General features: G+C 41.3%; 2 protein-coding genes and 1 pseudogene across 4 annotated transcripts; 1 reads left to right on the top strand and 2 right to left on the bottom strand.

Moving 5' to 3' along the window:
• Nucleotides 1–26,403: 26,403 nt before the first annotated feature.
• Nucleotides 26,404–27,440, top strand: LOC147603048 (accumulation of dyads protein 2 pseudogene; annotated as a pseudogene).
• A 42,614-nt stretch (nucleotides 27,441–70,054) lies between these two features.
• Nucleotides 70,055–74,019, bottom strand: LOC147603047 (uncharacterized). Its single transcript, XM_086797239.1, has 5 exons — nucleotides 73,030–74,019; nucleotides 71,293–71,766; nucleotides 70,804–71,181; nucleotides 70,657–70,724; nucleotides 70,055–70,554 (listed from the first exon to the last, which is right to left on the bottom strand). Exons 1-5 carry the CDS (start codon nucleotides 73,918–73,920, stop codon nucleotides 70,350–70,352), a joined length of 2,016 nt encoding a protein of 671 aa, XP_086653365.1. The 5' UTR covers nucleotides 73,921–74,019; the 3' UTR covers nucleotides 70,055–70,349.
• A 15,767-nt stretch (nucleotides 74,020–89,786) lies between these two features.
• On the bottom strand, nucleotides 89,787–119,218 carry LOC147603046 (sulfite reductase [ferredoxin], chloroplastic-like). 3 transcript variants are annotated; one of them, XM_086797452.1, is made up of 9 exons: nucleotides 118,811–119,218; nucleotides 118,157–118,465; nucleotides 114,533–115,318; nucleotides 93,328–93,624; nucleotides 92,974–93,171; nucleotides 92,762–92,896; nucleotides 92,209–92,325; nucleotides 91,509–91,667; nucleotides 89,787–90,225 (listed from the first exon to the last, which is right to left on the bottom strand). In XM_086797452.1, the coding sequence occupies exons 2-9, from the start codon at nucleotides 118,367–118,369 to the stop codon at nucleotides 90,004–90,006; spliced, it is 2,127 nt and encodes a 708-aa protein (XP_086653578.1). In that variant the 5' UTR covers nucleotides 118,370–118,465; nucleotides 118,811–119,218; the 3' UTR covers nucleotides 89,787–90,003. The 3 variants fall into 3 exon arrangements, with proteins under 3 accessions (XP_086653578.1, XP_086653580.1, XP_086653579.1); XM_086797454.1 differs by having other exon boundaries at nucleotides 118,157–118,394; nucleotides 118,811–118,936; XM_086797453.1 differs by lacking the exon at nucleotides 118,811–119,218 and having other exon boundaries at nucleotides 118,157–118,806.
• Nucleotides 119,219–144,179: the final 24,961 nt, after the last annotated feature.

Here is a 144,179-nt window from a genome sequence, read left to right as displayed (position 1 = left end):
ACTTACACACCTAATATGAAATTGTATGTTTCACAGATTTAGCTGTCTTTAAAACAATCTTTTAATGAAACCATAGTATCACTAATCATAATCCTCCAAAATATTCGGTTGAATTCTAATTTCCAATCATTCCTTCATCGGTGTACCTATGGCATCATTGGCAACTAGAACGCTCACCACCTGTCCACTCAGGGGACTTTTCAATAACTCCTAGCTCATAGTACCCCGGAAATATATTCACTTATAAAAATCCAGATGGACTCTCCGTTGTTGAAGATTAGCAAGATCAACCAACAGATCCATATAAAAGAACCATGGACTCATCCGTTGAGGACCAACAAGGATAATCAACCAGATCCATGCCCAAGTTCAGAAAACAACTCTTATTCCTTGTTCCATTTTCTTCCTCGACGCACGTGTGGGTATCTTCGGCGACCCAGAGCCCGAGCACTGTATGGTCAGCACCCTCTAGGCTCCTTCGCAAGGTCACCTAGCGCTTCACTCCTCCTATGAACTCTGTCGTTTGGATACATATGCTCGAAGCATATCCTCCAAAATTTGATTCACTCTTTCAGTAAGTTAGAAATATACTCACCACCATTATCACTTAAAAGAATTTTGACTCTTCGACCAGTGTGTTTCTCCACAAATATTTAGTACCTCTTAAATGTGTCCAATGCCTCTGATTTATGTCGTAGCAAAAAGACTCGGTATGAGTGAGATCCAAAAGATTATTTTAATGAATATTTGTAGACATTGGAAATGGCTTACGACGATGATGTTTGCGTAGAGCATAATATTCACATATCCCCATACGCGGGTGAGATTTGAGGTCCATACCTCACACAAGATCATGACGAGATGAATATCAAGAATCACATCTATCCCGATTCGCGTCACATCACATCACATCACATCTCATCCATTCACATCTATCCTGATTCACATAACATCACATCTCATCCACTCACATCTATCTTGATTCACATCACATCACATCTCATCCATTCACATCTATCCCGATTCATATCACATCTCATTCATTCACATCTATCCCTATTCACATCACATCACATCCATTCACATCACATCTCATCCCTTCACATCTATTTACATCACATCATATGTCATCCATTCACATTGCATCGCATCCATTAACATCCATCTCACTCATTACATCCACATCACATCACATACATCATCCCATCCAGATTACATCACTTCCACATCTCATTCTCATCCATTTACATCACATCACATCCTTTCACATATCATCACATCTCAATCTCATCTCATCACATTCACATCCACATCCATTTACATCACATCACATCCCATCCACATATCTTTACATCCACTCCACATCCATTTACATCACATCACATCCCATCCACATCTCATCACATCACATCCCATCCACATCTCTTCACTCCTCCACATCCATTTACATCACATCACATCCCATCCACATCTCTTCACATCCACATCCATTTACATCACATTCACATCTTATCACATCCACATCCATTTACATCACATTCACATCTTATCACATCTACTCACATCTTATCACATCTTATCACATCTTATTCACATCCACTCACATCTTATTCACATCGTAATCACATTTAGTAGCTTTTTCTACCTCGATACCAGATGACGGGACTTTTCCTAAATTTCTGCCAATTGCTTGGCCTAGTTAAAGGTACTTTTTCTCGACGGATATTTTCATATTCTTTCTCAAATTTCTCAAGTGAAATATATTCAATATTCTTCTTTTGAGTAAAAGATTCCTGGGATTTACAAAAATCAATTCTACCCATATTTCCCAATAATGCTCAAAATTCCACTTTTGATAAATACTCATAAAGTGAGAAGTTTGTGATGGAGAATCTTCCAGATAAAAACATTAATCCTCAAACATGGGGTCACTTTCCAAAGCTCCATAGTGCATCTATTCCATATACCAAGAGAGTCCTAAGACTTTCATCGAGCAACCAATTGGAGGTTCCAATCAGTGAAGTAGACTGGGACATCTGTAGCTTTCATGTTCAATAGGGGCTTTCTTGAGGTGGTACTCCAGTTAGAGAGCCAATTACTGATCGAGGGGGGGAGTACATGTCTAAAGAGTTTGATGCATTTCTGGCTAGTCGTGGGATAAAACACCAATGTACAGTGCCATATACCCCTCAGCAAAATGGTGTTACTGAGAGAAAAAATAGGTCACTTATAGAGATGGCACGATGTATGGTCAAGAGCCAAGCTTTGCCACGTGCGTTTTGGCTTGAGGCTATCATGTGTGCTGCATATGTACTCAACAAGTGTCTAAGGCCTTGCAGTCTATTACCCATACGAAGCTTTGCATGGTAGGAAGCCTTCTATTGGTCACTTGCGTGTCTTTGGTTGCTTGGCCTATGCTTTAGTGCCTATGCAACAACGCAGAAAATTGGATGATAAGGTTGTCAAATGCATTTTTGTTGGTTACAGTGCTGAGAGCAAGGGTTAGAGATTGTATCATCCGCAGTCAAAGCGTATCTTGATTCGAGATGTTGTTTTTGTGGAAGATGCTGTGCAACCTTTGTTATCATTACCAAAGAGACAGGTGTGAGCTCACGGGATGTATTTGATACGTTGTTGCCTCTATTTACAGGTGGGAATTCAAATGTAAGTCCTAATGAGGCAAATACTCAGCCTATGTAGATTTCAAACGACATCATAGATCAGCCTATTTCTGATGCAGATTTACAGGATGTAATTCATGAGGATAGGGCTGAAAATGAGCAGCCTTGAGGTATGCCTAAATGGCTGGTGCAAACCTTGCGTGATAGTAAAATTGATGCACCTATATCTAGTCGTACTCGTTCAGGTTTTCAGCATGCCTCTTATGCATCAGATTGTTATGCTTTGGCTGTGTCTAGTATGTGTGAAGAGGAAGAACCTCTTTCATTTGATGAGACACAAAAATCAAAAAATTGGTTGGCTGCAATGCAAAGTGAATATGATGCTATAATGAAGAATGGTACATGGTCTTTGTGTGATTTGCCTATTGGTAAAACGGCCATTGGATGTAAGTGGGTTTTTAAGTTGAAACGAAATCCAGATGGCAGTGTTGATCGCTATAAAGCTAGACTTGTTGCAAAGGGTTATGCTCAAGAAAAGGGCATTGATTTTGATGAAACCTTTGCTCCCACTTGTCGTATGACTACCATTCGTAGCATTTGTGCATTGGCAGTTATTAATGGTTAGAATGTACATCAGTTGGACATAAAGACTGTGTTCTTGAATGGAGATTTGCATGAGGAGGTGTATGTATCGCAGCCTCGTGGTTTTATTCAAAGAGGGTAGGAAAACAAAGTGTGCAGGTTGAAAAAGGCTTTATATGGTTTAAAGCAAGCTCCACGAGCTTGGTATGAAAAGATACATGCATATTTGACTGCACATGGTTTTCAAAATAGTCCAACAGAAAGCACTTTGTATGCTAAACGTGTGGATGATGTACATCTAATCATTGCTCTCTATGTCGATGAGATGCTGCTCACAGGACCAAATGAGAGTCATATTGCTGATTTTAAGGCTGATTTGAATGCCTTCTTTTGAGATGTCAGATTTGGGGCATTTGCATCATTATTTGGGGATACAATTTAAGCAGTGTGATGGAGGTATTGCTTTGTGTCAGACAAAGTATATTGAGACATTGTTGCGGAGATTTGGCCTTGAAGACTGCAAGCCTATTACTACTCCAATGGAGACAGGTTTGAAGTTGAGTCTTCATGATGCTGGAGATCACTTTGATGTCACACTCTATCAGACAGCTGTTGGTTGCCTCATTTATGTATGCATTACGAGGTCGGACATTCAGTTTGCAGTCTCACAGGTGAGGAGGTTTATGCGTAGCCCAGGGTCTTAGCATTGGAAGGCAGTTAAACGCATCTTTCGCTACTTGAGTGGCACCATACATCTTGGGTTGTTTTATCCCAAGGGGATCGTTGCCGCCAGATTTACATGCTTTTTCGGACTCAGATTGGGCTGGTTGCTATGACACAAGAGTGTCCATAAGTGGTTTTTGTTTCATGCTCAGTAGCTCATGCATATCTTGGTTGAGCAAGAAGCAACCTACTGTGGCCACTTCTAGTTGTGAAGCTGAGTACAGGGCAGCTTTCACAGCTACGGTTGAGTGTGTGTGGCTCAGACGGCTTATGGTGGCTGACTTGGGTGTTGGACAAGTCTGTCACCTCTATCTACACTGACAGTCAGAGTGCATTGGCAGTTGTGAAGAAACCCAGTTTTTCATGCTCACACAAAGCACATTGAGGTGCATTATCACTATGTTAGGGAGAGACTCTCAGCAGGAGAGATCAGCTTGGTCTATGTGCCAACACAGGACAACCTTGCCGATCTTTTCACAAAGGCGCTTCCTCGTGAGAAGTTCGAAGCTTTCCGCAAAGCTTTGGGCTTGCTCCCCTTTGTGGACTGATCTACTTCGGGCATGGCACTTCCCTATACATGAGTGCTAGCTCTCGCTCACACCATCACTCCCAGGGGGGATTTGTTACCATATATATAGGCAGTGATGTGTGTGAACACACTTAGGACTGTCGGGGCACTTTTTCCCTCTTTAGGAGGTTTTTTCCCCCGGCTTGTATATACGCCCATCATTCTAGGGCTAACTTATCTTTTGTACATTAACACAATCTAATACATTGTGTGTTGTGTGCATTCTTGCTTCTTCTTCTCCAAGCTTTGTGTGCTTTCCTGCAACCCTAATTCCAACATGCATCATTACTAGCATCCGTCTCTCTACCATAAAGGGTTGATTCGTATCGACAACTTGGAGAATGGGAGCTGTAGATATAGCTACCTTAAGTTTTTCAAAACTTCTTTGCTAGGAATCCCCCCAAAAGAAGGTCTTTCCCTTTCCTTTAAGCTGATCCATCATCGGAATAGCTATCTTAGGATAATATCGGACATACTTTCTATAGAATCCAAATAAACCAAGAAAAATTGGTAGTTCTTCTAAGTTTGTGGGATGTGGCCATTTCAATATGGCTTCAACTTTTGCTGGATCCATACGAATGCCAATTTCGAGATCATGAGGCCTAAGTATTGAATTTCTTTTACAAAGAATTCACATTTACTTTCTTTGGTATAAAGTGAATGCTTCCTGAGTAACTCAAATACTTGCCGCCATAAGTGTTCGAGATGCTCTTTCTTGGTACAATTGTAGATCAAGATATCATCTAGGAAAACCATGATAATTTTCCTAAATAGGGTTTCAAGACACTATCCACCATGAGTGTCATGAATGTGGTCGGAGCATTAGTCAAACCAAAGGAAATGACAAAAACTCATGGTGACCAAACTTAGTTTGAAAAGTAGTCTTTTGGACATTTTCTTCTCAAATTCTCAATTGATGATATCCGGATCGTAAATTGATTTTTGTAAAGTACTTTTCCCTTTGGAGTTGATCAAACAACTCATCTATTTGTGGCAAAGGGTACTTATTCTTAGTCATGATTTGATTCAAACCATGGTAGTCTACACATAACTGCATAGACCCATCTTTTTTCTTCACCAATAGAATTGGTGAAGCCCAAGGCGAAGCTCTTCGTCGAATGAATCCACTTTTAAGGTATTCCTTTAACTGTCTTTCTACTTCTTGTGCTTCCTTAAAACTAAGCCTATAAGGAGGCTTACGTACTGGCTTTGAGCCAAGTATTACTTCAATTGGATGCTCAACATCTGTACCATACCCATCTTCACTAATAAAGAAATATCCATGTAATAGATAAATTTATGAGTTTTTATGGTATAAAAATCAATGATTTTATTAAATGAGTCATTTCTACTTAGAATCTTTAAAATTTAAGCCCGAATACGGAATCTGCGTGCGATTTTACCCTAACATAGGATTTTACAGCATCCAAAATGGACATCGGATCAAGCTTATATGCAAAATTCAATCATTTTTAGTTAAAAAGCGACAACCTTTAAAACTTAATAAATGCACGACTAGGTGTCCGATTGACGAACAGTCTGCACCCCAACGACCAGAACATCCGGAACAAAAAACAATTTCGCCCCCCGGGGGAGTCCAGCATGCAAATCGAGACCGGTGTCCCAAATTTGAGAACCTCGCTCCAAAATTTGGACCGTACACACTTACCAGGGTGCCTGTATGATGGCCGCACAAGAACCAAAGGACAGCCGCCCACTATGTGGTCCAGACGTACCGCTACGTGGACACCCATGCTGCCCCTGATCGATAAGGTACATGCATATTACTCCTTTCCCTGTTAATCGACACCGTACCTTTCCCCCTGAGCCATGCAGGCCACTGATCCACAGCCTTTGCTGGTACACCGTCCTTTCATCCTTGCTTTGTGCAACGCCCATACCCGTACCCCACAGTTATATAAACCCTCGGGGTGCTCCATGGACAACACGCATTTTTGCATAGCTTATGCTCTGTTGTGCCGCTGTTCGTCGTCCCTGTGTAGTGTGCTTGCTGTAGTACAGCCGCCCCTTGCACCCACCCCTCTCCACACCCCCTCATTTTCCACTTTTTAGATAAGGCAATTTTCCTCCATTGCCCCTCTTGCTAGGAGGCAGTGTCCTTAACTCTTCTTCTCTTCTCCCCCTCCTCCCATGTGAAAAGACTTACAGCAGCCCTTCTCCCCTTCACCAAAACGTTTTTGTGTTAAGGACATCTCACAATTCCCCCCCTCCCCATTTGCGTGGACTTTAGTAAGAGGTTTTAGCTTTAAGAGAGGGTTCATGCGCTGTGGTCTTTTACTCATACGATGAGAAAACGATCTCAGAATTGAGATCTGACTAGAGCGTTTCGACCGCGACAGAGTGAGCCCTACAAGACAACGTCCAAGATGGCCCCTTCCCAAAAATGTCAGAATATTACCTCAAGAGGAGCGCGCAACAACGAGATTAGAGAAGATGCTCCCAATGCGGCTCCAACCCTCCCTTTACAAGCTCCTCAAGGAAATGGTGGCCAGGTTAGCTTGGTTATCTTTTAAAGAAGAGTTTTTTTAAAATATTAGTGTTAATAAATGTGTATCTTTTCCTTTTAAAATAATGACATAAAATTGTATGAAGCTACGAATTGAGTGATGTTGTATTCAATGAATTGTATTGAAATTGTTATCTTTAAAGAGTGCAAGTTTTTCCTGACTTCGACGCGCTAACTCTGTTTCATGCTTATGTAGCCGGACGGTGTCGTTTAACAAAGCCCGGGAATGACCCAAGGTATCCCTCATACCATTGGAAGAATAAGGTTCGTCGATTGAGGTGAGAGATTATGATGCTGTCTAGTTCTGAGGGCCCTGGTGTGCAGACATCCCTCTGAGGGGGGCGGGAGGATCGAGCGATTATGATGCTGTCTAGTTCTGAGGGCCCTAGTGTGCAGACATCCCTCTGAGGGAGGCGGGAGGATCGAGCGATGGAGCGTGAGAGGGCGACAGGCCGGCTTGAGTCCTCGCCAAGCGGCGAATGATGAGGTGTATGGTCTCGTAGGGTTTTGCCCAACATGTAGAGGCTGGAAGACCGAATTCTAGATCATCGGCAGTATAAAAGAAAAAGAATAAGAGAGCCGGTTTGGCTTGTATGGAATCGATTCATGTATAAACTTTTTTTTATATCTTGTCTTTGGCATTATTGTATTGTGAAAAAAGACTATTTTAACAAACCTTGTGAAAAGGGCCTTAATTAAGAAACATGTTTATTTATGTCAAACAGTGTGGTAGGATTAATTAGAAAACAAATTGACGCGTGAGTAGGGTGGAAAGTGGGAGGATGGAATGCCCCGAGGGCACCATCCTACGGACGGGTGGACTCGATTAGTCAGGTAGCTTTCCAACAGATTAAGTGAAAGCCCTATGCTAGATAAATAGGTTCTTGGGCAACTCTATTCTAGAAGACTAGGCCAGCGGCTGTGCCTTGCATGGATGAGGAAAAAAGCGTTGCCTCTAGAAATCAAGTCTAGTAGTTGCCCAATTTATGATCAATTACCCTATGGGTGATTTGATTTTTAGAAGATCACGCTCCCCCTACGAGATAGGACTAGGTTTTACCTATGAATCATATCCTTGAATCTCTACATGGTCAATGTGTCGAGAAATAGGAAATTTTCTCCAAGTTAAGACTTAGTGGACTATCTTAAGTGTTTCTCCTATTTTAGAAGGGGGGAACCTTACAACATCACGGACATGAGGTAATCCTTCGTGTAATTCATTTAGAAAAACATCTTTAAATTGTTATAACAATCACTTTAAGGATTGAACATTAACTTTTTTATTGTTAACATGCTTTGATTAAAAAGAAGTTATGTAAACACTATGCTCACTCACACCACTTATGTTTTCACATGCGAAAAGAAGCATGTAGCACAAAATTATGTTTTCTAATTCATTAGGTTGTACAAGGGGATTGAGTTCCATAGAGCATATAAGACATGAGGAGGGTACATCATGTTCACCTTGCAAGCGCACTTTCTTACCATCTACTTCAAACTCAAAATAATTATGCAAATAACTTCTAGACAAGATGGACCAATGTTATATGACCACTCTCGACCTAGAATAACATCTGCTCGAGTGATATGCATAACTTGAAAATCCAAATGCATCTCATGACCTTGAATGACTAATGGAACATCACGAGTTACTGTATCCGAGACATCTTTATCATAGCCGTTAATCAAAGAAACCACATACTTATAATCACTTGGACTTTGCGGCAACTATTTCTTAACTAAAGTATAGTTCAAGAAATTGTGCATGGCACTATCATCAATCATAACTCACATACCCTCTGACCTTTAACGTGACTATGCATTCGAACCTACTCATGTGGTCCAAATGTTGGCACCCACATCGATGATGTGACACAACACACATGAGTAGAATCAGCATGATAAACTTACGAGAAGTCTCTAGAGGGAGCACTTGAATAGTGTGCACTTGCTTTTCTTTCCTTTGATCACGCTGATTTTTCTCATTTTCTTTACTTTGATCACGTTGATTTTTCTCATTTTCTTTTAGCTTGTGACACTCGAGTTTGATGACCCTTTTCCATGCAGTGAAAACATAAATTTTCTTTTTTAGATCTTTCAAAATCTTTATGCTTCAGAAATTTGTATGGTCCTTTAGACTTCTCAAATTGGTCATTCTTTTGGTTGGTCCCTTTCTTTTATTTTGACCTTGATGTTTGGAACCCTCGAACACACTAGATGTCCATTGTGCATCCTGCACACGCTTTTTCTTTCCGATTATGTCGTCAAAAATCTGAGCAAACTTAATTGCTTCTTCTAAAGTCTTCAATTGATTTCTAAGGCATACCTTGATAAGCATCTGCTTTATTCCACTAATTAGTTTTCAAAGTACAAGCATTTGTCTTATTCCAGTAATTAGTTTTCAAAGTACAAGGAGCCATCATTATGAGTAGTTATGTCACAATTATCCTTGAAATCGTTAGAAAGAGGGAAATTCTTTTTTTACACTTACATAAAGGACTTGAAATTTCAAATGGTTGAATACTAGGTTATGACCAAACCTTAAAAAGGTTTGATAGACATATGCCTTGTGAATGGAGGATTATGCTTCAAATATGAAAGCTATAGTTACATGGGATTTGGCCCTTCATACCAAGAAAAATCAGGGCTAAGACACTTTAGCATGCCTTTGTAAAAGCTAGTTATAAGCAATGTTCTAAGGAATATTTAGTATTATTATGCCTTTGTAAAAGTTGGTCCTAAGCAATGTGTAAAATTTGCATTGAAAACAATGAAAAATAGTTTGCTATACGTAAAATATTGCTTTTGTAAACCGAATAAACATAGTTGGGATAACTTGGAAAGTATTAAGAGTATCCCCTTTTCTCTCCCCTTATATCCTCATTTTTCCCCTTTTTCTTCAATGCAAAAATAACAACTAAAGTTTATAAAGTGTGTTGACAAATGATGTCATTTTGATATGGTTGAAATGAAATTCATAAAAGGTTTGTAAAGGGGCTAGAGCCATGTCACTGATATCTAAACTATGCAAGTTGGATAATGAAAAATTAGTAGAAGGACCAAAGAAAGAGACCAACATGGAACCTTGAAAAAATTTGAGGTTGAAATGTAGAGCTTGCAAAGTCATTAGGAAATCATGAAAAACAAACCCTCATATATTTGAACATTTTGAATTAAGAGGTCCAATGAAACATTGAGTCTTTAAAAATGAAAAACTAGGAGAGAAAAGGAGAGTGTATGTGTTTTGATAGGTAGATGTGTGTGTGTGTGTGTGTGTGGTAGAGAGAGAGAGAGAGAGAGAGAGAGAAGTTGGGTGGTGAAGTGATGCTCTCATTAGGGGTCAAGGCTCGAGGTCTAGGTTAGATCCCTACATGTGCTGCTATCTGGTGCCTATTGTTGCAAGAGTGTGGGGGTAGGACTTGTACATGTAGCGTGCCACATGGGTGAGGGTGTAAATATAAACCCACACTTTAACCATTGAGCATGTGATCATTAAATCTTATGATGTGTGTGTACCCATGCATGGAGGTTTCAAGGCATTATATGGCTAGATTTCTCCCTTTCCTTTCCTATGAAGTCACCCTTGAGAAGTTTCCCTACACCATCTATAAGTAGAGTGCTACCTTTTTTTATTTCATTCTTGGAGTTTTGCTACCCTTACTTGATGCTAGGATTGAACCCACTTTTGAGTGTCTTTCAAATAGATAGTAGTGGTTATAGTATTTGTTCATAGGTTTCCAAAGTATGTCTATACAATTATATCTCCTATCCACATGAAAAACAACTAGTCAATATGAAGCTCGATTGTTAAAGAAAACCTCAAGCTCATTTATCTATACAACTAGCCAATATGAAGCTCGACTATTAAAGATAATCTCAAGCTGCTTTGTCTATACAACTAGCCAATATGAAACTCGATTATTAAAGATAATCTTAAGCTACTTTGTCTATACAAATAGCCAATATGAAACGCTATTGTTAAAGATAATCTCAAGTTTCTTTGTTATATATAGCTAGCCAATATGAAGCTCGATTGTTGAAGATAATCTTAAGTTGCTTTGTCTATATAACTAGCCAATATGAAGCTCGATTGTTAAAGATAATCTCAAGTTGCTTTGTTATCATAGCTTCTCCATAGACCCAACACCTAAACCTTTGGTTGATTCTAAATACGGTAATGATTGTAGCTTTTCAAAGATGTTTTTTTAGATAATAGATCTTCTTATTATATGCCATATAAGTTTGCATTAAATTTTGTTCCACCTATTAAAAATAGTATTATGTATGTATTAAGGTTGAGTGGTGCTCATTATAACTTGCTTCTGGCTCGAGATTTATAGCCTCCAAGCTCCACCATTTGGTTGTGCTAGCTCCAAGCTTTAATGCCTTGTTCCTTGGTCTCACTATCAAAGACATACTCCACTTCCCTACAAGGACTCACCTTTCTCACTTTGACTTATTCTCACACAATGAGAAAGAGGCACATGCACAAGAATCACACTCTACTCTCAACTCTCTCTCTCTCTCTCTCTCTCTCTCTCTCTCTCTCTCTCTCTCTCTCTCTCAATAAGATAGAATAAGTATACATGCACATGTTTAGGGGATGAACTTAGGAGGATTATTATTTTGTCATATGATATGTAACCTTAGGGAAATCAAATGTGACTTTGGGATCTTAGGAGAAGTTGGAATGTCTTTTGACATTGGATAGAAATTGACAGTTATGTTTGTGCGCAAGAAGTATGTAGACGGATGTAAGCAGAATTGTGTTTTTGGGCAATGTAGAAGTCAGCAAGTTTTTGTGCGCAAGAAGTATGTAGACGGATGTAAGCAGAATTGTGTTTTTGGGCAATGTAGAAGTCAGCAAGTTTGTCAATTTATTGGTTTTATGTTTTTGAAGCTTTGACATAGTAATGTTTATCAGTCTCATTAATGGAAGGTGTTTCTCTCTTTGTAGTACTTTGTACAATGTTGTTCATCTTTGTTTGTCTTAGAGAGAATGTGGAAGTTAGAGTTTGTTTGTCAGATCAGAAGTCAGGTTATTTGTCATCCTGTTCAATCTGCTAGGAAGTTACACTAGTTTACACTGGCGATCACGGTGCTTGTGATGGGTTATCATGGTCGAATTCATTTTCTTCTGTGAGATTGATGAGTGTGCCAAAGAGGTTACAAAGCAGTTGTTTGGGATGACGTTTGGAATTCTTTCAGAAGCTGTATGATTCTGACGGCTGTTCAATTTTGACTTGGAGGATTTGGGAAGACCATCTCATCTTTATTTTACAAGATCAGTAGCAAGGCGACAAAGTACACAGAGCATGAGGAGGATGACCAGAATCGGGTATTGCAGGAAGGAGGTGAAGAAATTGGGATGCAAAGTGATAGTTCTGAGGAAGAATCGGAGCCGGATACAAAAGAATTCGACGAAACGGAGGAGTATGGTGGTGAACCATCAGAAAGAGATGTATTAGAGGAAAATAGGCAGATAATTTTGCAATTCATAGGCACAATAGTATTACAGCAGGCATTATTGGCCAGGAGGAGATTGCAGTTTGATCCTTTAATAGTAGGGAGAAGAGTAGTGTTGGAAGCACCTCAACCACCATTACCGGGGTCAGCATCATCATCATCATCAGCATTGACATAGGCAGGGCAGTTATCCCAAAATACGCTTCAAAACATGGCAGCGGGCTGGAGCGGATTTATGCATCAAGTTCGGGACCTTTTCGGGAAAGTCTAAAGAAGACCCTGATTGCCACGTAGCTCAATTTGAGACAAGATGGCAGGCCAGAGGATTTGACAGAGTATATGATGCGCAAGCTAAGATGCGTCAATTTGAGGCAACATTAGAGGGCAAAGCCATGCAGTGGTTCAACAATTTTAATGCAGGACATTTTGCGGATTACAATGCATTGAGGAATGGATTTTTGAATCAATTTCGGAAGGAGAAGACTCCGAATGAAGTGCTTTCCAAGCTTAGGGACATTAAGCAAAAGAGGATGTTTGTGGAAGATTATGCACATAAGTTTAATCAATAATCTGAATAGGCTCACAATGCGGAGAGACCTACGGATGAAATGCTGGCGGGATATTTCATGAATGGGTTGCACAAGGAGCTACGAAATGCAGTAGCAGGTGTGGATATTGCAACCGGTCTGGATGCATTGGTGGACACTGCCACAAGGGCAAAAAAGAGATTTGGATTATCAAATCCAAGTTTAGCACGGAAGAGCTCCAGGGATAAGAAGAAGAAAAAGTCGAACGAGAAGAAGAAGAAGAAGTGAAAAGACGATAGCAGTTGATGAGGATTCAGAGGAGGAGATAGATTCAGACAGTTTGGATTCGGAAGAGGATTCAGAATCAGATAGTGAGGATGATTCAGACACTTATTCAGGTTCAAATGAAGATGGGAACAAAAAGAAGAAACACAAAAAGAAATCTAGTAAGAAGTCTAAGAATAAGGTGAAGTATAGTTTGGTTGAAAAGATGGTAGAAAAGAAATTGAAGGAACTGGGAAGGAGTCAAGCAGTAAGACAACTGCTTAAGGAGTCAAGCAGTAAGACAACTGCTTAAGGAGTCAAGCAGTAAGACAACTCACTGTGACATCTGTGGCCATAAGAAAAAAGATTGTTGGTATAATCCAAGTTTTAGGGGAGTAATCACTGAAAGGATACAACAAAAGATTCAGCAGAACATGGCGCAAGCCAATGGAGTTTTTTCGAAAGCTTCAAGATAACAGAGATCATTTAACAACCAAGGATGGCAAAGGCAGCAGCAGCCATATTCAAACTGGAGACTACCATTCAACTCTGTAAGACCACCATTCAGAGGAAATTTCAATCAAGGAAGTCAACCAAGATTTGGCGGATGGCAAAATTTCAGACCATCATGGGGAGGACATTGGGGTCAGCAAAACAGAGTTGGCCACAACAACAGAATTGGCAACAACCACCTAATTGGAATCAGCAGGGCTAGAATCCGTAGGGTTGGAATCAGCAAGGGTGGAATCAACAGGGACCTAGTGAGCAATTACCTCAGTTACCTGCACCACCTGCGCAACAAGGAGAAAAGGATAAAGCACCACAAAGTAATTTGATAGAAGTAGAGATTCCTCAGGATCATGGGACAAATCAGGTATCGACAGATTGTTCTCCTAAATGTGATTGTTCTCAATGTCGAGTAGGGGATCCGGAAGTGATGGTTGTTACACGTGCTAAAGCAAAATTAAAACCACCTTTGGATTGGGAAGAGCAGAAGGATGTTCATTGATGAGGCAGCAGAAGAGACTCTGAAAGCACAAAAAGAAGATCCGATTCCAAAGGGAAAGGCAAAGTTACTGAAGAAGGTGGAGAGTAATGGGGAAAAGTCAGAAGCATTGTTTCAAGAATTGCTAAATACCCCAATGCATTTCACATTGGATCAATTGCTGTCGTTGGTTCCAATATTCAGAGACCAATTTTATTCGGCCGCGCGGGGAAGTCGAAAGTTCTAGAAATTTTGAATGAATTGGAGCAAAGTGTGGGGAGTTATCAGATCAGTCCTGATGATGTGCATTTTACTATTCCAACTATTCAACTAGAGTTTGATGATCGAATGTTTCTAATGTTTTGCTAGATGGCGGTTCTGGAGTGAATATTTTGTCAGAAACTGAATTTTTGAAGTTGAAAAATGCAAAGCTGGAACCAGCACCATTTCAAGTGAGGATGGCGGATCAGCGAAGGGTTCAACTAATTGGAATGCTTAGACACCAATCTCTCAAAGTGATGATCTGATCTAGATCTGGGATCAGAGGAAATCCGAAAGTAGTCAAAGTCAGTGTCCCTTTTTGGATGAGGAATTCAAGGAGGATTTGAAGGAATTGTTACAGGAATTCATTGATGTGTTTGCTTGGGATTATTCTGATTTGAAGGGTATGGATCCTGAAGTGTATGAGATCAGATCAATTTGAAAGAGGATGTAGTTCCAGTGATTCAGCAGAGGTATCGGATGAATCCAAATTATGCCAAAAAGTCAAGGAGGAGTTGGATAAGCTTCTGCAAGTTGGTTTCATAAGGCCAGTGGATCAGGCGGAGTGGTTGTCACCAATTGTAGTAGTGCCTAAGAAGTCAGGAAAAATCCGTGTGTATGTGGAGTATAGAAAATTGAATGCAGCAACCATTGCAGATCCATTCCCATTGCCATTTATTGATTCAATTCTGGATGATGTAGATGGACATGAGATGTATAGCTTTCTTGATGGGTTTTCAGGGTATAATCAATTCCAGATGGCTGAAGAGGATATAGCAAAGACTGCATTTATTATTGAATGGGGCGCATTTTCTTATACAATTATGAGTTTTGGTCTCAAGAATGGACCACCTTCATTTTCAAAAGCAGCTTTCAAAACTTTTGAGCCATATGTGACAAAGTTTATGCGAATCTTTATGGATGACTTTTCAATGTTCAGAAAGAAAGTTAAGCATTTAGAGTATCTCAGGAAGTGTTTTGAAAGATGCAGAATGTTTAGAATGGCCCTAAATCCACACGTGTGCTATTGTAGTTCAAAGAGGGAAATTGTTGGGGCTTATCATCTCGAAAGAAGGTATGTCGATTGATGCTAATAAGATCAGTGCAATTCAGAAAGCAGCAACACCTGACAACTTGAAGGTAGTTTCAAGGTTTATGGGTCAGATTAAATGGCATAATCGATATTTGAGGTATTTGGCGGATGTTAGTGCTCCATTGAGTCATTTGACAAAGAAAGATGTGGAGTTTGTATGGGGTGAGGCTTAGGAAAAAGCATTCCAGATCATGAAGAAGATGTTGGTAGTATCTCCTATTCTCCAACCACCATATTGGGAGTTACCTTTTCATGTATTTGTAGAGATGCATCAGATATGGCTGTTGGAGCAGTTTTGATGCAGGAGAAGATCCGGGGATGGTTTCGAGCAGTCTATTATGCCAGTGCTCAGGATGTTGAAGCCAGCAGAGAAGAACTACACCGTTACAAAACGAGAAGCTTTAGGGATGATTTTTGCATTGGAAAAGTTTAGGCATTATCTGTTGGGGAACAAAGTAGTCTTTCATGTTGACCATCAGGTGCTGATATTCTTGGTGAAGAAGCCAAAGCTGGAAGGAAGACTTGCCAGGTGGATGCTTTTGTTTTGCAGGAATTCGATTATACAGTGTTGCATACTCCCGAAAATAAGCATGCGGTGATGGATTATCTCAGTAGACTGGATAATTCACAAGAGACACCAAGAGTGTCAGATTAGTTGCCAGATGCGAAATTGTTTCGAGTGGAAGGTCAGTCCTTTAACAATTGGTATGACCAAATGTTGCAGTTTTTGATAGATGGAGTGTTACCTTCTAATATGACAACGGATCAGAAGAAGAAATTTGCCTTGAGGAGTAGGCCATTTCTGATTATTACTGGATCATTATATAGAAGAGAAGCAGATTAGATTATTCGCAGATGTGTTCCAGATGAAGAACAGACGGCGGTATTGTAAGAGGCACATTGCGGAATGGCTGGAGGACATTTTTTAGGAGAAATTACAAGGCAGAAGATTATGCAAGCAGGTCTATGGTGGCCATTGTTGTTATTAAGAGATGCACACAAGTTTGCCAGAGAATGTGTTCAATGTCAGAAAATTGGTCAACCAACTCAGATGGATCGGATGCAGGATCACCCAGTATTACCACTTGAACCGTTTCAGAAATGGGGTCTAGATTTTGTTAGACCAATAAAGCCAAAGGCCAGGAGGCCAAGAGCAAGATATATTTTGGTTGCAAGATTATGCTACACAGTGGGTAGAAGCAGTACCTTTGAGGGACAATAAAGCAAGAAGTGTGGCCAAGTTCCTCTATAAGAACATCATGACTAGATTTGGATGCCCAATTGAATTGGTGTCAGATCAGGGTGTTCATTTTTTGGATTCAGTCATTGAGGAGTTGACATCCAAGCACATGATCCTCCACGAGAAATCTACCCCATATCATCCACAAGCAAATGGACCATAGGCTGAAAGCATGAATAAGGTGTTGGTGAGGATTTTGAAAAAGATTGTTTCAGATAACGGATCAGACTAGGATGATAAGTTAGATTCAGCATTGTGGTCATTCATAACAGCATACAAAGTGGCAACAGGTATGACACCTTTCAAGTTGGTCTATGGAATTGAAGTAGTTGTTTCGATGGAATATGTGATACCTAGTTTGAGGCTAGCTGTTCAGCATAGATTGAGCCCAGAAGATTCAGATTTGCATCGCCAAAGAGAGTTGCTGAAATTAGAGGAGGATATGATTTACAGTGCATATGCAGCAGAAATTGGTCAGCACAGAAGACATGCATGGATGGCAAGGCAGGTGAAGTTCAAGATCTTTCAGAAAGGCGACTGGGTCATGCTGTATAATTCAAAGTTGGGGCCGCACCCAAGCAAACTGAAGCTTAGGTATTTTGGGCCATATCAGATAGTGGAAGAATTGGGCCAAGGAACATTCTGATTGAGGGATGTGTTTGGAACTCCAATTCAGAAGCCAGTTAATGGGCTCAAATTGAAGTTCTTTGGGAGAGTTCCTGAGATTCCTGAATGGATGATAAACAAAGCTGAGGACATTTCAGTTAAGTATGTGGGTGTTGATTTTGAGGAGAAAGATAAATCAGTTTTGGAGTTTGAAGAATGTCGTTCAGACGCAGATTGTGGATTATTGGGAGTTGAAAGCGGAATCGGAATACCGTGTTGTCAGTCAGCATGTCATGTGCAGGGTTTTTGCAAGAGGAATTGTCAAACAGGAAGTCAAGGCAGCGAAATTGCAAATATTTGAAAGGACAGCACTCATGGACGAGGCCGTCCCATTGCCACGTGTGAGAGATTTTCGGTGGTGTGCATTTTTTGAGAAATTTCAGTCTACATGCGGTGTGCTGAATGAGGCAAAAGGAAATGATATAAGTGCATGGGCGTGGTGTGACCATTCATCTCAAATTAGCTCATGCAGGGCGATGATGTTTTCAAAAAGTCTGAGGAGGAAGCAGCTTGTGCTCACACAAGAGCACACAAGTGAGTCAATGACTCAAACAAGTTCGATGAAGACCACCATGGAGGAGCTATTTGCGATCGAGAAGAGAAAGTGTCCAAATCATTGAGGAGAGCGAGGAAGCAGATTCGGGAGGAGAAGATAACCCGGAGGAGATTGATGTCAAAGAGGGATTCGATGTGTAGGACAAAAAAACCGAGGTATGGCTCAAGCAAATTGGCTTGTATGAGTTTGAATGCTTACCATGGGCTGCATGGGAAAGAACGAGTTCGCAAAGAAGCAGCTGTGTCATCTGAGGGAGAACGCAGGATACATCACATATGACAAGGAGGTGACGCCAAAGCTTGTGGGTGGAAGTTTTTCGGGTACCGTTCATCCAAACACAGAAGTTGAAGAAAATCTCTGATGCTCTGATGCAGGCCAAGTTTGGACCCCCAGAGGGCATAAGGTCATACTATATGGTGAGGAATGTACAGACAAGTTGAGGAGTACCCATCTATTTTGGTACTTAGACAAGGTATACATTCTAGCTAAGACAGCCTATATGTCAAAGGAGGCATTTGCACCCCTCTACAATGCAGAGAGAGGGATGAAGGTGGATGGGCCACTCTCATCCATGACAGGATGCAGTTAGGGGAAGCGCGATAAACGCACGTTACCTTTAGAGGGAAAGTTAGCACTCTACTTGGCAGCAATCTTCGACGAATATGCATTGCAGGTGCCCACTGTTTCACTGATGTCCGCATCAGGGTTTAGTAGAAGCGCGGAGCAGATGACGGTGGGGGAAGGGAAAAAGAGGAAGCTAGAGCGGGAGCCATTGGCATCAGACAAGGGGAAGTCTATTGTGTAGATTAATTTGAAGGGCTCGAAATTAAGTCCTCCACAAAAGCAAAAAGAAGGGGGTAAGTTCAGTTTCTTTCCCCAATTGCCAAGTGTTTCAAAGCCGGATGCAAAGACAAGGACAATTACAGTATTTCCTAAGAGGTTTGGGGAAGTGTCGGGGGAGCAAACCCCAGTGACGACATCGCAAAAGTTAACACCATTTGTCATAAGTGCAAGTTTGAGTTTGCCAGGGATTTTTTCAGTGCAAGATGCAATTCAAAGCCTATCTGATTTGAATCGGTTCATCAAGAACCAGGAGGCTATGCTCTTAACACTGGAAGCTCAAAAATTGGATACTAATAAGCAAGTTGATGTGTTATAGAGAGAAGTGTAAAAGCTGCAAGAAAAGTTGAAAGAAGCGATGGAGGAGAAGAAAATCTTGCAGGAGGAAGTGGAGCGTGTAGGAGCTGCGATGCAGGTCAAATATATAGAGCTTTTAAGTGCTGCGTAAGATTTCGGAGTGTGGGTGGATGGCCTAAAAGTAGCCACAGAGTCTCAATTTTAGGAAATGGAGGAGAGGATCACTCAGTTGATCATAGACAATAACTTTTTGCCGAATCGATTGACGCCCTTGGTGGAGATGGAAAAGGCAGCCTTAGATGGGTAGACAGTTTACTGGAGTCCTGGTTGCGGAAGCGGATGCAGATCTGTTGAAGAAAGAGGTGTTTGATTACACTCAGGAGTTATGGAGGCAAGCGACTACCATTTTTCAGGAGCATCTGTCAGTGCCAATAGACAAGTTCAAGTCTTGGTTCGAAGCAGCAGGTGAGAAACTGCCAAACATGCATCATGTACTGTCGTTGGTGGAGATGGAAAAGGCAGCCTTAGATGGGTAGACAGTTACTGGAGTCCTGGTTGCGGAAGCGGATGCAGATCTGTTGAAGAAAGAGGTGTTTGATTACACTCAGGAGTTATGGAGGCAAGCGACATTTTTCAGGAGCATCTGTCAGTGCCAATAGACAAGTTCAAGTCTTGGTTCGAAGCAGCAGGTGAGAAACTGCCAAACATGCATCATGTACAGATGAGTCATACTGGCAATACACGCTAAACGCCCATTCTGTATCCTGCACAACATTTGCAGAATCTGCATTTGTAGAAGCATCCGCTATTGTGGCTGCATTTGACTCTTTCTTCTTTGCCTCTTTAGCCTTTAGCTTAGGGTAATTCTTAATGACATGATCATTTGCCTTATAATAGTTGCACCTGATCTTTTTCTTGCCTTTATCAAGAGCCTTCTCAAACTTATTGTTGCTACCTGTGGAAGGAGAAGAAGTTGCAGACCTACTAATAGGAGAAGAAACAGTGGAAGGGACTGCCTTACCACTTCTTCTTTGCTGTGCTGGGCAGCAATAAATGCTTGATCAACTGCACGCTGCCTGGCCCTGTTTTGCCTGGACTACGCTTCTTGCAAGAGCTTGTTGACTAAAGTATCATACTTGACAATATCAGGTCTGTCCTCAATAACAAGTCTCCACGTGAAAGCAAAAGTCTGATATGACTCAGGTAAAGCATCAAGAATAGTCTGCACAAGAGAATGATCAAGAATAATCTCACATGCAAAAATCAATGTTCCTTGAGATCTTTAATCTCAGCAAGAAAAACATTCATGTCATCATCTTCCTGCATAATCTTCGATTCTAGCTCTTTATGCAGGTAAGAGATTTTTGCCTCGTTTACGACCTGCATACAAACCAGCTAGAATATCCCAAGCCTGTTTTGCTGTTTTAGCTGAACGAATATGTGGGGTGATGTTACGTTTGACAGAAAGTGTAATCAAGGCATGAGCCTACCCATCTTTACCATCCCAACAACGAGCTTGTTCAGCAGTGGATAAAACAGCAGCAACAGTAGAGCTACTAGAACCTGCAACATCCTCAACAGATCCTACATCCACAGAACCTGGACGTACATCCATACCCTGCACAATGTTCCACACTCCTTTTGCAACCAAATCATGCTGCATCATGTATGCCCAAAGTGGGTAGTTGCTGTCTCCATCCAATTTGTCATCAGCAGCAAAACAGACAACATGCAAAATACATCGTTGCTGTCTCCATCCAATTTGTCATCAGCGGCAAGACAACATGCGAAATACATCATTGCTGTCTCCATCCAATTTGTCATCAGCAGACAACATGTGAAATACATCTTTGCTGTTATCAGCCATGGCCACTGACTGAAACTGATGTAAAAGCTACCTGTAATGAAGCAAAGACTGAACAAAGAATAAACTAGAATACGTATGCCTATTTTGCAGAAAACTGCACTGTCGAAATTTCTGCAGAAAATGACGAAAACACCTGTGCAGAACTTGTAATGCAAAAACGGAGCCCGAAACGACCTCAGATGCGATTTCTGAGAATGCAAAACCCTACGGGCCTATTTGCAGAGTATAGGGACCTGTAAGCGCTCGTGAAAGCTCACCTCAATCGGAGAACGTGAGTCGAAGGGTGCCGGTGACGTAGCCCTGGGAGCCGATGCCTGCTCTGATACCAATTGTTGGAATTAGGGTTGCAGGAAAGCATACAAAGCTTGGAGAAGAAGAAGCAAGAATGAACACACAATGTATTAGATTGTGTCAATGTACAAAAGATAAGTTAGCCCTAGAATGATGGGCGTATATACAAGCCGGGAGAAAAAACATCCTAAAGAGGGAAAAAGTGCCCCGGCGGTCCTAAGTGTGTTCACACACATCAATGCCTATATATATGGCAACAAATGCAGTAGGAGCATTCCTTTTACAAGGGATAAAACCTATTGCATTCGAAAGTAAAAAGTTAGACCGAGCTCAACAAAATTATTCAGCTTATGAAAGAGAGTTATATGCTATAATTCATGTCTTAAAGAAGTGGAGGCATTATTTATATGGTGCCAAATTTGAGATAGTCTTTGATCATGAGAGTATCAAATGGCTATCTTGTCAAAAAGAGTTGAAAGGGCACAAAGCTTGATGGGCAGAGTTGCTCCAAGAGTTTGACTTTCAAGTGAGATATAGAAAAGGACATTACAATGTGGTAGCCGATTCATTGAGTCGCATGTCCATGGTTAACGAGTTGAGTTTTACTCAAATTAAGAGTGATTTTTGTAATCACTTAAGGGGAAGTGCATTGATGATCCACATTATGCCCATGTGTGGAGTGTCATAGAGAAGAGGGATCCCTTCACTAGTACAAATAAAGATAGCCCCATTCACAAGATAGATACTTCCACTAGCGTAAGTCTCGAGAGATATCTCAAGGAGACATGTCACTTACAAGTGATGAAATAAATCGTTGGAAGAATTTTTCCATCGATAATGGTTATCTACTTTACAAAGGGAGAGTATGTATACCTTCGAACTCAGACATTAGGCGCCAAGTTTTCTATGAATGTCCTGATAGTCTGAGTGATGGTCATCTTGGAATACCGAAGACATACGCACTAGTTAAGAGACAATTATTGGTCTGGCTTAAGTAAGGACATACAAGACTATGTCTTAAAATGCCAAAAGTGCCAGGTCAATAAAGACAAATGCCTAAAGGTAGGTGGTTTACTAAGTCCACTAGAGATCCCAAATGGCAAGTGGGAGAGTATCTCAATGGACTTTATAGTTGGATTACCTAAAATGAACGGAGGCCATGTTTCAGTTTGGGTGGTCATGGATAGGTTGACTAAAATGTGTTGGTTTATTCCAACAAAAACGACAATGACTACGCCTCAATGAGCAAGGCTATTCATTGAAAAATATCTATCAATTATATGGCTTACCTGCTGCCAATATAGTTAGCGATAGAGATACGAAGTTTAACAGTCATTTTTGGCATATTGTGTTCAAGAGATTGACACCATGCTAAGTATGAGTACAATTGATCATCCTCAAAGTGATGGTCAAACCGAGAGAGTCAACCAAGTCTTGGAAGACATGCTACGAGCATATGTAAGCAAAAAGCAAACCAATTGGGAAGAATATTTGCCCATATTAGAATTTTCTTATAATAGTGTCAAACATTCAACCACGGGATTTAGTCCCCTTATGTTGATGTATGGTTTTCAACCGTGAGCTCCGGTGATTGTTGGACTCGAGAAAGAAAAGATACAAAAGGTTAAAGATTTTCTTCAAGATCTCTTGGAGATGAAGAAAATCGTAAAAGATAATGTTAAGAGGGCACAAGACCATGCTAAACATTATGCCAACAAAGATTGTAGACAAATCATCTTTGAGGAAGGTGACAAAGTGTTTTTAAATGTTCGGGCCGCACATTCCAAATCTTTGAAAATGGGGAGAAATCCAAAGCTATTCCCAAGCTATTGTGGTCCATTTACAATACTTAAAAAAGTAGGTAACGTTGCTTACAAGTTAGCTTTACCAGAACGCTCTAAAGTTCATCAAGTTTTTCATGTCAGTAGACTGAAAAAGAAGTTAGGTGATGATGATAATCTCGTCAGTCAAGAGATCCTAGTAGAACTTATCGAACCCCCATCCTTACCACATGAACCAAAAAAAGTCTTGGATTTCCAAGAGAAAATAACTTGACACTTTGTACGACAGGAGTGCTTAGTCAAGTGGAAGGATAGACCAAAAGAAGATTCTACCTAGAAAAAGGTAAGCACACTCAGAAAGAGGTTCCTGAATTTCGTTTTCGAGGACGAAAACTCCACTTAAGGGGGAAGTAATGTCATTACAATGGGATTTAGTGGGAATCTAGAGAGCTCAACCATCCGGGCAAGGCATGGGTAGGGTTTAGGGGAGCCAAAAAGACCAGGTGTGGACCCAAGAGTGGCCGGACACTAGTGAGAGTGTCCAGGCACATGTGAAGAGCAACAAGCTAATAAAAGGGTTGGGTCCAATCTTAGAGGGTATGCTTTTGGCTGTAGTTGGGGGGAGTAGATAAGCTCTCATCAACCCTTGTGGTGGTGATGAAATCGTGCAGTCTTGGCTGCCTCTACACCATGTTGGTCTCTTTCTTTAGTCCTTCTAATTTTTCATTATCCAACTTGCATAGTTTAGATAGGTCTTCAATTCCAAATTATTATTGATTTTTTTGACATGGTTCTAGAACCTTTACAATTTTTTTAAGAATTTCATTTCAACCATATGACCTCATTTGTCAACACACTTTAAAAGCTTTAGTTGCTATTTTTGCATTCAACCATTTCTTAACTTTTTTCAAACTCCTGATGCTCGATTTTAGTGACATCTATAACATGTGTAGAGCCTTGTTGACTTCCCACAACTACTTTGATGTTTTATTTTTTGTGTTGAATGGTATAGAGAATCTTGCTCAAAAGTTGATGCATGGAGTTTCCTTACTTGACCTATATATATCTTGTTTCATACCTTTTTCTAAATATAATATTTTTTCCGCATAAGCTATGTATCTCTAATTTGACAGTTTTATCCTCTTTTGTTCCTTTTTCTAAAAATTCTTAGTGGCTACTAATGGGTTGAATTTATGTTTTCACTTCCACACACACACACACACACTCCTAGAGAGAGAGAGAGAGAGAGAGATCATGAAGAAAAAGACGGAAAAAAATGGACACTTTCCAAGTTATCCCAACTATGTTTATCCAGTTTACAAAAGCAATCTTTTATGTATAGCAAACTATTTTTCATTGTTTTCAATACAAATTTTACATATTGCTTAGAACCAACTTTTACAAAGGCATGATAATACTACATATTACTTAAAACATTGCTTAGAACTAGCTTTTACAAAGGCACGCTAAAATACCTTAGGCCTTATTTTTCTTAGTAGGAAGGGCCAAATCCCATGTAACTATAGCTTTCATATTTGAAGCATGATCCTAGACCATTCAAAGGGCATATGGTCTATCAAGCCCTTAGAAGGTTTGGTTATAACCTAGTATTCAACCATTTGAAATTTCAAGTTCTTTATGTAAATGTCAAAAAAAATTCCCCTCTTTCTAACAATTTCAAGGATAATCATGACATAACGACTCATAATGATGGCTCCTTGTACTTTGAAAACTATAAGACAAATGCTTGTACTTTGAAAACTAATTAGTGGAATAAGACAAAGGGCATGCCTTAGCCATAATACCCTTCTTCCAAAGGGACCCACCCCCTCACAAAAGGGATAAGGAAAAGCTTGAATTCATGACCTCTTGCACTCAGCACATGAGCCACCAGTATATACAACCGTATTGTTTACTTTAGCTGCATATTACTTTAAAATATATATATACATATATAAGTTGTACTTTTCTTCTTGCCTTTGATAGTACAAGCTTTATTTATTGGTGTGCCACTTTTAATGTTGCATTGTTTTTATTATAGCCATAGTAATATTAAAAAAAACTCTTTTCATTATTAAGCTTATTTTTATTACTTATTTTAGTAATACTTGTTGACATTAAGTAGGCAACATGCATACACATTCACGTGATCGATTGCACATATGCATTTTCCTCAAGCACTAGTTCATTTTGATGGATTTTGTTGCATCTTCTTTTTATTACTGCTTGAATTACTACTAGAAATATCTCAATATAAATCTTCTAAACTTGTAAACATATATATAATAAGCACATGAGTTTATGTTTTTTTTTAACAATGTTTTGATATGTTTTACATTGACACTTTTTAAACATCAATATTATAAATTTTAATGAGTGGCATCACTTGGAGTTTTTCGTCTTCTTTTTGTTTTTACGCAATCTAATAGTTCTTACCTTTGTAATAACACATTGATACCAAGCAATGCTAATAGTTCATAAGTGCACACATTGTGAAATCTAAACCCTTTTGTTCGGTTGAATTTTGCCATCATGCCCTTTGTACATAATGAATAACTTATTTCTCCAAAATTTATGTAAGTGGATACACATGCAAGCTTACTATGATACAAGCATCCAGAACTTCACCATACCATCTAGAATTTAACAGCTTTGCTAAAATATCTCATGCAATTGGATACAAATGTAAGACAACGACAAAATATAGAACTTCAACCGTGGGGATGGAAATCCACTTTGTGTAGTCCTCGACTTGTTTATGAGTAATTGTGAGTTTTAAGGAAGGAGGCAATGACAAGTTCATAAGATTTAAAGAAAGATTTGATAGCTCTTTTACGTCATTATCTTAACAATTTTGTTGTCAATTACCATATTATCATTGGCTAAGGAGATTGATAGATGAGGATCAATGTCAAAAAGATTCGCCCACCGTTTAACATATGCTAGCCAACCATCATGTTATGGAACCTCGCCACCTCTCACTTTAGATGTTTGATATTTGTTTATGTTTTATTTGAGTTTGTGTATGTGCATAAGCTTGGCGTGGGAAAGGCAACTAAATACTAAGTGGTGGGGGTATTTGGGGTGATGAACATTTATGAAGTATAGACTTATTGTAAACGTCTGGCCGTGGGCGGGTTGTAGAACACGTTTATTCCGCCCACAGAAAAGAGGTCTCTTGCCGCCCGGCCATGTGGATACAAAAACCAGTCGATTTGCCTCACTTCCTGGACACTGACTACCATGGCTCCTCGCAAGCGCAGCAGCAGCGCTGCCATTCGTAAGCGCTGCCGCATGGCCAATCCCGCCCCTCTGGGTCTCTTCGGCTTCGCACTCACCACTTTCGTGCTCTCCTGCTACAACGCCGGCGTCCTGGGAATCGGCGCCTCCGACCCTATCAACGTGGCGGTGACAGTGGCGGTTTTCTACGGCGGCGCCGCTCAGGCGCTCGCCGGCATGTGGGAGTTCGCCTACGGGGACACTTTCGCCGCCACTGCTTTCGCATCCTACGGTGCCTTCTGGCTCTCCTACGGTGCCCTCTCCATCCCCTGGTTCGGCGTGACCGAGGGTTACAGCAGCCTGACCGACGCCGCCCATGTCTTATCTCGCGCCAAGGCCACCTATCTTCTGGGCTGGACCATCTTCACCTTCATCATGCTGGTGGGAAGCGCCCGCACCTCCACCGCCCTATGCCTTCTCTTCTGCCTAGTGGCGCTCACACTGACCCTCCTAACTACGGCGGAGTTCGGCCAGTTCCACCGCGTGCACCGAGCAGGCGGCTTCGTGGGCATTCTCACCTCCGCCGTTGCCTGGTACAATGCACTCGCCGAGCTTCTCGACAGCCAGCACAAGCCCCTCTTTGCATTACCGCTGGGCAAGGTATCGCCAGAAGCCGAGGATGAAGACGGAGAGTACTTGCCGGACAGTCATACGACAGGCGTTCCATAGGCGCGCTCAGTGCAATCTCATCCTCCTGAAATAGCTATGGTGTGATACAGAGTGCTTTTGCAGCCGAATTATGATCTCCTCTTCTTCTTCTTAATGTGTTTTCTTCTGTAGCTATTCCAATAAGGACACAGCAGAAGAAGTTCATGATCTTTGCGCCCACATTGACTGTGTGGAGAAAGAGAAGGCACGCACTAGCGTCCCATTTAAGGAACTCTTCAAAATTGAAAAATCCAATAATATCTTTAATATAATTCTTCGTTAAACGCATCAGGGAGAGATTCTTCATCCTTTTTTTTTCTCTTTTCCCTTGACATTTGAAAAGTGCACATGTGACATTGAACATTGATCCCCAGTGACTCCCAAATTTCAATTTCCAAATTTACAAATCCCACTTGTCTCTTAAATTCCTTATTAAAAGTGCATAATAATGATACAATCCATTTGTTGATCGAAGTCTTGAGCGATTGGGGGTTCAGCTGAAATTTTGTAACATATATAGTTGTAACTTTCTCTAGGTTGGTACTTGTAGGTCCCTTTTGGGCTGGATTTCATGGTGTTAGAAATAAACTATTTTTCTAACCACTTCATGCTCGATTTTATTGAAAAAAAATCATAGGTTAACCAAGTTTTAAAACTAAAATAATTTGAATCTTTAAATTCAAGGCTAGGCAAAATTACAACCGGTTTTTCGAGGCATGAAATTACACTAAACGACCGTAGTTTTTGGACACTAGCCCTAAATCTCTCTCTCTCTCTCTCTCTCTCTCTCTCTCTCTCTCTCTCGCCGCTAAACTCTAGTCTCTCATCCTCTCTCATGTAATGCGAGATGGGGATAATGCTTTAAAAATCCACTCCATAGCTTTGAGTTCTTTGTCTTTCTCTTCTAATCGTTTCTCTAGGGCCTTGCGAGTGTTCTCGACATTGGAAAGCTTTGTTTGTAGATCCAACAATTGTGTTTGTGCTTCTTCATTACCTGGATTTGCAGTTGCATCTAGTGGTAGGACCTTTCTTCAATCGCCTCTTGTCTTTGGGATTCTAGAGCTGCTAGAGAACTCTTAGAGAAGTACTTGAACCTGTTGGGTGAGGGCACGGTTGGCTTTTGTGATATCCTTTTGCCTTTGCTCTGCCACCTTAGTGACCTAATCCATTTTTGCCTCCTTAATGACTCGATCCATTTCTGCCACATCAGTTGCATATTGAGCCTTATTGTTATGCTTGCATGGCATTTAAGTAGGCGGTTTGCAGAAGGTTGCATATGAAAATTGAATGTTAAGGTTGGAGATGTATGCCTCCATCTCATAATCTTCTAGTTCTCCTTGCTTCAGGTATTCCTCCACTTTGTTGTACTTCAGCAGGAGAAGATACTTTTCCAATTCGTGGACTACCACCCGCTTCGTTGTGGCGTCTATATCTTGTAGTTGTAGGTAGAGTGACTTGAAGCTTTCTTCTTTGCTCTGTGTTACTTCCTACTTCTGGCGTTTGGCTACAGTATCCACCTCTTCCCCAAAACTGACTTGAATGCTCTTGCGTGCGTGTTTCTTGGAAGATGAGGGTTCAACAAAGGCTCGCGATCATATCTTCCGATTCAAATGGGTCTGCTGAATCTCGAGGAGGGGCTTGGCGGTGTGGTAGAGGTTGGTGATGTTGTTGTCTATGTGCTTCACTCATCACCGCTTTGCTACAAGCTCGTGGAGTGGCATGCTAGGCCTAGTGGCTTCTGTGTGCACTTCTAGAGTGGCAAGTTCTTAAGGGATTGGAGAAGATGGTGGTGGAGGGCCGGGGAATTCTTCTGCAGTACTCTCGTGTCCTTCAGCATAAGTGGAAGTGGGTGAGGAAACAGAAAGGGCTCGTCCTAAGAGTCTTCTTTACTCTCTTCTTTGGTAACTCTTCAAGAGAGCTTAAGCCAAGTTGCATCCACAACTTCTTTGTACCTACTATGATTAGTGTGGTTGAGGATTATGCCCTAGCACTGGTCCATGAGTGATCGAGATAGCTTGCTTTTTGGTGGACCTGCTTGGCCTTTCCCTTGGACCACTTCTTGGAGGTTCTATCATCTCCTCCTAAAGAAATGGGTGACCATGGGTCCTCGTAGAGTTGATATCTTTGCCTGACATGATGCTAAAATAGAGAATATTAATCAATCCACTAACTGGTAGGAGCGTCATGGTCCCTTGTTAGAGGTTAAATGTTAGAATTGCGTGTTAGCATATAACTATGTGAGGGGGGAGAAATGAAGTGTAAATCTCAATCTCACAGTCATGATTTAGCAAATTGTAGAATCACAACATAACAACTTCCATGACTTTATTCATTTGTAGCAGTAGAAATCTGGAGAAGGATCAATGGGTGGTGAAGGTTTAGGGGTGTGCATGAAGAATAAAATTTTGTGATTCTGTGAACTGGTGGTGAAAAAATTTTGTAGTCATAGTGGATGACGTGATTGTGCAAAGACAATGTGGTAACAATCACAGTCGATTAGCAACCGAGACTAGTGACATGGTAGTCACATCGTGATTGGTGACATAGCACCATGATTTTTAAAGCGTGATTAGTGATGTAGCACCGTGATTTTTGAAGCATGATTGGTGATGCGGCACTGTGATTAGTGACATAGCAATCACACCCCTTGATTCTACTAACTGTAGAATCATGGTTGCACATGGATGTGTTTGATCGTGAATAAATGCCATTGGCAACTCAAATGTCCTTGCAGAGGGGTTAATTGTTGGTTGTGTTATGTTTGATGTGATGTGATTATGCAATCATCATGGGGGTGGGGAGATGTGACATGATTATGCAATCATCATGGGGTTGGGGACTGTGAGATTATGCAGACTGCACAATCATGGTTGGGGTGACCTATGTTTTATAAGGTTTTGAAAGAAGTGGGGAGCTTTAAGAGAGGTGTCAATGGAGTGGGGGGGCCTCCAAAGAAGGAAAAATGTGAAAGATGAAGAAAACATAACATTTCATGTGATAAACCTACCCGCTTCCTGTGTGTTTAGCATCTTATCAATTTGATAGATATAAAACAAGAGTAATAAAAAGGAAATGAAGGCTAGGTAAAAGATGTACACTTGGCGAGAGCTAGGTACGTGCAGACAACAGTAGATGCAGGCATAATCGCACGAACACAAAGAAGAACATGGAAAACCAAAAAATATGCAAAATAATGCAAATAATAGCATTAGGGGACATTTGGACATATTTTGGGCCTTTTACTAATGAAAGTAATTAGCAACGAACCAATAGGAATAGAGGATTATGCACATTTGGTCTCCTTTGAATATAGGGAGGGAGACTAGGCTGTAGGGAGGGGGACCAGGCTTTCAGTACTAATAATTACACTTATCCCTTTAAAAAAATAGGGGGTTTAGGGTAGGTATGGTCCCACTATTTACGTGGCTCAAAAAATCCTTAAAATTTTGAAATTTTCGAGATCCCCCCAAAACTCACTTTTACCCCCAAAAACCCATTCAAATTTTATTGTAATCAAAAATTTCATTTTTAAGTCTGCTTTCCCTGTTGAATGTCCAAATTAAACTCTTCCTCCCTTTCTCTTCCATCTCTATTTCATTTGCCCAACCGTAATAATGAAACCATCAAAGCCAGAACCCCTAAACTTTCTCTTCCATCTTAATCTCCCTCCCTTCTTGGAGCTCCATCTCTTTCATCTTCAAGGCTCGCGTAAAACCCTAGTCTGCACATCATCTTTGATCTCTTTCCTTTTTACTCTACCTTTCTAGTCTAGCTTCCAAGAAGATATGGCCGCACCAAGAAGACCAAAAGATGCTCTAAACGGCTTCGGGCTCTGTAGCCGCAGCCTTGGCCTCCTCGTTTGACTCAGCCTTTGGCTCTGTCTCCTTTGTTGTTGGCACCTTGCCTGCCTTATCCTTGCCCTTGCCTACAACAAATGGAAGCTTCCTCTTTGCCTTGCTCTTGCTTCCCTTCTCAGGGACGCCTTGTTTAAAGCTGAAATGCTTAATAGGGGAATGAATCGGCATCTTTTTTCTTGTCTTTGAACACCTGTCAAAATTAGTGTACTTGGAAAGGAGGAACTTCCAGACATTTGTGACTACGTGCCAGCCACAAGAGTGTGAATCCTTTTGCATAGGAACGGGTTGGTTGAGAAATTTCTACTCTATATCCTTTTTCAATTCAGGACATAGAGTTTCAATCAATGCAACAGCCCTCTTACATGCCCTACAGTCAACGATATAAAGTAAGAATGACTTACAATCAACAATTAGAAAGCAAGAAGGAAATGATATAAAGTATAATGACTTACAATTTAGACTGTCCATGCATTCCGAGAAGGCTATTCATAAAAATTGTTAGGCATTTCACCACATTAATTAAACAAGCAGACCAGTGCCCTCTGAAATTGAGAAAGTAAACAAAAAATATAAGAAACCTAACACAGGCAACTAATAACTGAAATTCCATCAATAGCTTGAAAAGAAAATACATACTTCTCTATACATATGGCAGCACAACAAAGCAGGTACCCGGACTAACTCTGTGGAAATAAGGAGCAAGGTCCCCTTCAGACCTCGACGGGCTAATTAGGATAGTTGATACCAAAGGATCACAAATACATACTTGCTTTGCCTGGTCTGGCAAAAGCTCTTTCAACAGTGCCCTACAGATTGAATTAAAAACATTAGGAAAGGGAAAAAGAAATCAAAATAAGGAAGCATTCAAAAAAAAGGCGAAGAGTACACATCTTAAACAAGTAAGCACACAATACTGTCATTGATCTCTCTATTCTTTTCAACGAGCATATAAACATCCGTTGGAAAGATATGGAGGTACTCCTCCTGCTCGACGGTGTATGAGACATTGCATATGATCTGACCAGGAACCACCTTAAGTCTGTCATTATTCTCTCCCTCCAACTTCAGAATGTTTTCTACCAATTCATCCCTAACCACATTCTCTTTTGTTATGCTTATCCACACCTCCAAGAGGGAACTCTAAACATTCACCTAATGGAACACAACCGTTGTGGGGTCCTTACCAATGCTTTGAGCTCGTGTCTCTTGAAGCCTCCAAGCTCGCATATATGCTCCAAACTCCAAGCTCCACCTCCACACTGTCACCGTGGAGTTGCTCACACCGTCACATAGGCCAATCACACTCTCTCTCACTCTCTCATATACGAGAATAAACACACAAGCATGAAAGAGGCACAATGCTAGAATGCTCTCACTCCTCACTCTCTCACAAGTATAAGGGAAGAGCTCTCAATAGCACAAAGGGGATTGTGTCTTTTCATTATGAGAAAATACCTTATATACAATTGGTCCTTATTCACACTTGGGCACCCAAAAACTTACTAACTAGGCCTTGGGTGGCCAATGTCTCATAATGTACAACCTTTATAGTGCCTTTACATGACACTTATTAATGTCCTCAATTGAGGATCATGGTGTTAATCCAAATGGGATTAACATTCTCCCTTTCCTGAAGTAGGTTCTGTCCTCAGAACCTGTTTTTATCGAGGTCTGAAGACTTGGTCACCAAATTCGTGGTGAAAGAAATTGCGGCAAGTCTGAAGTTTTCTGAGTGTGCGCTGGAATGCCGAATGGGACTTCTAGAACTCGGTGTCGATCATGTCTTCAAATGTTATGTGCATATAACATGGAAGACATCTTAGACGATGGTAATATAGCATTATACCTCTGTTTGATGGCCCTTGGTTCATGTCAAACTGTAGATGCTGAGCCTCATAGCCATCATAAGGTTCTCTAGGTTGTTCTATCAAAACCACTAATAACTTCATGAACCTGACACTGGCTATAATTGCAAGATCTGGTATTTTTTGCCAAGCTCTGATCCAATTGAACAGTTGTTGTCTTTGTGCTTGAATACTGGCAAATGTTGCTGGGTTAAATATTGGAAAACTGTAGCAGATATGAGAATCCTTTTCTTTTGCAGTTGGAAACTCCAGCGGTGTCCACCTCCTCTTGATAGGCATGTAGAGTGGATCCACTCGTAATGTTGGCGGTGCACTCATGTAAATGCTACAACAAGTCTGAGAGATGGGGGTTTTCCAGCCTTGTGTGTTTTGCGACATTGGCCCATAATGTTCCCTCTCCAGCCAATGGCAGTAATTCCTCTAATTCTGGAAGAGTGGCCCGAAGAGGGTATGGCACATAATGTTGCCGTGTGGGGGTGACTGTAGAATATGTCTCTGGAAGAATCTTGCTGGTAGGATCGAACGGGGTAATCTGCATCAGCGCCTTGAAAATAAGCTCTGGCTTTAACAGTGGATTGCCTTGTTGTATGAACTCTTCATATTCTGCAGTTGTCACGGAATCCAAAACATTATTGTCAGTGTAAGGTGTAACATTATCAACTGGAGGCAGATTACGTACCTCTTGAGGTTGCCTTGGTGGAGATGGAACAGGTGCCAATATCTCCTCGGGGGTGAGAGTGTTAGTGGGAAATTCTAAGTTTGGCGAGGAGAAGGAATAGTAGATACATCTAACTTGTGATGAAGAAGTAGTAGGAGGCGTGCTTGGATAGGGATCAAGAAGCCTACTAGCGATATTAGTATACACAGGGTAGGTGTTTTTGAAAAAAGAAGATGGACCCTCATCCTCACCGGGACCCGAACTAGGGGGTGGGGCTAGGTTTATGAGCTTGGAAAGAGGTTTGAATTTCAAGGATTTCTTCGTTATCCACATCTGGGTAATTTATGTGAGTTGCATCAAAATTATTTCTTATGTTGGTAAGCATAGCCTCTAAATGCTTATGGATATTAGTATATAGCTTAAGGATGCCCACTGGGTGATATAAGGTAGACTCATAAAGGTTTAAATGTTAGTGAGTATTATATACTTCTAACCACCCGTGAGACTGATTACCCATTGATAAGTATTAGCCACAACCTAGTTGGCTAGTGTTGCTGGTATGTCATCTGGAACAAACAGGTCGAGCTTGTCGACCCTGTTGTCCAGAATTTTTGAATTTTGTAAGACACGACACCAGCTACTACGGAGGTTGAGGACTATTGGATGCAAAGGATAAACGAAGATATCTTGTGGGTTAGTCAATATCAGATCCCCCCTCAAAATGCCCATAATGATGGTTGGGTCAGCATCTCGCTCACAGTATTTTCTTTAAAAAGGGTTAATTCTCCTAAACCTATATCTTCAACTAAGTTAATGTCATATTGTAAGATTCCTCCCTCTGGCTTTTGAGATGTGTAGGTGTAAGAACCTCCCCCTTTGATCTTATAATTATTCCCCTCTCTGAAATAAAAGAAAGATCCTGTTTTGGTCTAGAGAGAGAAAATGTCTAGAGGGAGATAATTCAAAATTGAGATATTTTTGGATATGAAAATCCTCCTAGTGTCTAAAATGGTTTCCCCTAAAACAGATATTCAAAAAGAAATTTCCAATATACAATTAGAATAAATTGAAATCAGGTAAAAAGAACGTTAGCCTAAGGGTCCAGATTTTCTGAAATTTTTGAATTAAGGTTCCTATGGACCAATTAGATTAATCCAAATGTAGGGAGGAGATAAATGGAAGAATAAAAGAAAATCCCCCAAAAATGAGTAAATGCTCACATAAGATGAAGAGTTGACTAAGGACAAGGTTATTAGTTAAAAAAGAAGAGAAATTTAGAAGAAATGATGCATTTTTGACACCTCAGTGTAGGGAATTTCCCTCATGAAGGAGGCGCCTATTTCACATGTGTGGTTGAGTTTTAAACTCTCAAATAATGAGATATTTTTATCTCTCCTCTTTCCTGCTTAACCTAGATCCAAAAAGTAAGCTAAACTGACCTAAAAATGGTCAAAAATTAACCAAACTGATCTAGAAAATTCTAGAATCGGTTTGCTTGGTTAGAGGCTCACTTTTTCCTATAAATGAAGCCTCCCCTTTGTAAATGTTTTATGCAATGTTACTCTACTCCTCCCCAGAGCCAAAAATAGTGAATTCATTGATAATTCATTTGTTTTTTACTATTTCCTCTTCAAAAGAATTGGTGGCCTTTCTTGTTGCAAACAAGAGTAGATCCCTCAAACCATCAAGCCAAAGGAAAGCTTACAAAACTCCTAGTAAGTTAGAAATTCTACTTTTTCTTATTCTATTTTATGGTTTTCTGATTTTTGCTTTCTTTAAAATGAAAATGGATATTATGCCTTGCTGGAAAGGCTTTTCCCCTTCTCTTCATTATTGAATTCAGCCTTTCTTTATCCTAGACATGTAATCAAATTGATGGAATTAAACTTTTCATATTGTTTACTCTTAATAAAGTGAAAATTGATTAGATTAGAATGATTTAAATCATCTTGGATAATTTCTAGTAAATTTTAGAGTGAAAATTTTAAAAAATGGTTATGGCAAAATTTTCTTAAATTTAGTGAAGTAAGTTTTATCTTTTTATTATTCAAAAAGAGTAATCCCCACAGCTTGTGTATTCTAAAAGTGTTATTTTTATTCTATGCATAGAGAAATGCATATTAGATATTTTCATTAAAATTAATTTCTATGCATAGAAAGATGCATATTGGAAATATTTTGATTATAAAAGTGTTACTTTCATCAAAATTAATTTTTATGCATAAATAGATGCATAAAAGAATTTTTTATTATAAAAGTGTTACTTTCATCAAAATTGATTTTTATGCATAAATAGATGCATAAAAGAATTTTTTTATTATAAAAGTGTTACTTTCATTAAAATTAAATTTATGCATAAATAGATGCATAAAAGATTTTTTTCATTGTAAAAGCGTTACTTTCATCAAATTTTGATTTTATGCATAGAAAGATGCATAAAGAAATTTATTTTTATTTCAAAAGAGTTACTCTCATCAATTTTGATTTTATGCATAGAAAGATGCAAAAAGAAATTTATTTTTATTTCAAAAGAGTTACTCTCATCAATTTTGATTTTATGCATAGAAAGATGCAAAAAGAAATTTATTTTTATTTCAAAAGAGTCATTCTCATTAAAATTGAATTTATGCATAAAAAGATGCATAAAAGATTTATTTTTATTTCGAAAGTGTTATTCTCCTTAAAATTGAATTTATGCATAAATAGATGCATAAACGGATTTTTATAAAAGTGTTATTTTCCACTGAAGTTGTTCTTATGCATAAATAGATACGTAAAGAATCTTTATATCAAAAATAAGAATTCTCTTACATTCTATAAATAGATGTGATAAGATGTGATATGAATCAGATAGATGAGAATGAATAGAGAATGGATGCGATGAGAATAGAAGTGATGAGAATGAGAGGTAAATAGATGTGATGAGAATCAGATAAATGTGAATGAATCGATGAGATGTGATGTCATGTGAATCAGGATGTAAATGAATGATATAGGATGTGAATGAATGTATTAGCATGTGAATGGGGATATGAATGAATGATATAGGATGTGAATCGGGATGTGAATGAATGATAAGGGATATGAATGGATGTGATGTGATGTGAATCAGATAAATGTGAATGAATAGATGAGATGTGATGTCATGTGAATCAAGATGTAAATGAATGATATAGGATGTGAATGAATGTGTTAGCATGTGAATCGGGATGTGAATGAATGATATAGGATGTGAATGAATGTGATAGCATGTGAATCGAGATATGAATGAATGATAAGGGATGTGAATGGATAGATGTTAATGTATGTGAAGTGATGAGATGTATGGGTAGATGCAAGTGGATGAGATCTGATGAGGATAAATGAGGAAATAAGTGATGAGATAGAAAAAGATGTGATTAGATGAGAATGGAAATACTTATGAAATGAATGTGGATTGATGTGGGTTGATGTGTGGATAATGTGGATTGATGTGGATGGATGTATGGATGATGTGGATTGATGTGTGGGTAATGTGGATTGACATGAATGGATGTATGGATGATGTGGGTTGATGTGTGGATAATGTGGATTGACGTGAATGGATGTATGGATGATGTGGATTGATGTGTGGATAATGTGGATTGATGTGGATGGATGTATGGATGATGTGGATTGATGTGGATGATGTGGATGGATGTATGGATGATGTGGATGATGTGGATGGATGTATGGATGATGTGGGTTGATGTGTGGATAATGTGGATTGACGTGAATGGATGTATGGATGATGTTGATGGATGTGTGGATAATGTGGATTGATGTGGATGGATGTATGGATGATGTGGATGGATGTATGGATGATGTGGATTGACGTGTGGATTGATGTGGATGGATGTATGGAAGATGTGGATAGATGTGTGGATAATGTGGATTGATGTGGATGGATGTATGGATGATGTGGATTGATGTGGATGATGTGGATGGATGTATGGATGATGTGGATTGATGTGTGGATGATGCGATTGGATGTGATTTGATGTGGGAATGATGTGATGTGATAGGGATCGATGAAGACAAAAAAATTATGGGAAGATGAGAAAAGATGGGAACTAATGTGAAAGGATGTGGAGTGATGAGAAAAGATGAAAATATTGTTGGAACTGTATTTGTATGTGAAATCTATTTTTAAATGACTGTTTTATGTCAACAATGATGGGGAAGCATTTTGACCGTCTTGTGAATGAGGTCGTGGAGACCTATCTGTTAAAGTTGCAATTGCTGACCGAGAGTCAACGGAGGACGTCTCGCGTAGCAAGGTCGGCCGAGATCTTGACCAGCCTCAGTTTGATTTAAATGGTGAGCTTCCGGTATAGTGGATGAGGGACCAAGGAAGCGGCCTATGAGTGAAGCGCTAGGTGACCTACGAAGGATCCTAGAGGGTATTGACCATACGGTGCTCGAGCTCTCGGTCACGGAAGTTACCCACACGTACGTCAGGGAAGATATTGGAACAAGGAGTAAGAGTTGTTTTCTGAATTTGGGAATGGATCTGGTTGATTGACCTTGCTGATCCTCAACGGATAAGTCCATGGCTCTTTTATATGGATCTGTTGGTTGATCTTGCTGATCTTCAACGGAGACTCCATTTTTGTTAAAGTGAATACTTGCCGGTTACTATGAGCTAGGAACTATCAAAAAGGCCCCTGAGTAGACACGGGGTGAGTGTTCTGGTTGCCAATGATGCCATAGGCACATCGATGAAGGAATGTTTGGAAATAAGGATTCAACTGGATAATTAGAGGATTATGATCAGTGACACTATGGTTTCATTAAATGATTGTTTTAAAGACTGTTGAATCTGTGAAAAAGACAATTTCATATTGGGTGTGTAAGTGGTGTGACTAGTTTTAAGTTTGCATGAATATCCGGCTAGGGGACCTGGGAACTCTTTTCCCTGGTACCCAACAACCTATTCTTAATTGGATCCCATCACTACAGTGGTTGGGCAGTTGGCTAACCCATGGGAGTGGATGGGGTTAGGCTGGACTGATGGATCCCTAAATTGAGACTCAATTCTGCTCTGGTTCGATAGATGAAGTAAATCCCGGACAAAAATTATTCTATGGAAAAGAATCAACGGCTGTGCCTCTCAATGAGGAAAAAGCGTTGGTCTCTATGAGTACAATCTTTTCCCTGATCTGACTATGGGACTTACAGGTTCGGTCAGATCAGTTCAATTAGTTAAGGCTTTTGACTACGTTAGAGAAAAGTTATCTTGGAGGAATCGTCATGCTTTCTGGGCAAGGGAAGTTTTTTCGGGTTCAGTTTTGGAAGAACCGATGGATTAGTCTCTTGTCCGGATATCCATGGGCGAGGCCCCGAGTGTGGGACCCTACCCCGCGCAAGAAGTGCTACTTCCGCTGCTAGCACTCCTGAATTCGTTGCACGGTGGGGATAGGGACCTCACACATATTGAAGTAATGAGAGTGTTAGTGTAGACAAAAACAAGATAAGAGTTTGAGAAGGGGCTCGAGGAGTTACTGGCAATTGTCCCAATTCTCCAAGGTGCGCTCAAGGAGGGTACGTAAGTCATCTGTGGGCTCTGGCCTTTGACTCCTTTCCTGTGTGGCCAGTTGGCGGGCCAGTTCTTGCATGCAGATATCAGCGTTGCTGAGCTCTGTAGAAATGGTTGTTTCTCGGATCATCCCAGTGCTTTGAATCTTCTTGTTGCCACTTCTTGTGCTCTTCTGGCGGTAGCTTTTCTTTGATTGTCTTCAGTAATTTGGGTTACATGTGCTGCCAGTCTTTGTGCATCCTGTAATTGGTTTTCTAGTTGTGATATTGTCTCTTGGCTTCTTTGCACCGCTGTTTGGTTGGTGATGATTATTTCATTGAGATCCTTGAGTTTTTTTGCATGCACTTTGTTAACCTGCTCTCGTTCCTATGCAGTCCTTGTTCTTTCTTGTTCTTCTTTGAGGTTGGTTGTGAGGAGCTCCATTTGTTGTCAAAGCATATCCTCATTACACTTTGCGCTCTCCTAGTACTCTTGCATTTCCTTGGCATGCTCTCTGTGTGGGCTATCTCCTTTTGTATATGCTCCTTTGCTTGCTCCAGCCTTGCATTCAAGTCAGCATTCTCATTTATTTTTTGTACAATGGTTTGACTCAAAACTAAGTTATTGCTCTCCAATGCGCTGCATCTTGTTTCCTGTTCTTCTGTAGCCTGTAAACTCTTTATGATTACTTCTTTATGAGTTTCTTCTGCTGCCGCCAAAGTATCTTTCACACTTTGTATTCGTGCATTGGCCTCTTCTAGCTGCTTCCATAGGCTGGCGTTCTTGTCATGCAGCATGTGTGTTATCAACAAATGGCAACACCATACCTTCTATTCTTGTTCCCAATTGGTACTAGTGGCAACACCATACCTTCTATTCTTGTTCCCAATTGGTACTAGTGGCAGCACTTATTCCTCTGTAAGGGGATCATGGAGGAGTGTGTCAAGGCCTTCCAATGTATCATGGAGGAACTGTTGAGAATCCACATCCTTGAAAGAGCCAAGATGCGACAGTGGCTCATCTTTATCCAATCTTCTTTGTTTGCTTGGCAGCATGGACGTCTCTGGGGAGTGTGGCCTCTTACTAGATTCTACTGGCTTCTCCAATTCTTGTTGTGCAACTGATGCCCCCTCGTGTGCTAGTCCTTCCAAGGTATGATCTTTCTGTGTTTGTTCTTCAGCTCCCTCTGTGGGTATCTCCGCTAGTTGTGAATCCTTGACTGTTTTTTTAAGAGGTGTTCTTGGAAGAGCATCTCCTGGGTTAATGGTCCAAAGTATTTTTTTAGTTTACTCCCATTGACATAGCCCTTCATTTGGATGCCGTCAATTGTCTCTATTCGGATAGACCCTTGAGGTGTGATTTTTGATACACGGAATGGTCCTAGACCGCGGTATTTCAATTTCTTTTTCCTGGCACTTCCCACACCATACATGAGGACAAGGTCCCTTGTTTTTAACTCTTTTTGCTTGAGGTTTCTATCAAACCAATGTTTTCTATGCAACTTTTCAACCATGAGTCTGTGTGATGCTATCAACCGGGTTTCATCCAGTTTTTCCAAGTCAATTACCCTTTCAGCTAATGCATTTTCAGTTAGACGTTCTTGTATAGCAATTCTTAAGCTGGGGACTAAGTACTCCATGGGCATAACTGCTTCAACACCATAAGCTAGATGGAAAGGAGTATATCCTATTACCACCTTATAGGATGTGCGATAGGCCCAAAGAGTTGTTGTAAGCTTATGCTCCCCAATCTGTTCGACTTGCTTCCACAGTTTTCATCAGGATGGTATATAAAATCTTATTGGTACTTTTTGCCTAACCATTTTCTTGAGGGTAGTATGGTGACGATTTATGATGGATTACCAAGAATCCTGCAAGAAATTGATCAATCACCTCATTAATGAAATGTGAGCCGCGGTCACTCACCAATTCCAATGGGCATCCGAATCGTGATATGATTTGCTCATTGTTTTTGTGCATTCGCTTTCTTTGAAGTTTTGGCCTCTGCCCACTTAGTGAAATAATCACTGGCTATGATTATGTAGCAGGCTTGTGATGGATGAGCCGCTAGACTTATAGGCCCCACAAAATGTATTCCCCATTTCTCAAATGGTTGCCTAACAATGATGGGGGTTAGTGGCATCTTGTCTCTTTTTTGCGGGATTGCGGGATTGCAAAACATTGGCATTCCTCGCATCTTTTGGCAAACCCATTGGCATCCCCGAATAATGTGGGCCACCAGAGTCCAACTTGGAGCACCTTTCGGGCTGTAATTTCTCCGACAAAATGCCGCCCGCTATCTCGAAATGAGACTCTTCCAGTATGGTCACGAATTCATCCTCCCTTACGCATCATGTGAGCATATTGTCGTTGCCTAGTCTATACAACTTTCCGACAATCAATTGATATGGTGCTGCAAGCTTGATAAGCCTCCGCATCTTATCCTTATTTAAGGGTACGTCCTAAGGGAAGCCATAAGCCAAATACTCTGAGATCTCTTCGCTCCACTCTGGTACCATATCCAATTTGAATATACAAGCATCAGGGAGGTCATCGTCGTCGACACCAGTTGTTGCCGGTTCTCCATTTGGAACTCTAGATAGGTGGTCGGCCAACACATGTGTTCCCTTCCTTACCATGACAGTAAAGTCAAATTCCAACAACAATAGTAGCCAACGCATGATTCTTCCTGTGTGGTGCAAGGTTTATTCACTAGATATAGCAAAGCTTGATGGTCCACAAAAAATATGAATTTGTTAGCCAAAAGATAATGTTGATATTTCTTGACTGCGTATACCATGGCCAATCCTTCTCTTTCAGTAGTGTAGTTCACCTCTGCATCATTCAATTGACGACTAGCAAAGCAAACTGATAGTCCCATTTGAATTCACCAGGTTGGGCTAGCACGCAACCAATTGCAAAATTTGACGCATTGATGTGTACGTGGAATATAAGATCCCAATTGGGGTCGCAAAATGGGTGCGCTTGCCAAGGCTTGCTTCAGACGATCATAAGCCTCTTGACACTCCTTAGTCCACTCAAAGACAATGAGCAGTTTATACAAGGGTCTGGCTATCTCCACGTAAAATATGATGAAGGGTCGATAATAACCCACATGACCCATAAAACTTTGCACACCTTTGTAGTTGGTGGGCGGTGATAGTTCCAAGATCAACTTGACCTTGCTATTATCAATGGATATGCCATTTTTTGAGACTATGTGTCCTAGTATCACACCATGCTTGACCCAGAATTGGCACTTCAAAAGGTTTAGTGATATCCGATATAATCGGCAACATTCAAACACCTTCCTCAAACAGTTCAAATGATCTTCCCATCGAGAATGTGCACATAGATCATCAATAAACACTTCCAACCACTTTTGCAACAAGTAGCCCTTAAAAGATGTGCACATCAATCTTTGAAAGGTTGCCGGGGCATTTGTAAGACCAAACGGCATGACCTTGTAAGCAAATGTTCCCCACATGGTATTGAAGGCAGTCTTATGTTGGTCCTCTGGTGCTATGGACACCTGATTATACCCTGAAAACCCATCCAAGAAGTTGTATGCTTTCCTTCCAGCCACTCTTTCTCTAAGACATGTTTGGTATACGGTAATGGGTAATGGTCCTTTTGAGTGGCTGCATTTACTTTCTTAAGATCGACACATACTCTCAATTTTCCATTCTTTTTAGGCACTATCACAATGGGTGATAACCAATCCGTATGTTCGATCTCATAGATAAAGTCAGTAGCAGCAATGAGCTTATCAGTTTCCTCCTTTACAATTGCTCCATACTTTAGAGTCATCTAGTATGGTTTCTGCCCGGCAGGCCGTGATCCTTCCATAATTGGAATCGTATGTTGTACCACCTCAAGCGGTACCCCCTTCATTTCCTTATAGTTCCAAGCGAAACAATCCTTGTATTCCTTGAGAAGAGCAATAAGCTCTACTTCCTTTGTAGAGGTCAAATCTTTGGCAATATATACGGGCCTTGCTTCTTCCCTTGATCCCACAATATCAACCTCCTTGACTTCTGTCGGGCCATCATATGATGTCGATAGCCCTTCCTCTTTTACCCTAGTGGCTATTAACCGGACCACTCTTCGATCATTAATTGTATAGTTGGGTAGAAGCATGTTAACGTGCACAAAAAATGCTGTCCCGGACAATGCTAGTTAGTAGTGCTTGTTAGCATACATTCGAGAGCCAAGAATATGTCCATTTTGAAATAAACTTTCCATAATTAATGTTAAATTTACTCGGCGCCAAATTCAAATGTAGCATCTTTTCAGTTACTAAAGTCATGGTGTAGTGGATGAGCGCTCTCTCTCTCTCTCTCTCTCTCTCTCTCTCTCTCTCTCTCTCTCTCTCTCTCTCTCTCTCTCTCTCTCTCTCTCTCTCTCTCTCTCTGATGCTGCTCAAACAGTCTCACCCTCTCCCTTTGCCTCGCATTCTCTCCGTGTAGCCCACTTCCTTCCCATCTCATAGAGTTATGGTGAACCATACCTTGCAATCTGATCTGGTAGGTTTACTTGCACGTTCAAGGGTAGCAGATGAAGGTAGCAGAAGGGATCCTTTACAGACATTGAATCCGAACTTGGAGGACCCAACTTGTACTGCCATTAGGATTATGAGAGACAAAGAAAGAGAAAACAACGAGAGAAGAAAAAACTTAAGCAGGTTTAGGTTCGAGAGCTTGCCTTTGAGGAGAAAAAGAAGAAGAAAATATCGTCTGAGATTGTGGCACTGTTCAAGAGGAGGACTGAAGGAATTAGTACAGAAGACAAGCAAGAAATTTGGAATCTAGTATCTCATCATCCTGTCATGCAAGCAGTGTGTCCAGAGGAGTCTACTATTCAAAGTGCAATCATGTGCAATGTTCGTAACACCTTGGCGCCGCTTTTAAAGCAGCCAAGCTATTCGTAACACCTTGGCGCCGCTTTTAAAGCAGCCAAGCTGTTCGTAACACCTTGGCGCCGCTTTTAAAGCAGCCAAGCTATAATGAGGAGTTGTATTTGAAGAGTACAGCATTGTCCATGATGTTGAATTCAAAGGAGAACATGCAAATGTCAAAAGTCTCGAGACTCCTTAAAGTTCCACGTCGATCCTTGTACAAGGCTAAATTGCAGGTGACATCGAATGTTGACGGTGGAATGTTTTCATTGGCTGCATGTCACGTGTATCCCCTAACAAAAAAGATGTTTGTCGAAAGAGGATGGGGAGAAAAAATTACATAAAGCACCTTGTACACCTCCTTGATGAACCTCAGGTAATTGATCTAACCAAAGCACCATTATTTGAGTACACTAAAAAGCATGTGAAACTTTACAGTTAGCATACTGGTTGTTATTTACACTGTGGTTGTTTATGGTTTATTCTAGCTAGAACATGCTATACTGTATATGCTAGTTCAAATCTTCAATATGTTGATTACCTTACAGAGTGTGTTATTTATCATATTAGTAATACTAATTAGTATACAAGCCATACCTGGAGGCACACTGTAAATGCTAGTTAGCAGACTGTGTATGCTAGTTAGCATACTCTATGTGCTAATTAGCACACTCTACATGCTAGAACATGCTATACTGTATATGCTAGTTCAAGGTAATGCTAATTAGTATTAAAGCCATACCTGGAGGCACACTGTAAATGCTAGTTAGCAGACTGTGTATGCTAGTTAGCATACTCTATGTGCTAATTAGCACACTCTACATGCTATTTAGTATACAAGCCATACCTGGAGGCACACTGTAAATGCTAGTTAGCAGACTATGTATGCTAGTTAGCATACTCTATGTGCTAATTAGCACACTCTACATGCTAGTTAGCATGTAGATGCTAACTATTTACATGCTAGTTAGCAAACTATGTATGCTAGTTAGCATACTCTATGTGCTAATTAGCACACTCTACATGCTAGTTAGCATGTAAATGCTAACTATTTACATGCTAACTAGTTAGCATACTCTATGTGCTGATTAGCACACTCTACATGCTAGTTAGCATGTAAATGCTAGTAAGCATGCTGTGAGTGCTAGTTCGCATATGGTAGGTGCTGATTAGCATACTGTAAGTGCTAGTTAGCATACTCTAAGTGCTAGTTAGCATATTCTAAGTGCTAGTTAGCATACTCAAGGTGCTAGTTAGCATAATGTAGGTGCATCTTAGCATATTGTAAGTGCTAGTTAGCATATGATTAGTGATAGTTAGCACTCTGTATGTGATTATTAGCATACTGTGAGTGCTAATTAGCATACTTTAAGTGCTAGTTGGCATACTATAAGTGCTACTTAGCATACTGAATGTGCTAGTTAGCATAATGAATGTGTTTGTTAGCATACTGTTTGTGCTAGTTTAGCACTGTTTGTGCTAGTTAGCACACTGAATGTACTAATTAGCTAACTAAATGTGCTACTTAGCATACTGAATGTACCAATTAGCCTATTGAATGTGTTAGTTAGCATACTGTCAGTGCTAGTTAGCATTCTGCAAGTGCTAGTTAGCATACTGTGAGTGCTAGTTAACATACTGCACATGCATGGAAGCATACTGTAAGTGCTAGTTAGCATATTGTAAGTGCTGGTTACATACAGTATGCTTCTGTGCATGGCCTGTATACTAATTAGCATAACTAGCATAATAACCGCCTTCTAACTCTCATAATTGCAGGTTGAGCTCTTCTACAGATTCAAAGAAAAGCATCTAGATTGCAAAATAGGTATGAGAATGTTTGAGATGATGAAGCCATTTTTTGTACGGCGGCTGAAAGATAGATACACATGCTGCCTGCGAATATCATGTACAGATGACCTTTTTAAAGGACACACTTAACCATATGCGGTCTCAGTCATTGGGCTACATGGAGCCCAATGCAGATGTACATGCAGCGTTTGCGTCAGAGGTGATGAAACTAGCAGGGGTTGCATGGCTTTATGTCAAAGTCTCGCACCTTGCATGCTTTTCGCGGTCACAACCAGCAGGATACAACTGCCATTGCCACAAGACCATTGGCATGCTTTTGTGATGCATGCATGAACCATAGTTGGAATCACTGCACTAACAAATCTCATGTGCAGCCTTGGGATTATCACATGCTGATGCCATTGTCTGATGAAGTTGAGGATGAAGAAGACACTCCGACTGATGAAGTTGAGGATGAAGAAGACACTCCGACTGATGATGCCCTTGAAGGACAGATCATTGGATATGAAAAATTCATGTATGAAGGCCACCATGATGGATTAAATAGTGCTTTGTGTGTTGGTGACACTTATGCAGTGAATCCGGATGCTACAACCAATGATGAGAATGTAGACTTTTACTTGGTAAAGTGCATTGCAGTAAAAGAAAAGGCAAAACAGGGTTACATTGATGAGTGGAACAATGTAATTGACAAAGGCTCTTTTGTCGTGCAAGGATTGTATTACAAGCAAGTGGATGCATACACCTTCAAACTAGACTACAATCAACCTGTTGTTCACATACTTTCAAATCTTGTACGTTGTATCAAGATACCCATGAAACACATGCAAAAGAGAAGGCAAATGTACACAATCACCCCCGAAGATTATGAAGCAATCTATAATAGCATGTCATTCGGTTTTTTACATGAGCGTCATGGTCTTTTATTCTATTTTGTATCTTGTGTATGCTTACTACTACCACAGTATATGCTAATTGTGTACTAACAAGCTTCTACAAAGTGTGTGCTAGCTAGCAAAAGCGTATGCTAACTAGCATACAGTGTATCCTAACTAGCATATAAAGTATGCTAACAAGTATATAGTATAGACTAACTAGCATATACTGTATGCTAACTCGCACAGTATATGTTAACTGTGTACTAACTACCTAATTTATATTGTGTGCTTACTAGCATATAGCATATGCTAACTAGCATACAGTATATGCCAACTAGCATATAGTGTATGCTAACTAGCATAGTATATGCTAACTGTATGCACACTAGCTACTATATAGCGTGTGCTTACTAGCATACAGTATATGCTAACTAGCATATAGTGTATGCTAACTACCGCAGTATATGATAATTGTTTACTAACAAGCTTCTACATAGTGTGTGCTAACTAGCATAAAGCGTTACAGTATATGCTAGTTAGCATATACTATATGCTAACTAGCAAACAGTATATGCAGCATATACAGTATATGCTGACTAACAAGCTTCTACAAAGTGTGTGCTAGCTAGCATAAAGCATATGCTAACTAGTATACAGTGTATGCTAACTAGTATATAGTATAGGCTAACTAGCATATACTGTATGATGCTAACTCGCATAGTACATGTTAACTGTATACTACCTACCTAATTTATATTGTGTGCTTACTAGCATATAGCGTATGCTAACTAGCATACAGTATATGCCAACTAGCATACAGTATATGCCAACTAGCATATAGTGTATGCTAACTAGCATATAGGGTATGCTAACTAGCACAGTATATGCTAACTGTATACTCACTAGCTACTATATAGCGTGTGCTTACTAGCATATAGGGTATGCTAACTAGCACAGTATATGCTAACTGTATACTCACTAGCTACTATATAGCGTGTGCTTACTAGCATACAGTATATGCTAACTAGCATATATTGTATGCTAACTACCATAGTATATGATAATTGTTTACTAACAAGCTTCTACATAGTGTGTGCTAACTAGCATAAAGCGTATGCTAACTAGCATACAGTATATGCTAGTTAGCATATATTGTATGCTAACTAGCAAATAGTATATGCTAACTAGCATATACAGTATATGCTAATTAGCATATAGTGTATGCTAACAAGCACAGTATATGCTAATTGTATACTAACTAGCTACTATATAGTGTGCTAACTAGCATACAAGATTATGCTAACTAGCATACATAGTGTATGCTAACTACCACAGTATATACTAACTGTATACTTGCTACTTTATAGTGTGTGCTACCTAACAAAAAACCCAATACATAATTCTGTAACACATAAAAATGGAATAGTAGGAGGCAACTGTTGAAAAGATTCTCATCATTAACTTCCAGCATCAAATAACATTACATAGGGTTTAATTTTACAATGAGTCACACCCGCCAAAAATCTTTAGGCCTCCTTAGAGGGCGTTTGTAGTGACCGGGCTTTTTTGCTCCCTCTTTTTTCTCTGCTTTCTCCTTTTCCTCTGCTTTTTCCTCTCTCTGCTTCTAGGTCACCTCTCTGCTGCTCCTTTTCTTTTCTTTCCCTCTCCAGCCTAGCTTTCTCCTCTCTCTCTGCTTCTAGGTCATCTTCCTTTTGTTTGCGACGAAGTTCTGCTTGTCTCTCAAGCTCTAGCAACTGTTTGATGACTGCATCAGAGAAGTTATCAGAGCCTGTATCAAAGAAATTGTCAACCACATACGTTGCCCGATCATCCAACTGCAGCCAAAGAAAAACCAAGTCTTTCAAAGTTTCTATAAAAAATTGTTGTCTCTCCTCAGCACTCTGGTCCTCTAGCTTCGGAGTAACGAGCCAAGCTTGTGCTGGGTTCTGAAACACTTTGTAGAGGCTATCATCAATCAGAAGCGTGTTTTGGGCATTGTACGTCGGATTGTATTTCCAAAACAAGGCTAAATCTTTCATAAACACAGGTTTATTCAAGATCTGCCAGGGTTGCGGACTGCAGTGCTCTTGTGCAAAAAAACTGGCAATCCTTAGCACTTGCAATTTAAAAACAGCCCTGCAAATATTCATGACTTTACGATGCATGCTTGTGCTCCAAATATACACACTGAAGAACTGAAGACACCAGTCCAAAAACATGTGGCTGTCCTTGCGACAAAACACCTGCTTATCCTCTACATTGTATTTTAACATTTCATCTGCATACGCAGGGGGCTTTTTGCCGAAGCGAGTCTCTACCACACAGTCGCTTAGGCACCCATATTGGGTCTGGAAGAGGATACCATTCAGCATATATAACCTCCCCTGATGGGTGAATATAATTTAGGCGCTCAAAAATTCTACGGGCATGCTGTGAATATCGTTCGAGCCACTTTTCAATCTCCTATTTTTGTCTCCTTATCTTCCTGGCTTTACGGACTCGCCATTTTCGTAATTTATGCCATTGCATGGCAACATTTACATCAGGCAAGGCAATTAATGCCAGTTTCTCTTCCTCTGCAAAGAAACAGTGATACGAAGTGAAGAAGTTCATAGATTGGCAAAAAATTATAATGGACTGCTGCTCAACATTATATTACACAAAAACATTTTCACCGAGAAAATTAAAAAAAATTACATGACAGCCACAAGAGGCATTAGGTTTTCAAAATGGCATAGCCATAAGAGTGAAGGGCATATGTATGGGAACACTAAGTAAAGGCTAAGCAACTGAACAGTGACAGTTGCCTGCTTACAGTACAGAATCTGGGCAAAAAAGGAAAGGTCTTAACACAGTTTTTTGCAAGCTCTTGAGCGGGTGGCTTTCTTTTTCAGCTTTGTCCTCCATCTTCTTTGGGGAACCATAGCCGTTGCTTGCAGTTTCTTCAGGTACCTCTTCTGGGCCCACTTTTCTCTTTGCCTTAGCCTTTCGCAAAAAACCCTCGAGAGGGCTGTTATCACCAACTTCCTGCAGGTCCTCTATGCTGTTAGTCTTCAATGTTTCCCCTGATGCACTAGCACTAGCCAATGTCTGCTGAGAAGTTTTTACTGTGTCAGTTGCAGTAGGCATGGCACGCGCATGAGGAACCATGACAAAAAAATCATTTTCTTCTGATTTACTGCTCACGTCACCGCCTTCCTCTGTTGTTTTCATGCTTGCACTTTGCATTTGCTGGGATCCCGCATCTACTCCTTCATTCATTGTATCTAGCTCACCACCCTTCTCAGTGGAAGGGTTCTCAGTTGCAGCCTTTCCCTTACCTTTGGTGTCATGCACACTGCCCACATCATGTAGGGGCTTTGAGAGGCCTGCAACAAAAAAATCTTTGATTACACCCTTTATAAGCATGTCATGTATCCTACATAGTATGTTTCATATGCTAACTATGTGTGCAGCTAGGCCAGTATGCTAATTAGCATTCCCGTGTATGCTAGCTAGCATAATCATATATGTTAACTAGAATATCAAGTATGCTAACAAGCATACCAGGTATGCTAACTAGTAAACCTTATAATCTCTAAGTAATTCAAGTGTACCCAAAAGCTTCTATGTGCTTACAAGAGCACAGTATATGCTAATTAGCATATCCAACATGCTTAATAGCATATCAAGTATGTTAATTAGCATATCTAGTATGCTAGTTAGCATACACGATATGCTAATTAGCATATCTAGTATACTAACCAGCATACTAGATATGCTAATTAGTATATCCTGTATGCTAACTATCATTCCAGCTAGCATATCCGGTATGCTAATAAGCATATCTAGTATACTAACCAGCATACTAGATATGCTAATTAGTATATCCTGTATGCTAACTATCATTCCAGCTAGCATATCCGGTATGCTAATAAGCATATCCAATATGCTAACTAGCATACCTAGTATGCTAACTAGTAGATCTTATAACTTCTAAGCTAATCCAATATGCTCCAAAATGCTTACTAGCATATAAAAATTGGTAATTAGCATATCCAACATGCTTAATAGCATATCAAGTATGTCAACTAGCATATTCAGTATGCTAATTAGCATAACCAGTATGCTAGTTAGCATACAAGATATGCTAATTAGCATATCCTGTATGCTAATTAGCATTTCAGATAGCAATCCAATATGCTAACTAGCATACTGGATATGCTAATTAGCATTCAATATGCTAACTCCGGTATGCTAATAAGCATACCCAATATGCTTACTAGCATATTGGATATGCTAATTAGCATCCACTCATCCAACTAGCATATCCAGTGTGCTAGTTAGCATACTAGTTATGCTAATTAGCATATCTTATATGCTAGTTAGCGTATCCAGTATCCTAACTAGCATATCCGTTGTGTTTATTAGCATTCTGGATACGCTTTTTAGCATATCCAGTATGCTAGTTAGCATGCTAGTTAACATATCCCGTATGCTAGTTAGCATACTGGATATGCTAGTAGGCCTACTTGATATGCTAATTAGCATATCCGGTATGCTTGTTAGCGTATTGGGTATGCTAACTAGCATATATGCTATGCTAGTTAGTATACAGGGTATGCTTACTAGGATGCTAGTTAGCATCCTCGTTAGCATACAGAGTATGCTAACGAGGATGCTAATTAGCATGCAGGGTATGCTAACTAGCATATACGGTATATGCTAGTTAGCATCCTACTAGCATATCTAGTATGCTAACTAGTATACTGGATATGTTAATTAGCATATGCAATATGCTAACTATCATACTGTATATGCTAACTAGCATATCTAGTATGATAACTAGCATACCTGGCATGCTAATTAGCATATTCATTATGCTAACTAGCACACCTTTTATTCCCAATATAATCAAGCTTGCAGACTGTATGTCCTGTATGCTAGCTAGCAAGCATACATTCAAGTATGGTTTCTTACCAATCTCTGGTGTGGTTGGATGTCGTGTTGCAAGGTTGCACAACCATGCGGTAGGTATGCTTTTTTTGTAGAAGGGAGCCCTACATACGGTCCCAAGGGAGCATGTAGCAGCAAAGCACAGAAGGTGATAATTATGCTCACAAGGGAGCTTGACCATTGCAAGGAATGGTTGGACCTCAAGGGGCAGACCACAGCCAGTACACAGGTTTGTTCCGATGCTGTCTTGCACCTCTCTATCCTTCATAAAACTAGCAAGGGCTAGATTAGTTAGGGCAGTTTGGAGAAACGAGCCCTGCAGCTTGGACTGCATGTGCATCAGAAGTTCAAGTTGGCTTTCAGAGTTCTGCACCTTGGATTTTGCAATTTCCACCTCAACCTACAAAACCAAGACAAAAAGAGCATGGTAAGTACATGAGTTACTTGAGCACATGTACCAAACATAAAGTGCAGAGATGAAACTTACGGACACTTACCAGTTTACAAGTTATGTCTATGTCACTATCTATGGGGTCATCTTCACGAAGAGGAAACCCCATAGCCTCTATGGTGTCTTTGGTTGTCTCTATTCTGACTTCAAGCTCCATCTTTTGCCAGGCATCCACATCATTGCTTTGCAATAGAGCCTGCAACTCCATCTCAGCTGCTTGCAACCTCTGTCTCATGGCCGTGACAATAGGAGTGACCTTCGCATTTTTTACATTCAAAGCCCTAGCAAGTTCCAGGCCCTCTTGCACTTTGTTTAGATTCTGTTTCTCATAATGTAGCTGTCATTTGAAGGACAGCTGCCTTCATGCACTGCCATTCCTCCAACCCACAAAATGAAGAAGCTGGGCCATCTCCTGTCGACTATCTTGATGAGGCTGAAGTGTGGCCTTGGTAGATTTGGCAGTACTCTTTCCTGCCAATGCCATGTTTTCCTCGCAGATGTCAACAGACTCATCCTCAACTTTTGAAGCTAGAAGCTGAAGATTGCGTAGTCTCCACTTGTTAACATGGCCCTCATAATAGCCCTTCTCTCAAATATCCTACAAGTACTGCACTGCAAACTCGGCCCAATTGAACCTAATGGCTGTCCCGCTTGCAATCACGACAGGACTGAATTCTTTCACGAAACCCTTTGCAAATGCAGAGGAAATTTCCATGTTGGTTGGGGCCTTCTGGTATACATTGTAGTGCAGTTTCATCATCGACTCATACATTTCGGTGTGGATGGTGCTGCATTTGATGCGGTACTGGCTGGGATCCTTTGTTTGTTTGAACACACTGAACCATTCAGCATCAGTGACCTGCTCCCACCTAACCATTTTGGGATCTAAACCCTCCATGGAAAGGCCATAAGCAGCATTGAACTCTACCAAAGTTGTACAGAATTTTTCCTGCATGGGGATCACGACCTTCGGAGCTTTCCATCGGCCTGCACACATCAAAGGGAAATGTGCTCAACTGTAAAGGGAAATGTGCTCAACTATATTGCATGGAAATGTGCTCAACTGTAAAGGGAAATGTGCTCAACTATATTGCATGGAGCTTCTTGTGGTACTGAAGCCAAAAGTAGAAGAGAAAACACACAGAACCCGCATAAGAGAGAGAGAGAGAGAGAGAGAGAGAGAGTACCCGAGAGGGACATTGGGGAACCTTGAGATCGCTTTGCGCTTTTGCAGGGAGATGGAGAAGCAGAAGGGGCTCTGCATTTTCTGTGTATAGGAGAAGCAGAAGGGGCTCTGTGTTTTCTGTGTATAGGAGAACGCGAATGCGTCGCCTTGCTTGCGGGCTCCATGGTGCTCTGGCCTTTGCACTTCATCATCCCACCACTCCACTGTAACGCCTGTGCTAACTAGCTTTAAAGACTAGCTCGTAATTCAATATACCACAACTTTCATTGATTATTCTTTTTTTTTTGAAGTGCTCATTTGAGCTTTTTCTATCAGCAGCCAGAAGTTTTAAATATGATTACTAATATAGTGACTTACATGCCTAAACTTATGCTAACTAGGAATGCTTGTTCACACATGTGAACTAGCATAAAAAGCGTAGCACGTTAACATGCTTCTACCCAATTCTTGAAATGGTCGGGCATTGAGAGCACATCCGTTTTGTCCTCATTGTCCTTTTTGGTTTTTTCCATGATTTTCTTGGCCTCACGTTTTGCCTCTGCCAAGGCTTTGTTGCATTTTCGGCATCCCGTTTTTGTACGTTTGGGTGTATCGATTTCCTTAAGGGTGATTTTCTCTAGATTCCTCCCTTCCAATGATATTTTACTCAAATCTTCGCTCCAATCCTTGGAGAATTCATCATGTACCCTTGTAGCCTCAAGGTATCTCAACCATTGGGCATCCGTTGGTCTACTTCACAACAATGCGTTTCGTCGGGCTAGGTACCGTTTTTGTCTCTGCCATCGCCTGATGCACTGGCTACTGGTACAAGTTTGCGCCACGGTACCTTCTGTACTTGATGTCTCCTCCACTGACTCCCCATCCATGGTCTGCCAATCAACCATGCCAATAGAAGTCGTAGGGATGTTTCTAGATTCCAAATGTTGGGTTCCCTTAGGTTGCATCACATCAATTGTAGCCAACACATGCATCCAATTCTCACTAAAGTGTGGAGGAGGTAGTGATGCATACATCCCCATATCATCCTCATTCTTGGTCTCGCCTCTATGGGTTGGCATATATGTAGGGATGTGGTTCACTCCGTTGTTGTGACCGAGTCGTCGTTACCGAACAACTGCCCTTCCATGTGGTGTGCCCTCCATGCTCTTAGATCAATCTCTTCATATTTGTGAGTCCTTGCGTACATATACATGATCCAAAGCCCAATCATGCACCAATTTGGATTCCCTCATGAAAGGTCATCTCAATATTATGTCATATGTATCAGGTTGGCATAGAAAGTCCATGACCACAAATGTATGACGATATTAAAACGTAAAGAGTCTGAACTTCATATTTTCCAAGAGCCCAATGGGTCTCCAAGATGTTCCGTCAGCCATCTTAACGATTAGATCTGCTCTTTTTAGATCCGTCTTCCCCCAATTTTCCCAGCAATGTTTGGTAATGATGCTGACACCTGCCCCACCATCCAAGATGGTCAACGCCTGGTATCCATTATGATGAATCGGAATGGTAGCATTCATGTCGTCACTCTCATAGTAGCATCCCAGGTGGTTAACTGGTATCTTAACCACTCGCGTTTCCTTTGTATGCCTTTTCCCCATCGCCTCTACCTGTAGAAATTTCATATTCCTTTCCTCGTGATTGGAGATGGTTAACATTATCTATCTCCTTTCTCTCAGCTCTTATCCTACTACGAGTATCAAGCTCTTGTTTCCTTAAGCTCAATTCTTGGAGTTGTTGTTCCACCTCACTTTGTTGGAGGTCCAATTCCATTTCCTCGGTGGTGGGAAAGAATATTTGACCCATCCTAACTGCACTTTCCATATCTCGTCTAATTCGAGGGATGCTCGTATTTGACAGCCTAGAATTCAATGTCTGGAATGGCCCTTCTTGTCTTGGACCGAGTCCAGCGCTAGTTGACGAACCCATGCTCGTAGATTATGCTTCTTCATCATGACTGGTTTGGAGACCAAAAAATCCCCAGGCTATATCAATGATCCCACTAGACTTGGCTGGAGAGTCTGGTTTATCACCTTCCCCAAACCCAATGTATCTCAGCCCTTCTTCCATGGATTCCTCACTACTGGTTTCTGCGGTGATCAGGTTTCTCAAGACACTCAAGTGTGTGCTTGCGGACTGTCTCGATCCCACACTTCTTTTGTAGGAAGTTCCTAGATTATTTGATGCACTATCGTCCAGGCGTAATATCATCCCCGATGAGTTTTCCAGATCTTAAGTGCATGTATGTATGATTTGATATAAGATAGTATCCAACCCAAATTGATTCAATTCCTGGTTCTATCGCTTTGTGTAGGAGGTGTGAATTAGCAGAGAATAATTCACATCGTAAAATAGCAGGACTCAGTTCACGTCGTGAAAAAATGGTTCACGTCATGAAACTATAGAAAAAATGGTTCACGTCATGAAACAAAGAGTGTTTCATGCCATGAACTACTTCAAAAGTGTTTCACATCGTGAAAGTCTACTGCACTTTCACGTGATCCAATTTCCCTCCTTAAGATTAAATTCCTTCTTTAGCCGACCCTCACAGCCTTAGTTTTGTCAATTCGTTGGTTTTGGTCTTCTCCTGATCCATAGGGTGGGTGAATTGCGTAACAACTGACCCAAGGGCGTCTGGACAGGCATGGATAACACAGCTGCTAGGCTTCCTATATCCCTGGGTTCCTTAGATATAGAGTGTTCTTCCCATCAAGGTGTGTCGTATTCTTCCACGGGGAAGAAATGAATGGACCCCCCCAACTCATTTTCCTCGAACATTCTAGTCATTGTGTTTGTTTGGGAGTTAGCTGCCTTCAGTTCCTTCCGGAATCAGGGTGGGTAGGTTCAAAGCCCTATTGTAGGGTGGTACATCCTGTGGATAGATGGTATCCCTTACTCGGCTCGCCCTAGGCTTAGTTTCATGAATTTGTTGGTACTTTTCAACTAGGGCCTTGGCATCTTCTAACTTCCTTATTTCTTTGTCAGCATTAGGATATTCACCAACTCCCTTTGGGGTTGCTGGTTGTTCTTCTTATTTTCCCAGGTCTAACCCTTCCAAATTGATCCCTTGACCCCCCTCTTCCTTTGATTGTGTGGATCCGGTATCAATTGTATCTTCTTCAACCCCTCTTCCTTTGATTGTGTGGATCCGGTATCAATTGTATCTTCTTCAAATCCATCTTGGATTGTAACCCGTGTGATCTTCCCAGATTGTACACTACTGGTACGAATGGTGGCCTAATTTAACAGTAGACGCTAAACCACTTGCTCGATAGGGAGACGATTGTACACTACTGGTACGAATGGTGGCCTAATTTAACAGTAGACGCTAAACCACTTACTCGATAGGGACAATATTTGATCATATGATCAATTCCACACTTAGTGCAAGTGAGCACTGGCATGTCATTGGGCGTGGTCACCACTTGTTGTGGCTGGTGTGTATGAGTCATATTCTTATTTGGGCATTAGGCTACTCGATGTGGCCCACTGCAGCCATAGCACTATAAAGGTCCTCTTCTCATATTTGAGTTAATTTCCTTGCCCTTCCACTGTACTATGGTTTGAAACACAAGTACTAGTGTGTTATTCTATAGGACATAATACTCTGGCGTGACCTCACCCATATCCTCATAGTAGTCCCCGCTAAATTCTAGTTCCCGTACTGCTAGTTCAATATCTTCTGATGGCTCTTCAATCACTACTTGATTGATGTTGGCCTATGGTGGTTGTGGCAGTAGAACTAGTGGTGGCAAGGGCGAAGCGTCTTGTACCTGGAACATCCCCCTAGGTAAGTAAGAAGAGTTGGGTTGTACAGCAGTGGCAGTGGTTTGCACAGGTGGTGCCGGCAAGGCCAGTGGGGCTCTATTTGTTTGCGATTGTGCTATATTTTGAAACCTTGAAAATCTACACAATGATGTGTCATGATTGTCCAAATTTACACAATGCGCACAATACAGTAATGGTCTTGCCCTTAACTTGCAGACATTCATCAGTGGTTGGTGGTATGGTTTAGTCTGCACATGGAGCTGCACATGGAGCACAACACTAGTTCCCTGTGGGGGTAAAGGTGACTAAGCCCATGGCCCGACATCTCTCTTCCTTCCCTTACCTTTAATTTCTCCAATATGGCATTGCTAAGCTCATCCACAGTCATGTCTGGCTTGTTTACTAGAGTTCCAATTTCTTGATGACTCGAGACACACGAAGTCGTGGGTTGCTGCCAATGTTCTAACATCCTCAGGTTGTGGCAATTCTAACATGTTATCTTCATATTCGATTGCCAATTTTCAGCATGCATGAAGGGTAGCTGGCTGACTAGTACCAAGTAATCATGCATTTTATGGTCTCTAACCCCTCTCCTGAAACAAGGTAACAATTAATCATCTGTCAATCTTTCTCGAAGTTTGCATCTTAAATTCAAGTGTTTCAGGGCGAGAAACATAGTCTCTCATAGACTCATTTGCCTTCTGTTTGATGTTATGTAGTTGGGCCACAAGGCTCCATCTGTCACCACCACTACGTGCAAAGCTGGGCACAAAACATTTTTTAACCTGGTGAAGTTAACCTTGTTCTTAGGCTTAAGGGTTCTAAACCACTGGTGAGCTTTTCCTTCTAAGGTCAGCAAAAAAGCATGTATCATGGTCACATCACTGACCGGTCCACAGGTTTCACATGTACATTCAAAAATCTCTACATGCTCAATAGGATCTCCATCCACAGAGAACTTTTGGACAAGTTTTGAAATGATAAGGGGTTTCATCTAGGAAGGTCGAGGTTCTAGAGTAGAACCTAACTCCCTAGCCATCCCCCTACCCATCTCAGCTGTAATATTTAACAAGTCTATCCTTGTGCCTCCATTAAGGTCCATGGTTGGATCGTTTTTAGGTCTCTGGGGAATTGCTCCCCCTTTCTAGACCTCGTCCCCTACCCATATTGACTCTTCTTGGTATCTCAAGTTCGTGGACTTGTCTGGTTGTCGTACCCTGGTGGGATTCCCCAATAGTAGCCTCTGTGCGTCTTTGTGTAATTAAGAGATCCATATCTTGTGAATGTAGGGTGATTGATCATTATCTCTATGTCCTTCTTGGTATAGAGCCAGTCCTCAACTTCTACAGCCAAGTTGGCTATGTTACCGTCTTCTTCTCTGCTTGTAAACCCTTCCTCATTGATGGGTTCCACTTTCACGTGATCTAATTTTTTGGCAAACTGAATCATGTCAAAGGTGTCAGGATAAGGGTTTCTTTTTTTGGAATGTAATCCCGAGATTTTTGGCAAAAATCTCGGCACTGATTCATGAGTGACTCGTAGCATGAAATTGTAGGAAAATGGTTCACGTGTCGTGAACAACTTCTTGCCCTTTCATGTTGAGTTTTTCACGTCGGCAATTTGTAGTCTTGGGTGCATAATACTTATCCAAATGATGAAAATTAGGTTGTGCCAATGCTAGGGAATGAAATGCAAGTTCCTGGCTCAATCAATGGTCCCTTATGTTTTTTATTTTTTTGAATTTTTCAAAAAAAGAAGAAAACAACACACAACCTGCTTCTTCACGTTGGTGTTTTTTATGGTGCTAACATCAAACTTATCAAGAGTAACCAATGAATCCTTTCCTAAACTACTTTCTACAACATTCACAGCATCAAAACTATAATTTTTTTCTCAACCACACACCTTATCCTTCCATTTACCACACACCTTATCCTTCCATTTACCACACAACCTTATCCTTCCATTTACCACACAATGCATTACCAAAATGCAAAGGCAATAGTGAATACTATGCAATGGGAGCTAAAACTCAAAGAGTATGGAAGAAACAAAGGTGTTTCCCCGGCAACGGTGCCAAAAATGTTATGCTTAACCACACCTCCAAGAGAGAACTCTACACGTTCATTTAATGGATGAGCAATGGAACACAACTGTCGTGGGGTACTTTACCAATGCTTCAAGCTCGTGTCTCTTGAAGCCTCCAAGCTTGCATGTATGCTCCAAACTCCAAGCTCCACCTCCACACTGTCACCGTGGATTGCTCACACCATCACATAGGCCAATCACACTCTCTCACACTCTCTCATATAAGCATAAACACACAAGCATGAAAGAGGCACCATGCTAGATGCTCTCACTCCTCACTCTCTCACAAGTACAAGGGAAGAGCTCTCAATAGCACAAAGGAGATGTGTCTTTTCATTATGAGAAAATACCTTATATACAATTGGCCCATAATCACACTTACACGCCCAAAACTTACTAATTAGGCCTTGGGTGGCCAATGTCTCATAATGTACAACCTTTATAGTGCCTTTACATGACACTTATTAATGTCCTCAATTGAGGATCATGGTGTTAATCCAAATAGGATTAACATCTTCTAAAACTGTCTCCTTTCCCTTCAGATCCACCCCCTTTACAAGCCTCTTCAGCCCTTGTGGACCTGGTGTTGTCACCTCTTCAATAACCACCTTGTCGGCAGCCCTATTCCTCTTCAATAACCACCTTGTTGGCAGCCCTATTCCTCTTCAAAGCAGGAGGAATTGAGAGGATTTCTACTACCTTTCTGGCAGAGGTTGTATGAACTTATCATACCTATACCTAACTCTGTCATGTCCTTGTCCATTAGTGTCACCCTCCTGGCATGGGCAGCACAAATGTTATTATCATTCAATAAATCTATAAGGAAGTCCTCGGATGACTCTTGAAGACATGCAAGGGCACTACTCTACCATTTAAAGTAACCTTTTGCCTTTATTCTATTGCTAATAGATCTGACAATCCTCAAGAAAGGAGCTTTGGGAGGATGAGGAGATTCACAGCCGCCTGTGCCTTCCTTATCTCCACAAACATTTTCCTTTACCTCCTGCAAAGAGACCAGAGCCTTTGAAATATTCCTGTTAGTGCTGGGTTTGACCTCAGGAAGCACAGGTTTGTTTTGCGACGTCCTTTGGAACGTCCTCTAGAAGATCTAGAATCGGCGCTGGACTTGGTGCTGGATCTGGTGCTGGCACTGAAACTCTCCTGATAGTCTGTTTCGTGCTCGCCATGGCAATACTAGAAAAGAGAAGGCAGAGTTAGTAGCCAGAAATCACTCGACCACCATCCACCGCACGATAAGGTGAATCCAAATGCGGACCAATGTAAATATCGCACAGTAAACGAAACAAGAATGTATCAATAAAATTCACCCAACCGTCCATGAAGTGATATGTCGATTCTAAAAGATGGAGAATGGCCATATTGCACCGTGAACAAAATCAATGAAAGAAAAGGGGAAGAGAAAAAAACTTATAGGCACTTGAAACAAGGGCTGGGATGGTTGGCGTGGAGAAACGCAATGTAAAAAAAGCATGAAAAAAAGAAAGCATGGAAAAAAAATATTCCTCCTTTTTATAGAGCAAAACGTAATCATGACGTCGACTACGTCAACCCTACACGTGGCAATTTGTGAATGGATGATGACGTAAGCCCTACCATGTGGGCTCAATTCTAAATCATGTGACGTCAGTCCTATTATTTGTCCTATATAAAGATGTCTTTTGATAATTTCCATACCGTCCACGGTGCGAGTCGGGTTTTTCCATTATATGCCATGGCCCATACCATCTACACGGTGCGATAGCTACATTCGCGCTCCATTGCTTTTCCCTTATCGCACAGTGAACGGTTTCCAGCTAGATCAAAGCAATGATGGAGGTTAAGAGTTCTCACTTGTTGTACAATGTAGCAGATGACATGGATGATGTATTGTTGGAGGAGATTAAGGATGAGCCCAGTGCCACAGAGCATCTCTTTGATTTGCTGAGGAGAGCTGGGCAAGAGAAATCCCTTTCCCATGTAGAACCTATGTTTAACATTCCTTTCAGTCGTCTGGAGGATATTATCAAGCACATAGTTGGAGAGGAAGAGTGGACAGAGTATTGCAGGTTGGTCGGTGGAGGGACCATCTTGGATGGGTCCATTACATATGTCCACATGTCAAGCTTCGCAGTCACCTTGTCTCAAAATTCAAGCATGCCAAAGAGGTGGGACACTTCCTCAAATGATCAACGTATCAAGATTTGTGTTGACATGTGCCCAATGCATGGCAAGAAATGCAGGTTGCTAGAATATCATTTTGTGTTTGTTGCCTACCTCTTTCTTCATGCTGATAAGGAGGATTACACAAAAGAGGAGCTCAAAGGAAGGACTGATAAATCAAAACAGTCCTTTATTTCAAGTGCTCAGTCTGCCAGAAGAAGAGGTCCTGGACCTTGTGTCCTTTATTTCAAGTGCTCAGTCTGCCAGAAGAAGAGGTCCTGGACCTTGTGTCCGAGAAGGAGGAGGAACTCCTCAGCATAAATTTTGATGTGGCAAAGTTTAAGGCCTCCACCATCATTGATGAAGGAATGGCATCTGTGAAAAGATACAGGGGAGAAGAGAGCTTGAGCTCTCGCAAGCACACACACACTCATAAAACCCTAAAAGAGAACACACAAGGTGAGAGGCTGAAAATCTTCTTCTTCTTTACACAACACTCAACACACCATATACAAAGATAAGAGTACACACAATATGAAAGGTACTCAACCAAATACATACTAGGGTTCTCTATAGTGTGAACCCAACTAAATGAGCTGGCGCTATAACTATGCCAGTCTATAGAATGGCTGTCACACAGCCTGTCATCCCACTGGCTGCATATCACCCATGATCTCACAAACCATGCCAATGGTGTAAGTGTGGGGCCTATCTCCCAGGCGGGTCATCAATGTCCACCGCCTCACTAGATGAGCTTGATATCTCAACACTCCCCCCCGAGCTCAACTCCATCTCATATACACCAAGCGAAGCCCTGAATTTGCGGAGCTTCTCTGGTACTACCCAATGCTTTGATGAAGATGTCAGCGACCTGATCCTATATGCTGACATAAACAAGGTCAACGTCTCCTGCCAAAACCTTCTCTCTGACAAAATAGTAGTGGACCTCTATATGCTTCGTGCGAGCATGAAAAACTGGGTTCCTGGTTAACTATATACTGCTAATATTGTCACAGAAAATGACAACTTGTCTATCCACTGATAGACCCAAATCTGCAAGTAGCTTTCTCAACCAAGCTATCTCATAGCAGCACCTCTGTACTCGACCTCTGTATACTGGATAGAGCAACCGTATGTTGTTTCTTGCTACTCCAAGTCACAACAGCACTCCCCAAAGAAAACATGAAGCCACTAGTAGATCTTCTATCTGAGATACTACCAACCCAATCAGCATTTGTGTACCCATGTACACATATCTCTATCCCAATTTCATAAAATAGTCCACAATGCAAAGTAGACCTCACATACCTCACTATGCGTCTCAATGCATCCAAATGCGGCTTTCGAGGAACCCGCATAAACTGACTTACCAACCCAACAGCATAGCTCAAATCTGATCTGGTGATCGTCATGTAGATCAAGCTTCCTACTATGCGCCTATACATAGTAGGATCCTCCAAAATCTCTCTTGAATCTGCACTCAACTTGAATTCAAGCCTTGTAATTTTACGTAAGAAGGTTTAGTCAGACTTCAATAAGATGGTGAAACTTTTGACCAAAAGTAAGACAACCACAGAGGAGCGACAAAATTTCAAGATGAGCTTTTTAATTTTAAAAAGTCCATGGTTGATACATGGGGTGAAACCAACATTACACACTACATGGTAAACACATTTGCTCCTTCCTACTGGATATTAAGAAACGAGTATGAATAACTACTGACTTTGCTTAATTTTTATGCAGCACATTCTTTATGCTCATGATGCATACTTCATGAATGAGTATGGTTCTTTGGACATGTGGAGGTCTAACATGAACACACCCTTGGCCCTAGGGGACCCTTTGGTTGGAGCCATGGTTTCCAAGCACAACCAAGCAAGAAGAACTTGAAGCTTGTGAGTGATGTGTTTTACATGGTTTTTTCAATTAAAACAAAAGGTTAGACAATCTTACATGAACACATCCTTGGCCCTTGGGGATCCTTTTGTTGGAGCCATGGTTTCCAAGCACCGCCAAGCAAGAAGAACACCGGCAACAACTACTTGTGGAGGCAAAGGGCTATTGAGCAAGAGCAACGGTCTGCAAGGCTCTACCAAAACGCGCATGTGCTTGAGATGTATTCCATTGCATGGCCATCTTGCTGCTGTAGGCACAAGGGCTCTCAAAGCCACGGGTTGAGTGGTGGAGCACCTGCTTATCGAGGCTTTCAATGTCTACCAAAACTGTAGCATGTGCCCATAGCTTGTAAGGTTGAACTATCTGTAGAGTGGCCAGAATAAGGTTCCAACCAACTGCTTGGTCACCTTCGTGGAGTGCACCACACTTGGTCACCTTCATCATGAGAGCTTGGTCACAATCATCATGAGAGTTTGGTCACCTTCATCACTGCTTGCTCACAATCTACAACTTATTCTGTTCGTTGAGTTTCTCGACACTGCCCGTGCATAGCCAACTGTACAGAGGAGGGGCACAAGGCACGCATCGCCATTGTTCCAGGCCTACCACACCTCTCTACGCCACGAAATCGCAGCCCTGTCGCACGCTTTCGAGCGCGGCTGGTGGTGCTTCTGCGCTCCTCTAGCACCTTGGTCCACCAAAATGCAGTCGGAGCGCTCTACAACCTCTCCAGAAGCCACGAAATGCCGTGGTGTCATGCACGGCATCACCTACGAGAGCGAGACCTCAACTGCGAGCCGGGCTGTTTTTGTGAGTTGTGTATAGTGGCCCAAGCGCGGTGGACAAGCTCACTCTTGCAGTGGTGCAGCGGCCTGCATGATGTAGGTCAAAATAGCAGAAAGCCAGATCACAATAGCAAAAAGCGCAGCATGCGATGGAGATCACAAGAGAAAAAAGCGCAGGAGCAAAAAGATGTGATTCTTGCACATACATCCAAAAAAAACCCCCTACGTTTCTCTATTTTTGGGAAGAGGGGTGTTTTTTTTTTAGCAATTTGGATGTTCAACATCCAAATAACATCCAAATTGCTACAAAAAACACACACATACACTCTCCTAGTTTGCAAGCCTTACCACACTCTCCTTCACCTACTCTATTGTATCTAGCAGCATGTTGCCACATGTCTCATCCATTCCAACCTCCCTAATTATTGTATCTAGCAACCTCCCCTATTTTAGCAACTACTCTCCCTTACTCTCTATATAGCTTACTCTGTATATACATCAGCCTTCCTACACTAATGCTCAACAAGCAAGCCATTAGTCCATTATAGTTTCACGCTTTTGAACACTAGACACAGGCTCCTTTGCCCCATTTGTTTCTTCTCATTCACCAAAATTTCAACACTTTAAGGTGTCTTTAGAGGATTTTAAAGGGATAATAGAAAATATGATTATTTTAATGTAATACTGGCATGGTATAGCTCACAAATGAGAATACAAAAGAATGAGGGTCTATTTATAGGTGAGGGAGGTCACTAACTGAGTCCAACTAAGTTCTAGAATTTTTCAGCTTCAGTTTGGACAAGATTTGGACCAGTTTAGCTCTCATTTTGATCCAGTTTGATCCAAGAGGAGAGATAAAAATATCACAATTTTTCTGAATTAAAAAACCTTCCCACACATGTGAAGAAGGTGCCTACCTCAAGAGTCCCCCTCTCCTTACCAAGGTGTCAAAAATTCATCATTTCTCCAAAATATCTCATTTTTTTAGTAATATCTCTTAATTTTTAAGTAATAAACCTTGTACTTAGTCAACTCTTCATCTTACGTAAGCATTTTCTCATTTTTGGATATTTTCTTTTATTCTTTGGATTTATCTCATCCCAACACTTGGATTAATCCTATTGGCCCATAGAAACCTTGATTGGACCATAATCCAGAAATTTCTGAAAATCTAGACCCTTAGGCTAAGGTCTCTTATGTCGTTTTTAATTGATTCCTAATGCACATTGGAAAGTTCATTTTGAACTTCTGTTTTAGGGAAAACATTTTAGACACTAGGAGGATTTTTATATCCAAAGATATCTCAATTTTGGATTATCTCTCTCTAGATATTTTCTCTCTCTAAGCCAAAACAGGGTAAAACAAGATCTTTCTCCTATTTCAGAGAGGGGAATAATTACAAGAACAAAAGGGGAGGTTCTTATACCTTTACTCCTCGAAAGCTGGAGGGAAGAATCTTACAAGAGATCACTCCAAGCTACATCTATACAAAGAAAGACTAGACTTTGTTTACTATTGTTGCTAAGAGCACCTACAGCTCTGATACCATGTAAGAATATGGCATAGCAAAAAAAGATATAGCAAGAGAAGATTTTTATATCCAAAGATATCTCAATTTTGGATTATCTCTCTCTAGATATTTTCTCTCTCTAGGCCAAAACAAGGTAAAACAAGATCTTTCTCCTATTTCAGAGAGGGGAATAATTACAAGAACAAAAGGGGAGGTTCTTATACCTTTACTCCTCGAAAGCTGGAGGGAGGAATCTTACAAGACATCACTCCAAGCTACATCTATACAAAGAAAGACTAGACTTTGTGTACTATTGTTGCTAAGAGCACCTACAACTCTGATACCATGTAAGAATATGGCATAGCAAAAAAAGATATAGCAAGAGAAAGTACACTAGATAATGCAATAGAGAGAATGGAGAGAATTTTGAAACTCTGATTATACCAAACAAGAGATAGGTACAATATGATGGTATTGTCCACCTGTGCGCTCTAGTGTAGAGCTTAGATGGTGATTTAGACAGACTCTAGATGGAGGGCGTACTGAGAGTATAGGGAATATCTGCTCACAAGCATTGAATTCCACACACAATATGCAAAGCTACAAGAAAGGGTCTCCTTTTATAGGTGAAAGAGAGCATCTAGGTGATGTCATAGATAACATCATATGATGTCATGTGATGATATCATGGGTGATATCATGCTTACATCATAGATGACATCATGATTACATGATGATGTCATGGATGACATCATGCTTACATCATATATTGGTATCATGCTTAGGTGACGTGATGACATCATGCTTATGTCATGATACTGTCATCACACCTCATATTAGAGTAGCTTTATGCACAACCCTCTATTTGTATCCTAGCCATCTCCTAACCATCAAACAGTCACAACTACGACTCCTTCTAGCATCTAAGCTAGGGTTCCCACTAAAGATATGTGCACCAATGGCTTCTCCTCATAATGGGAGCCATAATGGGAGCCGTACAAATGTGCACCATACATCAATGTGAGATACATGCTGAGAGGCAAGCATTGAACATATACTAATAGTAACATCATGCTTGTTATACATGTCCAATTTATACAAACCACCTATTGGGGTTAATGAGCCAGTAATTATAATATGTTTGTCATGTTCTCTGTCACAATGCATTTATCAACTGTAAATTCAGCATTAAGACCTCCCATTGCTAAAGTGGGCACAGAAAGCAAAACAACTCAATGTTTATTATGAGAGGGCTCGATCCCTTATATACAAGTTATGAAAAGCAGGAACTCTAAAAACAACGGTAAGCACTTTGCTAAAAATACTTTAGTGGGAAAAAGCTTATAGCCTAAACATGGAACATGCTAGAGTGCTCCGATTTCAATGCCTTTTGATCTGTTTCTTCATCTTGATGTCCTCAATCATCTTGAACTTGTTATTTCTTTAACAAGAGAGAGTTAGAAAGAGAAAGTCAAAGAGAGAGAGAGAGAGAGAGAGAGAGTTAGAAAGAGTTGGCCAGTTCGAGGGAATTAGAGAGAGAGAGAGAGAGAGAGAGAGAGAGAGAGAGGGAGTTATAGAGAGGGAAAAAGAGTTAAGGAGAGAGTGAGTGAGACTCACATAGAGAGAGAGTTACAAAGAGAGAGAGAGAGAGAGAGAGAGAGAGAGAGAGAGAGAGAGAGAGAGAGAGAGAGAGAGAAAGTTAATGAGAGTTATAGAGAGAAAGTGAGTGTTAGAGAGAGAAAGAGGGGGCAAAGGGGGGGGAGAGAGAGAGAGAGAGAGAGAGACAGAGACAAAGAGAAAGAGAGCGGGCAAAGGGGGGGAGAAAGAGAGGGGGCAAAGGGGGGGGAGAGAGAGAGAGAGAGAGAGAGAGAGAGACATAGACAAAGACAGAAACAGAGACAGAGAGAGACTGTGTGTGTGTTAGAGAGAGAGAGATAGACAGAGACAGAGAGAGACTGTGTGTGTGTGTTAGAGAGAGAGAGAGAGAGAGACAGAGAGAGACTATGTGTGTGTTAGAGAGAGAGAGAGAGAGAGAGAGAGAGAGAGAGAGAGAGAGAGAGAGTTAAGAGGCAGAGAGAGAGGGAGAGGGAGAGAGAAAGTTAGAAAGAGTTACTGAGAGAGGGGAGAGAGAGAGACAAAGACACAAAGAGAATCAAATTTTTTTGAAAAAGGTATTTTGTTTTGTTTTAAATGGAAAATATAAAAATGAGCCTAAAGGGGGGAAGGAAGAGAGAGAAAAAGAGGGGACAAAGAGAGAGAGAGAGAGAGAGAGAGAGAGAGAGAGAGAGAGAGGGAGAGTAGAATTAGTTTTTTTTAATGTTTTTTGATTTTTTTAAACGATAAAAATAAAAAGAGCCAGAGAGAAAGAGAGAGAGAAGGGTAACCCCGCTGAAGATGGGTCTGGGCCATTAATGTATATGCTATATACGTGCATACATACATTACATACATGCACATATGTATATATACATATACATATATATACATATATATATACATATATATATATACAGATATATACATATATATATACAGATATATACATATATATATACATATATATACATATATATATACATATATATACATATATATATATACATATAAATATATATATATCATACACATATATACACATGAATGCATGTGCATGCACACACATGTATATATGACCCTTCAAATTAACAAGCAAAACATTATGTTCTAATCTTTCTTTTGCACTATGTCAAACTATTAGGTGGATAGGGAGATCCAAAATGAAATTGAGGACTCAATAGGACATATAGCATATCGATGAAAGTCTGTACCTTGAAAAAATTAGTATTCACATAGAAATATATTTATATAAAAATTACCCTCAAAATCATATTTCAAAGTGGAAGCTACCTTCAAAAATTTTCAAGTCTCTAAACAACAAATCAATCGAGTTTGTGGCCATATTTCTATTGTGGACTTAAGTTGAGACTTGCGTAAGTCACAAATCATCTAAATGTGTGTTATATCTACTAGTTCATTTTTTTATTGGTTAATTTCTAAAACAACGTGCATTTGCTATGATTGTTATGTATGTAAATTTAGAGCATCTTCAACATATATGCATGGCTCTAGCTTCCTTGGGTGCATCTATTTACAATTGCGCGGTGAGTTGCATCAAAAAGTGGGATTGCTATGGGATTTCTATTGAGCAATTTTGCTCAACCAAGTTAGCAATAGACATTCCCCTTGAGGCCCCCGATGCTTTCATCAAAATTTCTAACACTATTATAGACATTCCCTTTGAGGCCCCCAATGATTTCATCTTTTCCAACACCTAAAAGTCACATTAACACATGGTAACACACTATGACAGTATCATTCAAGTGCATTTTCACATAAATCTATATTTGCCTTGCACCAAATCTACATCTAACTACATTTCATTTTTTTATTACAAGTTCATCTTCATTTTTGTTTTAAAACTAGTCTTATAATTTATCCATAAGAGTGGCTTTAGCAACAAAAATTGCTCTATGTCAATTTATAATTTAAAAAATACAAAGAAAATAAATTTAGAAACTCATGATACTAATACTAATCACGCACATACATATCAATAAAGTATTTTTCAAAAAAATTAATTACATAATATATAATCTTAAAAATCCTAAACTTAGCTAAAAAATACCATAATAGCCTTGTCTTTGAAAGAGTCTATTTCAATTGACACGCGATGCACACCTATGGCTTAAGTTACATATTGAAGAATTTGTTTGTTCCTCTTGTAGCATGCCTAAGCTTTTTGATGAAAAAAATATTAAGTCAAATTTATAAAATCATTGACTACGCAAAAATTGTTTAAATGATGACCACGCAATCTCTCTATTTTGTAAATATATTTGGTGGTTGATTTGTTTCGACTAGTATTCTACATCTAAATATTTTTTGAAGGAATACAATAAATAGTAAAAGCTTTTTAACACAAGTCTCTAAGCCACAAAATAGGCTTTTTTTTACTAAAGACAAGTATAGAGACGTGACTAGGGGGAGGCTTGGTCGGATTCCTCACAATCTTTCATAGAACTTTTTGACTTGAAAACCTTTTCTGCTGTCCTTCCATGTCAAATTGAAGTAAATACACACTATTTTGCCTAACTTTTTGGTTTGCTTAATTAATCAACTATTTTTTGTGCTTAGGATTTCTTTCAAATGACTTTTTCAAGGCTACCCCCAAAAGATTGAGGCTACACATATTCTTCCCTAGCCTGTAATCTATTACAGCAGACGCAAGCACCTATCTGGTGTAATGCACTTTGCACGTGACCCTATGGAGGAATTTGTGTCTTCTGATTGTGCAAACCACCCTGCGCTGCTTAAGCAACTGTGCACATTTCAACTCTTTTTTCTTCACCCGCGGCCACCATCACACGCCTAAAAGAGAGTACTTCCTTCCTTACATGCCACGTCAAAGCTTACAAGTAATCTAGAATGATTAAAATGAAGATACTTGACACCCTCAAATTCTGATTAAATGGGGCCCTAGAATCGAGTGAGAATACTTAGACCTCAATCGGTGGCATCAGCCATTCTATCTGGTTTTCCATTGCGTGCTTACTACGTGCAGATCCAAATGCAAGTGGGTAGTAAGGCTGGTTGGGCAGAGTGAGGACGGGAGATCACCCATCCAAATCCAAGTTTAAAAATCCGTAGCAAGAGGTAATATTTCAATGCCATTCCATGTAGAAGTAAATTCTAGACAAAATTTTCTGGTGATTACTAGCCAGAATCGGGAGGGGAAAGGGGGATGGTGTTGTCCCCGGGGGGGGGGGGGGGGGGGGGGGGGGGCGGGGAGGGGGGTTTTGCGGAGGTTGGATTTGGGCTGAGATGTACACAATATACAAAATTGATGGAGTGCTCCTAATTCCCTGGTCCAAGGGATTCAAAATTGGGAATATCCTCCACCACCAAGGCCACCAAAAGCATATACTTTCTTTCCTTCCCTCAAACTCATCTCATGAAAGCAGGTGAATGCTGTGCAAAATTGAAAGCATCCAACGGATGGCCATGCAAAAGCGGGCTACCATCAGGTCTCAATAAGCCCGGAGTAGGTAGTAAAAATGGATTGACAGTCCCACTTGGAGTGGTCTCATTCATATCCAAGTCTTTACTGCTCCGAATGTACTCATAAAACTCAGCGACCTGCTGGGCATACCTGCAGGCAAGGAGAGCCATACAAAGTCAACATGCCAGTAGCACTGTGCATTCAACTCGGTTGCAGAAAAAGAAAAAAAAGGCAGAAGTTCAAAATCCTTACTCTGCCCTTGCTTCAAGATCTCTATTAAAATCAATTGATGCTTCACAGTCCAATATGAGGGCAGGTACCTAAAAGCCAAATCTCCAGTTCAAGAATATGGAAACTGTAAGTTCAAACAGCTAACTTAAAGCAGAATATAGTTCTTACCTTTCTAATAGAAGAATGCAGATGGTCTCCTTCCAGATAAAACACATGATCCCTAATTCTTGGTGGTGGAGGGACCCTATGGGGCCCAGATGGCCAACCACTTACAGAGTAGATACCTCCGCTACTCTCAGATGGAAAGAAGCATTGTTCATGCTTCTCATGAAGCCCTCTGAGATATTCAAGAGTAACACTTTGCTCCTCTGGCCTATTTCTTATGTGCAGCCTCTGAAGGCATGTATCTGGACTGGCCCTAAGATAAATGAATCCATCAGGAACAAGCCCTGGTAAGGCAGAGATAAAGGGATCGAACCACGATTCGTAGATGCGCAGCTCCAATTCACTCATCCACTTGGCTTCGTGAACAGCTCTTACGAACACCTGCAACCAAAATTGAAATGAAATAAGTTAATTAAAAATTAATCACATCATAGTGAAAAAACCACATCTTCCTATGACAAAGTTGCATGGGAAATACATGATACTACTTACCAGCCGATCACTGAAAATACTCCTTTCCATCAGCCTCAAAGGTTTCATCCCCTTTGATGTCTCTTGCTCTTTCATAAGCCTTGTTGCAAAGACATAGTTCTGGAAAGTATAGGCATATCTTTCTGGTTCATTGTAAAACGCATCAAGAAGATTAAAATGATCAGGTCCAACATCTTTCCACTTATCAACAGGTTCTGGGACAATCTCCACCATGTCCCTCAACTCAATGATCTCATTTGCTATTTTCTGTAGAAAAGTTGTTTTTCCCACACTGATGTTTCCTTCTACACATATCGTCACCTTTTTCTTTTGTCTGATACTGCTGCTTTCCTTGTCTGAATCTGACTGTTCCTTCAGCTCCTCGTCGACACAATGTTTAACATATGAAGTGATGCTCTCTGCATTTTTTTTGTGCACAATGCCCACAGAAGTTTGAAGATACTCCACCATCTTTTTGCTTTCATCATTGAGGAACTGAAAAAAGCAATGTTTTAGAAAATGCTCTCTCTCTCTCTCTCTCTCTCTCTCTCTCTCTCTCTCTCTCTCTCTCCGGAGAGAGAAAAAGCAATGTTCTAAAAAATGAGATCTCTCGCTTTAGAGAGAAAGCTGTTCTAGAAAACATAATTTTCAATCTCTAAACCAAGATTATGCTGTATAATGTAGCTTCATTTCACGTTAGCAAAAGTTTTGTCCCCACGTACACACATACAAAACTAGACTGCACATTCAACATCATTGAGCAACCCAATCACATACAGTTCTCAAGAGCTTGCCTTTCAAAGACCTTCAACCCTACATCTTACACCCTAAACCCTAGATTACTCACATCAGTGAGTTTCCCATTAACGTCAGAAGCTTATCTTCCAAAGACCTTCAACCCTACATCTTACACCCTAAACCCTAGATTATTCACATCAGAGCTTCCCGTCAACATTAGGAGCTTAGGGGAGCTTCACAAATGTCCACAAACAACTATCACCTCAAAACGGGATTTCCTCCATGCCTTTCACAAACAACTGGATGTTTCAAGGGTTTTCTGCTAAAGGAAAAACTTTATTGGTTGGATTCACCTACCTGGGCCAGTGGATGTCCACTGCTTGTCTGAGGGTTGGCTGCCAGTCATCTTTTTGGTGGGTCCAATGTAGCTTGTCCACAGACAGCTGTGAAATGAAAAAGTGTTGGACAACTCTTTTTCGCCAGTCAAATCATACCAAATAAGAAAGAGTTCCTTGTCCACGGACGTCCCCTTACCTTCCAAAGACCTTGAACCCTAAACTTACACCTAAGCCTGAGTAATTCCTTACACTTAAGCCTTAGATTACTCACTTCATGAGCCTCCCATCGACATAAACTACTCACTCTAAACTTTACACCTTAAAAACCCTAGATTACTCACATCATTGAGCCTCCCATTAACATATATTTCTCCAAGCTTACCCTCAGAAGACATTAAACACTAAAACTTACACCCTAAACCCTAGATTACTCACATCATAAAGCCTCCTACTAACATAAATTTCTCAAAAGCTTGCATTCCCAAGACCTTAAACCCTAGATTAACTCTATATGTACCTTCGGTTAGGCCTTAAACTCCAAACCCTAGGTTAGGGCAGCTATCCAATTAAAAGCTTACTTGCCAAAGGAAAACATATAAAACCTTAAAACTCTAGGTTACGCTGCTGGAATCCTTAAATCCTAATTTCTCAGCAGCAAGACAAAAAGAGAAAGAATAAATACCTTGTCCCGGTACAACTGTTTAAGCTCTGCAACTTTCCCAATGCCTTTAGCCGCCAGTTTCTCGAAGTTGCGGGGGCCTATGCCCGGGACGGTGAGAAGGTCGGGTGAATCGTTATGAATAGTTCGTGCAATCAGGCCACCCTTCCGCCTCCTCTCAGACCGGTTTCTGACTCTACTGGATATGGCGTCCAAGCCAAGCTTCCTGGAAGAGCGGCTACCAGCAGACTCCGCATCGATTTCTTCACATGAAAGAGAGGGAACTGATGCCACCACATCTTCTTCACAGCAGGTCTTAACTTGAATATCCTCCTGTTGCAGAAAAAGCTCTGCTTCGTTAGGGCTGGCCTTCTCTTCAAACCTAGCTTCTTCTGCCTTCTCTGTAACCCTAGCCATTCCTGTGACCCTTCCTGTTTCTGCTTCACAGTTTGTGGACGGCTTCCGCTCTTCTGGAACGCTTGGTAGGCCGTTATCTAATGAAAAGACGTCTTCTCGAAGTGCACACGTATGTATGGAGGCGCCCTGGCTTCTATGAAACAGGAAGATTGCTTCTATGTTGCTGCTGAGATGTTGCACGGGCTTCCGCGTAAAAGCGGCAGCCGTGAAGGAAAGCTTTTTCTGCCAATGGTAACCCGCAAAGGAGACATTCTGGACGCCATGGAAAGAAGGCTCCGAATGTGCGGCTACGGCGACCTGATGCATACTGTGCAAGCCAAGGGCCGAGAACCGCGAAGAAGAAGAAAAAGAAGCACGAGAGCTCTGTAGATGCGGCGAAGCTGCTGTTAAGAATTTCCGAGCAACAGCGATGGGGCAGCGGCAGAAAGGGAAGCTGTCGGCAGACAATACGCGAGACGATGCCCTGCGGCGAGCGACAGCAGCAGAGAAGCCGAGCATAACGCATGAGAGAGAAGGGGCGGAAGGGAGTGCTTACCGGGGGGCGCAGTTCCTCTGCAACGAGAAACGGGGAGCTGCAGCGGCGGGCATCGAGCTAGCGGAGAAGATGAACACGAAAAGTGTTAATGTGATTTAACGATCCTTTGGGGTCCGTTCCATACGGACCCCAAACTGTTTCAGCTCCGGACCCCAAACTGTTTCAGCTCCGGACTGATATGGTCAACCCATTTCAACAATTTTTGATCTCCTATCAAAGCTTGGGGCCATGCGGTGAGAGATTCTCAGAAATTCTCTCAGATATTGCCCACCATAGACATAACGAAGAAGCTCATCAGAATTAGGACTGAGAGAAGAGCCCTTAAATGCTTAGAGTTACAAAGGCTTGAAAAAAAAAATCAAGGGAAAATCCATCTTCAAGACCATCTTATCAAAATAAGAGAAGACCTAAAGAAAGAGGATGAAATCCAATGCCAACATATTAGACTCTTCTTTAGAGAGTGGTGGGCGGGCAAAATAGATCGACCCTCAAAGGAGATGTTCTCCATCCTCAAAAAGAAAACAGTGGCAGACCATGTCCCTATGTTAAGAGGTAATAATGGTGTCTACTCAAAATCAGTAGTAGAGAATCTTGACACTCTAAAGAAGCACTTTTCTGCTATTTTTCTAACTCACACAAGTATGACAGAAGAAAGGAAAATAGCTATGCAAATAATTGCAGACTGCTGAAAAAAAAAACAGTCCCTCAAAGTATTGTAGGCACCTTAGAAACAGACCTCACTTATGGTAGGCACCTTAGAAGCAGACCTCACTTATGGAGAATTAGAAAATGCCATCATGTCCATAAAGAATGGCAAAAGTCCTCGACTGGATGGCCTTCCTGCAGAATTCTTTAAAACATTTAAAGACTTCCTACTAGTTCCTCTTCTTGAACTTGAAGTTTGGAAAGAATCAGTAAAATTTGGGGCTCTTCCTTTTTGCATCAATGAAGGAGTCATCAAGCTTATCCACAAGCGAGGATCTAAAGAAGAGCTTTCTAACTGGCGACCGATCACCATGCTCACTACAACTTACAAAGTTTATGCCAAAGCTCTAGCCAACCAGCTCACGGGGCATTTAAAAGACTGGATAAGACCAGAACAGAAAGGTTTTATCAAAGGCAGATATATTATGGACGCCATTATTGCTCTTTGGGAGGGAGTAGAACATGCTCAACACACCCAGCAAGACTTTATATTCTTCAAAATAGACTTTGACAAAGCTGATGATAGGCTAGAATGGGATTTCATTTTACAATCTCTCGAAGATATGGGACCGGTCCCCAACTTCAGGAAGATGGTGCAAGTACTCTTAAATGCAACGGTAAGAGTAACTATCAACAGTAACTTAATTGAATCCTTTAAATTAACCCACCATTCCCTACGGTAGGGATGCCCTCTAGCTCCACTCCTTTTTGCAATTGTTGCTGATGCATTAGGTTGGTTAGTTCAAAGTGCCATGGAAAAGGGTCTTCTGAAGGGAATCCAGCTCCCAAACAACAAAGGGCAGATCTATCTCCAACAATTTGCAGATGACACCAACAGTCTTATCCACAATGACTCCGGATCAATTAGCACTTTTTGGGAATGCCTTCATGTCTTCTATTTGGTGGCAGGGTCCGCTATAAACCATTCTAAAACAGGAATCAGAACAATGCTAAATGATCCACCACAATGGCTATTTGATTAAGGATGTAAACTTCTGAATGAAGGACAAATCTTCAAACTTCTAGGAATCCTGATGGGATTTGGGGTCTCTATGCATCAATGATGGCAATGGATTCTGGACAAGATACAAACTAGATTCAGACGCTAGGTAGGCATGCAGCATAGTTTTGCAGGCAGAATTCTAGTTCTCAAACATATTCTTTTCCCAACCGCGATATATTTTCTGTTTTGTTGGCGCCCTTCAAACTCTTACTTAAAACAATTAGAGAGAATGAGCAGAAATTTTATGTGGTTAGGCAATGTAGAGGAGATGAAAATTCCCAAAGTAGCTTGGAAGGTATGCACCAAACCCAAAAAATAGGGAGGTCTGGGAATTCCCAATATTGTGGATTTCACGAATCGTATGGCGGCTAAATGGATCATCAGAAGCTTCATATCACCTCATGAAGACTGGGCCATCTTGCTCAAAAGAAATATGGAGCAATACAGTATTGGAGACTTCCCCAAGTGGAAGAAACTCCCAGAGTTGACGATTTTCTTTAGCACGGTCAAAATAAAACCGCATGGCAGCCCTCTGATTCAATCAATGTGGAAAGCATGGAATAGATGTAAATAGGAAGTACAATTGCATAGCAAAACCAAAAAACATGCACATGTATTACATCTGGATTCGGTGTGGAAAGCGTGGAATAGATGTAAATAGGAAGTACAATTGCATAGCAAAACCAAAAAACATGCACATGTATTACATCTGGATTCGGTGTGGTTCTCTACTGCTATAGCGAACAATATTCCTGCAGATCAATATAAACATGCCTTTAAACTCCATAAAAAGGGGGTACAAACTTGGGAGGATTCCTGATGCAGTGCTGGAAATAGGTGGAAATCCGACAGAGACCTCTGCATAATGTATAGACTGTGTCTGTAGAGCGGATCTTCTTCTGATTAACGATAGAATTCATCTATGGCCTAATGAGTGGTTGCCTTTTCTCCAGCTTAAAGGCCCTCTGTCCCATAAGGCCTTCTCTTGGAAATCCAAACGGAACCTGTTACCTATTCCTACTCTCCCATCTCAAGATCCTCCACTTCATTGCAAGCTGAATAACATATGGAACCTATTGTGGGATAGGAAACAATGGGGGGTTTAAATTCTCTAAAATCTGGTCGCCCATCATCCCACCAAAGAAATCTTGTCTGCTGTGGTTGATCATGCATAAAGCACTGTGGACAAATGCACATGCGCATAGCTTTGGATATGGGGACGATTTATGCCCAAGATGTTAAAACAATTGCTCATTTGTTTATTGGGGGTGTGCATGCAATGTGGATGCTTTGAAATTTCTGAATCGGTGTATCTCACCGGTCCAAACATGGGACTTAACTTGGATAGAGATTCTCCTAGGCCGATCAATTAAGTGTTATGCAGAGCTATGGAACATTATTCATGCTGAGTATTTGTGGGCTATGTAGATAAACCGAAATGAATGCATTTTTTATCGTATATTTCTCAATCTGATGCCTGGTCTGAGAGATGGTCTAAATTTGCAGATGAGAACACTTCATAAAGCCAGTATGCAAGTAGTCAAAGCACAGTACACAAAGAAAGCGATGGAAGAACTGATTCAAATGAACAGAGCACAAGAAGAATTCCAAGATAAGATCAGTCAAACCACAAAGAACGCCTGGAAGAGGACAGTCAAGTGGTCTCTGAAGTAATAGATCTACTCTTCAAAGATTCCGAATTACAGAAGTACATTCTAAATCTCACGAAAGTGAGAAATATGCTTGCTTGATTTAGTTTTAATTTTGTGCACTAAGTTATGCTTCTTGGAAAAAAAACAATTGTGTATTAATCTTTAACTTTTTTCGTTTAATATAGTTCGCGCTTTACAAAAAAGAAAAGAAAAAGACAAATAGTTTCCCATGCATTACTTTGCCGTGTGAATTCCTCCATATTTGGAAAGAATACTACATAATGTAGTGGTATGTATTTCTACTCCAAGATTCCTATGATTATGCTAATATATGCAACCATGTGCATTTCCATTACAAGTAGCCTCACCCCTCTTTGACGAGTAGGGACTCGGCACAATTCCACTCAAACATAGCTCCACAAAGTGAAATGTAGATTTTGCCCACCACATCTTCATAGCCCTTTTTATATTGACATATGCATCTCCCTATCTTCTTCTCATCAATCTCACAACAACCTTACCATCCAATGCCAATGTCCCGCTAAAGCTTACACTTTGGGACACGAATGATGGGTATCAGAACATCAATGGTTGCAACTTGACTTACAATACCTCAAACAAATTATGCACGGTGTTCACTCTAGTGAAGCAAAACTACTAACTTGTTGGATTCATCCCAAGACGATGGGTTGGACATAGGCACAAATCCACTCCAAATCAATAGATAATCCACTCTCCTCTATAAAGTTTCATCATCTCCTACTCTCTCTCTCTCTCTCTCTCTCTCTCTCTCTCTCTCTCTCTCAAAACTTGAAATTTTGCAAATGACCAAAGTGATGATTAGAACCTAAATGAACATTATACACAAAAAACAATATATTTGAAAACTATATGAAAATGTGGCACTCTAAACGTTTTACATACAAAAGTCCCCACCATAAGCAAAAATGTGACACTCGAAATCCCTAACATATAAAGTCCCCATAAGCTATATAATGGTCACCAAAAAATGTCATATATAATGGGCTATACTGAAATGTGGTAACCAAAATGTTTTATATAGGAACGTCATCATAACCTACATAAGGGCCACCAAAAAATCTCATATATAAAGACCCTAAACTAGAATATACAAAAAGATATAATACATCTAAGGAGAATCAAATGGTGCCACAAAATCTTTGTGTGCTGCATACGTAGAGCTTCACTCGTCAAAAGGGTGACATTTATATACTGTCATCCACATGCCCCCTATGGTCTCACCGTTGAGCTTTGTGTCACCACATCTTGAGTGTGGGAGGAGCCCCCATACCTCATATATCCTCACCATCAAGCATTGTATCTGAGCACCAAGGATCCTCCCCTTACCACACTGAGAAATCTTTTTTGGGGACACCCCTTCACCCATGTGATAACCTACCACCTTTTGAGACGTGTGCACCACTTCCATCATCATCCAATGCCCTCATGTTGCATGATTCTCACTCATCAACATTTGCATTCATGAATGAGAGCACCTACTCTTAGCACTTATATTTGTGATCTAGGATCCTTGAGTGCGGATACTTTGACCTCATTATAGCGATTTTTGAGGCTCCACCCTTGTTGCACCTTTCAAGGAGGATCCTCTTCATCCCTTCCATTTATGATGAGAGCACTTGCTCTTAGCACTTATATTTGGGATCTAGGATCCTTGAGTGCGGATACTTTGACCTCATTATAGCGACTTTTGAGGCTCCACCCTTGTTGCACCTTTCAAGGAGGATCCTTCCATTCCACGATACATTTGGAGGCCTGAGCTCCATCTTTTCCACCTTTCAAGGAGGATCCTCTTCATCCCTTACATTCCACGATAGATTTGGAGGCCTTAGCTCCATCTTTTCCACCGTGTTTCATTGGCCTTATTTGTTTGGTTACCATTCACCCACCTTGAGCCGCTTCGTGTGTGATCCTGGATTAGTCTACATTGACTTTCCATGGGCCTCATTGACACCACCTTCTACATCGACATGCCTTCTCCTGGCTTTTGCTAGAGAACTGTGACTCTAGCCTTACACGTGGGATCTTGGCATCTTTGGGAGCCTCTTTGCTAGAGCAATGGCTCTAGCCTCACACATGTGGGATCTCAACATACACCTTTGGATCTTGATATACACCTTTGGGAACCTCTTGAGTTCCCCATTGGGATCCCAACAGATGGGAAAACTTTCGAGGTAGGGGAGCACCCCTCACTTCCATGGTCTACACACTTGAGGTGGGGGAGTTTCCCTCACTTCATTTTTTGGTGCACGCAGGATCCTCATCAACACACCTTACAAATCCTTGGGCTTGTAAGGTGCACGCAGGATCCTCATCAACACACCTTACAAATCCTTGGGCTTGGGTCATGCTCTACATCTACCTATCTTTGGCATGATCCTTCCTTCTTTTTGGGCTTTTTTGGTTCCTTATCCCCTCCCTTTGTGTACTCCTTGCCATCTCATTCAACCACATCTGTGGGACCAAATGTGTATTAGAGGTGGGGGATGTTAACCGCTTTCCATACACTACATACCTTCTCCACATGATGGTGCACATACATGTATATGCATATTACTTTGGTGCACATATCCTATATTTTGCCGAAGAATATTTGGGGAACATTGAGCTTCATTATATATCTTTTGTGGACTCGCCTTTGCTCACCATATGGCACTTGTGCATATGGAATGGCCTTACATTTTACTATATATAGAGAGCATGGGTGAGGGAGAACTCACTTCCCCTCTAGCCCAAGTTGTGGACTCCATCTTGTGTTCTTTCCCTTTGAATAGGATTAAGTCTTGTGCTCCCCTCTCTCATCTTAGAGGTTGAGGTTTCTCCTTTTATGGTTTGCTTAGGGTTGAGTGAGATCTTCTTCTTGCTCATGAGAGAACTAGGGTGTGTTGTTTTGGGCATGGCTTGCTCACTCTTAGAGATTGAGGTGTTTCCTTTTAGGGTTTGCTTAGGGTTGAGTGAGCACTTCTTCTTGCTCATGAGAGAACTAGTGTGTGTTGTTTTGGACATGGCTTGCTCACTCTTGATCACTCCCCATGTGGGAGAGGCATGTGGTTGAGAGCTTGAGTGGGGTTTCTATCTTCTCATTACCATGTGCTTATCATTTGCTTAAGCTTAGGCTTGTGAGTGAGAGCTTGAGTGGGGTTTCTATCTTCTCATTACCATGTGCTTATCATTTGCTTAAGCTTAGGCTTGTGAGTGAGAGATGAGTATGGAGTGAGAGTGGTAGTGTAGTGTGAGTGTTGAGTTATTTTCCATTTTCTTAATTAAGTACATTCCTCTTGTTATCTTATTCCCTTAGATTAGGTTATTCATTATCCATTCATCTAGATTACAATAGACATTAGCACATTCTTTATTCTTTGATTGAGGGCTAGGGTGAGAGACAAGCTCTTGAGCATATCCCATGGGTATTCCAACTTGTATCACCTATGCATACCTCCATAGTTAGGCAACTTGCAGAAGCTGCAAGAGATGCACCTAGGTTACTTCAACTAGCTAGGCAACTTGCAGAAGCTACAACAGATGCACCAAGGCTACGTCAACCAATTCAACAGTGGAGCTAGAGTGGTTGGATATTGCCAAAAGGTATAAGCAAGGTTTGGGAAGCTCGATGGATAGCACATTTCTCCTAGAAACAAAAGATTGAGACAACGAGAATCCCTTGTTTATGCCTCGCCATTAATATTTAAGGCTTATTAGGTTTGTACGCAACACCACGGCCACCTTAATCTACTTATGCTTTTCTGAGGGAACCTTCCCCATCTCCAAGTCCTCACTCTGTAACTTATTAGGCTAAGCATTATGCTTGATGGCGCCATAGGGTTAAATATTTAAAAAAAATTCAAGGATGTGTTGACTTGTTTGAGATTTCAACACTTTCGCATATGAATTATGAGTTAAGTTTGGTGAGTTGCCAAACACAAAGGACGAACGGTATTTTTGTTTTATGAACTGCTTAGTCCAATTGAGAAAAGAGCATTCAAAAGGCATGACCCACAACAACCACCTTCCTATGAGGCTCCCAAGGCAAAGAATAGTGTTGATGATCTATCTCCATGTGAAGTAGGTCATTTTTAAAGCTGATGCAGCACTGTCTTATTGTTGAAAATCTTGGTTGGGCCGCTATTGGTGGTTGCCTCTCCCTTCTCCATGGGTCATTGTCCCCCACCACTTAAGCCTCTCATTTTGCTAACCTCTCACATAGATCCCCCGACATGTCCGCCCTTTGAGATGAGGACAGTTATCACCTTTTGGCTAGCTTGCATGTCTTTATTCCATTTCTTCTTCCATAGGTGAGGACCTGGAGTCCCTACCTCCCCTTCATCTTTGCTCCTCTCAATGGTTAAGCATCTCTCCTTCTCGTCTCTTCTTCTCACCTAGAGCCACCACCTCCATATATATATATATATATATATATATATATATATATATATATATATATATATATATATATATATATATATATATATATATATATATATATACATATACATATACATACACTAAAATACCCTAATAGAGTTTTAGCCATGTGTGTGTGTGTGTGTTGCTAGTTTTAAAACATATACAATATCCCAGAGATGAATAGACAAAACTATTCATAAAGCCATACCATCTTGATTTAAAGAAATGTTATACATGAAACAAGTTCAACTATGAGTCATGTACATTTTAGGGTCAATGATGACAAGTTGCATCTAGTGGAAATAAAATTAAAATAGAAAGGGAAGCTTGTTTGAAATTAACGCAAGAGAAGAGAAGGTAGGTCCTTTTACCTACAAAACAAACAAAACATTTTGTTAGCCTGAATGCATATTAAAGGTGTCAATGTACCTATCCACATGTTATAGATATCACCCTATCCTTATAGTTAAACAAACAACCTAACCAAGCATGATTATGTAAGTCTAGTTAACTATGACCTCTGGGTAGATCAAGTTGTTATGTAATTACCCAAAAGAACAAACATTTATCAAGATCTTTTTGAATATTTTATGAGTCATCATGTTTAATAGCTGACATCATATGAGGCGGATCTGAATATATCCAGATCCATTAGTACAAGGGGAGAGTAGCCCCTCTTAGTCAGAGTAGACCAAGATATCCAGCCATCCCAACTACAATCAATTTTTGATGAGCTATTTATCAGGAGTAACACCATGTAGAGTTCATAAAGATGTATGTGTTCTAAATATACAACAAGCCATAGTACTAAACACAGGAAATGGAACCATCCCAATCAGCAAGCCAAACCCCTAATTATAGTGCCATGCACACATAGCTTGTGATGTTTATGTAGAGGAAAACCATCAATGCATCCCTATACAGTAATTACCCAATGTTCAACTGCAGATTAGAAGCCAAAACATCCGTCTACTTCAGAGGTTATGTTCACGGTGCAGAGCAGCATCAGAATGCTTTCAACATTAGTTATTTTAAGACAAACCATCATATGGAAACTTTTCTCATTCAGTCCAGTATTCAACATAATTTTTTAAGAACAGTATACAGAGCTGAAAACAAGTCCATATAGATTTTATTTAACTTGTTAGCAAATTTTATGCCAAGGTCAGTAGCCCCATTTGCTACAGTATTATAGTTTTGTTTTTAAAAAAATCTGTAAATCAACACCTAGCAGCATAACCAGTATTTCACCCAATAGCCCAAGTAATCATCAGCATAACTAGTACTTCAGCCAATAGCCCAAGTAGCATCAGACCAGGTTCCTATAGCTAGTCAGCATATTTAATTACTGTGTGTACAAAACTTATATTATAGCAGATTTAGACAATGGCCCCATTAAAGACACCTAAAAATGTTGCTTTCTATGGTATGTAATTCATAACCAGAGTTTGAAACAACCAATAGCCTAAGTAGCATCAGTTGAGAGTCATCAGTGTTTGACAGGGTGAGGTGAGTGTCGGAACCCATCAGATGAGAGTGTGGAAGAATAGAGTCAGTCTTTTGGGATTGAGAGGAAGCTATTTTGGGTCTAGTTTGACAGTCATAAGTCAGTCTAATCAATCAAACAATTTGTGGACTAAAGGATATCAAATAGAGTCAGTTGGAAGATAGCTGATGTCAATTTAGGGATTATAAGGCTGAATCTTTGTGAGATCTAAGGTTTTAAAGCCTTAGGGGTACATAAAAGGAAGGATCTGAGTCAGATCAATCAATTGAACCAGATAGGACTCAGGCAGCAATCATTATAGCTGAAGGTCAGGTAAGAGACTGTAGTGTTCAATCTTTGTAGGATTTGAAGTGTTTGAAGGTCTATGAGTGTCAAAGGACACAAGCGTAAGGAGATATGAAGCAGCTGAATCAACTAGATCAGTTTAGTCAGACCTGAGTTAAATAAGAGTCAATAGAGGACACCTAACATATTCAGTAGGGTCCTAGAGCTAGAGATCTGAGGATTGAAGATTGCTAGTTCTGGAGGAAAATCTGAGGGTCTTGAGGGTCTACAGGACAAGAATCTGACAGAGGTCAGCCCAGCAGTTGGTTGAATCAAATTAGAGTTAGGTAGGGTTATCTGAGAGTCAGTTGGGGTCAATTAGGTTAGCAGGTTATCAGAGATGGTCAGCTGAGGAGATAGGGCTAAAGATCGGAGTTGTTTAGAGTCATATCTGACTTGAGAAGATATTTTAGAGAGGATCAGCTAATTCAAGTTGAAGAGGGTAAGGTGTCGGACTGTATCAGTAGAGATTCGGAGGATAGTTGAAGGTAAGCTAAAGTGAGGTAAGAGACTATAGTGTTCAATCTTTATAGGATATGAAGTGTTTGAAGGTCTGTGAGTGTCAAAGGACGCAGAGGTAAGGAGATCTAAATCAACTAAACTCATACCTAAAGAATCAGTAAAGGACAACAGACATATTGAATAGGGTCCTAGAGCTAGAGATTTGGGGATTGAAGATTGTTGGTTTTGGAGGAAAATCTGAGGGTCTAGAGGACAAGAATCGGATAGAGGTTAGCAATAGTTAGCTGAATCAGATTACAGTCCGGTAGTGGTCAGCTGAGAGGCAACTGGGGTAAGTTTAGGTCAGCACGTTATCAAAGAAGGTAAGCTAAGGAGATAGGGTTGAAGATCAGGGTTGCTCAGATTCATATCTGACCTAAGAAGACATTTTTGAAGATCGATTGATTCAAGTTGAGGAGGGTAAGGTGTCAGACTATATCATTAGAGATTCAGAGGATAGAGAGGTCAGCTAAAGTGAGGTAAGAGACTGTAGTGTTCAATCTTTGTAGAATCTGAAGTGGGTGGACGTAGAGGGAGGCAGGACGGCGGTGCGACGGCGGCGGCAATTGATGGTTTTTTTAATAAATTATATATATATATAATATTTAATTTAGAGAGAGGGAGAGAGAGAGGGAGAGAGGGAGGAAGAGAAAAGTTTTTTTTTAATCTTTTTTTAAAGAGAAATGAGAAAATGAAAAAGAATATAAAATATGTTTATTCAGAGAAAAAAAGTAATTTATTAAAACTCATAATGGAGGAAAAATATTTTTTTTATTTTTGGGAAAAGATATATATTTATATTTATATTTATATATACATACATACAAAATCAAAACATGTTTACATGAAAACAAATAAAAAGCAATTTACTGGCTTTTGAAGTAGAAGAAAAATAAAAGAAGGGGAAATTTTTCAAGGCTATTAAAAAAAAAAGAAAAAGTGAGTTAGGAGATGGAAAAATTAAATACAAAGAAGAATGAGTGAGAGACAAAACTCTATAAGGAGGTAAGAAATTTGAGATTCAACTCAATTAGAGTAATGTTTGAGGGGGTGTATATTTTTTATTTTTTATTTTTTTAAGGTGAGAGGTTCACTCATTGCATGTGCCAAAGGTCCAATGTCAAAAAAAACCGTCTTTTAGTGTAATTTTCTCGACTGAAATTGAGAAAAATCGGTTATAATTTTGCCTAGCCTTGAATTTAAAGATTCAATTTTTTGACGTTTTAGTTATAAAACCGATTAATCTATGCATTTTTTCAATAAAAACCGGTTGGCCTTGAAGGTCATCCTTTTTTTCACTGGTTAGAAAAAAAGTTTATTTCAGACACTGCAAAGGTCAACACACCTCTTTAAGACTTATGAAAATTCCATCTCCCTTTCATTGGATGTTACACCCACCTCATTCTTACACATGCCCCCACTTGGATTCCCAACATTCAATGCTCTTTGCCTCTAACGGGTTGTGGGAAAAAGTGCTTAAGAACTAATGAAAAATTAACAAAAGCTTAAATTTACCATTAATCACTCACTAATTTTTTACTGACGAGGAATCCGACACACATACGGGTGCTCTATGCCAATTTTTTTTTTTTGCAAAATGGTGTATTTAGCTGTAGATTGTAAGCTAGATACATCACTCTACCTCTTGGTAAGAATACTTATCCGATTGTACTCATGGTTGAGAGAAAACCTATGTTTTATATTATGTAAGAAGATAATTACATATTTGCAAGGTTACATCGAGGTAATGATCCAAAGTGGCATGAATAGCAACACTATGTATATGCCAAAATGTCATATGTACAAGTCAAAATAGCATGCCAAAAGAGGTGTAAAGATAGCAGCGCACTACTAGTCGTCGTTGCTAGGTTGGGGCATATCATCCTACATCAACGCATACAAAAGAAGAAATGACCAGGCAATGCAAACATGGCAATGCAAATGAGTAGATGGATGCAAATAGTAATAGGATACTTACCGCATTTGTTTTATTGCTCTCCCTAATTGATGGGCGTACCTTTGGACTCCAATTGCCCAAGGAGCGCCTACAAGCCAAACTTGTAGCCATATTTCTCCTCTTGTGGAAATGGGGGACGACCTACCATCAACAAATTCCATGGGGACGACCTACCATCAACAAATTCCATAAAGTTATATGCATGTAACTAATACACATCATAGATGTAAAATTATAGAGATGTAAAAAAAACTTACAAAGTACTCGTGTGCGATATACACTCTCCATCCGAGACCGTGCAGTCGCCTTTTGCTAATTGTATCTATCATGTGTGTCCCTATACTCTTCCTGGAGCATTCGCCACTCCTCCTCATCTAGCCAAATAGGTTTTGGCTTCCCCTCCCTCAAAGCATCCCTTGCCTCGAATCTTTGCGCGATGCCATGGTTTTAACCATGACATGGTTGATCCATTGATTGGGCACTACTTCGCCTAGGAGTGTACTCACTCTTAATTTGTGAGATGATGAAGTCCTTTTTGTCCTACTCTAAGGCTTCCCACTTCTTCATCACCTCATGCACAAATTGAACCTTAAACAATTGGCGAATACGCGCTTTCATCTCTTTCCCTCTATCATCTTGCACCACTGCTTCATTACGCACAACACGATAACCTTTCTCTATGGATGTTGTGTGAGGAGTGTAAGGACTCCTAGGTGTGTGTGCTGTACTAGACGTGGAGGAGATGAGTGGGCTGTGATGTGTAGGGGTCGATCCAGCTGTGCCACCACTCCCACCACAACAACCACCCCCACTACTACCACGTCTACGCATAGATGAGCAATGAGTAGGTGGGGTGCATGCCTGTGTATGCAAGGGAGTATAGGGATCAGTGTGACTCCCATATAGGTCATTCCTTTAGTGCGAAGAGTTGAGCTTGTGCTTCGCTATCCTTTAAAGAGATGTCCATAGGTCTTTCTTTTAGTGTGGGGAGTTGAGCTTGTGCTTGGCTCTCTTGTAAAGAAATGTCCAAAGGAGAGATTGTTGACCCACGTTGTGTTGTGTACATTGATTGCATAATTTATGTACCACCCATCATGGGGGCTAGTGTGCTATGGGTTTCTAGGATCTACAAAAGCTTGATCACCAAGTGGTAGTCCTAATTCATAATCAATGTTTTGAGCCCCATTGGGGTTTTGCCCAATAGTTGGCTCCGACTATGCTTGAGCAATTCCTAATGGGGAATTTGAATGCTCTCTTCATACAAGTTTTGTCATACAACTGGCCATACACTATGAGAAGAATGAGGGGCACATGGTGAGCTTTATCTCCTTGCAAACTTTCTTCTTCACACATACACACTCACAAGAGTAGATAAGAACACAAGAGAGAGATGGATGACTGAATTTTGTTTTATCTTCTTACTTCTCTACAACCATAACACAAAGATAAGAGTACATACTATAAGGTAAAGAATACTCTTAATAAACATACAAGGTCAATCCATACTATAAATTCTATCGGATGTATGAGCTAGCGCTATAACTATACCATAATTCTAGTAAACCAAAGTAGCTATCACAGCATATAAACCATTAGCGGCATATCAACCATAAGCTCACCAACCACGCCGGTGCTGTAAGTGTGGAGTGATCATCTTGGCATCACGTCATCCATATCTATACTAGTTGAGGTTGATATCTCAATACTCTCCCTCGAGCTCAACTTGATACCCTACACTTCAAGTAAGCTCCTGAACCTGCGCAGCTTCTCTGTACCCACCAATGCCTTCACGAAGATGTTAGCTACTTAATCCTATGCTGATACCAAATTCACATCACCTGCTAGAATATTTTCCCTCACAAATGATAATTCACCTCAATATGCTTCATTCCTAATATGATACATTAGATAACTCGCCAATAGCTACTTATCATTTGTGTGCTAACATATACCAAATCCACATCACCTACTAGAACATTCTCCCTCACAAAATGATAATGCACCTCAATGTGCTTTGTCCTAACATGATACACTAGATTATTAGCCAATTGTATATTGCTCATGTTGTCAATAAATGACAGCACCCCTAACCATGGGCTCACCCATATCTATAAGTGGCTTTTCAAACCCAACCACCTCACATGTTATTATATGGCCTCATCCATATGATAATATCCCTATCCATGGGCTTGTCCATATCTGCAAGAAGCTTCAGCAACCAAGCTGCCTCACACATCATCATAGCATCACCCTTGTGCTCAACCTCTATACTACTCGACAAAGCAATTGTAGGGATGTCCTAGCCACTATACTACCTCACACGTCATCATAACAATGCCCTTGTACTCGGCCCCTCTACTTGATAAAGCAATTTAAGGTTGCCTCTTTGCTACTCTAGCTACTAATAACAACACTCTCCCAAAATAAAACATGAAGTTGCTAGTAGATCTCATGTGACTGAGAGAGACACTACCAATCCTATCAACATTTGTATGTCCATGTACCATGGGCTTTATATAAAGAATGTGATTGAGACACTACTAGCCCTATTTACATTCGTGTGCCCATGTACCATGTACCAACCCCTCTACTCTTACAATAGATTGCCCACTGCCTTATTAAAAGAGAGAGAGAGAGAGAGAGAGGGAGGGAGGTCCATCGTGGGAAGAATGCACAAGGGAACAGTTGATTTTTGCTTAATACAAGGTCCATGCAAATCCTTGGGGCCTACTTTTATTTTAAAAACCCAAATCACCTATGTATGGAGAGTAATGAAAATAAGGCCTACATTATATGGTTTTGTGATTAGGCATTTATCTCTTTACATGGTTTTGATTTTAGACATTTGTCTCTATATTGTAACTCTATATACTTGTGAAACTTGCATTTGTAACATTGTATTATAACTATATGTACTTGTAATACTTGCAAGACACTCTTACAATATACGTCAAATGGGAGGCTACCATTCTCCAAGCGAAAATCTAGAAGTGTCCAGTTTGTTGAAGTTGTCAAAAGTAGAAAATGCCATTTTTTTAATTTAAAACACTATTCGAAAACTCCTCCCTTCTTCTAACAAATAGTGCTTGGCATAGTTGTTAAGCTCTAAACTAATACTTCTTTCATTTAAGAAGGTTTTACTATTGTAAACGTTACATCATCTCAAAGAAATAATGCCCTTTTTTGGAGCATGGAGTACAAGAAATGCAAGATTACCTTGAAGGAAAGTGGCAAACGTGACTTTTCCCATGATGGCAAATATCAAGCTGTTGAAGCAATTTCCTTTTGTTGATTGACTTTCTTTGACTACAGAAGGTAAAAGCACCATAGTTCCTTATAGCTTGAAATCAACTTTGAAACTACTAAGGACCGTAGTTCCTATATGACAAGCCCACATGGCTAAACTTGCTGTTAGAATTAGCAGCTACGACAAAAAGGCTGGAAAACACTAATGCTATGTTTTGAGCTCAGCGATGCATGTGCTGACACTAATGCTATGTTTTGAGCTCAGCGATGCATGTTCTGTTAGAATTGCCAGCTATATCAATAAAGCTGGAAATCACTAATGCTATGTTTTGAGCTCAGCGATAACATATGATTTCCACCATATCTACATAACTAAGCCCTAATACAAAATCATTCGGCCACAACACAAGATTGACAAGCAGGGCCCTAAAAAAGTTTGTGGAATTAAAACCAAAAGAAAATCCCTGTGCCTGAGAGCATACACATCATACTTGCTGCAACGAATTGGCTTCTATTCATATCCCATGAATAATTGTGAACTCAATCCTTTTCTAGATACATGTCAATAAAATTAAGTCTCTGACTCAGGCATTAAGCCTCTCACCACATCACTCCATTATTTTCAGTAGAAAGACAAAATTCCAGAAACCAGAAAGGTTTCCAACGCAGCAACACTCGTTTGTATAGAGGCTTTTCATATAGTGCCGTTCATTGTCTCTTATCTGCATCCTTAGGCAGTGCTGTGTTTTGGTTGTCAACATACTTTTGCAGAACTTGAGAAATGAGATGTATGGCACTTGTTCCCTGAAGCTCAGCAAGGTTCTTCATTGAATGGTAAAGCTCTTTGTCAAGCAAAACATTGGACGGGGCCTTGGATTCCTTTACAGTATCTGACCATGTGTCTATGTAGTGCCGTAATTTCTCAAATCCCTGCATAGCATTAGACCCGACAATGGAACAAGATGGATGTCAGACATCATAAAATGTCTAGAAAAGTATACATATGCCTCTTCCACTTAAAAGAAGCATAACATCTATGAATCCCCATCTAAACATATCCCTGCCCAGAATGAGGTGTTGAAGTTTCTGATAGAATGTGAATGCCTTGGTCCACATGTTCATGGAATTTGTGCTCCATGATAGAGTTGGTCTTCCCAAGAGTTGGGAGGAAACTGGTGAACACCACGTAACTATCGTCATACCTTGAGATCTCCATCACCTTGTAAAAAGTGTACGTTCCCTTGAGAAGCTTTGAAACGGTGCTTGAACTAGGGAGTTACACCCTGCTTTGAGGAGAAACACTTCCAGATGTGGGGAATCATATCTATTGGATTCCCTACTGTACTAGGCCCACCTCTCTCTGGGCGTTAAACTCATGAGGCAGCTTGCACTGCTACAGAGTTACAACTGCAATAACTGTTTGTGTGCTCGATAGTTATGTGCACTATTCTCAACCTCCTAGAGAAAGGGGGGGAAAAAAGGCACTGATAGGCATCATATGCATGCAATCTACAAGGAGGAGCAAATCCTTTGGGATTCAAGCCCACTGATGGCTTTTTTATAAACAGACTTTGTGGATGGTGTACGTTATACCCATAGCTGTACCAGGAGGTCCAATTCAGTACTCTGAGTGCAACACAAGCTCAATCAATGAAGGCCAAGCAACCTTGTATATCCATAACCTCCAGACAGTTTTTGGCGGTCACCTTTTGCGTCTAGCTTAAGCTCCACAGCTCTTGAAGACAGATTTTTTAATAACAGAATTAGGACTCCAACCAGTGTTAAAAGGATAACCAAAGATGCAGGATCTTTTTTTTTTAAGCCCCATAACTCACTTAGTTCTCTTCATTGCACCTCAGCATACGCGTAACTCACTTACCACCTTTCAGTTCTCTTCATTGCACCTCAGCATATGCATCATAGCCAAGACAGCACAGACTGCATACGATAGATGTGATTGCACTAAAGGGCAGGGAATAGGACTTGAACTGGGATCTCTTGCTAGGAGCCCAATGCACAAACTGCTACACCAGTACTCCAGAGAAAATCCACTAGGCAGAGATATTAATCAGTACCTACTTAGGGTGCACTCTGAGAAGCGTCAAATCGATCTGCTGGTATATAAAAACTTTCAACCAAAAAGCATCTCCTTTTCATAGGTGATCTTGGAAAAAAACAGGGGGGGAGAGAGAGAAAGAGGAGTAAAATGTCACCGTTCTCATTGTGTAGTCCCCAAAGGACTCTCCTTCAAAGCGCTTCAACTTCCAAGAGTGAAATAATGGAGTAAGAACTTTTTCAAAGTCTTGAATTTTTACTTTCTCCATAAATGTTTGGGCCAGCCGAGTCTGATTTGATGTGCCTCCGAGCCATATCTGAATTCAAATCAAATAAAACTGTAGTCCATATGTACGTGATTTCTTTTAACAACACACAGACAAGAAGGCTGTACACCACACAAACAAGAAGCCATTACAGCCCTTACACAAGATCTAGTCTCTAGAATGATATCACCAGTATTTACTGGATTCCTCTAAGAAGGGAATGTAATTGGGAAGTCGTTGGCTTCTATGGCTAGAACCTCCTGTTGGGTCTTCACCTCTAAGCACATACATTAATGCCCTAGGAAATAATTCATGTGTTTAGAGGTGAAGACCCATAAGGGGGTTTTAGAGCCTTACAAGCAAATTGGCCACGTGCCTAGCCCTCGAGACTCCCTATTACCTACCCGTGCTTGAAGGAATCACACATAAAATACAGGTGATGGTAACAATTGGGTCTACAATAAAAGCCATAGTAGATTATACACATTATAATTTGAACCTGCAATGCTTCTACTTCAAACATTATTCAACAATAAATGCAAAGAAAGGGCTTTGGCAGAGAGCAGGTACAAAGATAACAGCAGAAAAGAACCTGGTAACTATTGGGCCCATCACCAACAAAACCCAGCTCTGCCATGTATGGCCTTGCACAACCATTGGGACAACCAGTCACCCTCACAACTACAGTGTCTGCGTTTCTCAATCCCACCTGAAAGCCATCAAGACAATTAAAGTTCCAACACTGAGACTTGCATAAATGATATTTAAGAATCTTCGCACTCAATTCACTCAAGCAAGCAAACAATATGCTTCCAATAACTTTTTTTAAGGCCATAAGAAAAAAGCACCTAAGCTTAGGCTTTTTACATGAAAACTCCTGCACATTGGTGGAGGCTTGGACGGGAAATCCCTCGTCCAAGTCTGACGCCCCGCAGTCAAGGTTATGCCTGCCAGTCCACCCTGGGGGTGTGAGACTCACCCGTCCCAACGTCATGTTGTGTACGATTTTGCGGTTCATGGTTTAATTTGTGTTTGTTCAGCCTGGGTGCACCTTATGTCTGTAAAGGGCCTAAAGACTACACCAACCAATTCAAAGAGGTGCATTCCCATGAGAGAAAAAAAGTAAGGAAAGTTCTTGTGAGTACCTTATCAAACATCTTCCGAATGCGGAGTAGAATGTCTGGTGCACCCCGTTCTGCCTCTGTAATGGCAAGGGGGCAAAGAGGGAGGGCCGGGCAAGCCATAGAAGTCAAGTTTAGAGGATCAACCCAGCGAGGATGCTGCAAGACAGGTTCCCATGGCATTATTAACTGTAGAAAACCTTGGCATTTCTAATGATGAGAGAAAATGGGTTTACCACCAATCCTCCTTGTCTGAGAGACCTCGAAATCTCTTGTTTCCAGCCTGGTCGCACATCACACAGTATCAGATTCTGATTCGGAGTAAGACGAATACTGAGTCCGTACTTCTCAACGACCTCCCTCAGCACTTTCTTAGCTGTCTCCTTGACCCGCCCATTATCTACATGGATACCAACAAAATGTCTGCCATCTCCCTACAAACCCCACATCTTCATATATCAGAAACTTCAAAAGAAGATAAGGTGATGTCCTTTCACTTACGATGAATCCAAGCCCTGTAAGAATTACCCCCAAAAAAAGATCTAGTCTATCTTTACATTTAAAAAAGGTTGCATGACTGAAAACCACACCTGTTCATGCCAGCCCAAATAGCTCTTGAACTCCCATGTTGGGAGTTCTTGAAAAGGTTCAATCTTCTTGCCGTAGTATTGCTCCACTACAGTACGGAATTTATTAATTCCCCATTCCTCCACAAGGTACTTCATTCGAGACATCCTCCTATCATCACGCCTGCCATAGTCCCTTTGAGTGGCAACTATGGCCTTCATGACATAAAGGACATCCTCTTTTGGGACATAGCCAAGAGGTTCTGCCAACCTTGGGAATGTGTGTTCCATCCTATGGGTCCTTCCCATGCCTCCACCAACCTATCGCGATGAGAAATGAGAATAAATAAGCATCTCTCTCTCTCTCTCTCTCTCTCTCTCTCTCTCTCTCTCTCTCGTTTTGATTCAGAGCCTGTCTGTGTGTGTGAACACTCTTACATAGGGTGGAAAAGTATGCATTAAATATGAATCTATGAGTTAGATAAACCTCAAGGCTATAAAAGCAGTACATCAACAAAGCAGCAGGGGTAGCGCCAATGGCAGCGACGCTCATGGACAACAGGTCAAAATCTGCTCTGCAAACGGAGGTGAAAAGCTATGGCAGTTGTCGGGCAGTGTTATATACCTAGACTATATACCTAGACACTAATCTACGGATTAGGGATCTAATCCAACGGGGTTAGGGGGCCCCGGGATTAGGGGTAAGCAAGCAAATACTTGGCTAGGATCCTGGATTGATAAAACAAGCTTAATGGCCTTATATAGCAAGTAAGCTATTTATGGCGCAGTTATCACTATGTAAGTGAGAGCTTGGGTTATTGTGAGCATTGTTGTGCGGATGCACCATTGAAGGTCTGGCTTGTACCAAGAAAGCAAATATGCTCATGCCAAGCACATGGCGAGTACATAGGTTGGCGTGAAAGGCCTACGAGCAAGCTTCAGTGGTATGGGACACTGGAGTTAGACACAGGCCTATGGGATTATGCAAGAAGCCCTAGCCTTGGCTCAGAGGAGATTGGTGGATGCCAGTCGCGGTTGGGAGGTGAGCTAGCCTACTACCTCATGATTTGGTTTAGGACTAACCTTGGTTTTCAGCTGTGTTGAGGGTAGATTTTGAGAGGGACTTCAAGTTGGTATCAGAGCAACCCTAATGTAGAGGCTGAAGAGGTATGCATGTCTGGGAGTCATAGATGTTGGAGTTTCGAGGTATTCCTCTCATCGTTTTCTCTTTCTATAAAAGCAATTGCTCTACTGAAGTTGTACAAGGTTTTTTGTTAGCATCAAGGATTGCATAAGTCGTATGTCAAGAGGGATGAGAAGAAGATCTCTGATTGTATGTGTGATTGGCTGTAGCGAATACCCTGTAGGCCTGAAGCGGGTGGGGATTGGTCCACAATAGGCAGCTTGGCCAAGCCTTGAAGGCCAGCCAAGGGGCAGCCAGCCCTAGGCGGCCGGTTGGGCAGCAGCCAGGCCTAGCCAGCAGCCAGCCTGCAGGTGCCAAAGGCAGCAGCCAGACTTGAAGCACAGCAGGAGGCGACCAGCAGGCAGCGTGCATAAGAAGCCTGGGGCAGCAGGCTGTGTGCGCAGAGAAGAAGAACAGGCCGGCAGTTTTTAAAAAAAAACAGCATCTTTTTTTGGGGGAAAAAGCACATGTTAAAGTAAGTGATGGCTATTTGCTTAAAAGGGGGAAAGCTGTAGCACATGTGCGTTTTTATAAAAACTGAAAAGCACAGTGGTTTTTAGGGGAAAAAAAACCCAAAGCAAGTACACTACATGGCATTTCTAGTACAAAAAGGGGGGGGGGGGGGTTGGGGGGGGGATGACCTTACTTGCTTGAGCAGCAAATTGCGAACCTGACCAACACATTGTGGTTATGCAAGCAACCTTGGAGGGTTTGGTGACGGCAAGGGGGGCTAGGAGAGCACTTTCTTTTACTCCAAAGTCCTATATAGGGGAGCAGAAACAGAAGATTCAGCAGACAATTTACTCTTGGCTTTACAAATAGGGTACGCACTTTGAGTTCCATCCTTTCCCCGAGAATAAGAATATGCAGATGGTATAGGGATCCCTGACAAGAAAAGCCCTTAACTCGTGGAAAGTGTTACAAGTGAAACCCACAACGTTTTCAGTCTAACCATTTTGAGGAAATCTCCGGGTGCTACAATTTGGCACCACTTCTCTCAACAGGGACTACCCATAGATGCGCACACAAAAAATTTGAACATATAAGTAATCGTGAACGGCGAAGAAGAATGTTGTAGGCATATGCTCACTTATGGTAGTGCTATGTGTGAACAGGGCTTAACCAAGGGCACTTTTTCCCATATGGTTTTTCCCCTTGGATATCAAGTGTGAAAGGACACTCTGAATATAATATTTTGTACGTCTATATTATATGGATGTGACACACATGCAAGGGTTGACTTGCATTTTGTGGCTACCACACTTTTGGCTCTGTCCAACGCCCGCAGCTATTGCCTTCGTTCCCACCTGCAACTGGCAGCTGTGCCTTGCGTACACAACCTGTCCGCTGGTACTCGCACGTGTGCCCTCTGCACGACTGTACCTGCTCGCCTAATGACTGCACCTAGTCATCACCTGCTTGCCGTGGTCCAGCGCCTGCAACATAGCCACTTAGCCTGTTGTACCTATCCATCTCAGTTCCAAGTATTTTAATTTCAAACAACAACAACAACAACCAAAAGAGAGAGAGAGAGAGAGAGAGAGAGAGAGAGAGAGAGAGAAAAGGAAAAATAAACAAATTTTGCAGGCGTCCTAGTGTAGATGCGGCAACTTTTGGGGGTCTGACAAAATTCCACTTTGCTAGGAAAATTGGAGAATTGCAAGTGGTACAGGGTTCGGATAATTTGGGGATTTCTCGATTTGATGACAAATTGGAGAAATTGAACATGCTGCTTTGCTTAGATTTTGGGGGTTTTTCAAATTGAGGCCAAAATCAGCAAATTGAGCCTCTTTCGATTGCAAAAATTTGGGGCTTTTGTCAAAATTGGGCAATTAACCGCACATTGAAGCAATTGCAGTGCATAAAAATTGAGGCTTTTCAGATTGGAGCATGTAATTGGGCATTACAGCTGTGATTTGTCACATATGTATACACATTCTGTGTATTGGACTATTTGGTGTAGGTTTACACTTGCTTCAGTTTGTTGGCAAAAATTTGCACAAGACATTTGGTTGTCTGGCAGTGCACATTGGTGCTTGGTTTGCTTGCAGGTATATTTTGTTGACATGGCTCAAAATGCTACAGATGTATTTGGTGTGCTCACCCAGGAGGACAAGTTGGATGGATCTAACTACTCCCTCTGGGGTTTCATGATCCATAATTTGCTAGTAGCCAAAGGGCTTTGGGGCATCGTGTGTGGTGATGACACACGCCCACTTACCATACAGCCAGCAACGCCTCAAAGAGGAGGTGCTCAAAGAGCTCCTGAGGTAGAACCTACTCCCACACAAGAGTAGAAGAGATAGGACTCTAGGGATGCATACGCCATGTCATCGATAGCCCTTTCAGTGAAAAGGACTATTATTCCGCACATTCGTTCTTGCAAGACATCGAAGCTTGCATGGGACACATTGGAAGAAATGTATTAGGTACGCAACGAGGCAAGAGTTGCTTACTTGAACAGGCAATTGGATCTTCTTTCTATGGATGAGGGTGACTCCATGACAGATCATCTCACCAAAGTGAAAGATTTGCAAGAATAGTTGCTCAACATTGATGAGGTTATCCCAGACAGACAGCTGGTCACCAACACTCTTCATTCTTTACCACCTTCCTACTTGGGCTTTCACACCTCTCTCAACCTCTCTATGAGAGGAGGAGGTGATCCCATCACTTTTGAAGAGCTGGTGGGTTTACTCTTGCAGGAAGAGCAAACAAGAGCAAACTTATCTAGCAACCGTGGTGGAGACAAGGCATTTACAACCAAGGATAAGGGTAAAGCAAAGAGCTTTAGGCATGGGGGACAACAGTCTAGCAAGGCTGGTCATGGACAATCCTCTTTTGATGGTGAAAAGTCTGACAAAGGGGATGCAAACAAGCCTAAAAAGAAGAGCAAATGTCACTACTGCCATAAGCCTAGACACTACATCAGTGAACGTAGAAAGCGGATTGCAAAAGAGAAAAGGAAAGAAGCAGGCAATGCAGTAGCAGACTCTTCTGATGACAAAGCACAGCAATCAGCTAATGTAATTCAAGAAGAGTCCACTTTTTTGGTCACATGCACTAGTGACACACCAAGTGCTTCAGACAATGATATGTCTTGCATTGCATCTGACAGACAAGATGTATCATGGTATTTTGATAGTGGTGCTTCGAGCCAGATCACTTCATGCAAAGATATATTTCAGCACTTGGTTTATGCTTCAAATGATCGCACTGTATCATGTGCAAATCATACCACACATCCAGTAAAGGGAATTGGCAATATCATACTTATTGCAGCCAATGGTGCCAATATATGTATGAAAAATGTATTGTATGTTAAAGGGATAAAGAAAAATCTGCTCTCCGTCTCAGCCAAAAACGATGAAGGTTGAATTTGAAGATGGAAAGTGTTTGGTAAAAGACCCATCAAAGGGTTATGAAATAGTCACTTCTAGAACACCATACAATAAGCTGGACAGCTATGACAAGCGTACTTATGATGCAAATACAGTGGCTGCCCACACTCCTGCTATGCATGATGCAGAGCTATGGCATGCTCGTTTTGGGCATGTAAATTTTCAGAGTTTGATGCTTTTGCAGAAGCATCATATGGTTGATAATATGCCACCTCTTGAGTCTCCAACAAGACATGTATGTGACGGGTGTATTTTGGGAAAGATGCAACGTAAACCATTCCCCAAAGATGGAGCTGTTAGAGCTGAAAGTAAACTACATCTCATACATAGTGATGTATGTGGTCCAATGCGGACACCATCCATAGGGGGGCATCTTTACTTCGTCACATTCATTGATGACTACTCCAAGTTTGCTTGGGTTTACCCCTTGAAAGCGAAAGCAGAGGTGTTTACATGCTTTCTACACTTTGTAGTAATGGCTGAAAATATATGTGAATGTAAAGTCCAAACACTCCACTCAGATAGAGGTGGAGAATACATGTCAAATGCATTCAAGGATTATATACTTCAAAAGCGCATCAAACACCAATGTACTGCGCCTTATACACCACAACAGAATGGTGTAGCTGAGAGGAAAATAGATCTCTCATGGAGATGGCAAGATGCATGGTAAAAGCACAAAAGTTGCCTCACAATTTTTGGATGGAAGCAATAATGTGTGCAACTCACGTGTTGAGCAGGTGTACAACAAAAGCCTTGAAAACCATAACACCATTTGAGGCTTGGTATAGCCGAAAGCCAACAGTGGATTATATGCGTACATTTGCGTGTTTGGCATATGCACATGTGCCAGAACAACTCCGAACAGAGCTAGATGATAAAGCAATGAAATGTATTTTTGTGGGCTACAGCAATGAGAGCAAAGGATACCGTCTTTATAATCCAACAACACGCAAGATTCTTGTCAGTAGAGACGTGGTATTTGCTGAAAATTCAAAACAGCCCATGTACAACTTGTATAAAAGTAATGATACAGGCATACTAGACATGTTTGATGGGCTATTACCCATTGCAATTAGGGGGGATTCAGATCAGCCAGCCCCTATACAAGAAAATCCTCATGTAGAACATGTGGAACAGCTTGATGTGATTTGATGTGAGAATGATGTGATGTGATAGGGATCGATGAAGAAAATAAAATTGTGGTAAGATGAGAAAAGATGGGGTCTAATGTGAAAGGATGCGGAGTAATGAGAAAAGATGGAAATATTGTTGGAACTGTATTTGTATGTGAAATCTGTTTTTAAATGACTGTTTTATGTCAAGAATGCTGGAAAAGCATTTTGACCGTCTTGTGAATGAGGTCGTGGAGATGAAACCGATCCCGTCAAGTGGGAAAGACTCCGTTGGACACCCACACGCTTAATAGCACAACTTTAAAACCACAAATATGAAATGGACAACTTAAAACAACTTGAAATTTAAATGAACAGAAATGGAAAGATGGACACCAGCACTGGGGCCGGAACGGGCCGACCCCCCCCTCAATATATGATATATTTATTGGGAGTATTTAAAGAATACAATGCTCCATGGGTTCTGAGAACCAGATAATGTCCATGTACATATGAAAACAGTACCAAACAAGTAGGCTCGAATTTCGATGTAGAAGCTCGAAGCAGAACGACCACTAGTGTGGTCCAATCTCTGCGGTCCTGTGCTTTCACTGGACTCCGCGGAAAGCGCCTCACTGGTGTTCCGAGACCACGCACAAACAGGCGCTCTCGTACTAACGCCTGGCTCTCCCGATCTCAGCACCTTTGGACCGAGGTTCGCCAATACAGCTTGGACAACCCGGCACCGAACGGGTGTTGCCGTAGAAGGATGAATCCCTTCTCAGATTTAAACATAAAATGCTTTACTCAAATCTGAAAATCACTTACTTGTAGTTGGTTGATAAAAGACCAAAACTTGCGGAATGATGAAGCCACTCAGGTGATGCGAAGTCTTCCTTGTAGAACACCCGTGGAGATGATATACCGCCACAAAGGACACAGCCGCCTCTTGCCTGGTTGCTTCAAGTGGGGGCAGCCGCCAGTAATCACAGCCGCCGACTGTAGCACCAACTTGTAAAAGGGAAAGACGACTGGTTGCAGTAGTGAACTCAGCCGTCAGTATGAGAGGGTAGCGCAGCAGTCTGGAGGTAACAGCCGCCTGCAGAAGGAAAAGCAGCGTAGCCTTGCTAGAGATAGAACACGCAGCCGCCTGTAGAGTGGGCAGCCGTCAGCCTATGATGCAGTCGCCTGTAGAGATAGACAGCCGCCTGTGAAGAGCAGCAGCATGCGTGGAGTTAACAACTGGCTGTAATAACTCTCAGCCACCTGTAGAAGCAGGCGCAGCCAGCAGCACTCGCTTGGGAGCAGAAGCGCATACAAACCAGCAGTCGCCTGAGGTAAACGTGCTTGGTTGCAGCCAGTAGTGCAGGGGCCACAATCGCTTGCAAGAAAGGAAGCGCAGGTTGGTGAAATAAAACGCCTGAAGGAAGCGATGGATGCCCACGCTTGAAAAGAGAGAACTTTATTTAATAATAATCATGTGGAGTTAACCTTGGTCATACCCACGTTTGCATGTGGGGGACTAGTGGGGGTTGGTGACCATGCCCACCCCCACACTCACTTAAAAGTGGGGCTCCCCACCTTGGCCCCAAAGTGGGTGCCCAAAGGGGGTGCCCACTTTTAAATAAGTGTGAACCCCTAACCTTATAAAATAAAGGGGTTAGAATAAAATAACATTAAAACAACATGTACCATATACTTACCACCTGTTCACATGCACTGAAACTTGTCAGAATACAGGGCAGACTTCACGACTCACTGGCAGGCGTCCCCGCTCAGTAAGTAACACGTCAAGCAGGCAAACACACGAATACATGTCATGCGAAAACAGTTTCAAGCATGCAAAATATGTGTGCATGTGCAAAAAGTAACATGGACATATCTCCCGTTCATGGAACATGTACAAAATATCTGTCGGCACAAAACTGGCACGACATAAAAACATAAAAACCTGGTCTTCCTATGGAGTGACAGTCCCATAGGTAAGACACAGTTCCAGGCACGAGTTTCCCTATGGTGTGACAGTCCCATAGGTAAAACACGGCACGAATACTGGCTCTTCCATGGCGTGACAGTCCCATGGATCGAACACAGTCCAGGTCATACACGGGTGGCACTGATCTGGCTCCCGTCCATACGACACCATCCTGCTAACACACGGGTGGCACCAGTCTGGTCCCGTCCATGTCAGCAAAATACTGGCCTCTTCACATGAGACACCGGCCTGGCCTCAAGTGAACGAGACGCAAAAACTAGGAATGGACCAAATGGTTGGCCAATTGGTGACAGGAGACCTATCTGTTAAAGTTACAACCATTCATTCCCCTTCTATGGAAGAAGTGGAAGATCTTGTCAGACAGCCATAGACACAGCCAAGTCGGTGCCAAGATGGTTGCTGAAAAATTTGCAAGAAAGCAAACTTGCAGCTCCACTCACAGGCAGAACAAGGGCTAGTTCCAGCCATGCATTGAATATGCATCATGAGGAGTCTGCATTAGCCATGGGTGGTCTCTTTGATTCAGAAGAGCCTTCTTCTTATGAAGAAGCACATGAGAATGAGCATTGGGTGCTATGCAAGATGAAATCTCTTCTATTATGAAGAACAATACTTGGGATCTTGTGAAATTGCCGAAAGACAAGCATGTCATTGGAACAAAGTGGGTGTACAAAGTCAAAAGGGAGTTTGATGGTACTATTGACAGGTACAAAGCAAGACTTGTGGCTAAAGGCTACTCCCAGAAAAAGGGAATAGATTATGAGGAGACTTTTGCTCCTACTTCGAGAATAACTACAATAAGATCAGTGATTGCATTGGCTACACATAAAGGATGGAAAGTGCATTTTAAATGGGGATTTACAAGAGGAAGTATATGTAAATCAGCCCATTGGTTTTGTAGTTCCTAGTAAGGAACATAAAGTATGTAGGTTACACAAAGCATTGTATGGGTTAAAGCAAGCTCCAAGAGCTTGGTATGATAAAATGCATACTCATCTAACCAGCCAAGGTTATGTGAATAGTCCAACTGAAAGCACATTGTATGTGAAGAAAACCGGTGCCGATATTCTCATAGTCATCTTGTATGTAGATGACATACTCATTACAAGCACTAGCAAAGCACAAATTTCAGATTTCAAAGTTATTTGAAAGCTGAATTTGATATGTCAGATTTGGGGCCTTTACACTACTATCTTGGCATACAGTTTATGCATACAAATGATGGCATTGTTATGCAGCAAACTAAGTACATAAAAAGTTTGCTAAAAAGGTTTCACATGGATGAATGTGTCATGTGCATTGTTAGAATATTCATCCCCAGATTTTGCTCTTTTATGGTTGCCCATTTGGTCCCTTTTGCATGGCCCTTGCTTGTGGGCTGGCCACCCCTTTTTCTACGATTTTTCCGGGATTTTTCCTAGCCTTTCTGGCATTTACCAGTCGGCCATGTCCAGTAGCTCCAGTCAGCCTGTTTTGCAGCTCCAGTCGGCCAGCATTCCCTTACTATAAATAGTGGGTGCTTGCCTCTCTTTTCTCATTCAGTCTTGTACATATTTTGCTCCCTCACTTATGAGACTATCTGTGTCACTTGCTTGGGACTGTTTTGCTTCAGTATATTCAGCATAGTTCTCTCCATATTTCTCTCTCTTGCACTCTCTGATCAGCACATTCTAGTGCCACTTTGCTTCCGCTCTATGCACTCTTTCATGGTATCATCGCTCCCGGTTTAGCAACCTCTTTGCTGCCCCAGATTCAGCCCTGTTTTCAGCACCTTCTCCTCTGCGTTTTTCCCCAGATCCACAGCCTTGCTGCTGCGTTTTCTGGACAGCAACGTCTGGTCACTTCTCCTCCAGTTTTGGCTTCTCCAACTGCAGCCATCTGGCGTTTTCTGATCAGAGTTTTTTCCCACTTGGAGATTGGACATAGGCGGCCTGCTTTCTACAGGACAGCAGCCTTTTGTGCTGCGTTTTCCTCTCCAGTGGCCCTTTCCCCTTTGCAGAGGGGGCTTGTGGTGTTGCAGGCTTTGGTGGCACTCTTGGTACCTGTGGAGGACACTTCTTCTTCAAAGTTTGTGCATTTTTTGAGATTGAGCCCAAGCTTTTGTGATGGCTGCACCGACTTCTCTTCATATGTTTGCTAAGTCTGCCAAGTTGGATGGTTCCAACTACACCCTATGGAAGGTTAAGGTGAAATCGGCCTTGCGTGGCGTGGATCTCTGGGATTGGCTTGTTACACCAGCCAATGCCACCCCTCCCACCCTTGCTTCCGATGGTGCGACTCAGGCACAGATTGATATTTGGCGGTCGAATGATCACCGCGTTTTCTCCTTTCTGATGTTAAATTGTCAAGATGCTGTTCTCTCTCATGTGCGTACAGCAGATGTTGCACATGAAGTTTGGAAGGCTTTTTCAGATCTCTATGAGATTAAGTCTCCGGGTCGGATTTTGGCGTTGGAAAAGCAACTTATGAACTTATCAGTTTCTGCCTTTCCATCTTTATCTGCTTCCATCTCGAAGATGAAACATCTCCGGGACAAGCTTGCTACTTGTGGCAAGGATATTTCCACAGAGGATATGGCTATTCGGGCTGCTCTCCAAACTTCCGGAGAGGTTTGATGCATACTTTCAGTCTCTGGTTTCTTCTCCTCGTCTTGTTCCAGTTTACAGGGGAGGAAGTTCTCCCCTCCGTTATGCACATTGAGTCTCGCTTTGAGGAGCGGACTGGCACCTCCGATGCCCTGATGGAGCTTTGGCAACACGAGATAAAGGGAAGACTCAACAAAAGAAAGGAAAAGGGGGTTCTGACGAGAACTCCAAGGATTCTGACAAGGATAAAGACAACAAATCTTCAAAGAATAAGGACATTGAATGTCATTATTGTGGCAAGAAGGGTCACAAGTCACCCCAATGTCACAAGAAGAAGCGTGATGAAGCAGCAAAGAACTCTTCCTCAACGGCGGTGTCTCAACCCAAGAAGGATGATGGCATTCTTCTCTTAGCAGGTACTCGACGTATACTTGCTCTTGTGACTTCTCAGTCACGGTCTTGGATTGTTGATAGTGGTGCTACTACTCATATGACACCCCATCGAGATTGGTTCGAAGACTTCACTCCCAGATCAGGCGAGATCACTCTGGATGATTCTTCTTCTGTGCCAGTGCATGGTCATGGCACTATCCCCATCTTCCGTTCTGACGAGGACAAGAGGTACTTCTCTAACGTTCTGTATATTCCAAATTTGGCTTTTAACCTTTTGTCAGTGAGTGCTCTTACAGCTCAAGGTGCGGAGGTGATCTTTTCTCGTTATGAGATTACCATTCGTTAATAAGGCGACTGGTAGCATCTTGGCTCAGGGAGTCCAAGATAGTGGTCTCTACAAGTTGACCGCTCTGCTTTCTTCTGGTGCTTCTTCTGCTCTTTGGCATGTTCGGTTTGGCCATTTGAGCTATCAGCTTCTGCAGCGAGCTTCGAAGGATGGGTTGGTTGAGGGACCATCAAGGCTCCGTCTACTGCTTGTTCCTCTTGTTTACAAGGGAAGCAACACCGAGCCGCCTTTCCGAAGGAGGCGACACACAGATCTTCGACATCACTTGCTCTCAAACATGCAGACTTATGTGGTCCTATGAGTACGGTGTATTTGAGTAAGGCGTTGTACATGCTCGTGATGCTGGATGATTTTACCAGATATACTTGGGTTTTCTTACTGAAGACCAAGGATGAGACTTTTCATCACTTCTATGATTGGAAAGCTAAGGTGGAAAAAGAGACCGGTCACTCGGTCAAGACTCTCAGGACCGATGGAGAGGGTGAGTTCACATTCCAAGAGTTTCAGCAATATTGCAAGACACATGGCATTCGGAGACAGCTTACTACATCATATACTCGATCACAGAATGGAGTTGCCGAGAGGAAGAATAGGACCATTATGGAGATGGCCCGTGCTATGCTTGAGCATTCTTCATTACCTCGACGTTTCTGATTGAGGTGGCTTCCACTGCTATCTACATTCAGAATAGGTCTCCTACTGAAGCTCTTCCCGGCGACCAAACTCCATATGAGGCTTTCCATGGTGAGACGCCCTCCGTTGTTCATTTCTGGATATTTGGGTGTACGGCGTATGTTCATGTGCCTAAGGAGCACCGCTCCAAGTTGAACTCAAAGTCTCAGCGCATGACTTTTCTCGGATACAGCACTATGTCCAAGGCATATCATCTTTATGATCCTCAGGCCGGTAAAGTTGTTGTGAGCCGTGATGTGGTGTGGTTCGAGCAGATCTGTACCTAGTTGGTATTATCAGACAGTTCATGATTCTGGGTTACGTGAGCTTCCTTCTGCTCCTTTGCCTCGTTCTCTTCGACGTTCTTCCAGAGTTACAGGGAAACAAATTCATGAGGGCAACATGTTTGTTAATTATGCTCTTATGTCTACAATCATTAATGGTCCTTCTAATCCCACTTCTCTAGACGAGGCTCTTTCACATGAGCCTTGGCGTCATGCTATGCAGGTAGAGCTGGATGCTATCGAACGGAATGGCACTTGGATTTTGGTGCCTCGGCCTCTGCAACGTAAGGTGATTGGTGTGCATTGGGTTTTCAAATCAAAGTTCCGAGCTGATGGCAGCTTGGACAAGTACAAGGTGAGGTTGGTTGCCAAGGGTTGTGCTCAACGCCTTTGTGTCGACTTCGTGAGACCTTCGCTCCGACGGCCCGGATGACTACCATTCGCACCTTTTCTTGCACTTGCAGGACATCATAGATGGTCTATTTTCCAAATGGACATCAAGTCGGCTTTCCTGAATGGAGAGCTTACACAGGAAGTTTATATTGATCAGCTGCCAGGATTTGTTGTTCCGAGCAAACAGGATCATGTGTGCCGGCTGAAGAAGCCTTTATATGGTCTAAAGCAGGCTCCGTGGGCTTGGTACCAGCGGATTGATGAGTTCTTTTAGAAGCTCGGCCTACGCCGTTCTCATGCAAATTCGAACCTTTATATCCTCCTTGAGAGGGGGTTGATTGTCATCATTGTGGTCTATGTTGATGACCTCATCTTTACAGGTTCTTATTCTGTGCGGATCCGTTGTGTTATGGATGCTTTGGAGATAGAGTTTGAGATTACGGATCTTGGCCTCTTGCATTACTTTCTTGGCTGTGAGATTTGGCAGACCTCAAAGGGCATTTTCTTCTCTCAGCAGAAGTACAGTCGGGAGATTCTCGACATATTTCAGATGACTGGGTGCAAACCAGTATCTCCTCCTATGGATATTGGTGAGAAGCTTTCTTCACTTGATGCTTCTCCCAGGACTGATCATGGAAAGTATCGGGTTCTCGTCGGTTGTTTGGTATGGTTGACCTACTCCTAATCGGACATATGCTTCGCAGTCAGTTTATTGAGTTCCTTCTCATCCAAACCCCGTCAGCAGCATTGGCGGTGTGCTCTTAGAGTTCTTCGGTACTTGCGTGGCACTCTGGATTTTGGCATCTTTTATGGCCAAGGACACACTCTTGTTGGATGGTCTGACTCGGACTGGGCTGGAGATCCAGATACGCGGCATTCGACCACTGGTTGTGTTTTTTCACTTGGGTCTGGAGCCATTTCTTGGAGCAATAAAAAGCAACCTATTGTGGCGCTTTCAGTTTGTTATGCTGCATGTGAGGCGATATGGTTGCGGAGATTATTGGAGGAGCTCGGCTGTCCTCCTACCGGATCTACTCTTCTTTGGTGTGACAATCAGAGTTGCATCGCCATTGCCAAGAACCCTGTGTTTCATGCTCGTACGAAACACATTGAGATTCAATATCACTATGTTCGTGAACGGGTTCTTGCTGGAGATTTGCATTTGGAGTATTGTCCTTCCGCGGAGAATGCTGCAGATTTGTTCACCAAGCCGGTTTCTCAGGCTTCCTTGGCTCCTCATCTTCGGATTCTCGGAGTTTGTTCAACATCAGGTGTGCTGAGAGGGGGATGTTAGCATATTCATCCCCAGATTTTGCTCTTTTATGGTGCCCATTTGGTCCCTTTTGCATGGCCCTTGCTTGTGGGCTGGCCACCCCTTTTTCTACTATTTTTATGGGATTTTTCCCAGCCTTTCTGGCATTTACCAGTCGGCCATGTCCAGTAGCTCCAGTCGGCCTGTTTTGCAACTCCAGTCGGCCAACATTCCCTTACGATAAATAGTGGGTGCTGGCCTCTCTTTTCTCATTCAGTCTTGTACATATTTTGCTCCCTCATTTACGAGACTATTTATGCCTCTTGCTTGGGACTGTTTTGCTTCAGTATATTCAGCATAGTTCTCTCCATATTTCTCTCTCTTGCACTCTCTGTTCAACACATTCTAGTGCCACTTTGCTTCCGCTCTGTGCACTCTTTCATGCATGACATGAAGATTGATTCCTTCTTTATTCGGACTGGATTTCAGAGATCGGTTGCAGATCCGAACCTGTATCTCTTTCGGGAACGCGGCATGGTCACGCTTATCATCCTTTATGTGGATGATCTCATTCTCACCGGCGGTCATGTGGAGCACATTGGAGTGACGAAGGCTGCCTTGTCAAAGGAGTTTGAGATGACCGATTTAGGCTTACTCCACTTCTTGGGATTAGAGATCTGGCAAACCCAGAGGGGGTTTTTCGTCTCTCAGCAGCGGTATGTTCATGAGTTGCTTGAGGCCTTTGGGATGGAGAACTGCAAGCCTATTACCTCGCCAATGGACCCGAACACAAAGTTAACCGTTACAGATCCTTGTGAGCCAGTTGATGTCTCGCAGTACCGGAAGTTGGTTGGTTCATTGAACTGGTTGCTGAGAACACCAGATTGGACTTGAGCTTCTCCGTGGGGCTGTTGAGCTCTTTTATGCAGACACCATTGAAGTCTCATTGGGACACAGGATTGCGGATCTTGCGGTATCTGCAGAGTACGAAGGATCTGGGACTCTTTACACAGGAGGGAATGGAGTTAAGCTCCAAGGTTGGAGTGACTCAGATTGGGGAGGAGATCCAGACACGAGGAGATCTACTTCAGGATACAGTTTTACCCTCGGCTTAGGAGCAGTTTCTTGGAGCAGCAAGAGGCAGCCAACTATTGCCCTTTCTTCGACAGAGGCAGAGTATCGGGCTGCTTGTGGTGCTGCTTGTGAGGTTGTATGGCTGCGGAGGCTGCTAGGCGAGATTGGGTTTCCACAGAGGGAGCCCACAGTCATCCAGTAGTGCGATAACCAGAGTTGTATAGCTATTGCTCGGAACCCGGTTTTCCATGCCCGGACCAAGCATATAGAGATACAGTATCACTTTGTACGTGAGAAGATCTTGGCTGGTGACATCTTGCTACTTTATTGTTCGACGGAGGACAATGCGACGGACCTCTTCACGAAGTCTCTACCTCAGGCTACGCTCAGGCGGCACTCCAGCTCCCTTGGGTTGGTTTCACAGCCAAGAGCTGAGAGGGAGTGTTAGAAGTCATCTCCTGTCTATATTCATACACCAGGGCCTCTGTTGCGGGTGTGCCCGTCCTGTATAAGGTGTTTTATCATTTTTCCACACTCCCCGTATTTTTCCCTATTTTTTTCCATTTTTCCTAGTGGTGGGGAGGGTTGCCAGAGGATGCCAGGAGCACTCCAGTGCTGGCCGACTACATGTTTATCAGTCGTGGGCTACTGGGCTGCTGGCCGACTGGAGTTTCTCAGTCGTGGGCACCTGTCTGCTGCCGACTGCATTTATGCAGTCGTGGGACCATTTTCAGCAGTCGTGGGCACTTCATATGCTGGCCGACTGCTCTTCCAGGGATGTATATATAGGCCCCTTGCTCCCACCACTTCCTCACTCAGTTTTTCTCAGGATCTTGTGTATAGAGAAGAGTTTACACACCTCTCTCTCTCTGTGTTTCTTGTGCTGTTTATTTTCTGCAGTCTACTTGCTCTTGTCTACCCAAGTTTGGTTATCATTTCCGCTGCATATTCTGACAGGATTATCCTCCAAGGGGTGATGTGAGAGTGCCAGACTCATTTCTCAAGAATGAAGACCAAGACAATGTTCAGACTCAGGGCAGGAATGGATTGGGGACTGGAGGGAACAGATGCATAGATCTTATTCAGAGGCAGAGTGGTTTTTGAGACGGGGCCGGGATTTCAGAGAAAAGGGTTGCCAGTGATGGATGGATGGCAGAGGGACTTCGGGAAAAGATGGGGATGATGCAATCATCCAAGAACAGATTGGATTCCAGTCATCAAGTTTAGCACAGGGGGATGTCATGTGCATGACATGCTCATGTACCTTCTCAGGGCATGACATGCTCATGTACCTTCTCAGGGCTAATCCACAAGGGGCAACCAATAAAAAGACCATTAGAATTAGGACATGGAACACAGAGTGCTGTTTGGCAGTGTGAGACTTGGAGAAGGGGCATGGAAAGGCATTGAAGGATGACCTGTCAACTGCGTTAGAATGCAAGAAAGGACAGTCGACTAAGACAAGTGTGGTCGGCTGTACAGGAACTATTGTCGGCTACTTACAGGGTGGTCGGCTGAACCAGAGGATAAGGTGGACAGCATGTGCATCATGGCACATGAAGAAGCCCAGTCGGGTAGTATTTAAAGACATTTAGTGTACTGTTGACTAGCCGACCAGCAGTCGGCCAATTTGCCGAGTCTTGATGAAGGCCTATAAATAGGCATGAAGGCTCCTCAATGTAATCATTCAACTCTTTATGAGTTGGGTCCTTAGGGTCCAAATTAGGACTAGACTTTTGGGTGTCTATCACCTTTTGTATGAAGGCAGCCTAGGGCTGCAGATTTAGGTACCTTTTTGTACCATCAGAATATACTGAATTTTCCAGCATCTCTCTCTCTCTACTCTCTCTTCATGTCTGCGTTTTGCATCAAATTGTTTCAAGTGGTGTTTAGGGCTGAAAGAAGACTCAGAGAGCTTTCCGCGTGTTACAGAATGTAAGCCCATTTCTACTCCGGTAGAACCAGGTGTACGGCTTACTATGCATGATATTGGAGAGCCTTTTGAGACCGGCATTTACAGCCAAGTAGTGGGATGCCTCATTTACTTGTGTAACACGAGGCCAGATATATCTTTTGGGGTGTCTTTGTTGAGCAAATTCATGCACAACCCAAGCACAAAGAATTGGCAAGCAATCAAACGCATTTTTCGTTATCTTCAAGGTACCCTGGATCTCGGTTTGTTCTATCCAGGGAAGCAGCTTGCAGCTTTATGCATACAGTGATTCAAATTGGGCTGGTGATTATGATACCAGGCAATCCACCAATGGGAATTGTTTTTTTCTTGGCAGTTCATGCATATCTTGGTTGACAAAAAGCAACCCACTATTGCCACATCTACTTGTGAGGCTGAGTCCACGGCAGTCTTCACAGCTACAGTAGATTGTGTATGGTTGAGTAGATTATTGGCTGATCTTTCGTGAGTGTCAGCAGCAGACACCCACCACCATTCTCACTCATAGCCAGAGTGCTATGGCCATGGCACGAAATCCCATATTTCATGCACGTACCAAGCACATTGAGATTCATTATCACTATGTCAGAGAGAGGTTACATGCAGGGGAGATCAGTTTATCTTATTGCCCTACACAGGATAATGTTGCAGATCTATTCACAAAGGCTTTATCTCGAGAAAAGTTTGAAGCTTTCCGCAAAGCTTCGGGCTTACTCTCATACAGAGAGTGATCTGCTACCTTGTACAGGTTCACACTTTCACTACAGGGGGGATTTGTAGGCATATGCTCACTTATGGTAGTGCTATGTGTGAACAGGGCTTAACCAACGGCACTTTAGTCTTTTCCCATGTGGTTTTTCCCCTTGGATATCAAGTGTGAAAGGACACTCTACATATAATATTTTGTACTTCTATATTATATGGATGTGACACACATGCAAGGGTTGACTTGCATTTTGTGGCTACCACACTTTTGGCTCTCTCTCTCTCTCTCTCTCTCTCTCTCTCTCTCTCTCTCTCTCTCATTTCTGTGTGAGCTTCTTCTTCTTGCACCTAACCCTAATGTGCAGGTTTCTCTGTGTGAGTTAATGTGCAGGTTTCTGTGTGTGTGAGTGTGTGAGTCCAACACCAACAAATGTGTCCTTGCCACATCGCTTCCATGGCAAAGCACCTTGGGGCCGATGCACGAATAATGACCCAAAAGTTGATGGAGAAGTTTATGAAGAATAAGTCGCGGGAGCCCATGATGAAACATTGTCAATGAAGTCAATGGGGCCCAAGATATAAGGCATGTGAATAAGCAGCATAAAAATGAGCCCTTATCTTTCTAAGGTTTAAAGCTTTTACGGTTTTTACCCTAAAATAAATAAAACTGTCTCTCTTTATTCTTCGTGGTGGCCGTGTTGGAGAGATGACGGCTGCAACAGTGACGGATACAAGGATGCCATGTAGGTGACAGAGCTGCAGTACCTGGTGGAGGCGGCAGTAGAGCATATGTGTGCTGGTCGCAAGGTTGCTAGAGGCGTCAGAGGCGTTTGGTACGAGGCGGGTATGGTGTGCGCCTTGAAAGACTCGTATTTTTTAGAGACGTTAGAGGCGTGTTATAGGTGTCTGTTATATATATATATATATATATATATATATATATATATATATATATATAGTGAGAGAGAGAGAGAGAGACTGGAGTGTGTATGTATGAGCCTTGAGGGAGGGAGAGAGAGGGTGTGTATGAGAGGGAGAGAGAGAGTGTGTGTGTGTGTGAGAAAGAAAGCTGTATTAAACGTCTGCAAAAGGCCAAAATGACCTATGAGACCAAAATAGTCCATCATCATCATCTGGATACATCATCAAGATTCAAGGGTACAAAGTAAAATGAAATGAACTGAAATGAACCGGTAGAGTATAGAGAGAGAACATCATCATCCTAGTGTGTTTGAAGTTTGAACTTTGAACTTTGGGTCTTGAGAAAGGCTTAAGGGAGGGAGGAGAGAATGAGGGAGAGAGTGTGTGTGTGAGAGGGGATGCCTTGGGCCCTTAAAGCCCCCGTCTAAAGACTCAAACCAGCAAAAATATCTCTCTCTCTCTCTCTCTCTCTCTCTATATATATATATATATATATATATAGATATAGATATAGATATATATATAGATATATATATATCTCTCTCTCTCTCTCTATATATATATATATATATATATATATAGATATAGATATAGATATATATATAGATATATATATATATCTATATATATATCTATATATATATATATATATATATATTTATATATTTATATATAGAGAGAGAGATATATATATATATATATATATATATATATATATATATATATTTTTGCTGGTTTGAGTCTTTAATATATATATATATTAATTTTTATTTTGGATGCCTCATTCAGGCAATCGTACGCCTCGTAACAACTATGGCTGGTCAAAGCTAGAGCAGGAACATGGTGCACAGCTACAAGTCGGCGAATAGCAATTACCAGCAGCAGGTTGACATGGCCTTATAATGTAGTTTTAAACCTTATATTCGCGTTAACGGGCCATGCCTAGGCAATGGGCAGGTGCAAAGCATCACTGAGAGGCAGACAGCGGCACTGGTGGCACCCGACAGAGCAACAGCATCGGCTCAAACAGACAACAGCCAGCAGAGCGTGTGCGTGGAAACGAGCAGAGGAAGTTGTAAGGCAGGTGTGCGAGAGAAGCGATCTGCAGAGGGATAGAGCACAGTGCTTGTGCACAACTCATCATCAGCGCTCGGCCCAAGTCCTTCCTGCCATAGGCCTTCTACGTGAGGCCTAAAGCGGCTGCCTTGGACTTTAACCCAAAGCCACTGTTGTGCACACGCCTTAGGCCACTTACATTAGGCCACAAAGGCAGCACCTGTGGCCTCATAGAGCCAGGACTATTTATAGCTGACTCTCGTGTGCGATAGAGCAGCCCATAGCTAGCCCATGTCACCACAATCAGCCTGCTGCGCCACGTGGAAAAATCAGAGCAAAGCATCACCTTCTTCATTCACAAAAAACATCCAAAAGCATTACGTTCTTCCCCTTATCAAAGAGAAATTTACGGTCAGCCTAAAAGCATGAGTCTACTACACAAGCTAAGCAAAAGCAAGAACAGCATACCCACTAGAATTACCGAAAATGAAGCTTGCTTGCACAACAATGCCTGAGTGGCTCCAATACCAACTGAGACTGCCTCTGCATCCCTGCACACAAAACACACAAAAGAACAAGACACGTGATCTGGCTGCTAGCCGCTCACCACCCAACCATAGCTCCTATGAAGCACCTCCAAGCCATGAGGTTAGGCCAACACTGCAACCCTGTCCAACACCCAACTACGGCATCCCATAATACCACCGCAGCCCACCTCCGAGGTGACGGCTTAGACCAAGGTCAAGGCCTCGCTTGGGTTATGATCCCCCTCCGAGGGATAGCCACTTACAAGCCCTCAACTCACTTACATAGGCCTGGGGATCCAATAATCGCATTATTAGTATTTATAGGCTTTCACACCATCCCCCACCCATAAGTGACCATGAGTCACTTATACGCGTCCCCATTCTGGGCCAGGCGAGGCATAAACCTAGCCTCACATAATCACCCCAGCTGTTATGACCCATGAAGCCATATCAGCTACGGACCATCAAGCACTACAATCTGGATAGACTCTTGGGAGCAAAATTCTTCAAGGGCCCTTCAATGGAACCATTTGCAAAAGGTTTCCCAAATCGTGGTTAGAGAACACCATTATACCACTCCAAAAGGCAGAGTACCTGATGAATTTACAAAAGTAGTGCACCATCATGGTTGGACATTGATGGCTAAGGTTTTTGGATTAGCCTTAAGAGGCATACCTCAATGATTGAACACGGAAAAAAGGGGTGTGGGCAGGCGGCTTTCAGCAAAAGACCATATCATCAGCCCCCAAGACATTATCCAGGCAGCCAAACATGGAGGGGAGATGCTGTATTGCTGCTTAGTCAACTTCCGCAAAGTGTTCAACAGTCTCACGACCAAGGTTGACCAGTAGACTACAACAATGACAAGTGGAGAAGGTCATTTGGGCTACAATAACACTGTGAAAGCAGATAACTGGTCAGGACAAGGATTCTGAGAAATGCAGAGCACTTTCAGAATTGCCCACTTTCTCCCACGCTCTGTGGGTTACACATAGATGAGCTTGCAGACTTCGTTAATATATTGGATGTTGAGAAGGATCTACACTAGCAGAGACAATGTTCTCTGTTCTCTTTTATACTGATGATGATGTCCTCTTGTCACATTCAGCAAAAGGATTACAAAGACACCTGCACTACAGTCCTTTTGCAAAGGCAAGGACTTGAAAGTTAGCCTTAGCAAAACAAAGATCATGGTAGTATGAGCAATAGAGGACTGTTAAAATAAAAATTTACTGTTGAGGAGATGGTAAAAGCTTACACTTACTAGAAGGTAGGTTTTAAGAAATCCAATAAATTATTGGACTACTGCAAGTATATTTGAAAGAAAATGTTACTTTAAGAAGAAAATGGCATAAATTAAAATCTTGTTACTTACATAAATATCAAAGCCTTTGGGCTCTCCATCATCATCACAAAGGGTGACCAATCCCACATCATTTGTCAAGATATCAACAGAATTGTCCTTTGGTACTGTCACAGCTACCTTAAACTTTCGAGGGAGAAACTGAGTCCCATAGATTGGTTCAGGTGAGCCCTCAAAATTTGTGCCATGGGAGTTATCATTGCGAGCTTCGATTACATCCGGTGGCTCTGCTGACATGATCTTCTCCCCATCAACCCAGAGGTCATAGTATGAACCAGCTTGAGGGGCTAAAAGTGCAGCTATTTTATCAGCAGTTTCCTGTGCAAACAGATAATCTTTCCTTGTGAAAGGGGCAGGAGGAGCCAAGACATTGCGGTTCAGATCACCACAGGCTCCAAGTGTTGAGCCCATGTTCTTTATGATCGTACTCATAACAATCTTCAGGTTCTGTTTCAAAACCCCATGGAGCTGAAACGTCTGCCGCGTGGTCAAGCGCAGAGTTCCAATCCCAAACTGATCAGCAAGCTCATCCATCACTAGATAAAGTTTGTTGGAAACCTTCCCAGATGGTTGCTTGGTTCTCAGCATGAATTGGTATGACTTTCCTCCTACCCTGTCTTCTCTGTTATCTTGCTGATAGCTTCCATGGAACTTGATCAACTGGACTGCTGATTCATTTATATTGGGAGCCTCAGTTTGCAACTCATCCTGTAAAGGATATCGCAAGTAATTGCTTTGCTCCTTGATGATCTCTACTTTGCTACGCTTGGGAGGGAAAGATGTGGGCGGCTTGACTGGCTGTAAAATATCATTGAAAATTTGTATCAGAAATGAGTTTTTGTATTAGTAACAAAATTTGCAACCAAAGAATATTATCCTTCTAATTGTTTTGCCGTTTAAATTTAAAATATAGACTATAATCATTTATAAGAGAAATTGTTAACATAGTAAGATTCAACTTCCATAGAAAGTGTATAAGTCAAACGATTGAGGACAACAGACGTGTGAGAGTCAATATAAGAGGAGATGACAGAATGGACTAATTCCCTACAAACTGCACTGGACACCAAGCGGATGGAGAAACCTGAGTTGATGGCTAATGTCAATGGCCTTTCCAGGTCCATTCCCCCCATATCTGTGAACACCAGTCTAACAACCATCGTGCCGTGGTGAATTTCTTGTCATTTTCATAGCCTCCTCTACCGTCTCTCTACCATTTATGCTTCCTCCCTCCTGATTCTCTCATCCCACAACAAAAGGCTAAAACTGGTGGTGGCCGTTATATCTCGTGGCTTCAAAATCATGGTACAGATGCAGTAGAAGGGTTGGATCTCCATCCTTCCTTCTCACCTGTCAACCATTATTCTCCTATCTATGACGTGCTCGGACTGAAAACAGAGATGACGCTGTCCTTACCTGTCCTCTAAAGAGACAACTGCTCTTCCAACCAAGCTCGCCCACCATGCCCTCATTTTTTGAGTGTCAAGGGAGTTCACCTAACCCCAAAGATTGGAAGGACAGGCCTCTGTGATGTGAAAAACGCTTTAGTGCTCCACCAGCCTCTTTTTACCTTGGGCATGGTCTTCCATTTGGCAGTCTTCTTTTATTTTGCAAGAAAATAAGGCTGTCAATCAAACCAGAGAGTGGAAAGTCCATTTACTGTCCAAGCATGTGGTTTGGGCCATGGCCAAGGCCTTGCTTGGTTCTAAGGGAATGTGCACTTTTTAGCTGATAACTCACTTATATAGTGCTTGGGCTATAAATACAGCAAGAAAGCACACTTATTAATAAATAAGCCCTTTCATACTAACCCATGCCTAAAGTGCTCATAAGTCACTTGATACATGTTGCATCCCCATCCATCACAACCTTTTAATATAAGCCTAGCCTCATATAGTCTGCCGGCCGTGTTATGACGTTTGGGGACAAAACACCTTGTCATTGGCCATTAATGTACTAACAGCCTCACCCACACTCCCCTTGAAGCCCTTTAAACTCCCTTAGAGAAAAAGAAGCACGTTAAAAGCCAGCTGCATCCCTTAATATCCACTCTCACCAATGAATTTCCAATAACCAAGGTGCTGCCCCTCAACCTCCACCTGTCACCTATGAGAAAAGATCTCATGTCATGTCAGAGAACACAAATATGTGGTGTGACCAACTTCACACTCACATGCAAGATTTTTGCATACAAAAATAATGTTCGCGATTACACAACAAAAGCAATGGACAATAAACCAAATTTCACTATTGAATAACCCTGCTAATACATTGGGGCAGTACCATTCCCCCATACCAATGGGCACAAAACATGCCCAAACTAGCAAACTTTATGCTGCAAACTCACTCCCACACAACTACAAAAACTGCACTTTCTCCATAACCTCCATAAAAACCATGATTCTAGTGTGCTCACACTGGACACAGACATTCCATAAGCTGTAAATCTGCAACAGATTACCAAAACATCTTATCTCAGGTCCAAACCAGGATATCAGGTATCCAGGCTGCTCAAATATGGCTGTTCCTCATAGAGGGGGCTTTACGAGCTTTACGAACATAAGCCAGCCTGATCTCCAGCACAACATACAGAGGGTGGAGCATTGATTTCCAACACACTCCCCTCATATGACAGCTATGTCGAATAGCAATTATGAGATGTTCATCAAGAACAAGACCCACAGCAAGGATACAATCCTTAAAAATAAATTGATACTGTTATCAAAAAGGAAAGATGACCACTAAGTACATCATAAGTTTGGAAACTGAACCCAAATGTATCACCCATAGGCAAACAAAACACACACCATAGCAACCAGTGCACAAAATGAGTGGCAAGAGAAAACCAATAAGAAATCCAGCCAGAAGCAATCGTCCTTGCACCAAGACATATTAAATATCAGTCAGCAAGGCTAATGTGTAAATTCTATGCTCCTTAGAGTAAAGGGCATACTTTGAAAGAAGGGCCAGCAATGAAGGAAAATGTTTCTCGTCCCTTCTCTCTAGTGTTTATAACCTTGTCTAACCAATTAGGATAATGTTCCTTGGCATTGGTAAAGTTCTCGTGAGCATGTTGTAATATAATATTTGAAAGAAAATGAAAATAAAGTCAATCTGCTCTGCATGCTGTTTGCCTAACAAAAAACCTGAGAATGCTTGTTTAATCACATGTTCCTTAGGCTCAGAAAGCATGACAGGCAATCAAGGGGAATAAAAGGGGTGGATCATTTACACCCACTGCTCGCTATTTGTTTTAAAACAAGGATGAAAACTATGAGTTCAATTGCACCTTGTGACTTAGCTCCTCACACATAAACTATTAACTCGATCTAGATGTGGTCAAAGCATGCTTTGGTAATTAGATTTCCTACAACTAGGGGCACCATTCTCCGAGTGGGGGCCATGATGATTTCCATGAAAAAGTAACTCCAATCGTCTACAAGGGCAGCTCCACCCATGCACATGTCAGTATGAATAAGCTTTGGATACATAAAATTGATTTTATTCCAAGGCCAATTATATATCTTGCCAAAAGTAAACAACAAAACACGGATCATAGAGTTTTGGAACATAAAAATGACATTTTGCTCAATTAAAAAAGGTCTCCAATGCACTTCATAAAGACCATGGACTTACTGATGCCACTGCTCTCACAGATAACAAATTGCATCTTCGGCTTTGCTTGTGGCCTTCTGAGTTAGTCACACAGGAACCCTTGATTGCCTTTAAACCTTCATAAGAGGTGAAACCAGACGTTAGCACAGTGGACTGACTGAAAGGCGTTGCTTCGTTGCAAAGCCTGCCTGTCATTGCTGGGGAGTGCAGAACAGCAGTGGCAGCACGTTCCATTTCTATCTTGAAAAGCTTAAAAACTCTGTCAAATCAGACGAGAAGCGATCAAAACTTCATGGAAAAGGTCGAGTCCACTCTGTTTGATCTTTGAAGCTGCAGCAGGAAAAACCAGGTGGATTCATCAATTCAAGAGGGCAGTACAAACTTGAAAACTTCCATTTGGAAATTGTATACAGAATCTAGAAGGAAAGGGATCCCCTGAAGAAGACGCTTCACAATTCAAAATTTCTGCAGCCCTTAGATAGCAGAAGCGTCTGTGTAAGATCTCTGCAAACCCTAGAGTATGCATGGTCTCTACAAACCCTAAAGCAGTGGTTTCATTATCTGTAAAACCTTAGGGGCAGAGCTTCCATGGAAGGTGAAGGGCGGTCCAGGTGCAATGTATTAAACACGGACAAAAACATGTAAAAAGAAGCTGTACAAGAAAATGGACCTTACCTGGGGCAGTATCAGAGTATGCGGGCGCGCGCGCCGCGCACAAAAGCGAGAAGGTTGGACGACTGATGTCCGCAATGACGAACCTTTGATATGATGAAAAATGAAATCCTAGACTGCTTCTCCACCTTCAATAAAATGATGGCCATGGGTCCAGATAATAATGATTTTTTTTTTGCCTTTCAAAAATGTGGTGTGTGTGTTTTTTTTATGAGACTTGAGTAGTCCAAGATGCAAAGATGAATTGAGCAGCACCTAGCCCCATATGCAAAGATGAATTGAGCAGCTCCCTTGAGTAGCCCTTCTTCCAAACGAGCCGATGGATCACCCACCTTTTTCCACAATCAAGCACCCTCATCCCCCCATCAGAAAGGTGCCATCCGGATCTCTAACAATGCACACGGGCCCTTGGGCTTGCACTTGCAACATTGCTTTTTTATATGGGAGTTCTGATGTCTAGTCTTCTTTCATTGTGGTGCATATTCACTTTTATTGTGGGTATTAAACTACCGTGGGCATTAATTACCATGGCCATTAATTATATAATGCCCCACAACCTTAGGCTCACTTAAGGTTCCTACGTCTCTCTCTCTCCGCCACCACCTACTCCTCCGTACCCCCCGTGCGTCTTGTCCCCACCATGAGAGTCCTACAGGACAGCATGTCCATGCAAGCCCCTCGTCGAAGGATAGCGACATACGCTCGCTGCCTACGGGCTGTACCTTTACCTTTTCTTTGGCTAAAAAGCCCCCCCCCGCGCCCGCGGCCCCCCCGGGGGCCGTCAAACCACTGCTAAAACATGAACCACTGCTACAACTCTCAAACTTGATCCACAACGCAAGAGACAACGAGAGAGTGAGAATGCAAGCAAGCGCAGACAAGCAGTCTACCAAAAAATTGTGAGCAGAAAGAAGAAATTGTTGTATACGAGAGAGAGAGAGAGAGAGAGAGAGAGAGAGAGAGAGAGAGAGAGAGAGAGAGAGAGAGAGAGAGAGAGGTTCATGCAGTTTGACATGTGTTCAAAACCAGCAGCAAATCTAGCTTTACTATTTACAGAAGATCGCAAGAAAAAAGCCAAGCAACTAAAACCTTACAAATGAGCTAAGGTCGTTTAAAAAATCATCAAAGTAATTAATTAATTAATTAATTGCACCCACAAAACGTTGTGGGTGCATATTGTCTACTCTTCTCGTATTAGTGAAGGCAATGAAAGTATAAATGAGATGTGAAGGCAGTGAAGTATAAATGAGATGTGAAGTGAATTAATAGATGTGAGAAATGATATGCTTATGTGTGGTTTAACATGATAGCATTTCACATGTATGATTTCTTCTTGTTTGATGAAATTATGATCTCCAATTTGAAAAAGTGATAAGATGTATGCAATGAGAGAAAGTATTAATGCTCCCATGAATATTGAGTTTCATGGGTCATGATCTCATGCGTACATACACTCTGTGTGCATGCACCCCCATCTCTCTCTCGCTCTCTCTCGCTCTCTCTCTCTCTCTCACACACACACACACACACACACGCACATGCACTAAAAAGTAAATAATTTGTACAAGAACAGAGAACCTTATGGAGAATTTTAGTCAATGATAATTAGATTGAGCAAAAGCAAGGGGTCAATCATTACCATCAATAAGTAATTCTTTAATAAATTTCATGGTATAATTTAAGTCATGTTTTTAAAGAATGCATTGGTACTTTTTCTAAGTTTAAGCTATATCATTGTCTTTCATGGGATACTATGATACTACAGATTTCCTTTATGATCAAAATGTCCATTTAAAACAATGTACCAAGAGCATAAATACGCATGAGAGTAACTAGGTCTAAACATCACAAGATGGAGGACATGATAACACGCGCAAAGCAAGCTGCAAGTGTTTATGTTGTAACTGACTACGTGCCTAAGTGATTATGGAGGCTAGACTGGGAATTGTAGGAACTTAGCTAGTAAATATCATAGTCATAAAAATCTTGTATAACAAGAAGTCTTGGAAAGGTTAAACATTCATGAATTGGCAAAAATCTCAACATCCTTTTGCAAAGAAGCATCCAACAAGCTCAAGTATGGCCCATGACATGACACTGTACTATTGCCTTTGGAAATATCAAATTTATTATATAGATTTTGTAGGATCTTCCTCTAGTTTTCCAAATCAATACAACAAGCACTTTTGTTCTTCCTAAGGAGCTTTTGTTAAATTATCTCACATTTTGGAGTTTAGCATCCCCACCTTCTTCATTTTTCATATAAAAGAATGCAACTGATTTGCCCCTTTACAAGTTGAACACTAAAACTTAAAAAACCATATTGTATAAATCTAAATATGGGTCCCAAACGTTTTTTGCAATAATTAGTTTGGTGAATGGAGATAACCTTAGGATTGAAAAATAAGGGGTGAGGTGATGGAAAACTTTTTTAATTTTTATTGTTTTTCATTTGTGGTGGTGGGAAGCTTCTAGGTTTTGCAATAATGGAGGCTTCGTAGGACATCTTTAAGAGCCTTGCACCTATGGAGATATTTTTTTCACTACAGTTTTGTGCTCTACAAATATTTAGAGAGAGAGAGAGAGAGAGAGAGGGGGGGGGGGGCTTTCGTAGCATTTAAAACAAACATTGGGATTGATCGTTTTTGGTGTTGATGAACTATGTTAGTGTGGAAAAGAGACAGAGAGAGAGACGATCATTCTTAATGTAAAATATGGTTTTTTTCTTGTGCTTTGCGATCATTTTTTTCGCTGCAGTTTTATGCTTTGTAGTGTGTGTGTGTGCACGCGCGTGTGCACGTGCGTGCGTGCACGTGCACGTGCGTGTGCGTGCGTGAGAGAGAGAGAGAGAGAGAGAGAGAGAGAGAGAGAGAGAGAGAGAGAGAGAGAGAGGAGGGGGGGAGGGGGCTTCATAGCATTTTTAAAAACGCTTTGATCAAACCTATTTGTTATTGATAATAATACCTCATGTATGCTAGACGAAAGCTGGGGTGACGGAGAGACATATAGACAAAAAGAGAGGGAGGGAGAGAGACGGCCGTACGCTGTGATCGAACATTATGGGGTTCATTATTTAACGTAAGGTTGATGCTAAGATCGTAACCTTAGCATTAATTAATTGGGAAAGGGCACGAAGCAGGTTTCTCCGAGTGGGTTCTTTTTTTAATAACCACTCTCTCTCTATACCCATGTTTTCTCTTTCTTCTCCCCTCCTCCCTACTCCTAGCCCAGCCCAGCCCACATCCCAGCCCCCCCTCTCTCCCGTCATGCTCTCTCTCCCCCTCCAACCCACTGCAACCAATATGCTCTCCCTCTACACACTCTCTCTCTCCCTCTCTTTCTCTTCCTCCTTCAACATGCACCCTCCTCCCCCTCCAACCCATCGCAACCAACACACTCTCCCTCTGCACACTCTATCTCTCTCTCCTCATGCTCTCTCTCCCCCTCCAACCCACCGCAACCAACACGCTCTCCCTCTACACATTCTCTCTCTTCCTCTCTTTCTCTTCCTCCTTCAACACGCACCCTCATGCTCTCTCTCCCCCTCCAACCCACTGCAACCAACATGCTCTCCCTCTACACACTCTATCTCTCTCCCTCTCTTTCTCTTCCTCCTTCAACATGCACCCTCATGCTCTCTCCACCTCTATCTATCCCTCTCCCTCTCTCTCTCTCTCTCATTGCCACTGTATGCTCTCTCCCCCTCTCTAGCCCTCTCCGTCTCTCTCTACATGCCCTCCCTCCCTCTCTCTCCCCCTCTCCCCCTCTCTCTCTTTCTCCCTCTACACACTCGATATCTCTCCCTCCCTTTCTCATCCTCCTTCAACATGCACCCCCATGCTCTCTTCACCTCTATCTATCCTTCTCCCTCCCTCTTTCTCTTTCTCCCTCTACACACTCTATCTCTCTCCCTCTCTCCCTCTCTTTCTCTCCCACTCCAACCCATTGCAACCAACACACTCTCCCTTTACACACTCTATCTCTCTCCCTCTCTTTCTCTTCCTCCTTCAACACGCACCGTCATGCTCTCTCTCTCTCTCTCTCTCTCTCTCTCTCTCTCTCTCTCTCTCTCTCTCTCTCTCTCTCTCATTGCCAACGTACGCTTGCTTCCCCTATCTAGCCCTCTCCATGTCTCTCTCCATGTTCTCCTTCCCTCTACATCTCGTTCTATCTCTTTCAACCTCTCTATATGCAAATTCACTAATTCACTATACTTTAAGGAGAGGAGAGATATTGAAGGAAAAGAAACAAACGATACCATACTTGCTCAAATAAATTCATGTACACAATGAATGATATTTTTCAAGGAAAATACATTCCTTAGTTAATAAAAACTCCATACAAACGAGGGTTCTCTAACTAACCAAAAAAAAAGAAGCAAATCCACACATTTTACATATTCTATTTGCCATGATTACTCCCCTTTATTCAATTAATGGGCTGTACTACGTGGTCTACTTCGAGCACTACTAAACTAGGTGTCCTTCTCTTTCACTAGCTTCTCAAGCTCCTCTATTTATCTATCTCCCTCTCTATATGCATATTCAAATTCACAACTTTAAGGAGAGGAGAGATATTAAAGGAAAAAAATGAATGATACCATACTATAAAAAAAAAATGTACACAATGAATTTTTTCTTAGTAAAGAAAAACTTCATCATTAATTGAATAAAGGAGAATAATCAAGATAAGCAGAATATCTATGTGTGTGGATTTGCTCTTTTTGGTTAGTTAGAAAACTCCAGTTTATGTGGACTTTTCCTACCATTGACAATGACCTAATAGATTAAAATTTCGCATATATCAATAGAAAATAGACAGATATAAGATATTTAAAAATTAATAAAGAATATTCAACATTAAATAAAAGATATTCTGTATTTAAGGAAGAATATTATGTATTTAATATAGAACAACAAGAGAGAGAGAGAGAGAGAGAGAGAGAGAGAGAGTCAACAAGATAGAAGGAAAGAGGGAGGAAGGGAGGTAGGGAAGCAGTAAGGTGAAGATAGGGAGGGAGGGAGTAAGGGGAAGAGAGGGGAGAGGGAAGGGAGGAGAGAATAAAGGAGGGAAGGGAAGAGGGTATGGGTGATGTCGCCCAAAGGCAGGGGGTAGAGAGAGAGAGAGAGAGAGAGAGAGAGAGAGAGAGAGAAAGAGAGTCGAATAACCCAAAGAGAGAGTATGTAGGATGAAAGTGACAAGTTTAAAAAATATTTGATTAATACATTAAAAACAACTGTAAAATGTGATTTTGGTTTCTATATATATAGGAAAAAAAGGGGGGGAGACGCATATGGGCGCTAGTGCCCAAAACCCCCCCTTCCCCATGACGAAGGCAGAAAAGGGGTGGCACCCAAACCCCCCTTCCTTTTTTGCCTTTAGGAAGAGGGGGTAGGGGGAGTTTTGGGTGTCGGCGCCCATATGCCCCCCCCCCCTTTTTTATACAATAGCTCGAAGAAGCTCAGCAAAGTCTATGTCATGACTTTCTCTCCGTCTTGGCCAGTGGGTTCGGAGTTTGCTACTTATGTGCCTGCAAGCGGCCTGTGATGAAGAGATTTGTGGGAAAATGCATGCATGGCAACCACACCATACCAGATGATGCTATCATCTTCAACGCAACCAAGCCTCATGCCCCCGTCTCAAGACAGTCTATCACTGAGCGTGATATTGTGCCTCTCAATACAAAACCTGATCCAGCTTTCCACGACAGTATCGGAACGATTACTTGGTTGCAACCCGTCGCCCCACAGTGACCTATGGCTATGCTACAAAATGCACATCAATAATTCTGCCATGTGATAAACCTTTGTGTTTGTTGCAAGTGTGAAATGTAGTATATCTACTACTACCACTACCATAGTATATCTACTACTATCATCGTAGTATATCTACCATGTAATAAACCTTTGTGTTTGTTGCAACCCTTTATGTGTGTGAACCTCAGTATATCTGCTACTACCACCACCATAATCAGATGGAGTCTCTATAATAAAGTGTTTCTTGTGACCGTGCTTTAAATAAGATGCAGTCTCTATAGTAGAGAGTGTTTCTTGTGACCATGCTTGAATTAATACGCTTCTACATGATTGGTTGATTTAGTTTATATCGTCCTCTTCTTGGCACCTCTCTCAAGTTTGTTTGTAACATATTTGTGTAATAAATAGTGTTTTTTCGCATCAAAGCTATCCATGCAATTTTGGCTCAAACGCCCATCGATAATTAACTTTAAAGGTGTTACATGTATATATTTTATCATATTTTTTATGCATAATGATCATAGAAAATATGCTTGAATTAATATGTGCAAAAATCAGCTTAATGGAATGTGCAAATGTGCACAAGGTTATGTGCGAATGAGCACAAGGTTATGTGCGAATGAGCACAAGGTTATTTTATGAGTTATTTTTGTTGGCCACGTGTCAAATATTTGTACATATTATTTATGCACTCTTGTGTGTGGCGTTGCTATATTGTTAGCACATATTTTAGAAGAGTTTTGATTATTTACACTTAGTGTGTGAACAAGCTTTAGTGTTTGAGCTATTTTTGTAAAAGTGAAAAAGCAAGCCCAATTTTGTACGCACAACTATTAATAGCTCCTTGGGCTATTTATTGAATACAATTCTCAAAAATACTCATGTTGTAGAAGTGGAGCTACACTCATGAGGGGGGAGATTGCACCCAATCTGTCTTGATGGTGATGTTGTTCTATCTCTCTTGTTTATACTATGTTATGGTCTATCATATCAATTTGATGCAAGTCTATGCTTTAATCTTGATGTATTTGTGAGTTTTTAATTATTTCTTCAAGAAGTACAAAAGGTGGTATTAGAGCATGGGTGTACCTTGAGAGAGTGGTATTAGAGCATGGGTGTAGAAGGTCAAGCTCACCAAAAACCAAAGGGTAAACAGGAGAAAACTTGGAAGATCTTTGGACCAAAGATTTAAATGGTTGTGGGACGTGTATGGACCCTTGGATGGAGATTGGAATTAAAGGCTAGAAATTGATGTCACCCCTTCTTGGAAAACCACTACTATGGAAGAGAAACTATGCTTAGTTTCTTAAAAGTAGTTTTGAGAATTTGAATATAATTTGGAGATCCTTCTTTATGGACGTGATGAGCAAGGCATGAGAATTTAGAAACATTCCCCTACTTTTAGAATTCCAGACAGTAGCCAAGACAAGATTTCTATACTCAAGGGTTCAAGTTTTTCCTTCTTCTTAATTAATAAGCGCAGGAATTCATTTCAATTGATTTGGAGAAAAAGGTTTGATTAAGATTGTGTTTAATTTTTTATCAGCAATTGCTTTGACCTTGCAATTGTGGCATCAAGGGGAGGCTACTCAGCGCGAAGACAGGCACAACAAAGCGATGGCGAGTTTTTTTTCACTTTCTCATAGTCGCGCTGCGTGCGGATTTGTAGGCATGGAGAAGTTTTTTTTGAAAAAAGAGTTTAACACATGCAGTTTATGTTGTTATAAGCTAATTACTATTTTTTTAAAGGATGCATGTTGCTGCCGACTGGCCTTTTTTTTATTTCTTTCTCCTTGAATTTTGCCATCGCCCGTCTCCTTTCTGCTATGCGTCGGTCACCATCTTCTTTTTATTCTCTCTTTGTTGCCAACTCTGCCATCGCTAGTGCGTTGAATGCTGGCCACTTTTCAAAAACCTTTGCCAAGCTTAACAAAGGTTAAATTATTTCAAAGATTATATATATATATATATATATATATATATATATATTTACACCTGTGTAGCCAATTGGGTTTTCTTTTGTTAAAAGGATCTTATCGTTCTTACAGCCTTAAGCTTATATTGCTAAGAGTTCAAAGCCCATCATTGGTTTCTTTTTTTTTTTTAAAGGGAGAAAAAGAGAGGGAATTATACCAAAGAAAAATTTCTAGTTCTTCTACAAATTGTTCCAAGGCATATTTTATCAAGTGGACAAAGGCATTTCCTTCTTCGACAAATTTTTTAAGACCTCTTCAACGAGTTATTATTTGGAATTAATTTGGTGTCAACGAATTATCTTCTACATTGGGCAATATTTCCAAGGTTTTGAAGATTTTTGGACCCATGGTTATTTGTTGATTATACAACATCATCTATGATTTATCTTTCTACGTACGAGCTTCCAACTTCTTATAAATTGTGTGTGAAAGCTAAGTATTGTTAATATTTCAACAAATTTTTCACTTCAATATTTAAAATTTTGCAACCTTTATCTTTCCACGGCTCTCTTTCATCATGAATCCTCTACCCCCAACCATTCAAGAACAACTTCAGTCACTTCAAAATCAGATCTTGGAAGAGATTTCAGAAACTCATCAAGAAAGATTTCTTACCTTCACAATACAAAGCTAAGGCTTGACAACGATGGTCTACATTCAGACAGCTTAACGGAGAGAATATATCAACTAATGTAGACAAGTTTTGGAAAAATTTATTACAATGCAAGTAATTGAGAAGGTTCGCACCAAGGATCAAAGAAGAAATTTCATAGCAGGTTTGAAACCTACAATTCAACCAGAGGTGAATATGTTACGACTGCACTCTCTTAGCTCAGCTATTTCATTAGCCTTAAATTGTGAAAAGAAAAATGGTTTTTCTAAGAAAGCAATGGCACACCAAACCTCGACATCAACATTTTTGAAGCCTAAACCCTCTCTGAAATCAATTGATACATCTCTTAATGACCATAACACAGGTATTGACACTAAGATAGATGATTCACAAAAAGTTAATAAACATGATTCAAAGAAGGGTTGCAAGTGTAACGAGATTGGACATATTGTTAAATTTGCAGCAATGTGATGAGCTATGGTAGATCAAATGCTAGAATCAACATCATTAACAAAGATATTAGACGATGATTAAGATATGATTAGTGAGTAATTAACTGATAGCTTAATGTAGGCATTGATAATAAAAAACCAACAAATTCTCATTAGGCCAATGCCTCAATTTATAGAGTTTACATCCAAGCATCTAATCCCACTGATCGCTCCTTGATTCTCTCCACCTCTTCTCCCTAGAATATCTCCATACATCCTAAATCTTCTCATGCTGCCCTTTATTCTCTCCCAGTAGATACTTCTCACCTTTTCACAGCTTCTCACTCATTTACAGATTCTCTTTTAAAGCCTCTTACTAAGGGCTTGTTCTCGCACACACCCTATTCACTTGTATATTTCAACACTTCCCCTCAAGTGAATAATCCTAGCACACCTGGACCCTATACCAAGTTTCCCTCTTACTTGGTAGTCCATGACTAGTGCCTCAGGTCCCTAAACTCATCGTCCTTAACACTCTCTCTCTCTCTATGTGTCCAAGGCTACTACAAGTGCCCGTGACCTTGACTAAAGTGCTCACACATACATCTACCACATGGCCTACATCATTGGTGGCTCAGAGGTGGTTTTACTTTGTTGGGGCAGGTTACATTGGGTTGTGGGGTTTCTCTCTCTCTCTCTCTCTCTCTCTCTCTCTCTCTCTCTCTCTCTCTCTCTCTCAGAAAAGATGATCGGTGGCTCAGAGGTGGTTTTACTCTGCTGGGACAGGTTACATTGGTGTTCTCCCTCCCTCTCTCTCTCTCTCTCTCTCTCTCTCTCTCTCTCTCTCTCAGAAAAGATGATCTGACTCCACTTCCTTAGGAGCCTCCATGAAGTTTGTCGATGTCGTTCCTTCTCCATTGGGTTTGCTGTAGCAGTCTCTTGCCTTGGTCCTGGCTTCCCACAGTTGTGGCAAGTGAAGGTCCTTCCTCCTACTCTGCCTCTTCCTTGTCCTCGTCCTCGAGAGAATCCTCCTCGGGTGAAGAATGCTTTTTCTTCTCCAGCTATTGAGTCCAGCCATTTCTTCTCTTTGACCTTGGTCTCTTGCTCTAGTAGAGCTCCTTCTATCTCATGCAGCTTCAGTTCAGGTACATTCTTTAAGGTTGCTACAATGTTTTCATATTCACCTTTGTCCACACTTTTCAGAAGCACTACTTGTTAGATATCCGTAACGCCGTTACCACAAGAGGGGAGGGCCTCTGGCTCACCACCCAGCCATAGAGGAAGAATGAGGATTGCCCCTCATCCCCCAGGCTATATAGTGTGTGGCCTGCCGTCCACACTAGCCTGGCCGCCCATGGCTCCGCATGGGCGTCCTCTCCCACTGAACCCCGGACATGGCCATCCGGTCGGTCTCACAGGCATTACAGGCTATGTGACATTACCCCCCCTTAAGAAGAGTTTTCGTCCTCGAAAACAAACTGGGGAAACCTTTTGGAAATTGCACTACGGCGTTCCCAGGTTGCCACCTCCTCATCCCTATCTGTCCATTTAACAAGTACCTCCTGGTACACTTTATGTCGGGTTTGTCTGTCACGATACTCTAGAATCTTTTCAGGTTCATGTGGTATCTTTGGTGGCTCTATCAAGTCCATCAAAATCTCTGGAGAAACTGCATTCTCTAACCCGTGAACTGATTTCTTCAGTTTACTGACATGGAAGACAGGATGGACTTGAGAACTCTCTGTTAACTCAAGTTTATATGCTACGTCCCCAATCTTCTTAAGGATTTTAAAAGGACCACAATATCTCGGAGAAAGTTTATCACACTTTCCCGTTTTCATGGTTTCTGACTGCGCAGGAACCTTGAGGAATACAAAGTCACCTTCTGCAAAGGTCACTTTTCTACGTCCTTTATCCGCATAAGTTTTAGCGCGATCCTGAGCGCTACGAATGCTCTCACGTGCGGCTCTGAGCATATCATTCATATCTTCAAGGAAATCCTTGACAGATTGAATCTTCTCCTTTTCTAGGCCTACAGCCATCGGAGATCTCAGCTGGAATGCATACATTAACATGAATGGTGTAAATCTAGTCGCTGAGTGTTTGGAGCTGTTATATAGGCAAACTCCAATAAGGGCAAGTACTCTTCCCAATTAGATTGCTTCTTACTAACATAAGAACGCAACATATCCTCTAGAATTTGGTTAACTCTTTCAGTTTGACCATCAGACTCCGGATGATCTGCCGTACTCATACTCAGAGTAGTATCCAACTTTTTGAAGACTTCCCTCCAAAAATGACTGTTGAACTCTCTATCTCTATCCGACACTATATCTGCGGGCAGGCCATATAGCTTGTAGAGATGTTCAATAAAGAGTTTTGCCAACTCTGGCATTTTTACAGTTTTCTTCGTGGCGATAAACTTTGCCATTTCAGTTAATCTATCCACTACCACCCACACCGAGTCATTCCCTCGACTCGTCTTGGGTAAACCGGTAATGAAATCCATGGAAATGCTTTCCCATTTCCCTTGAGGAATCTCCAGCGGATGGAGTAGTCCTCCAACCTTAAGACGTTCATGTTTATTGACCTGGCACTTATTGCATTTCAGCACATAAGTCTGGACGTCCTTAAACAAACTAGGCCAATAAAACTGTCTTTTTACTAGTGCATAGGTCTTCTGAATCCCAGGATGACCCGCACTTGGACTATCATGACTTTCTTTAAGAATTTGGGCCCGAAAGTCACCAATAGTGGTACACATATTCTACCCTTGTAGAGTAAGTACCAGTCGTCAATGGAGTAATTAGCATATTTCTCCCCCCGACGAAGTTTATCACTCCCCTTTGAAGTCGTGGCAGTCAAAGGTGATGAAGGGCCTACGTCAGAACTCTCCGGGTCCAAACTATACCCAGAAGACACGGCTAGTCGCTCTGGACTAACTCTCGCTTCCCTTCTCGTTGCACCTTCGGCCAGTCTCTCCGAACTAGCAATACGTGCCAACGAGGGAGGTGGTCGCGTCTGTGAAGAAGTGCGTACGCGTACAGCGCGCCAGACCTCTGTAAAAGATGGATCGTGCTCACATAAACCACGTAGGGACTTCAAGAAATCATTCTTGAAGACTGTGAAACTAAGTTCATTAATCTGTGGCATACGACTAAGTGCATCTGCCACCACGTTATACTTACCTTTCTGGTAACGTATCTGAAGGTCAAACTCCTGTAGAATCTCCACCCACCGAGCTTTTCTACCCTTCAGTTCATTTTGACTTGAAAGCCATTTCAGACTTTCATGGTCCATCCGGACCTCAAAAGTAGCACCATATAAATAGTGTCTCCACTTTTTTAGTGCATGAACTATCGCTAGTAACTCTCGCTCGTAAGCCGAGTAGTTACGCTGCGCACGATCTAACTTTTTACTCTCAAATGCAATTGGGCATCCACTTTGCATAAGTACGGCCCCAATGGCCTCATTATACTAGCGTCTGTTTCCAAAACAAACGGCTCATTTGGATCCACAATAGTCAAAACAGGTGTAGCTGCTACGGTCACCTTAAGCTTATCAAAGCTTTTCTGTTGGGCTTCCCTCCAACTAATGTTTTTTGTTTTTGACCGTAACTGGTTAGTCAACGGGACTGCGATCTTCGCGTAGTCCTTCACATACTGTCAGTAGAACCCCGACATGCCAAGAAAAAATTACAGTTCCTCGAGATTCTTTGGCGCTGGCCATTTAAGAATAGCCTCTACTTTTTCTGGCTCCATCCGCGTACCATTGGCAGATATAATATGGCCAAGATAGTGAATGTCTGTTTCAAAAAATTCACATTTGCTCTTCTTCACAAATAGTTTGTGCTCTCGCAACAACTCGAACACTAGACGCAAATGCTCTATGTATTCTTTCTGTGTCTTACTGTACACAAGAATATCATCTAGGAAAACTACTACGAATTTTCCCAGATATGGACGTAAAATACTGTCCATCAGCGTCATAAACGTCGCTGGAGCATTGGTTAGCCCAAATGGCATAACCAAAAACTCAAAATGCCCGAAACGGGTCCTAAATGCTGTCTTCGCAACATCTTCTGCTTTTATTCTAACCTGATGATACCCGGATCTCAGGTCTATTTTTGTGAAGTATGTTGATCCATAGAGTTGATCAAACAACTCATCCATGCATGGCATCGGATACTTGTTCTTAATCGTTATCTGATTAAGAGCCCTATAATCTATGCACATCCGCATAGATCCGTCTTTCTTCTTTACCAGAAGAATAGGTGATGCCCACGGACTTGAACTAGGCCGAATAAAGCCTTTGTTCAAATATTCCGTCAATTGTTTTTCCACCTCCTGTGCCTCGGAGTGGTTTAATCTATAAGCAGGTTTGTTTATAGGTTTGTTTCCTGGCATAACTTCGATGCCATGGTCTACTTCTCTAGATGGTGGTAAACCATCTAGTAAATTATCAGGAAAAACATCTTGAAATTCCTCTAATAAATTCATTAAAGTATCTACGTACTTTTTCTTTAATGTCGTATTCACCTTGGATTTTTTCTTGTTTGAATCACATGCATGCCAAACAGGGTTTTCAAACAGTGGGTCTCATCCAAGGTTATTTTGTTTTCCTTGTTTGTCTACGCAAACATCATTTATCGTTTCATCTACGAAAACAGAATTCAAAAGAGGGTAACAAGCATATACCTCTGCTATCTGGTCTCTGCGGACCGCTGTACACAGCTCCATGGAGGAAATAGGTGGTGTGGCAGGGACAGTACGGTCGCCCTGCAGGGTAATGACTCTACCTCCGTGCTCAAAACATAGCGTATTATGTAAGTAATTCCGAGCTAGACTAGGGCCCAAGCCGCCATACAGCCACTCCCTGCCCAGATATACGTCTGCTCTGGCTAAGTGCATGACCTGAAAGTCAAGCGGAGCCTCGTAGTCCTGCATAGATAATGGGACCCCCAATACTACGGTATTCCATACCGTTTTGTCATATCCGTTGGCTAGGCCAACAGTATACTCATGATCACTCCAGGTCTCAGTCAACCCCAACTTCTTGACTAACGAGTAGTTCAAGAAGTTGTGGCTAGCTCCATCATCAATAAAAACTGTGACTCTACGGCCACCTATGGTGCCATACATGCGCACCATGTCATGCGGACCTACAGTAGGCTGCCACATCGCTGGTGTCACTTAACAAGCGTGATGCTCATCACAATGACACACTGTCACCTCTCTGAACTCTGCGGAACTGAGAGGGAGTCTCTGCACTCTATGCAACTGCCTAGAAGATTTACCATCTTTTTTCGGCTTGTTGCCACTCGTGCTGGCTTTAGGCTTTGGACACTCAGCCTTTGTGTGTCCTACTTCATTGCAATTAAAGCAGCAATTTTTTTTTCGCGCTTTAATATACTGCTCTTTCTTTTGGATTTCGGTGTCTCTTTTTTTCCTGGATGGTCGCGGTTTTTTAGACCAATGACCACCCTGTCCTTCCTGGTCCGTCCTATCCCCTTGTTTCTCACTGCGGAACCCTTTTCTTTTGAGGCCTGACCTTCTTTTTTCACTACTCTCGGCCCTGCCAGAACCACCACGCACACTACGGCGCTTGATGTCATCAAATATCTGTGCATATTGAATTGCCTTTGCTAAGTCTTTAGGCTGTAAGGGCTCTACGTACTCAAGGTAATCATCTTTGAGGCCTCTCTTAAAGCCTCGCAATGTCTGGAATGCATCGATTCCCTTTAGCTTGAGTACTATCTCCCTGTAGTTTGAGATGTACTGAGTTAGGGATTTGTTCTCCATTGAGCACTTGTTCCATAACTCCCAGCTTCTCTCTGCCTCATTAACAGGCAAAAATTCTTTTCGAAACATTGTTTCAAATTCCGTCCAAGTGGCAGGGCGAGTTGTCAAACTCATCCACCACTTGTACGCTTTGCCGGTTAATGAGAGACTAGCCTCTACGGGATGTATACGGCTAGGCTGCTGTCACAGCGCGTGCAAATCTGACCACTTCGCTAGAAACATATTGACTGAGTCCTTGTTTCCCACTGAACCCCGGACATGGCCATCCGGTCCGTCGTCGGTTCATAGGCATTATAGCCTACGTGACATTACCAGAACTCTTTCTCTCTCTCTCTCTCTCTCTCTCTCTCTCTCTCTCCGACGAGAGAGAGAGAGAGAAAGAGTTCTTCCCTTCAAAATCTTGGCCGCCTCCCTCCACACACTCCCTTGTGTAGATAAGGGTGAGAAGATGAATGGTTGAAAACAATCGAGTGGGCTCCGGTCCCCCGTTCACGCATGGACTCTCACGATCCCCTCGAACCACGCTCTGATAATAGTGTTAAATATCTATAACGTCGCTACGAGCGTTACCACAAGAGGGGACGGCCTCTGGCTCACCACCCAGCCATAGAGGAAGAATGAGGATTGCCCCTCATCCCCCAGGCTATATAGTGTGTGGCCTACCGTCCACACTAGCCTGGCCGCCCATGACTCCGCATGGGCGTCCTCTCCCACTGAACCCCGGACATGGCCATCCGGTCTGCCGTCGGTCACAGGCATTACAGCCTACGTGACACTGCTAGTGCCTCATCATCTTCTACCTTTTTGCCAATGGCTGCTAGTTGTTGCTTAATGCTTTTATATTTGTTCAAGTGTGTGATTAAAGCTTCACTTTCCTTCATATCCAATTTGTAGAATTGCATTAGCATATTTATCTTTGAATTTTTTGCTTGAGTGCCAAATAATTTATTGAGTTCATCCCATGCATCTTTTGCCCATTGTATCCCTGTGATGTGATGAATGATTTCATCATTTAAACTGAGTGCGATAAGTCCTAATGCTTTCTCATTCCTGCTCTTCCACTCATTTTTCCCACTCACCTCTGGGCATTCATCTCTTCCCTCAACTAGTCCCCATAGATTTTTCCTCATGAGCAAATACATGGTTTTTGTTTGCCATGTATAAAACTGCTCCCCATTAAATTTGGCTATCTCTTGTGCCATGCTCATGATGATGTGAAGGGAGTCTTACCTCTTGATCCAATTTCAAGATTCAAGGGTAGTGTCTACCCTTTTATAATTCAATATGGTGTTTAGGTGATGATTACAACAGATTTATTAGCATAAATTCACCAAAAATTACATTAAACCAAGGGTAACAAATCTGTATTGAATGGTTGGAGTATCTAACCATCTCTGAATTGCAATCTGAAGTTATAGGGATTCAGATACCCAATACTCTCATCATAATGAAACAAGTGGTGAATATATGTTGTGTTTATACTCATTAACGTTTCATATTGGGATTAATTGTAGAGAAGTGCAATTAATTGGGATATGTTTACAGATATAGGTGATGAGTAGTGTGTGTGTCGCCGCACATAAGGGATCTTGTCTATATCATATTATTTTGTATTATTATTTGTGATTTTATGATGAGTGCGAATGTCACCAATTTAGGTGTCGCACGAGTTTTGTTGTTGTAGCATTTTCTTATACACAACTGAGGACAATTACTTCCTCAAACGGGAGGACTGTTTACAGGTATATATTTTATCATATTTTTGATGCATGATAATCATAGAAAAATATACTTGAATTAATGTGTGCAAAAATTAGCTTAATGGAATGTGCAAATGTGCACAAGGTTATGTGCGAATGAGCATAAGGTTATTTTATGAGTTATTTTTGTTGGCTACGTGCCAAATATTTGTACATATTATTTATGCACGCTTGTGTGTGGCATTGCTATATTGTTAACAAATATTTTATAAGAGTTTTAATTATTTACACTTAGTGTGTGAACAAGCTCTAGTAGTTGAGCTATTTTTGTAAAAGTGGAAAAGTAAGTCCAATTTTGAACGCACAACTATTAATAGCTCCTTGGGCTATTTATTGAATACAATTCTAAAAAATACTCATGTCGTGGAAGTGGAGCTACACGCATGAGGAGGGAGATTGCACCCAATCTTGTCTTGATGGTGATGTTATTCTATCTCTCTTGTTTATACTATGTTATGCACTATCATATCAATTTGATGCAAGTCTATGCTCTAATCTTGATGTATTTGTGAGTTTTTAATTATTTCTGCAAGAATTACAAAAAGGTCCCGTGAGACAAAAGGTGGCAGGAAAGGGGAAAACATTGTAAAAGCTAGCATACAAGGAAACATGGATTTGTGTGGTGTTATCTTTCAATATAGTTAATGATTGTAATACTCTACTCCATCCCAACTCTCTAACGCTTACCTAGTTAGTGCTGCTCTTTTACAAATTCTAAACACGTAAATATTGAAGGCCGCAATATCGCCCTTCCTACTGTTACAAGGTGCTTCACCATCTTACCCACATGTAACGGAAGCCCATTCCTTGTAAACAACGATGCAATCTATGAAGCTGTCTTACCTTAAGCTTAATGCCAAATAGAGAAGTCACAAACTTTGTATACATACTTGCTTAAGGTTAGAACTAGTAGCCATTTACTTATTTTAAGGTTTGTTCAACCTAGTGAAAAAGCTAGCCATTTGTATATAAATCATTTTTGATGTTAAGCAAATCCCTTCCATGTGACTTCTCCCTCTTCTCTACTCTCTTGCTTGCTTGCTTGTATTCTCATGGATCATTTATATATATACTCTCTCCCTCTTCTCTACTCTCTCTTGCGTGTACTTGTATATTCTCATGGATTATACATATATATATATATATATATACTCTCTCCCTCCTCTCTATTCTCTCTTGCCTACTTGTATTCTCATGGATTATACATACATATATATATATATATGAAATTTCTTAACATAAAAAATGATTATATATATATATATGTGTGTGTGTGTGTGTGTGAATATATATATATGTATGTATGTATGTATGTATGTATATATATATATATGTATGTATATATATGTATATATATGTATGTATGTATATATATATGTATATATATATATATATATATGTATGTATATATATATGTATGTATATATATATGTATCTATATGTATGTATATATATATATATGTATGTATGTATGTATGTATATATATATATATATATATATATATATATATATATATATATACATACATGTGTGTGTATATATATACATACATATATGTGTGTGTGTGTATACATACATATATATATGTGTGTGTGTGTATACATACATATATATATACATATATATATATATATATATATATATATATATATATATATATATACATGTGTGTGTATATATATACATACATATATATGTGTGTGTGTGTATACATACATATATATATGTATGTATGTATGTATGTATGCATGTATACACACACACATATATATGTATGTATGTATACACACACACACACACACACACACATGCCTAGTACCTTAGCTCAGGTAGCATTAAATTGATTACGTTATGGTTAGATGAATAATGTTTTTAAACTATTCTTTCATAGATGGATATAGAGCTACATTGCAAGTAAGACCATTCCACACTTGTTGCCACCAATTTAAAAGAATGGTGTGACAATGAACATGTGAACACCATGTACTCATTGATGTTTAGGGAGCAAGTCTTTGAAGCAAGAAGGGAAAAGGTAAGGAAATACATGTTCAAGCTGAAGAGGAGAAAGAGAAAGAATCAAGCAGTGGCAGTGATGAAGACAAAGAGGACCGATCTCGAGGGTGACTTCGATGAAGACAAAGCAGAGGATGATGTTGTGATGAGGAGTGCAAAGATAGTGGGAATGAGGATGATGAAGAGACCTCACTGCAGTCTCCAATAGCAAAACTGAGGTACCTACACATGTAGGTCAAGAAATTGTTTGCTATACAATACTCCATCACTAACGTATGGGTTCTTTGTGAACGGAGAAGCAAGAAGGAAGGAATGAAAAGAGGAAAGCCTCCCTTGGCTCCTCTTTGAACAACATTAGGTCTTACGCACACTCCTCTATCGCCAATAAAGATAAAGCTTATAGGTTGAACGTTTAAGGTTGAGCTGAGGTGGGAGTAGGGAGGAGGTGGGCTGGGCTAAGGTGGGAGTAGGGAGGAGGGCAGAAGAGAGAGAAGAAAACATTAGGTCTTACGCACACTCCTCTATCGCCAATAAAGATAAAGCTTATAGGTTGAACGTTTAAGGTTGAGCTGAGGTGGGAGTAGGGAGGAGGTGGGCTGGGCTAAGGTGGGAGTAGGGAGGAGGGCAGAAGAGAGAGAAGAAAAGGGTATAGAGAGAGATTGGTTGTGAAAAAAAACTCGCTCCAAAACCTGCTCGGAGACACCTGCTTCATGCTCACATTCTAATTAATTAATATGAGGCAATAGCTCCCATTAATTAATTAATATTAGGTGCACCCGAATATGTCATAACACACAAACCTTAAAAGGTTATCTTGCTCCTTCTCAACACTATGCTATTTGCAACCATGAGCATTGTAGTGCAACAAATAAAGTTTTTTAAATTTCCTAGCCTAGGCCTACATTTGATTCCCTCGTACTACACTCATGAGTTGATATAAAAACATGGGGGCAAGTGTAGCCACTTCAGCTATCATGACCTCGCCTTGCCCTTTTTGTAAGGCATTGTGCCATATTTTTATAATCAAAGCAAACTTCTTGTAACATGGTGTTGGAATATATAAAGCAACCTCACCTTGATCCTAATGGACAAATTTGGGGAAGTCTAGGGCTTCACACATGCATAGCTAGGTCTACCTTTAGTCTTGGCTAGACATGTGTGAGCATAGCTTCTTGTATATAAGCAATTTCGACACTAAGCAAGACAAAAAATCATTTCCCATTGTAAATCTTGGCTTGTGAGCTCTTTTCCACTCTTACTCTCTTACATGTCTAGATTTGATTAAAGCTTTGTAGTAATGGGTGCATACTTGATTAGGAGTGATTAAGGGCTTTCTTCTTCTCAGAGATTAATCTATCTACCTCTTGAGAGATTTGGAGCCAAGTGGAGATGGTCTACTCTTGCTTCCATCAAGGTAAGTCCAACTCTCTCCACACCCCATTGGTAAGTAGCTTTTCAGTGTGATAATGAAGAAACGATGCCATTGGTATGGAGCTTTTTGGTGTGATAAAGAGACGATGTGGACTTGGATCTAGTGCACCCACATGAGGAAGTTGCATCATGCAACTCTTTAGTCACCATGACACACGTATATCAGTAAGGTAAGACACTTAACTCAACATATTTGCCTCCATTCCCAGGGATAGGCATAGGGCTTAGCCCCAAATTAATGACTATTTCAAGCTATTAGACATACCCAATATTTTTGGGTGTCAACTAAAAAGTCACACCATATGGTATTTCCTAATGTCAATTAAAAAAGTAACACTGGAGTCTTGGATGTGTTTAGATTTATGCTTCCTTCTTGTTTTCTTAGGAAAAAGTTCATTATAGTTCAGTGTTTTTGAAGGGAGTTTTCTCGCTTGAATGCTAGATTTTTCTTGTTTTCTTAGGAAAAGGTTCATTACATTTCAATGTTTTTGAAGGGAGTTTTCTCGCTTGGATGATAAATTTTTATTGTTTTCTTAGAAATAGGTTCATTACAATTGTGTGTTTTTGAAGAGAGTTTTTTCGCTTGGATGCCGGATTTTTCTTGCATTAAGCTTGAAGATTACTTGAATAGTGTGATTATGACTGCTTAGAGCACTTAGAAAACACTAGTTTGTTGATAAAGGACATATCTTAGCTTCTATTTTTGGTGACACAAAAACGACCAAAAATTGGAACCATCAAGCATATTTTCTTTCAATTAACTCTTCCATAAGCTTGCTAAGCCCTAAACATTCAAAAAATAAATAAACAACACCAAAAATAAACATGAAAAAACATCAAATTTTGCTTTTTGGAAAAACTCACATGAGCATCTAGAGTTAACATCCCGTGTGAGCTAAGGTTCACATCATGTATGCTCAGACATTCCATAAAAATAAATAAAACCATAAATAAATAGACAAAAGCATCAAAATTTGCTTTTTGGAAAAGCTCATGTGAGCATCCAAAATTAACATCCCCCATGAGCTAAGGCTCATATCGTGTATGCTCACGCCTACTTTTGTCTTAGATAATGTCTCACCAGTGAAATCATCTCCTTACGCCAAATGTTGGTAGATTCACACTATATTGGCATACCCTCCTCTTTAGTGAACACGATGCTTTTGCTTCCTCTTATAGTTGTGCATACTTATGTAGGTGACCATTTCTAATAAATCCTATGGTTAAGAGTTTGCTAACCTTGTATATTGCTTGGTCACATTCTCCCTTAAAGTTCCTTCTTCTTCCATTCAGAAGTATGTTATCATGTATGAGTGTTGGTGGTCCAACCAACACTCATTGGCTTAAAAAGTTTATAGAATGTTGAAATCCCTAACTCTGTGCTCTATAGAATTGATAAATAACAATGAACTTCTACCTAGCATCCTCCCGACATGGGTTATGTTCTGGCTTATATCTTACATGAATATCAATCATAATAATGTAAAGAAGTGTTGTGATAACAGCCTAAGTGTAGCTGTGTATGATGGCTTATTCCATTACATAAGCGTGTGAGGCCCATTGAAGGTGCCTTTTACAGTGAGAGTTCAATGTGCACAAGGCTGTAAATTTAGTGGCTCACCAGTCCCACCACCCCTTCTCATCGTCAACACTTGGTGCGCTCGGTTAAATGTTTGCCCCATGGTGGATAAACGTTAGACCCAAATTATGTGGGTGCCACGGTCAATAGATATCCCACTTTCTACTCGGTATGTTGGTGGATCATAGCCAAGTCTAGACTTAAAGGCCAACCTTGTGGAGTGGATTTTGCCTTTGGCTTCCTCTTTAGGTTTGGTACTCTGGGACTTTCCTTGTTATCTTCATGATGTGCTCAACATGTGTACTGGTGGCCCCTTTTTGGACTTCTTGGGTTAATTTATCATCTTTATCTTCCCATAGTGGCATGGTGTACATAGGACATTCTTTCATGTTGGAGGTGTGTCGTTCTGTGAACCCGACTGATGGTGCATCTTGATGCACTAATCCATGCTCTTTCCTATAACATCTCTTTTATCATTATATGTGCAAGCACAACATCATATACCTTACCGAGTAGGGGATTATTTATGGCTAACATAGAAACTTTAAAAAATCCCAAAGCATTGACTACTCCTGAGTGTATGTTAAGTTCTAGATCTTGTTGGCTCCAGCTCACGTTGTCCCATTTTGTACTAGGTGTCATACGAGAGCAAATTTTATGACTAGCCCCCCATGTCAATTGATGTAATGCAAGGTGTGCAAGTTCTTGAAATAGACACACCTACCTTTAACCTCACAGGTTCAATCTCTAGATCTTCCTCCTCTATCAGGGTAAGAGTAGCCATGTTTATTTGTAATGTTTGGTGTTTCATTTTTTGTTTGGTTCTAGCCTCCCTTGCCTTGGCCTCCTCATAAGCCTCTTTTTTTAGATTTTACTTTTTTATTTTTTCATGTTTCTTTTTATGCTTTTGAACTGGCATATTTGGAGTCAAAGGGCCGTAATATTTTTTAGTTTACTGCCATTAATAAAGCCTTTCATTTCCACTCCATCGATTATCTCGATATGCATTGACCCTTGTTAGGTAAACTTTGTGACTCTAAATGGCCCTAGCCCTCGTAGTTTTAGCTTTTTACGTTTATTTGACAAAACCTCATACATCAGCACCAAATCTCCTCCTTGGGTGTGTCAATTTTATGAGCTTCGAGCTTTGGGCATTGTAAGGAGGCTATTGTTGCCAAATCGTCAAGGTTTGGGCAAGTACATACAACATGGTTTTGCTATAAAACTACAAAATATAACCCGCATTGATGATTACATCATACTTTTAGCTCAATATATTTAAACCCTTTAAGTTAAATTCAACACATTTAAGCATGGTAGAGAGAGAGAGAGAGAGAGAGAGAGAGAGAGAGAGAGAGAATGTGTTTATACAAAATGTATGTGTCCACTCTTGTATGGTGGCCAAACCAACAAGCCTCGTGAATATTCAAACTCATATGCGACATTATAAAATGACCTCACAATGTGTATATGTGTTTGTGTGCATGAGAGGGAGGGAGAGATAGAATTTGGGGGTGAGAGGGGAGAGGGGAGAGAGAGAGATATGCTCATGTTGTGAGCATTACAATGGAGATTTCACATCTTTACGATTTTGTAGGAGAGAGAGTGAGGGGGGGATATGATTATGTGGAGAGTGTTACAAAGTGCACGTCTTTGAGATTTTGTAGGAGAGAGAGTGAGAGACATGTTTGCCTCCTAATAGTTATCACTAAAAAACGTAATAACTATGTAATACATGTAAGCATCATAGATAATACTTAAAGAGCGGAGCATGTTGAAGATAAATTAATCTAGACATATATAAAAAGTTCACCTACATAGATCTATAGACTTGTACTAAACTTTACAAAAAATTGTAACATCTCATTGTTGAGAAGTGCACTAAGATATAGATACTTGATTACATAACCATAAACATTAGCTAGTAAAAAAATTGCACAAGTATAGGGGTGCTTCTCCAAGATCCAAAAAACCAATAGTATAGAATAAAGAAGAATAAAGATACTCCAGGTACTCAATTGGAGCAAACCTTCTATAGTAGCTTCATCAATTCATGCATTGGAATACTTGTTCTATGGAGATAGGGGTTTTCATTTAGATTACAATGAGGCATATACTTCTCTTTTTGGATACTTTAATGTAGAAGTCCTCACATGTGCATGATGGGAAGTGACTTATCACTACTTTGTGACACTTATCCTTTATCATAGGGCTCGTTAGTGGGTGATTGTATAGGTCACAAATTTTCCATTCTTGAAATTTTTAGATCTTTTTGACCACACCTTCCATTTGCCTTCCTGCTACAATTTGTGATTAGTGTTTGCTACTTAGCCACATTATATACGTAGGAGTTATTGTAGTTCTCTTCCGCTTGTCTTGATGTTCCCCCTTCTACATTACAAGGACCAATTCCCCTCAAGATATATTATGCTTTAGTTAGACCTTGCACTTCTAAACCACTTAAACAAGTACCTCTTGTAACATCCCATTCACGAGGATCCGGTCCTTGAATTCCAATCATTGTCCTCATAGGACTCTAAGAGTGACAAACATCATTCGGACATAACTAAAAGTCACATTCTTTAGGCTCCATAGGTGTGTTCCTCCTTGCCTTGAAGCTTGGAGCTGCTATAGCCACTAATTTATCCAACCCTAAAATAGAATTATTTTTTTATTTCTTGCAAGAACCCATCGCACTTGACCTTGCTATTTACCTTTGTTCTTTGAATCTCCCTATGAACATTATTAATGTCCATCTCATAAAGTATGAACTCTTTTGTTAACCAAATCGAACATGCTACCTTGCACAAAAGAGGGAGAGAAGAAGAGAAGGAATAAAATGCAAGGCCTCGCACTTATCCAACCCTAATGAGGGTTAACTCCCCTATGTGAGGCCGCTAGGGGCTCACTCCACCTCCATTTGTGTCACTCAAATGAAATGGTTGTAAGGACACGACCGGGTTCAGGGGCATTTTGTCCTTAAATTGTGGGATTGCCACTCGTTAGCATTTATCACATTGTCCGATGTATTTCGCATGTCTCCAATTGAGGTGGGCCACCATAGTGCTACCAAAAGGATTTTTTGGGCAGTAATGTGTGTTGCGAAGTGTCAACCCGCACTTCTAAAGTGGGCCTGCTCTAGAAGGAAGACATATTCATCTTCGTGGACAAAGCATCTTATGATTTTGTCTTTCCCTTGCCTGTAAAGTTGCCTTGCAAATCAACATAAGGGGCAGCCTTTTTAATGAGGCATCTCGCTTGGTCTTTGTTGAGGAGTGGGTCGGTGAGTAGGCCATTGGCAAAGGAAGTGTGCAATTTCCTCTCCCCATTCAAGGAGTAAGCAGAGCTAGAACAAGGCGGCATCTCTGGCAAGTCATCAACAACCAACAATGGTTCACCATTGGGGATACGTGATATATGGTCGGCCAAAACATGCTGTGAGCCTTTTCGCACGGTGATAGTCGCACGGTGATAGAGTGAAGTCAAACTCTAGCAGAATTAGCAGCCATCTGGTGATTCTACTGTCGCCCCGATGGTACATGGTTTATTTACAAGGTAAAGGATAGCTTGATGGTCCACAAATAAAATGAACTTAGTTGCCAAAAGATAATGGCAAAACTTTTTAACCCTGTAGACCATGGCTAACCCCTCCCTTTTCGTGGTGGTATGGTCTCGTTCTGCCTCGTTTAGTTGGCGATTGGCAAAGTTAATAGGGAAATCCCTGTTATATTTGCTGGGTTAAGCTATTACATACCCAATTGCAAAGACAGAGGCATTGATGTGAATGTGAAATATGATGTCCCAATTGGGGGACCTCAAGATGGGAGTTCTTGCCAAGGATTTTTTTCAGGGTATTGTATGCCTTTTAGCACTCCTCTATCCATTTTCCATTCGTGGAGATTCCATGTTTTGAGATAATGTGTCCCAAGATTACCTTGCACCGAACCCACAATTGGCATTTAAGAGGATTGAGAGAGATTCGATAGAGTTGGCATCTCTATAGCACTTTTC

The sequence above is a fragment of the Cibotium barometz genome, chromosome 65 (genome assembly GCF_041138505.1).
Source record: "Cibotium barometz isolate CiBa-2024 chromosome 65, ASM4113850v1, whole genome shotgun sequence".
Taxonomy (NCBI): domain Eukaryota; kingdom Viridiplantae; phylum Streptophyta; class Polypodiopsida; order Cyatheales; family Cibotiaceae; genus Cibotium; species Cibotium barometz.
Note: the sequence above shows the minus strand (reverse complement) of the source record. Positions and strands in the feature narration are given on the sequence as shown.

Coding starts and splice junctions, on each gene's coding strand:
- LOC147603047 (XM_086797239.1), bottom strand. CDS start 73,920: ATGCTCGGCTTCTCTGCTGCTGTCGCTCGCCGCAGGGCATCGTCTCGC. Junction 71,182..71,292: donor GTATTTTCAGTGATCGGCTG/GTAAGTAGTATC, acceptor TTTTGGTTGCAG/GTGTTCGTAAGAGCTGTTCA. Junction 70,725..70,803: donor TGCATTCTTCTATTAGAAAG/GTAAGAACTATA, acceptor TTTGGCTTTTAG/GTACCTGCCCTCATATTGGA.
- LOC147603046 (XM_086797452.1), bottom strand. CDS start 118,369: ATGGAACGTGCTGCCACTGCTGTTCTGCACTCCCCAGCAATGACAGGC. Junction 92,326..92,761: donor TTCGGAAGATGTTTGATAAG/GTACTCACAAGA, acceptor GATGGCTTTCAG/GTGGGATTGAGAAACGCAGA. Junction 90,226..91,508: donor GGGACTACACAATGAGAACG/GTGACATTTTAC, acceptor AATGCTATGCAG/GGATTTGAGAAATTACGGCA.